This window comes from Zootermopsis nevadensis, unplaced genomic scaffold, assembly GCF_977971745.1.
Source record: "Zootermopsis nevadensis isolate Lab colony 2312 unplaced genomic scaffold, Znev_1.0 Znev_ptg000024l, whole genome shotgun sequence".
Classification (NCBI taxonomy): Eukaryota; Metazoa; Arthropoda; class Insecta; order Blattodea; family Termopsidae; genus Zootermopsis; species Zootermopsis nevadensis.
The window spans coordinates 16558691-16680586 of record NW_028259156.1 but is presented as its reverse complement, the minus strand read 5'-3'; the positions used below and the strand labels follow the sequence as shown (position 1 = coordinate 16680586).

Sequence of the window (121896 nt, the reverse complement as noted above, 5' to 3'; positions counted from 1 at the left end):
AGCCTCCCATTCGGTGAATGATAAATCAGAATATTACGTCATGTGTCATGAGTAACAAATACATCGTCTCGGCTAACGTTCTGTGTGAAATATTTTCCACAAATCTGCCGAAAGCTCTATTAATTTCTTGTCTGAATTACTTCATAATTTCACGGGTATAATAAGCTAGTCACGGTCAGAATATGAAGGATTTAGTAAGATAACAGAAATTTAATACTGAGAGAAAATAACTGTGGAAACACTCTCTGCGTTTGAAAGTCATCTGTTCGAACCAAAATAAACGTATCGCATCTCATTTTTCAATTATTAAGTACATAATTTAGTTTTATCGTTAAGGATAGCGTTCTCACAGTCTCTGTCTCTCTCTCTCTCTCTCTCTCTCTCTCTCTCTCTCTTACATGCACCAACAAAAGAAAATCTGAGAGAGCTACACCCGGTAAAGATGAAGTGTCCAGGAACACAATACGCCATTTAACTTGAAGAAAGTCTATATTAAATCTTGTCCGTCTAATCACAATAATTCTTATTAAATATTACAATAATTAACATTTTAAAATATTTAAAATATTAAATGATGTTCTTTATCGAAATATTAGATTTACATTAGACCATCATTTTTCATGTTTCACGACATGTTTCAGTTCCTAAAAGAACCATCCTCAGGTGTATATAATTATATAAAGCTTCAAAATGATAAATAATTCAAATACAATTTTCATACATTATGCTATCGTACATTTTTATCAGATTTTTACCAGATGTCAAATGATGTTCTTTTTCAGATTTTTATTCCATTTTTAATAACACACTCGATGTTGTTCTGTATATATACATCATTCTCAATGTGACTTTAGTGTGGGTGAACGTTTTGTTGTTTTTGTATCAGTCAGGAATGTTGTAGGGGAGTTACATCTGTCTGGAAGTATTGCCGTGTTTTGACTGATTAGACGGACAAGATTTAATATATACTTATTATATCACAATATGACGCAACTTTACCATCTTGAAGAAAGTCTTTAATTCTTTAATCAAGTTGACTAATGTTTCACTTAGATCGTGTTGTTGACCAGTACCCCCCCCCCCCCGCCCCCCGCGAGATTCTTTTCGTTAGTGGCATTGTTATTGTTGTTGTAGTTATTATTATTTAGCTACAAAATTGTTACGTTGACATGTAATGCAAAAGGCAGCACCACAATTTCAATACAAGTTTTCAGTTCCAAAGACATTAAGACATAATAAAACAAAACTTTCAAACAAATTTGTGAAGCAATTCTTCACACGGTCACGCTTATATTTTATTTCATGTAAGAAGCATGCACTTAAAACGTTTCGGCACAAATTTGAAAATCAAGTAAACAGTATTTAGTGCTGTTGCTGGAGAAACAGAAATGTTGGTACGCCTGCTGTTGTTTCCCACAGTATGCTAATGGGAGCTTCTCCTTTTAAATTATGCAAACACACGCACACAGCCCATCTTGAATCGAGCATTATTACTTCAGCACACCTCATTTCTCAACTATGGAGGTGGGTTCTATAAACTCCATCGATACTGAGGAGGATAAAGTATAAATACAGCAGGAATTTTTCAATCGACAATAAACAGCAGCATTAATATATGGAACAATCTATAAGCCTTAATATTAAATTAAGAAAATTCTTAATATGAGTAAGAACATTAAAAGACAGTGACCCGTTGTTTTGAAATGCTGATAATCGCGATCTACAAAATGTATGGGAATATAAACATAACAAATTATCTTGAAAAGATGATACAACGCAAGGAAATTATTTTACCACATTCTGCACAAAACGATTTGAAACACACAGATGGTTAAAATAAGTCGGATTTTATATTAATATGTTTAGCACCATTCTTACCATTAATTCATGTGGGAATTATTGCGGAAATCGTTTATTATTCAAATATTCATTTTATTTTATCTCACAAAACAAAGACTGAAGGCAAGAAGAGGGAAAGCTGCTAATTAGTGAAATTGTGAATAAAAAACTTCTGCTTGTTTCATTCAGCCCTGAGCCTGATATTTTCATTAGTGAGTAAATCTACTTCTGTAATTAATTAAATAACGCTGATGTTCATTATCTGGACAAAGGACATTTCGAAGGCAGATATATCTCCAGCTAAACTTAAAGGGTACCTACTCCGTGGGACAAGTCACACATAATTAACCTTAGGCACAGTAACATTATCAATTATATTGACAAAAATATGGACGACGTTTCGGAGGCAGACTTCCTCCGTCTTCAGGTGCCTATATGCGGGGGTAGTCACAAAGCATCGCGTGCCCCATTGTAATAGTCACCAAACGGCCGTTCCCACAGTCGCTCCTGATTCCCATTCGGCATGATGACAAAGCGACGCCTCTGGCGCCTCGAACAGCTGCAGACATTGTATTATTCATCTGTTTTCATAATTTTACGAGTGACATTTTGCTGTAGTACTCATGAAAATTAGATTATGATTACAGTTCCCTCGTGAAGACCTTAAGAATAAATATAAATATCCCTATCAACCCTTTCCATGGGAAGACAACCCTTTGTTATAAAGTATTTGAATGCGCACCCAAATTTTGATAACATTAACCAAATAGGAAACACAGACTCGTAACTTCGAATGTAATTTTATCTATTGTTTTATCTTGGTCTCACGCCCTAAATGACAAGCAAAAACTGAGGGTGGTTTAAGGTTCTCACGGCGGCTGGTATGAAGATGGCTATCTTCCGGGATTGTCAGCCGTGTAGGCTAGTAAACGTTTGACGTTTCAGAGGTGCTTGCTGCAACCATCATCAATGCGATAAGTCCCCAATCGCTCTGACGATAGAGGTAGTAAGTACCTCTGAAACGCCTGTAAACTTCTACCAGACTACACGGCTTACAATCCCGGAAGACAGCCATCTTCTAATCTTTATAAACTGAGGAGTTTTGAAAACAATAAAATATTTGGATACAGAAAAGATTAAAAACAGAATGACGGAGAAATGTATACAACGAGAAGCTTCGCAAGCCACATTCTTCACCAAATATTGTTAAATTAAGAGTATGGACCGAGCATGTAGCACACACGGAAGAAATTACGAAATATTATCAGGAAAACCTTGGGAGGAGAACCACTTTGAAGACGCAGACGTAAATTAGAAGATAATACTAAAAAGGATAAGCCATGTTTTAAGACAGGAAAAAGCAACATGTTTACATAGTTTTATAGATCTGGATTCAAATATTGAGATTTTTATTTAATGGTGACATTTGTCTCCTTCCTAATTGAAAGAAGCAATTTGGCTTCAATAATTGCGATTCAAATAGTGGACGTCAAGCACTGGTATAAAGTGCATGAACAGGATTAAATACACGGATTGTTGAGCCATATGTCGCCAGTAAGAATCACACGTGTGTATTGTAATTATTAGCATTTGTCTGGATCAGCATGTTTACCTATGGGGAATTTAATAATTTGCCACAAACTTAATTGCAGCGTGCAGTCATTGCATACGCTCCACGGACCTGTAATACACAGCCTCACTGATTCATATGTAATTACGAAGTACACTCTCATCACACGCAAAATGCGTTCATCTCTGTTCACCTCAACAGAATAGCGCAAATTGTTTTCTCGTTTTGTAAAAAAAAAATCTGCAAAAATTCAGGATAAAGGAAAAAGTCCTATAATGTACTTTACGATAGTCTACATTCGGAACTGTTACGTTCACAATCAAGCTAATAATTTAAAGTAGATTTCTAATGTAACATGTTATTAAATGAAATATCATTGCTGGTAATGAAACGATTATACATTATGAAGATTTCCGTCTTCTGGGTTGTTGCGCTGTGTAGTCTGACAGTAGACAGAAATCTTCATACTCATCGCCCTGATGATGGAGGCAGTATGACCTCTGAAACGTTGGTTAACATCAACCAGACTACACAGCGCAATAACCCAGAAGACAGAAATCTTCATACTCATCGCTTTGATGATGGAGGCAGTATGACCTCTGAAACGTTGGTTAACATCAACCAGACTACACAGCGCAACAACCCAGAAGACAGAAATCTTCATACTCATCGCCCTGATGATGGAGGCAGTATGACCTCTGAAACGTTGGTTAACATCAACCAGACTACACAGCGCAACAACCCAGAAGACAGAAATCTTCATACTCATCGCCCTGATGACGGAGGCAGTATGACCTCTGAAACGTTGGTTAACATCAACCAGACTACACAGCGCAACAACCCAGAAGACGGAAATCTTCATACTCACCGCTGTGAGAACCTCAAGTCTTACGATTATACAATAATTTCCATCTTAAAAACTTATTCATTGGACATAAACCGATGTATTATATGCATCATTATCAATCTTTGCCCATTCTAAGTTCCAAAATTTGCTTTAATATTTCTTCTATACGCCTTCACACACAAATTACAGTTACATATATGGCAAATCTGCGAGTACTTGACAGCTTGAATAAGTTTGATTTTATTTATAAAACTACTTTTAACAGATGATTAATGAATGATCAAGCATTGTCTCTGTGAACACTCTTCAGTTGTCACGTTAGCAGATGTTCGAATATACAAATGTTCGTGAATTAGCCACACGGCGCCCCTTAAATATTATAGAGGCCGTAGAAAATCACTTCCAAATTTGATCAAAGCTATTCTGAAATAACCTGATTAAGATATATAAAATCTTATAGAAATATTCCAGTGCCAAATCTGATTACTTCGGACGATCAGAGATCTTACTCAGAATTTTCTTAATTCCGATGGTTACCACGCTATAAAAGGAATTAATTTCAATCCCTGCAACATCTTTGCGTTCTGGATTAGTGGGATTTTGGACTTTGTCCACGGTCTGGTGCTTTAAAAAACACGCAGCATTTAGATAACCGGGTCTGTCTTTGTCCTTGGGTTTAAGGAAAGGGGGCACTTACTCTGTTGGGTCCGTCAAAAATAGACGACTGAGGTTCTCAAAGGAATGATATTATGAGAGAAGCGAAGTTCCACGCGTTCTTAAACTCGATACCAGACGATGATGACAAATTAGTTTACATCGGACTATTTTCGGGGAAGGAACTATGACTGGGTGGACATCAGAGTCGGTCTGGACAAATTGGAGAAAACAAAAATCTTGGCTCTGATGGTACTTGTCCAGTACGGAGGACGCAGAAACTTATTGACTGATCTATCCACACTAGGAATGTTAGAAGACTCGACTTGAAATAAAGAGGAAAGTGAACTGTGGTACGATGTGGGCAAACTGTTCAACAGCACGCCTACTTAAGATACAGTGGTTTTATATTCTACGAGTCCCTATGCTCACCGAACTGTAATTGATAAGTTGTTGGTATTTCTCTTTTCAAGTTATCCATTCAAAAGCTTGAGTGCAACTTTGTTTTCCAGACCCTTCAGCGAGGCGTTCAACGTTTTTCAAACCTGAAAGTTTGTCGGGATACAATTCATTAAATTTGCCTGCTGCTTCCAGAAGCACAAATAAATTATACATCACGGAATATTTAATCGCGCACTGTTAAGTCAGAACTTCTATAAACGGTGTGTGCATCACCCCTGCTCAGTAATTCCTTCACCACCCACATTTTGTTATTCCACCTCAACCCTACTTCTACCCTTTCATAAGCAGCAGTTCTCTTTCCCACCCTTCCCCTACTACTCACTTTACCATGCCACGTTCGTATTTGAGCCACGTATTTGTTAAACTATTAAAAAATATACACAGCTCCTCCCGCTTTTCCAATTCCAGCAAAATACCCTGCCGCCCTCCCCCAAACCCCTCTCTGCTTTCATTTCAATGGCGATGCGCTGGTCCTGAGCATTACAACCATTTGATGCAGGGGCGGAAAACAGGTATCGACAACGTGACGTCACTGCCGTGAGAATACTTCAATCTGGCACAGCTTTCAATGCATTTACTCACTGAATATTATCCGTTTTAAAACCCTTTAACTGTGGGGGAATTACTGGAGTGGCCAGTGGGTATTAGAATGGCGAGGTTGGGTAGCCTGTATTCATTTATATGTTGGCTGAATTAGGATTACGCTGGGATTTTAATACATTTTGGTAACTCTATAATTTCGTCACACCTCTCAGGTTATCGTGGACATAAAAAAAGTTGCTGCTATGTTAAAATTTCCAAAAATTTGTTTCTCAGTTTACGTAATGAAATTCTCAGGACTTCACGATGCGTTTGCAAAGATGTGAAAGGAAACAGCAAATACGTAGAGGAACTGAGGAAAATCACACAAAAAATTCAAACAGGATAACCGATCCACTGGCTCAGAATCAACCTCGGGAAGACCCACGACCTGCTATGTGTCAAATCTCATAACTTCATCCCTGGAATTACGACCCTAACATTTTACAAACAAAACATATATAATAGGCTTACAAACACCATTCACGTAAACTGTAGTTGGAGTGAAATATTCAGTTTCTAACTCCAACCTTGCTTTTCTTTGCCGATCGCTTATAACAGAACTCGCTTGCGATTTGATATTACATAACACCTGAAAATCGACAAAGGACAGGTAATACCCCATGGAACCGCTTGAACGCAACTGAAGAATTCGATCGCCCCACAAACATGTCACTTACACGCAGCGACAGTATAGATTTTGCCTTCTTTAATGTATGAGCAGACAAGTACAACTCGAGGGCCGAACCGAACACGAGCTGTTACGTAAATCACTGAGTGTCGTTACGACATAAGATTAGCCAGAAATTACAGTCTCAGAACGTCAGTACATCGAAATATTTAAACACACAAGAAACGTGTAATCAGAATATCCAGTACAAAGTCAAAATTGCTCAAATATTTGACTATACCAATTTCAGCTCAGTTTGGTTTATTTAGAGCTAGAGTAAGTACGGTTTATTCATTCATTCATAAGCCATTTCGTTTATCTGTTTATTTATTCCTGCCGAAAATCAAACCTCAGCAAATCTTCCCGCAGCCAGTAACCTCACTGGGTTATCCAGGCTCATGACGTAATTAAATTGTGGCAGTCAGATTAGTAGATCAATCACAAATAAATATAAACAGTGTTGGATGAACATAACTGTCTTTTGGTTTGTTGTGCCGTGGAGTCTGGAAAAGGTTTACCGACGTTTCATAGGTGCTTGCTGCCTCCATCATCAGAGCAAGTACAGAAGAATACTATTAAAATATTTCTTAAATCTTTAAACACATTGTTTCTATATGTGCCATCTGCTTTAACGTTCAGTTATTCTGCATTTTCCTTACACAATCTATTTGTGGCTTTCGTATCATTCTTGGAATATACAGAAATTACTTCAAATTACAATTTTGTGTTTTCGCGGCGGTGAGTTCTGGGTTACAGCAGCTGTAGGCAGCAAGGACATCTGAAATGTTGGTAAACGTCTTTCAGACTACAGGACGCTACAACCAAGACGACAGCCATCTTAATAAATTTTTCCATAGAGAGCAATAATGAATTGATTTTTATAAGGCACACTCGTTGTGTTTTCTTTGAGGTAATAACTAAGTTTTAAAGTATTATTTACATCATCTTCGTGCTTCAGAGGGTTAAAATAATGAATGGCAGCGTGATCTCATCTGGCTCAGAAGAAAGTTCAGATGTGGTTTCTTGTAAACAAGATATGAAACTTTGGGAATCCTTAAAATTGGATTGATTTCGAGAAAATATGAGCGATTGTTAGTTTCTAAAGGCGGACTGTGCTTCACAGAATGTCACTATCAAGGGTATTTACAGGTAATGTTATTGAAAACTATGATCAATACACAGTGGTAAAAAGAATTTCAGACAAAACTCATGATTTCTGCTGAAACAAATCCCCAGCACAACTTTTTATCCACCATAAATCCCAATCTATCGAAACGATGTTAAACAGATTGAATGTAAATCATATTAACAATTGGTCGCAAATGTTACACTTGTCAAGCTGTCGAGTTGAGTCTCCCCCTCCCCTGACAGGAGGCAAACGACGGGGCGTTCCCATTGGGGAGAGCGCATGTTTGTTGTGCGGGCAGTATGTGAGGGAGGAACCAGAGGGTGACTGTCAGTGCTTTAGCTACTTTCTGACGGGCACCTACCAACGGCAGATGCACTTCTGCAAGACCATCGTCACGTGAGCATCGGGGAGGTAAGGAACTTCCACTGTGTTGTATTACAATTGTTACGTGGCGAGAATAAAGACTGGTAACACCGTCGATCAGCCCTCCAAGTTATCTGCTACATCTCTGACGTGCGACTTAGTTGGTCTCAGTGTAAAGAGAGATTATGTCCTCTGACCGGAACCAAGTAAATAAAACAGCTTTTAAGTAACAACAAATTAGTAAAAATATATCCAATTTATTACAGTGCGCAAACAGTATAATGTACGTACGGAATTGGGCTCCGTAACACTGGGACCTCGGGATGAAATCCCGCGCGCTCCACTGTTGCAATGTCCCGAGTAAGTAGATGCTTTGCGAGAGGCAGTTCCTCGTCTATGAGGCCGTACAAGAGACCCGAAGTCTTCACTGTTTCAACAATTCTGAACTCGGTAGCAGACAAAATGAATTGAAGACCCGGAAAACTTTATCTGATTTACTACGAGTTTTCTGAATACGAATTACGGATGAAATTTACTTCTCATTGGCCTAAGCACCATACTATGTGCATATGGGCCATTGGAGGCGAAGCTCCGGGTATTCTTAACCTCGGTTTCTCTTCCGGCTGCTTTGCGCCCGAGGATACAGCTCTCAATTTACATTAATCTGGAGGCCAGGTGGGCTCCAGAGTCCCTCTGGATGCAATGGCGAAGATAGAAATCTCTGGCCTTGACGGGATTCGAACCCTTGTCGTCCAACCTGCAGCCAATTGCTTTACTTATTTAGATACAATGGTTTTCAAACATCATATATCATCTGACATCAATAAAAATATACGTAATAATTTAAGCGCGTCAAATGTAATATTCGTAGAATTTGCTTTTATCACAGTAACTTAACATAACTGGATTTTATATCATATTTTAAAAGTTTACTGTTAGATGCTCCTTACAAAACTATCAATATGCACTTGTAGCAATCTGTAAACAAACGCGCATGCAGCGTTATCAAGTTCACTTACAACTGTAATAATAATGCTATTACACCAAACAACATAACACATTTATGTTACGTATTCACGCATTTTATGTCAGAGTTCGGGGTATTAAAGTGAGTATAGTACTGCTACCTTTGGTGCTGTCAGTAATCTAGTAATAATGCTCGCATGAGGACAGGAGATCCGGACATATTTTTGGCCAAGATGGCATAATTTTTACAAACTGTAACAAGACATTGTACTTGCATAATGTCACTTTAAACACTGAAAACAGTGTTACAGATAACTGGGCTTATTTAATCGAATATCATAAATAGTTCGGTGCTTCCCCGAATTAGATGTTAAGTTCTTTATTTTAAAAATATCAAAGTCCCAATAAACAGATTGCTTGGGGAGCACAAATGTTTTATGAATTTACAGTATCATTAATCCTAAAAGATTTAAATCCTTTCCACACAGAATCCTATTTCTAGAACTGTAAACCGATCTGCTACATAAACAAAATAAAATATACAAAAAGTCTTTAAATCAGTGAAGTGATGGATATAACGGTTCTTCTGCTAGATCTTAGTAAACTGACAATAAATCACATTGTTTAAACATCTACTGACTATTTCGAATGATTCTCACTTCAAACAGTGATTTTTTTCCTTAAACAGCGTTAACCATTTGTTCTTTGTCTGGGACACTGAATTCTAAGAAAATATAAGTAATAAATACCTAAATGGCCCGAAGGAATTTATTAAAGGTCTACTATACCCATTTTAATATAAATCGGTCAGGTATTCTGTATGCTGTAATATGAGGGCAGACAAGCGAATGAAAGGACATGTTAAAACTATCTGGCAGTATTAATTTTTTAGAGCACAAATAAAACGGTGTACGAAATCCTCCGCTGCAAAAAAAATCCTGTCAGAACTTTGGCTTAACACAATTCCTTAATTTCGGGAATCAGACATCTTGTGACGATCAGCGACAATTGGTACGACTCCATGCGAATCATGTAATATTGGGACTTAATAACAAAGCGATCAACCTGGCTGGTACCGAATTGAACTGCGATGTAATAAACCATTCTTTCATTAACGCATCAAAAAGCTAGCAGTCAGGGCTGTCACATTAAAATCGGCAACCATGCGTGACGTTTTAATGAGATAGATAGATGACACGCAATTACTGCACCTTGCAGTACAGCAGCACGCACTACACGAAGCGCCTAGCACCACCGTCTGCCCGCAGTTAGCAGTCCCTTTTCTTTCGCCAGCTTTGTGTAATAACAATGCTGTCTATATACATAATCACATGAAGTCTCTTACACTCAGAACTCAAACCCTTCCCATGTATTACAGATGAACACAAAGGGGGTATTTCTGAAGCTGGAATTGTTTTAAATATTTTTGTGGTAACAGTGAGATTTAAACGTAAACGCTAGAATCTAAGTACAGGGAGCAATATGGAACAGAATCTGTTTAAGAAGTTATCTAAAATTTCCTCGTCTGTTACGGAACCTAAAGGTCTATTATCATCTTTATAAGAGAAACCCAACTGACCCTGTCCCAAGCCAGATCAATCCAGTCCACACTATCCCACCCTATTTCCCCAAGAAACATCTTAATACTATCCTCCCATCAACGTCTAGATATTCCGACTGGGCTCTTCGGTTCAGGCTTTCCAACCCAAAATTGTGTTCTCATCTCACCATTCATGCCACATGCCCCGCCCTCTTACCCCCTTGATATGATCATCCTAATAATATTTTGTGCGGAGTACAAATTATGAAGTTCATGAAATGCAAATTTTGACAAAAATTATAATTAATGGCTTCACAGAATCTTCAAGAAAGTATTTGGAGTCCCTACTCTTATCTACCAAATTACATCCAAATATGGGACTCATTTAAGTTTCTCAGGCATTTGTGCTATCTGGTACACGTAACGAACTAGACTTTTTGTCGGCGAGTAAACTTCGATTCGCAGACAGCTGGATGCTATCCACGATATAGACCTATAGAATCAAAGGAAAGAGTTTTGCAGCAGTAGTACATCACTCTGGATCAAATCTGCATCCAAAAATATTCAGAACGGTGAGATCCACGCTGACAGCTAACACGTTCTATGAGTGTTTCCTAGGCAACCGCATGCAATCGAGACAAATCCTTCCACTTCAGAAACCCATCTTCATCCATACCGTCTGGACGAATCATAGAATAATTTATATTTCAATATCTAATAGACAGACACAATTATTTACAAATGTTTACATCTCTACCTAAGCCAATCCATAGGGTGGAGTACAGTGCATTTGCAGATCGAATCGTAAGCAGTGAACAACAACATTGTAACAGGAAGTTACATTACCTTAAATGCTTGGACACTGCAGCTTTCTATAATAAAATAATTTATTGAAACCTCTTTACGATTATGTGTGCTTCTTATGCATGATTTACAGAGCCCTCAATAATGACGCATAATGGCGGAATGTTCTACTTTGTTCGTGCTGCTATCACCAGGCAGCTTTTATAATCCCTTCTAATAAGTAAAGACACATCGAAATGACGTCACTTTACACATTTTATATTGCTTTACAAGCTAATATGGATGGGAAGAGAATACGAAACATGAGTATGTATTCATAATTTTACAATTTAATCTCCAATTATTTAGCTTGTCTCATAACGAGCTGTGCAACGGATTGAGAAATAGCCAATTCAAATTCAACGTGCTTCGTAATGCAAGTTTAAAACTTAATAGTTACTTACTTCAGAAATAAACCCTTTCAAGGAACCGGACGTTTCATCGCAAGAGCCATTCACTGAGCCGAATTCTAAGCCAGTTCAATCCAATCACTAACTATATACTGAATTTTATGACATTTTCTCACGTACATCCAGGTCTGGGACGCTAACTTACCTATTGAGAACTCGGGACTGAAATTATATATGCGTTTATCATTTCCCCCCATTCGTACTACATTTCTCACCTATCTAATTCTCCTTCATTTAATCTGCCACTAATCATATAATGACGAGGACACATTATTAAGTCTATCGCACGATTTTCTTCGTCGTAATGCTACTTACTTCCTTTCAGGGCCAAATACATGTCTCAGATGCCGATCACAAACTGCAAATGTGGAATCCCTGCATTTATCGACTGAAAATGTATTCCAACCAAAAAAGAGTAATACGCTCATCTCGCCTGGGTCCATTCACATCCTATGGGATTTCTTACAGGCTTCTGAAACGCAAATTTTGGAGATGAACTTAAAAATACACCAATATTAATGACCGCCCCAAAGGAAAAATTTCGCAGGCAGCCATCGGTGGGTGGCACATCTGTTACTGATAAAATTCGTGGTTAATTTTGAGCGGATATTTGTTTCTCACTAGCTCAGATGTTGCGTTTGCTTAAATTATATTAAGCTACAACGATACGCATAAACAGATAGGTCTGACAAAAACTGCCGGAATTCCCCGAGCTATATGTTAAAGTTACAACAAATTAAATTTGCAAACACTTCGTATTCAGAACGTTTGAGAAATCCAATATGAATATATATTTTTTTTAATTTTATATCTTAATTGCGTCATGTTTGTGTTTATTAATACAATAGTTTATTTACCGTCTCTACACAAACTTAAAAATGTTGTTAAAATTACTTAAAATTATAACATTTTTTCATTAGATACTAGATCTTGTTACATTTTACATTGACGACATGTTTCGATGTTTATCTCATCATCATCAGGTCTATCAATTAAAATCTGTTGCACTTCTTGCTCTGCGTATATTGATTTGTTTTATTTGTTTGATTTTTAAGTCTCTTCCATTAAATTTGAAGGCTGTGCCCGGATGCTTTAAATCGGGTTGTATGTGATGTGTTGTGTCCGATATTACGGGACGGTAGATTGCAACTAAAATCAAACAAATAAAACAAATCAATATACGCAGAGCAAGAAGTGCAACAGATTTTAATTGATAGACCTGATGATGATAAGATAAACATCGAAACATGTCGTCAATGTAAAATGTAACAAGATCTAGTATCTAATGAAAAAATGTTATAATTTTAAGTAATTTTAACAACATTTTTAAGTTTGTGTAGAGACGGTAAATAAACTATTGTATGGAATATATTTTTGTATTACATCGAAGCTGTCTTCGTCACACTGCGAAATTCTTGGTGCACTTAATTACTGTTTATTTTTGGGTTTGTGATTTAGGCCTCGTCGTATCAGAGTAACGATCAGAAATTTCTGGATGCTTTTGATTTGATTCATTGAATCTGGTGATCGAAACTTGATAAGAATAATTGTTGTCAGTCCAGCGTAACAGAGCGGTGGACCAGAGAACAGCAGAACAGAGAGAATAAAAAGCGAAGGGGTGGGCGAAGTATTCGAAGCGATGGGAAACTCGCCGGCTGGCAATGAAAATTTTAGTAACCAAAACGATTCGGTCTTTTGCAATAATTCCTGTAGTACAGTCGGCCCAAAACACACAAAAGACCTTGAGGCGACAGCTCATATTTACTTGCGCTCTGGACTGTAACGATTTTTAATGCATGATGGACTTTTCCACATAAATCACGTAGGGGTACAAGTTTCTATCGTGTTAAAGTTACAATTATAACATGACTATTACAGGCATCAGAACCGAATAAATTAGACCAAAAATCATTCAGTTCAAGCCCCAATGACAAGGAAAAATTAAAGTTTAAGAGCTGCGTGTTGTGTAACTGGAATATAATTCAAGAACTAAGGCTACAACCACTTCAGACACACGCTCCTATACGATGCCATATTAAGTAACAATGACGCTCAAAAATCGACACCAAGCGTAGCGATGGCAAGCGTCGTGACGACGGAAGAAGTCGCTAAATTTAGGAGAAACTCGGGATGCCAGTGGACGTAAAGAATACGACGCCGTAAGTCGTAAATCCTAAAGCCCTGACAGCGGTTATTAAATGTAAGTGAATCCCGTAAAACCTTGCTAACTCAACCCAACCCAGCTTAAGATACCAGAACCCAATTTAACCTAGCATAACTACACATGGCCTAACCGTCTTTGCCGTTACTGACCTGCCCTAAACCTGTCCAATCCTGTGTCGTGATACCTCGTGGTGTGTCATGGAATCCTGACCTAACCTTGCTAATTCTACGAGAGTACCGTAACGAGTAAAGGTGATATGAAACTGAAGTCGAGTTAAGTGAATAAGAGAAGTCTTTTGAGTTAACCATTCCTGGGGACTTTCACCACGTAAAAATTTTCTGACTCAATTTACTGTCAGACACGTGCAGAAGAACTGATAACGTACTGACCAGTACATTTTAAATGAATTTCTAAAGATAATAATGCAACGAGAAATTTTCTTGGATTTAGGGATTGTAACACTACGGACACTGCTATTTTTTTTATTAATTCAGTCCGTACCGCAAAGAAAACGCAACCACTTATCATTACGAATATCAGTTTGAGAAAATAATCGCATTTCACCCTTAGAATTATACCAAACATACTAAAGTGCAGACTTATAGTTTGTCTGGGAGATGGGACAGAAATGCACCACTAAGTTTCAAAGGGTTAACACAACCGTGGTTCTAACAACAAGACGCTGATCAAGTGTTAATTCTTTACGTTGCAGGAGATGGCGATGTATAGCACAGGAAGTGTTGGAGAATTATCAGGGGGCCAACTGACCATGGGTATCATAGGCTGCTTGCCAGACAACGTCCAGCAGGTAAAACCACTTTCGGCAGCTGCCCAACTTTATCTTTGTAAGACAGTGTTCTTCAAAGTGCAGATTCTTTTCTACATATTTAACATCGGTATTAATAACTGTGATATTTTGCTCACCCCTCGTCTGTCATCTCATCGGCCTGTCTAGGTATTCAAGTGTCGTTGCCTTGATACATTTTTTTTATGAATTTTACACACGGCAATTTTTTTACATTTATTTTAATTTCAATATATCAGATTACCGCCACGGTGGTCTAGCGGTTAGAACGCTGGCCTTGTAATCCTGGGGTCTCGGGTTCGATTCCCGGCGTGCCCGAATTTATAACTTGTGTTGGGCGAGGCCGTGGTCTAGGCAACACGGAGTTTTCCTCCGGGGGCTTCCCCGGTTTCTCCGTGGCATCCAAACAATTACTCCATTCACACACAGAAGAAGGCAATGGCAAACCACTTCTGGATCATCTGCCAAGAACGTATATGAACAGGTCCCAGTCCGAGAAAAGGATGGAAGGATCCTGTTCATATGGACCTGTCGTCAGACAGAACACTAATAATAAAAAAAACATCAGACTATTCGATCGTAACTCTTGTCTTTGTACGTACAATCACACCACAGAGAGAGAAGAGATAAAAACTGGAGAGCTAAAAGATTTAATTACGAGGTAACTGCATTCACTTTGCTGACTGACTTGTAATATACGAGCGAAATAAAAATATATCGTTAATTGCAGTCCGACTGCATGCAAAAGCGTAGATAAAATAATTGAACAGCTTCCTTTCTGGCGAGTTTCACGAAATACTGCATACCACCTCGATGCAGTGGGAATGTACCACGGTAAGATTGATTTGAGGACTGACGTGCTGGACAAAATAAATATCGTACGATGCTTGTTAACACTAAGATCAGTAAAATCTTTCTGCGCTCCGCGGGAGCTACACAGTTAGCTCTCAAGTACTGATATTAATGCTAGAGCCACTAATATACGTCAATTTGTGTAACTTTTCATTCTTCGCTGCCTTTACACGCTTAAACATAGACATCGAGCACTGTAAATTACCCTAATGCTTAATATAGGATGTTTATAGTATCATATTATTAGTGATAAATTATTTACATTTTAAAACCCGAAAAGAAGTGACGAAGTGCATATGAGAATATGGTGATGAAATACGATGAATGAGATTAAGGCTCTCACAGCGGAAAGCATGAAGATGGCTGTCTTTTTGGATGCTGCGCTGTGTAGTCGGATAGAAGATTACGACGTTTCAGAGGTGATGACGGAGGCAGCAAGCACCTCTGTAATTTCTGGGTACGACACTTTCGCTTTGGCAGGAAATCTTTATATATATATATATATCAAAGATGTCCTTCTGAATTAATATATAGGTTGAAAATTAACAACCGGGGAATACAGACGAAGAAAATTGAGGCGAAAAGAGGCAGAAATAGATTACAAAATTCATAAGTAACAAAAAAGCAAACTACAAACGTATTTGACGATGAAAAGCAGTTTCAGTTTAAGTCCAGGCAGTATGGAGGCAATTCCTCCAGTAACGTGCACACGTGATCCCACAAGAAAACTCAATAGGCCTAGTAGCCTAGACGAAAAAGCCAACTTTTGACTTCTGAACCTTTAAACGGTTTTCTAAGTAGACAATCCTTGCGAATGAGGAACAAGATAAACATAATTAGCTACGGTAAAATATTGTCACGAAATATTTTAAAGAGAAGAGTCGAGGGGGAATAACACTAATGAAGAAAGCAGCGAAGAATGTTTTGGGGAAAAGATTGAAATATTTGAAGACGATGAAAACGTAAGATGAAGACGGAGGGTAAAGCTTCTGTGTGTACGTTGGTACAGCGATCAGGGCGTACTGGGAAGGCGTACGACGGCAAAGACAGAGGAGTCTTTGGACTCAGCGCCCTATGAAAGACGCCGAGCCGGGGGCCCGAGGCGTATTTACCCCTCACTATTCCTCACCCTCTTCCCTTGATCCTGGGAATTGTAGCACCTGCAGACACGGATTCAATCAGGGGTGTATAAACAGCACGCCACCGTATTAAAACTCGTCGCAAGATATCTCCGAGCTCTGTCGACAGTACATGTTGGATGGCTAGACAGACGAGGTACGAGGAGGAAGGGGAAACAATACCTTCTTACCTTCCCCTTCAAACGTACTGTAAAGCAGCCCAAACCCGCAAGTATTTTGCGTCTATTATACCTCAAATGCCTGCCACGGTGGTCTAGCGGTTAGAACGCTGGCCTTGTAATCCCGTGGTCTCGGGTTCGATTCCCGGCGGTGCCCGAATTTATAACTTGTGTTGGGCAAGATCGTGGTCTAGGCAACACGGAGTTTTCCTCCGGGGGCTTCCCTGGTTTCTCCGTGGCATCCCAACAATTACGCCATTCACACACAGAAGAAGGCAATGGCAAACCACTTCTGGATCATCTGCCAAGAACGTATATGAACAGGTCCCAGTCCGAGAAAAGGATGGAAGGATCCTGTTCATATGGACCTGTCGTCAGACAGAACATTACAAATAAAAAAATAAATACCTCAAATAAGAACGCGGAATCATGAAATAAGTGTGTTTCGATTACGAATAACACCGGTCTGCTGCATAATTGTAAGCAAATCATTTGAAAATAATACGATAACGAAATACATGGCAAGGCTCTATATAGTAGGGCTTTTTGACAACGCTGTCGGTGGCTAACACTTGATAGTCACTAATACACGACTTATTTTCTCAAAATGAGTGAGGTCTGTGAATACCTAAGACAGAATATAGAGCTCTCTTGTTGAGCCATGTAGTCTGGTAGAAGTTTACCGACGTTTCAGAAGTATTTCCTGCCTCCAACATGACAACGATATTTATGTGACGTAGGCAGAAAAAAGCAAAATTTAGAATTAACAATTCCAGTAGCCTAGAAACGACATCTCTGTACTTAAGGGTTAATGTAAACTAAAGTGAACAGCGAGGGGAAAATTTCCCGCCACTGCTGGAATCAAATGCCACCCCAATCCGATGCCATTGATTGAAATAACACTACGCAGAAAACTGGCATAAATCCATTAACACCGGTGAAATTTAGACACAGTCCAGAGGTAGCTACTTTTGTTTGGCAGAAATGTATAAAGAAGTTCCGCGAAAGAAGTTTCCAGAGGGTTGTTACAATATTTCAAACATCTTGACGTTTTACGCCACCCCCTGACTCGGTACAAATTATGAAGGCCACAGACTCAGAAACGTCGCTATTTACTGGGGGAATTTAATATCAGGCGCTTCTGTGTTCGAAACTAATCACGTGGTCCAATTTATGTACAATTCAAGTGAAAATAAACGACGGAAACATGGCATTCTTTCCAGAAATTTCATAGAAAGTTTCATGTATGTAGACTACATATTTGCAGAGTACGAGAAATAAATTTAATTTAATTTTATCATATTTTAAATTTATATTACTGTAAATAACCAATCATAGGTAGCCTTCCGCGCGAACAAGATTTTCTTCTTCTTATTCACCCTTCTAAGCTGAACCCCTAGAGAGTTCGGAAGGGTAACTAAGCAGAAGTACAGAGAAAAAAGGAGAAGAACAAGTGAGAGAAACTTTATTCTGGGGGGAACAGGAAGGACAAGATCCTCTTGTAGTCAGAAGGTCCCTAGGCAATGACCGCTCGTCCTTCTGGTAAGGATAAAGTATGATAGAGGACGTTGGATTCATAATTAGTGGTTCTAAGCCAAAGCTTGTCTAAATAATTTTTAAGAACTCAGTCCCGTACTGCAAAGAAAACACAGCACTTCGCCATTACAAAGATCAAGTAGTGAACGCTGTTTAAGAAAATAATTACTGTGCATGTACTTCCCACTGACTTAAAAGGTTTTAAATAAGCAAGAACTTTATTAATTTCAAAGATCCCGATGACCCACAACAGTTTTTAAAAAATCCTGACGCCAGACTACCACGAACCAATTCACAGATTCTTGCTGCCTCCATCATCAGGGCGATGGTGGCCCTCATGATGGATAACTTGAGAGATCAGGATTCACACCCATACAAAACAAAGCCCTGTGTAACACTTCGTTACATTCTGTCATTTTTATGGTCAGAAGGTATTAGCCACAATCCCCATACCTCAAGCAGGATGTCCACCCCTTGTCGGCTGTCTCCGACTGCTTATTCAATAAATCCGCATCTACCCTCCATATCAGGAAGTCTTATCCTTCATTCTCAGTCTGAGGACGCACCATGTCCTGGTGACAAGGGGCCCACTTAAGTTATAATATAGTACGTTCGTTGATAAAGTTGAACGAAAATGTCACTTCCCGGCTCCCGGCAGGAACTGGTTTCAAAGAGGGAAGTTGATTTTATTGCTGTTGTGAAAAGGAACCTGCCTTGTACCTGGAAAACCTTTTGGGGCTTGCCGGTAAATCATGCAGTTCCAGCCGGGAACCGAGAAGTGACAGTTGTGTACATCGAACAGACTGTACGAGTATAACCTCAATTATATACACATATCATTTTACACGTATGTTCTAAAATCACCATTGCTATTGAAATTAAGGTAGGGACCCTTACGTTTACAAACAATGGCTGGAATATGAAGCCTTAAATAATGTTATGTTCTGATGGTTTAAGAGGTGGATTACTTTAAGATAATAACGAAACTGACAACGCCAGAAGACTTCATAGCCAAAGTTCCGAACAAAACAACAAATTGCCAGATCTGCATTATAGCAATTTATTTATGACATGTGATGGGCTATTGAACCAAGTTGGATTGTCTACCGGAACACTATAAATATCACTGAAGGTCACCCAGTCTTAACACCATTACAGCATTTTGTACTTACATCTTCAGTTGAGGCACAACGCTGGAGCTTGCATCGTACGCCATTTCTACATAACATAATTAACAGCAGTTAAAGTAATTAATAATCACTGTAACACAACAAATAAGTATAAAAACACAGGGCTCGTGGTCCCATTTAATGTATTTTCCGATCACAAACACGAGAACAATCACAGAAAGAACATATTGCCGCGCTAAGCTTCTGCAACGTCACACATACACGGAACCTGATAAGTACAAAGCGACAAAATGAGGTGGTGTGGCGATTTTAGGAACTAATTGAAGTGACGTTATGCGATAGAGGGACAGTCGGTTCCACAATATAGTGAATCACAGCGTACAAACAATAAAGGCTGCTCATTACAACACGCTCAGTAGCAAGACGTGTTAATATAATGCGATTAAAAGTCCAAAGAATAATTATTAATGTTGTTTTGTGTGACTGTGACGTATAAATTGTTGCCCTGGTTTTATAATGCGTGAAAATTTACCTCCATGCCTCCTTCGAGTGGTGTATCGGTAAACAAGTGATTTTACATGTTATCAGGCCATCAAAAGCTTCTCAATTCGAGACGGCAGGCAGCACATCACATTAGCATTCCCCATTATGGAGGAACTGGTAAAGAAGTTCGCTGAGCCCCCGGGAGGCATTATGGCACATGAGGGCCCCGTCACGGGCGGTCGCTTTCTGTCCATCACACCTGCATTATTGTTTGATCGCTGCCCGGAGGTCATACATGGGTTTGAGACACTTGTAACATTGGTTCCCACCACGCTCAGGTACGTACGCAACAGGTGATCTAGACTGGTCATTAGTCTCACGAAGACAAGTCATTTGCTGAACATTGCCATTTAGGCACAAAGCACATGATAATCGCTACCTGAAATACTTAATTGGTTTTGATTACACTTTAAAGACACGTCTTAGGATACACAGGAAAGGCATTCTAATGTGTAAAATGCTATATCTGTCTTCACTACAAGTCCCTCTAACATACAACATTATTATCGTTTATTACCACACAAATTCCGGAATAGTATTTACATTAGGAGGCACCCACTTCCTTTAAAGTTCTTTCCAATTCACTATTTATTAACCATCCTATTAATCGACGCTATAAAATCTAAATAACTTAGTTTCTGGGTGTCTGACAACGTCCACAGTGCAACTGATGTACAAAATTTACTTCCCGACAGTGCGTCACACCCGGTGGGTCTCCTGACAATCAACCAAAAGGGCACAGTCGAAGGTGTGAAGCGTCACCTGGAGAGCCTAGTGTCCTTATTGGCGGCCAACCGGACGGCACACACTCTGTGGCATATGCCGGTAAATAAAAACAGGCTTAAAATTAAATTTCCCCAGTGTCTACCAATTCGGAAATTTACATGGCAATCATAATGATATTATTGACGATAATAAATAATATTATCATACTTAGTACAAGGGTGGTTTAGTCTCTAGTGACATGATGTTCATGCCAAGTTTCATGGAAATCCGTCGGGTTTTTTTTATAAAGAAAGATGCACACAGACGTGATAATACCACTATCCTATCTTTCGACATAGAAAAAAGGCAAGTGATACTTCTCGTTATGTGTTCTTTCAGCTAGTTGCCAGCGACTTGAGCGGTACAGTTCTGGACCAGGTGTTGGACACTTGCAGCAAGAGAGTCTTGGAAGTACACGGAGACACTCTGACGAAACTGTACCCAGTGACACGACCACATGACCTGTTACCTCTTATCAAGGTAAAAAAAAAACAATTAGAATTCCATTAGATGGGCAAGATATGCGTTTCCTTTTATTGTTACACAGATTTTTAAAACATGTATCAAATGCAAACTGTTGCCGAAAGTATTTGACCTTAAGGGCGATAAAGTAAGTGGTGTTTTATACAGGTCAGGATAGCGAAATCTGGGCAGGATTACGATGGACTGGGTATGTAGATCGCATTGAAGCGACAGGTAACTCACATTGGATATTGATAAAAAAATCCCTTGGAAGATAGCTTGTTGGTAGATTTAGAAATAGATGGAGAAAGACGTGGTTTTTAGGGCGATAGATATAAGGGTGAGAGTGGGTGTTCTCTATTAAGATTGTGTTCAACGGTGGGCCTTCGGCTTCTACTACCAGACAATTATTTTTAATTGAAATGAAATACTATGAATATAAGCAGTTTTTATTCCACCTCAGAGTTTCGTAAATTCGTAAGTCGTAGGATTTTATTTTTATAAAACTGTCAGTTGATTCAACAGTTATTTAGAATGGACAGATGCAGACACAACCAGACTTTCAGATAAAATATTGCACTTATTTTTGGAAAGAAAGCAGGGGTCTACCAGGTAACAGTTTGATTACGTACAAAGACATTAAGATCTTTTGCGTTTCACCCTCAGAGTTTGTGTTTCCAACGAATAGATCACAAAGTTACGAGTGTTCTCTTTTGCTTTCCAGGAAAAGATTTTACAGCCTTCTTTTCTTAGCTACAAAGAGCTTCTGTTGCTTAACATTCAGGAAGTAATCTCACGGCTTAGTTCTTCCTCCTCCTCTATCGACCCATCATACTTCGGGTCACTAATGGAGCACCTGCAGTCACCGTCTTGTACCCTTGAGGATTTCCGCAGAATCCACATGTACTTCATGGTACGTATAATTCTTCACCGAATGCAGCAGGCGAGTGAAGGTCTTGGGGCCAAATCATTTCCCGGAGACAGGCTATCCTGACAGGGCTTTTCGTGGTTTCCGGCATAGCATCTTAAATTAGCCCACTACCGCTTCCTTTCATACCGTTTCCAATTTGTGTATTCTCTAATCATCCTAACATTCGACATTCTGAGCTACTGTGAGTGTCTTTAAATGTGCCTCAAATAAATAACAACTAGTGTTGTAACCTCCAGCGTTTTGAATGTGCAGTGTGCAGACCTCTAGTATATGTCCTTGATAGACAGATAAATAATCTAGAAATTATTATTAATTTCAGAGTCCTCAGCTGGATCCTTCTATCAAAGAGTTCTGGCGTGTTTGGAGTCACGAGCAGGTTGCAGCCAAAGTTTTCCCAGTGTGCAACGCAAGCAATCGACTAGGTAAATAACTTACAATTACTGTAATAAGTCTACAGACAATTGGAATTGTCGATATTATTGAAGGTCGGTAAGTACATTAATACTGTGTATTGAGACAAAAGCCAATTCTGCTGTTTATAGGGTCCCTCTTTTATACGACGTCTCCTGAGGGAGAGATGTGCGTGTTCAACCAGTCGACGAGCTCCACGATAGCGCTGTTGGGTCATGTGACCCACGTTCCCGTCAAAGAGGGCCTTCACAGCGTTATCAAGTGCCTCAAAAACCAGGACCTGGCCTTCTCGCCACGTGAGTAGTTTATTTGGCTGTCTCATATATCTCGAGACACTTGTTTAGTCCTGTAAGGAATAAGTCAACAATTTTATGATGGCTGTCTCCTGGAATGTTTCGCCGCGTAGTCTGGTAGAAGTTTACCGACATTTTAGAGGTGCCGTAAGTTGCCTTGATGAAGGAGGCAGCAAGAAACTGTGAAACGTCGGTGTTATTCTACCAGACTACACTGCGCAACGTCCAGAACACAGCCATCTTCATACTCGCTACGAGAAGAACCTAAAATCTCACGTGTTTTCGAGAGTGACCCTATGAATGTAAGGATTTTTGTGTCGGCGCTATAATTTGTTAATAATTCCGCATTTGTGCATTAAGGTTAACTTATGAATTTATGATTAAGTGGTAAAGTAAAACATTGTTATACAGAATGGTACCCAAGTCAGGACGCGCTGGACTTCCCAGGCTGCAATGTCGTTTCAAAGGGAAGGGCCATTTTAGATACTCAGAGTTAAAGAGAATTTATGTATGAGCCTGTAACGATATATGAAAAGGGCAGACACGAGAGGTAGTTAAATAGTATACAGAATCATAGGTTAAAACATATTAAGTTAATATGCGTTTTCATGTCAAATGCGTCATGACTTTTGCAACATTCTATACAACTGCGTGTTTAAACGTGGATCCACAGTTTGAAAATTCTGCATAGAAGAGTAACGGACATTCAAAACTAGACCCTACAGTTCTATCAAATGTATAACAAAATGGATTTTACTTTTATCTCATTGCACGAACCTACATCACAACCCATAGTGAAATAAGCCGGCTAATGACGAAGTTATATTAACATTATTTTTTCATGAATGACAGGATGTTGTACCGTATTTTTATATTTTCTCTTTATTTTCCTTCTTTCAGCCTCATCACCTGAAGACAAGACAGTAAAATCCAGGGCTTACTGCGCATGTGCGGTATGCCGCGGGGAAACCCATTGTCGGTCATCTCGACGCCATGATAAACTGGCAGTGGCTTCTGTCGGTGCGATATTCCTTTAACTACTTCTGCTCTTGTGTATTTATTTAAAATCCTGCATTTATCCATGTTACTTGCGTACTTATTTCATATTATGCCTTTCCGTTTACAGAAAATTTCGGACAGGAGTCTGCATTCCATCGACCTGCTACTGTGCCCCCAGGTCAGCGCTACATGCGAGCTCCTCCACTGTGCTCTTCAGCGAGGTACAGGATACCTGAGGGGCTACATACGCCCGTTCCGGTCGTCCTCAAATACTACACAGCCCCTTCAAGCGTAGTAACACCCGCAGCCCCTATGTGCTACCGATGGAAGATGTTTGCAGACACCTCGTCTGCAATATGACGTGCTCGGGTTTCGAACATACATCTTCCTACAGACTGCTGATCCTGCAGGTTTGTGTTTGATACTGACGGAGGACGATCTCGGTCAACATATCGACAAGCTACACTGGATTTATATAGCACTTATGCATAAATCCTCACTTCCAACAACCTATAATATTTCTAAATGTAATTAATGTAATGACGTCCACGTAAGACCTTACACGTGGGTGGAATCTTGAGATTACACACGTACACAAAGAAGGTTCGAAATTATATTGAACTGATATCTCGAAGTTTATATTATGTACCGTTAAAACCTTATTCAAGTGAATATGAATAAGAAATTCCTTTATCTTACATGAAACATTAAAACAGTTGACAAAGGCTACCTGTAAAAGGATTTTATTCTTATGTTATTGTTTGATTTGTAAGTGGCGTAAGCCTGAACCTTTACGACACTGAATGTTGTCTTTTAATACAACATGTGAGAGAAAATGAGTGAGGTTTAGAGTAAACTTCCAGCCAGATTGATAAATCGTAGGCCTACTCAATATCTTTTCGAACGGTGTAAAAAAATTTGTTTGTGAAAATTAATAAATACCTTTCTATGTTCCCAGGGAAACACGTTCAATATGCACTTCTGTAAATTTTGAATCTAGACACTATTTATGTATCTTATGTTTTCACACGAACATCCAAAAAAAATTTCCGCTCATTTCTATCCTGAAGAAGGGTGATGCACCACCTTTCTTCAAAATGTCGGAATTCTTACCATTTCGGCACGATGCTATATGTCCAAAAGATTATGCTAAATACAAACCGTAGGAAACACGAGTTTCGTGCTGTTTAAAACTTTCCACATCTTTATTAAAACGTTAACATCTATAATGTTTAAAATAAATATTGTATGGTAAATTACTTTACTTAGTACACTACTTAGGCTAACGACATGTGTCAGTTTCTTTACCAACTCGTGGCTACTGAATTAGGTATCTATATTCGTTCACAGTAACTATAAAATTGGTACAAACACAAATACTGCAGTGGTTTACACAAGATTAAAATCTTTTTATAGTTTATAGTTTAGATGCGTCATATTTGTGTTAAAATTCAGTATATATTTATTTATTATTTCAGTCTATACACAAACTTAGTTTTTTAAAATGTTGTTGTTAAAATTAAAAGCTTGCATTAATAGACATATATTAGTTTTAAAGATGAAAATAACAACAAAAGACCTGAAGATGATGCAATAGCATCGAAACATGTCGTAAAATAATAAGCGCTGAAATTGTAACATCGAAATAACGATGAAAAGCGCTAAATTTTAATTTTAACAACAACATTTTAAAAAACTAAGTTTGTGTATAGACTGAAATAATAAATAAATATATACTGAAGATTAAAATCATAATGATCCGATTTGCAAAAATCCGATCACAGTTGACCACCAATAACTATTCTAATGGCATTAAAACATTTAACTGAACCTCTCGTATTGGTACTAATTAGTTAAGCGTCCGTTCTTCAGCTATAAATAAGTCACGTTACCAGTTACCATCTGGTCGTCATTTGTGTTTGTTCACTCCAGTCATCGTAAATGAAGTGCTACTCTTCTGATGTATCCGAAAGAAGGATAAACAATGTTATCCTTATGAAGGTCCTTTAATCGTGCAGGCACAGCACGAAGGCAAGCGAAACTCGTCAACCACAGGCTTTCCCTTTTCTGCGACAGACAGAAGTCTCCTGAACACGTACTTCTGCTCGCAAGTGGCAGTATAACCAGCGGGAAAGGAGTCGCTGAGAGAACATTTGTCCAAGTGTCTGTGGACAAGCAATGAAAACAATATCAGCAGCTGACTTGTATACAAGATGCAAGTGGTTGCCTTCTGCGTTACTGAGCCGTCTAGTCTGGCAGCCGTTTACCGACGTTTCCCTGATGATTGAGGCAACAAATACCTCCGAAACGTCGGTAAACTTCTACTAGACTACAGGCAACAACAAGCCGTGAGAATCTGAAATATTACAACTCATACACAACATCCCACTTAAAAAGCATTTGTGTGATCAGTATCCTACGAATGTGGACGTCATGAACTCACCCACATGTCTCGACTCTCACTCCTTGAACATAGTCTTCTCCTACGTTGACGACGAATTTCCATTCGTCGTCCTTATTCAACGCTAACTTTGGATAGACCACTTGTTCCTGAAACATATGTACAATACGGTGTGGCATGTTGTTAAAGATGATTAAACTTAATAAATCATGGTTATACGAAAACAAATGAAATCACAACTCTGTATCCAATCCAGTCTGCGAGCAGCAAAGCTGAGCGGCAACAGGAGATACACAGTTATCACAACCACCCGAATTTTGGCAGGCGTTTAGTCGGAAATTTTAAGCAGAAAGTCATTTAGAAATGCATATACACATACTGAAATGGGTTCATAACATCACATCCTATTCCTCTAGGCTACATTTTGATATTATTCTCTCTATACGCTTCTCTCTCACAACGGTCTCTTCCTATGGAATTTGCTGACTGTTATTTTGTGTACACTTCTCGGTTTAGCATGGATCTTACGCACACGAAGTACCTGAGCCATCTTATCCTTCTCGATTTAATCACGTTACTGAAGTTAGTAAAAATATATTTACTTTAGTCTGTCCCTCTCTCTCTACAGCAACAAAATTACTCGTAGAATTGTGTAAAATTGTACGACCTGACATTTAGGTAATGTTTTTATATAAACCGCAGGAAGACCCAGTCCTTACCGGTTTTAAAATAATGATAATTGTTTAACGATCTATTTCAACTTACCAGTGATGGACAAAGCTTTGTTTCTTGCGGCTGTATTCTTGAGTGGATAGTGGTTTCCTGCAAAAATTAAAGAACATCGAAGTCTGCTTTATTAAATCGTCAATAATGTAAATTCACTTACAGGCCTGTACGAAGTAGTTAGGTAATTTAAGCCATCTTATTTTTCAAGTTACGTTGTTGGGGATCTGTGTTCTCGTCACCTTAAAACCATCAACTCCATCTCACAATTATGAAATTTACATATATGAGTAACTGGCATTTTTGTGTACCTGTCACATGGGCCTGTGTATTTTCATTCGCTTTCAAAAATGTCTTTCATTTTTCTGCATTGAAATGCAATTTGGGCATATATAAGTAGGTTTAAGATTTACATATACTAATGGCGCCTGAATGTATGTTACATATCAATATTTTTTTATATAAATGCCAATCTCAGTTACGTAAGCTACACAGAAGCATCTAGCTTTGCTCCCATTTTAAACGAACTCAGCGTTATTCATTTCTTCCTTGGTACAAGTGCGTAGTTCTTGCAACTAACATTATCTCACCTTTATCTCAGAATCTGTCCCAAAAATGTCCATGTGTTCTCTTCCTTCCTTCTTGAGGATTTCCAATAACATCTTTCTGCAATAAATCAGTCGTTTCAAATATGTTAATTAACGGATTCATTTGAGAATTTCTCAAAACAAAATACCTATCACTAACAAATGTCAATGCAACTTCTTTCTTGAAAGGTCTACAGTTATTCATCTGGTTAAAACAATCCCTGATTTTGTGGAAAATAAGCATTCATTATCGTGTTATGTAAAACCTTTATTTGGTCCTAATCTAGATAAATATATTTCTTACATTCACGCACTAATTCACCAAGAGAACGCAATGAAAGGTGCAGGTAATACTTACAAGGGATAGTCAGAAACATTTTCGATGAATGTCGCGTTGTTTTTTATATCTCTGGGTTTTGGGTTAAAAGCATCTGAAACCCTCCTCCATCTTCTTCCTTCATGTTGCTTATCTTCATGAAAATGTCCTAAGTAAAGAAATTAGTAGACGTAGACAGGAATTAATAAAAATAATTTAATTTTTTCTGGAATAATCTTGTATAACAGATAAAACATAACGCATTTTAAGGGATGTATCCTGTTCTATGTTGAACGTTAAACTGACAATCAGTCTACACGATAATTTTGATTTTAGTTTCAATGTTAATTAAAAATCCACTACGTAATAGACTGTGCCTTAAGCAGTTTACCCTCTTCAATAGAGCGGACTATTTAGGACTATTTACCTGTGAAAATCTTAGCTTAATTGGAATGGCTGGTTGATGCTGATGGGTAGCTCTGGGGGAATCGGGAAGGGAGAAGGGGTGGGTAGAACACAAAAGTACGTAAATTTAACCAAAGATATTGGGTGAAGATTTTAAGAGACTATTCATTCACTTCATTGTACTTAACATAAGCACGAAAATAGTCTAACATACCTAGTCCCGTCTTCTATAAATATTAGTGAAAATATATTCTGTCACATGAAAATATCTTCTGTGATGACACTAGGCGATCACATCTTGAATATGACATGATAGTCTTATTGTTAATCCTATCTGAAAGACTTGATTGTCAGACATTTATAAAATAGTATACATGCAGACAACTAGTGTTTCTGACGGATTAGGTAGCCCTGCCTAATTACATGGAGTTACCTCTCTTACAAAAATGAGGACTCGTCTTGCGCCAGGCGGCGTATCCAGCTGAAGCATCTACCTGCAAAAAGATAAAATTAAGATTCAGTTTTAAGTAAACCAAAGACGTCCGTAAAACAACAAGAAAAATAATTAATCACATGTTTAATTTTCAGTATTTAAGAAAGCAGGTAATATTCTACTCACATTAATTAAATCTATAAGAATCTGATAAATGCAATCGCGTTAACTTCATTGACTTTTTAGAATAGAAAATTCTAAACAACCTAACGTTCTGAAGTAAACTGTATTGACATATAGAAATTAACGCGGGGCCCCTGCATAGACACTGGCGATTTGGAGTAGAGACATTCTTTAGAAGATGATAGTATGTAAGACTTGAGGTTCTCACAGCGGTGAGTATGAAGATTTCTGTCTTCTGGGTTATTGCGCTGTGTAGTCTGGTCGATGTTAACCAACGTTTCAGAGGTCATACTGCCTCCGTCATCAGGGCGATGATCGCCCTGATGACGGAGGCAGTATGACCTCTGAGACGTTGGTTAACATCGACCAGACTACACAGCGCAATAACCCAGAAGACAGAAATCTTCAAGATGATAGTAGCTTAACTGATCAACAAATTTCCCCTTTTATGAACTCTGACGGCTCGTTGCCGGTGTCATAATAGTTCACCATCTTGATCGAATTATCAGTTATAATCTAGGATAAAGGACAACATTATTGTAGTAATTTCTTTCTCATAAAGACTTCTACTCACCAATATGAACATCACTAACAGTACAGAAACAGTAGTCGGCATGGGCATTTTTGACGGTGAAGACAGTGCTACAAGGAACACGAAAAAATGTTGAGATATGATTAAAGTGTTGGAGATATTTTACAGTATAAGCATATACATAATACTTACAGAGTCACGTATGAACACAGAAGTATTTCAGTTCTTCTTTCTTTCTTTGTATTAGGTGAAAACGGGATCGGTTCTTACATATTCTTTCTGATATTTCATTTATCGTCCTTTGGTTTGACTTTAAATACTTCTCCTTTGCGTTCGACAAAGCTTTACTAATTAACTTCAGGAACTAAATTAAATGGTACAGTACACTGTAAATTTCATTAATTACATTTGACTGATTATCAGAAGTCTATAGTAAAAGACCAACCTAATTAAATAAATTTAATTATACATAAACTTGACAATTTAGTTATTAATTAATTCTGTATTTTAAATCATCTCTAATTTCATCGCCATGTTCATAGAACCAGCTGAACCCCATGTCTGTACTCAAAATAAATAAATAAATTAAAAAAATAAACACTTTATAGCCGAAATTCACAGATAACAGTAATCTACTTACCAGCACTTGAACATGAAAATAAGACCAAAATATCCTCAATGATACGATTCTATTCACGAAGTAAGTTGAGTGGTTTTAACTAAGCAGTAAATAAAATTTGTCCGGTTGTTTCTGCTGTTGTTTAAGAATAAACTAAGGGAGCAGAACTATAAAACTTACGTTTCTTCTTAACAGTAAAGTCAGAACTGAGGAAATGGTATTTACAAACTGCTTTGTGGTTTCCGCATTCGGCCTAACCTCAATCTGTTTATTATGTACACTTGATAGAGAATGTGTAATTATAGCTAACTGCTCTCTCAAATGCAAAATACAAGTAATTCAGATTCTCTTAAGGAAAGACTGAAGACCTGTCCTCCCTTAATAGAAATCAATTTCCAGATGCTTTCCTTTGGGTAAACAGTAAACTAAGGAATTGTAGATGCGTCATATTGTGAATTAATAGTATTAAAATATTTAAATATTTTAATAGTAAACTAAGGAGTTAAAATTATAGTAGAATTTACACTTATTCGGTTCTTGAGCTTTCATATGAAAGCTAACTTCATCGTAGAAGCGGCAGTGACGTATTAACAACGAAAGGGTTAATGTGACTAACTGAGCGGTGTAACAGTGAAAAAAGTTTTCCTGCGGTGTTTTGAAGAAGTGTTCAAAGGTTAGCGAGGAAAACGTAAGAAAGCCAAGAAAATTCATTAATAATGCTGCAAGTTATTGTAATTTACTTCATATAAAGGACCGAAGAAGTGAAATCATCAAGTCAAACAACATCAAAAGGAATTAGAACATAAACACACTAGGTTATATAACATAAGTGAATTTAAGGTTTACATGCGTCATGTTTGTGTTTTGGATTAATATATAGACCAAAGATGGGAAAAACGAGAAGACCAACGAAACACATATTACAATAATAAATTATTGAAAGGCATGCATTATAATATGGAATAGTTTTAAATAAAAACAACACCTGAAGATAATGTATTACATCGAAACATGTTGTGAAATGAATGAAAGCGCTCAAATGTAACATCCTTATAATGATGAATAGCGCTAATTTAAAATTTAACATTTTAACATTTAAATTTTAAATTTTAACACCCAAATATAGTTTTGTGTATTGACCTGTATTTTATTATATATTTTAATAAGAGAATTTTTCTAATACTAGCCACCCAAATTTAAATCACGACAATTTAATGGGATTAGTATTACACATTAGGTATTTTCTGTGACCGAATGCAAGTCAGGACTGGAGGCAGCGCCACATGTTAGACTCCAGGAAGTGATATTTCGAATGTATAAAATGAACTGCTGTGCGGTTTTCCGCTCTCAATTCAGTCTGTTTCTTAGAACTGCATTTGATAATGATAAGCTCAGATATAAAACATACTGTAACATTAAACATCCTGTGGTTGTTTAAGATTCAAAACGAAAGAAATAACTAATTCTAAAAAGGTCTCTCGGAAGGCCAAGAAATTCCCCATTTATGAAACACTAACGGTATTACAAACCTTACAAAAGTCAGCCAATGGACTCTATCCTGAGTCAGATTAATCCATTCCACACCCTCACTTTTTGTTTCTGTAATATTTTCGTACCATTTACGTCTAAAATTTGGTATCCCAATTGTTCTCTTAATCTGAATTTTTAACTAAACTCTTTATGTAATTTTATCGAACTCCATAAAACAGAGCCCTCCTTGAGCTGACAGCTACTCATATAGAAGAAGTTTCTTGCCCTTTGTAAAGTAAGAGAGTTGGTGTACTGAGAATACCAGGAGAGATTTTGCTGAAATTAGGGTAAAACCTAGCAGTACTAGCAATAACTTTATAGCATTTAATATGAAATTTCCATAGAATATCTTTATTTTTTATTGTTACATTAAGTTAAATTAGGAAAATTATTATAACACTTTGCAACATTTATCGTAAAAATCTTCAGTACAATGCAGTTCATAATTTCTCAAATATATTTTTCTTACCTGCTTTTAATTTTTAATTTTATGTTAGTTATTTTCAAATTTATTTAGTTTGTTTGCAAAAATCACATATAACTATAAAAATCAATTTTAACCTGGTTTACCACGCGACGCAATGGCCAATCTGCTGAGATTTCTTTGCGCTGCGATGTGTTGTACGTTGAACATTTAACAACAAACACTCTAAAACTACGTCCAAATTGAGAGATACTAAATTTTAAAGCCATGGATTTACTTTTCCAAAACTCTGTATTATGGAGTGTCCCTTTTCAAGACTTCAAGCACTATTAACCACTTGGGGTGGATATCCTGTTTTGCCAGCCAAAAGAAGCTGACAGGATATTTTCCGACGTCATAGATCAATGCCACAATTGGCTCCATATTACCTTTCTAATTTACATCAGTGACAAGTTTTATTAGCAATATTTAGCCTGTACTAACAAAACATTGTAAATTAAGAGAAGGAACAGGGTTTATTAACAATAAAAGGGTACTTAAACCAGTGCTTGTGCTGATATCGCAAATTCTTCGCTCAAGACGCAAACGTAGTTCATGAAAATCTTCCTGCCAATATTACCAGAAAACTAAATTTGATGAAAGCCGTAACTAACCTAGTACCAAACAAACAGGCTAACTAACTACGTGTAGCAGATTCTTTCTTGAGAAGTTCATATTCGAGACGAAAATTGTCACACTTCTTCACATTTTATAATAGTATAATTTACTTAATTGATTCATGTTATTTTTACAAATATCCTAATGTAGTTAGTAGTAATTTTTAGTGTATTTATTTTTTCATAATCAATGTATTTTATATATTGCTTGTTTTACCTTTTATGTTTTATTGTGTTTGTAAGTTTATCTTTGTGCTGTATCTGTAATTGGCCATCAGGCTGTTGATACAGCACACAAATAATAAATAATTGAATTGAATTGAATATTCACTTAGCGTATCAAGAAATTTTCTGCTATAGGCCAATATGGAGTTAAAATATTTAACCTCTCTTTCGTCAGCTGTTTTAAAGCAATTGGGTTCAAATTGTTAAGCAGTTTATGAGATATATAGGCCTGCAAAAATATCCAAAGGTAAAGACCCAACAGATAGTACCTGTGTATTTGTCAGCGTATTGCCTACAAGAACGTAACCTATAATCATATGTTAACACATTCACCACGTGAAAGCGGTATCCTACTTCTGTGGTTTTCACACTAGCCAGCAAAAGTACAGAAAAGTGACTTTTGTTCTATGCCACATTTAATAACATAATTCATGTATTTATTTATAAATGCCTAAAACTAATATTTATATGGAAACCCGGGATGTTAGACATGTTGACGCGATAAAGCATCTTAGTTAAACAGGAACAAATAAAACAGAAATTTTAATAACCTCATTTTTTTTAACATTACAAGGGCCAGAGGAGCGTATGTAGACACTGTCATGTATGTTACAAGATGAACACTGAATATTTGAACGTAATTTTCGAGACAAATAGCATTTTATGTTACAATCAAAAATACAGACCACGGTAGGTATTTCTCTATGGTGGCTGGTTGACGCAGGCAGGCAGACACGAACCAAATTATCTTGACATAATTGTGTTAATAGTGCATGAAGTCTGACATGGAGTCTCTGTATTTAACAAATACTAAATCTATAGGAACCAGGCAAGACGCCTTCATGTTATACAAACACAATATTTCGTATCACTATAACATATAATTAATGAAGGTAGTCTAATCTACCCACAAGAAATAAAATATATGGCAATTGACAAGGTTTCACATTTAAGATTAATGTTACATCACATGCTGAAACACACACAAAACATGCGTTATATTACCTTGTAACCCTTAACTTGGATAACTTATTTTGCAAATACGAAGTTCTTTATATTGATTTTCAAGAATTGGCCATGGGTGTTACATATTACAACATTTACAAACCACAGGTAGAGAATTACTGTTACATTTCTACTTTGACGTAAAAAATACTGACTGCTTCTAAATCCAAGACACAGGAATCGAAGGATAGTTGAGATCCTTGCATTCTTTTAAAATGTCTTACATATTACACACACACACACACACACACACACCTATCATATATTAAAATAATAGTTTTGTGGGAAATCTTCCCACAAGCACAGCCAAAGTTGTCGGTAATATCTTTGTGACCTTCACAACAACAGGAAGGCACAATTTTCAGATCTACAAAGGACAGCTCCTCCATCTGGAGCTAGCTGCCTGACTGTAAAACAAAAAGTGTTCATGTTAGATTCGTCTTTGTATCTATAATAACAGGCGTTACTAGTGGGGCACTAATACACGTGTATAACACGCACCCTTATTGTATGATCTGAAATATCACGGCGACTACGTATGCACTACAGCAGTGGTATTCAACCTTTTTTTGTTCGCGTACCCCCAGATATAATTTCTTTTCAACTTTGTACCCCCAAAGTTGTTGGTGTATAATTCAAGTTATACATAGTATATAATCTAAAATAAATTAAATAAATTACATTGATTATTCAGTGTTTATCAAAAAATAATATACATATTTTTTTAAATTTCACGTACCCCCTAAGATGCCTTCGCTTACCCCCGGGGGTACGTGCACCCTAGGTTAAATACCACTGCAGTACAGTACCCTGAGGACGAGGACGGTTCACGAAACATTGGAGTTTTTTTTTCCCATTTAACCACCTGACACGGCTCTGCTGGTAGCCCGAGAAGAATTCTTTATACGCACCCTAATTTTTGGAATGGATAATTATAAAATTAAGTATTCGTGTCTACCACGCTTCAAAATAAATAAATATAAACAGTGGAAACATTAAAAAACTAATTATGTGATATGGCATATCTGAAAATTAAATGGGTAGAGTTAAGATGCTTTGTTGCAGGTCGTGTTTTGTAATGAAACTGAACCGTATGAACTAGTATTTTAAATCAGTTGAATCCGTCACGTACCTGAATTTCTCAAACACAGTGCCTAGCTAATGATGTAGCTCAGAAGATTTATTTTCGCCTTCTCGTCCTCCTTGACGGAATCTGAGATCTTCCTGTGTCACGTGCCATTCTGCGTGAACGATATGACTTGGTAACAACACAAGAACAACAAGATGGAAGGCGAAAGGAATCGGTGACAGGCTTGCCGTCCTCGCCCAAAGCCAGCAGCTTGCGATAGACATATTTCTGCTGACAACTTGTAGTGTAACCACTCGGAAAATTTTCTGCAAATGTACAAGAACCTTGTCTCCTAAAAGAAAGAAACCAATTATTAACAATAAAATTTTAAATATACGTAAAAATATTTTGACAAATACAATAATTTAATATATTTGCACTGATACCCTATGAGTTAACAATTTTCTAAAAGGAGAGTGAGACTGATAATGATTATGACAGTAATAATGATGATAACACAATTTTATGCCTGCTCAGAAAATTTAACTGTTATCTCATTTATTTCCCATGCTATAATTACGAAAACAAAATATCAGAAAATAACATGTGTGTTACATTGTATAATTTATTTGTACATCAGCATTTCCTGACAGAAATATTTATCATAATGACAAGCAATAAAATTCCAGTGTTTTAATACAGTAAGAACGTTTGTTAAAAAGCTTTAAAATGTTTCACACTTCATTCATCATAACATATGAGTAGAGTAACGGTAAAGTTTATTTGCAGAGGAGTAGTGTGTATCTTCTTAATTTCATGTAGAATGTTATTTTGGAATGTTGATGATTGCTCATTTTATCAAGAAATCACTTGCTTTTACTGAACCGCAAATTTCGTTACAAATGTCCGTTAGAGAACATTGTAGCTGGAATTGAATTATACTCACGCACACTTTTCTATGCGAATTCCTTGTATATATGTATCCTGATTTATCACAAACAGCCATTTATCATCTTTGCTCTGAGCCATTTTGGGATACACCACTTGTTCCTGGAAAACATTAAAGAATATTTTAATTTCGGTAGTTAGAAAATTATCTTTCTAGAACTGACTAAGAATGATTTTTGCAAGTCTTAAACCGGCTGTCCACTATCATTTTCACATAATTATTGTCACACTTCAATTCCAATTTCTTTAAAAAAAATTTAGAAAGGATTCGCTTAATTCTAAATCCTGTCCCTCTAACACTACACCACATTCAAATTTTCTTCTTAAATCACAATCAATTTTAACACCAAACATCGCACTAAATAGAATTGCTGCTTTTACATTTTGAAAAAGACTGACTTAACCTCCCCAAGTCTTTTGGCCCTCAACAATTACAAAGAGTTTAAATTACTAATAAAATCTCCAGCAACATAAATCTAATACGCATAACAGAAACCCAAACATCAACGGCATTGTTTAAACACTGAGAAGTACGTCATTATTGACGAAGACTAATACAAGCTGTCAACAATATCCAGTTACTAACAAATAATAAGAGAAGGAATGAGAATCAGCCTATCGTCAACAATAGCATTTTGCGGAAGGTATTAAAAAATGACGTTTACTTTTCACACGCTTTCATGAAAGCACTTGAAATATTTTTCGTTTCCAGAATTGAGGTTTTCATAGTGATAAGAATGTGGATTGTAGTCTTGTGGGTTATAACATAATGTAGCCTCGCAAGTGATTAAATATTGTTAATATAATACTCGAAACATTATGACACAACATTGTTCTTTCAACATTCTGCAGATTAAGAGCTTGTTAACAAACATCATAATATTCTTACCATAGACGGACAAAGTGATACCTCTTCATCAGGATTAATTCTGAGATTTATATCCATCTGCAATTAAAATAATTCATACTTTAACAAAAAATCAAATAATTTAATCAAGGTATTTTGTGGAAGTATATGCAATATCACTCCAGGGATACAATTTTCGTGCCTGTTTCTGATTGTCCGTATTCATTGGTTACTCTAGATGGCTTCCTTCCTAAGCTGATATCCAAAAGAAAAGACACGTTCGTTAGTCAGGCCTTGCTTTTTACTGAAGACTGCAAATCGCACTACGCCCCATTTACCCCATGTAAACGCCTTCATTACTACCTGAAAAGTGCCACGTGTGTACTCACCAAATCTGTTCCAAAAGCATATGAATTCGTCACATTTTTCAAAAACAGTCGCCTCACATAATCTCTGAAAAATAAAAGAAAACGTTATAACTAATTGGACACTTTCGTGTATATTCAAATTTCGGGAACATTTAATTTACAGAATATTAATTTTCAGCTATTTGTTTTATTGCAAAATTTTAAAGTTGCATTTAAAATTATATTTGTCTTGCAAAATTTATTATAATTATCAGTATTTTGCATATTTTACGTATTGTAAGTAAATTAAAGAGAGGGGGATGTGGATTTGATTAATCAGGACAGCAACTGCTGGTGGGCTACTGTGGGCATGACAACAATCCTTTTAATAACAAATATACTGTGCTTTTATAAATTTTATATTCCGCCACAGCAAGGACATTTGTGTCCCCAGTCCTATAAGGTGCTATTGGCGTAATATTAAATAAACAAAACAAAGTAGATAGATCTCCTTCAGGTTGTGTAGAGTTAAAGGAGCAGAATAAGAACTGGGGAGATAGAAAAACGTACAAGAAGTTTTTAGATACAGTCTAATCAATGTTCATTTACAGTTATGATGATGTGAAGACATTTATTTACGACTGTCACTGAACACATAGGGTAAATCGGACCCTTAGAACATTTTCATGACGACCTCGTGCAAAGGAACAATTGTTAATGCGCTACTAACTGTGGATAGTTGTCAGCATTTTCACAGATGCCGCTTTCATCTGCACATGTGGGCTGCCGACCGCTCAGTTGTGGTGTAAAATTGGCCACTGTGTTGCTCAACTGCTGTCCTGGAAAGACAATCTTTGATTCTTCAGATGTGTCCATGTTCTCGGCTGCATATCGACCTAAAACATTTCGTAAATTTTGTAATTTAAGATCTTTGGGGTGAGGTGTCACAGATCCGTCCTAGGACTTAAAAAAATATGCACAGCACTTAAATTGTACTTTCAAACCGCAGTTCGGGTATTGACCTAAAATATTTAGCTAACAGCAGCTTATTAAGACAATACAAATGGAATGTCTTGTGCGCATGCGACGTCCTGGTTAATGACAAAGACCCCGAGGTTGTAGCGTCCTTGACTGCCACCTTCACTCTTTCAAAATGCAGCAAAAAGAAAGTAAAATATTCGGTAAGAGAAAACGGAGTCAGTAACATTTCGTGTTGCATTGCGTTCTATTGATCTAACGAGGACGAATTCAGTCGCCCCAGGCACTTAGACCACTGCTGCGTAAATCGCAATCTTTGTCAAAAATATTAACTTTTCCTTGGCAGATATCATGTTTGTAGGTTGAGTTCTTTTTTTCCCCCTCGGTGTTTAGGTGGTACGTAGGCAATCCCCTAACTTACACAGTAGTTACGTTCCCAAGAATGATTGCATAACTCAAAAATCCTTCTTGAAACTTTCCTTCGAAAGTCTTTGCAGTTTATTGCAAATACATAATTCAATTAACATTAATACTATTCATGTTAATATTTATAAATTATTGTAATGCAAATCGTTTATTTCTGTTTTAAAAAAAATTAACATGTAATCTTGTTAAAGATAAATGCTCTTAGATCTTGGATACGCGTCTTTGATTTCCAACAAATACAATTATCCCTATTGGTTATATTAGTGATGAACAAATGTTTCGCATTCTTTACCTCGGCACTATATGTAAGCGAAATGTTACTTTCAATTTAAATTTCGAGGAAAGAACTGGTGGGAACATAACCACTAAACAGAAGGCTGGGTGATTCCCGCGAACGGTCTGAAAGCTGTGGGATTCGAACATAGGTCGTCCAACCAATAACTACCCACTTTATTTACTGAGCTACCACTTGGGTGTAATTGTAGGTACATTTCGAGGCTTCATTTTTCTACACAGTGCTCTACGGAAAGCTAGTTCTTATCCAGAGAGAGTTTTATCTTCCTTCATATAAATAAAGATGTCAGAGCAAAGTGGTTCTTACCGTTCACGACAGATGAGTAGTTCTCCCTGTAGTACTGGTTCTGTGACCATGACTCCGATGTAACAACCTGCACCAAAGAAAAACAGTTCTCGTCACACCGTTTCAGCACCAATATAAGGTTAAGTGGAACAACTAAAGTTTAGACGTGTGTGCAGACATCGCTTAAAGACATAAACAATCACAGCATTCAACGAGGCAGCCATAATCATAAACATAGTAGAGTATAAAAGGTAAAGACATCACCTATGGACGTTTCAAAATCAAATTCCCAAAACTTTACTCAAACGACGCAGAATCAAATTTAGCAAAAGTGAAAATGTGTATTCTAATATGTTCCAAACCCGTTACTTAAAATGTGGGGTCGAAAGACTACGGCCAGCTGGCTACAATTTTCTTGTGCTGACGTCAAAGGCGAGAAAGACAAAAAATTTCTGCTACTGAGGATAACATTAATATAAATGGAAACATTATCTACGCATTAAGGGCAAAAATGAATTTTAATTTTAAAAATATAAATATTTGCCTATAACATCAAAAGCTCTTCATTAGAAAGGTACATTGTTCCGTTGTTCGCACCGTATGGAATTTAACACAATTATTGTAGTAGGCCTATTAATAAATTTGTTTTAAAAAAATTTACAATGTACTGATTGAAATAAGAATAGAAAGCCAACAACGTTCTCGTAATAAACTGAGTTGTTCAGAGAAATACAACTATTATCTTTCTTCAAGTGAATGTTAGTTGCTTCTCTCCTCCAGTTAAAGAAATACAGATTCACTTTCTGTGCACAAAATTATTAATATTTCCGCAGTCCTCAACAAGGCCCGCGGCAATGGAAAGATTGCCGGCTCCTGCGCAAGATTTTATACATCCCACTGTCCTTGATACTTATTTATTTCAGATAAACATCGACTGTTACTAAGCCAGTCATACTAAAGATACCACAGTACAAAGATTCAATTTAGTTTTCATTTTGTTAAATAGTCTATATACCACGCCATAACGTTCAATAAAAATGTGTACGGAACACTTGCCTAAAATTACATATGTGGGTAAAACGACACACCTGTGTTATCGGCAGTGTTTCTTGTATGGCTGTACTTTTTGTGCGGTTAGATTGGTCACGTTGGTACTGCTATCCAGTGAAAGATGGCGGATTGATAAAGCGCCGGTTCCAAGCTTAGAGTGCAAAAGTATGTTTTCTGGTGTTTCTCTTGTGGTTTTACAGCCAGTTTATCAACACTGTCAACCTGAGATGTGTAATCAGTTTATTGAAACACATATTCACTGAAGATATTGCAAGTAAGTCATAATTAACACTTGTTTTTTCGATCGGTCTATCTTTCGATTTTAGATTATAGTTTGGGAAACAATTGTAGCCAACTTCGGAGTAAATGTCACACCAGGATTGTGTGTAAACTTTGCACGTAGACCTAATTTTTAACTTTATTTTAGGAATGTGTCTTACGGTGTTGTTAATGAGTATGTGCTGCTCTTGTCAGTTATATTTCTCTGTTCTCTTTTTTAATTTCTCTGCCTAATACGTTGTCATAATCGCGTTCTGTAGACTTTGTTGATAAACATAATAGTTCACGAGAAGAATGTGTGTTATTTTACTCAGGGCCTTGGCCAAAAATAACAAACCGTGAACAAACAGGGGCATTTCAACTTTGCTGTGTTTATACCTCTGTATTCATAAACCGAAATCAATCAAATTTGGCTGACGGAATTGGACTCAAACTTTATTGGGACTCATCGTAGAAGTTTAAATTCAAAAACTAAAATACATTTCTTCATTTACATACCTAGTAATTACATCATCGAAAACCGATGATTATCTTAACAAAGGACTGATATGTACCGGGTATTCCTTCAGAGTATCGAACGAGTATCCCATTTAGAAATTCCAGCAGCGATAGAAATTGAGCATTTACCATTCATGCGTGATCTTTGACACCCTGAACTTCAAATAAGAGCTAACTCCACGGAACAGAGTCATTCCTTAGAGGAATATAGTCGCTCAACTGATAATAAGAATTCCTGTTTTTTTAAGGAATCAAAAAAGTTCATTGATGTCTTCATAAAATCCCTCCACAGGTTCTTATCAAGCACCAGATGAATTCATATCTTCACTCTCTACTTAGATCGGTTTTAGTATTTATTATCTTGCACCTACGCCTAAGTCTTTCTAGTAATATAGCAGTTCTCTCATGCATGCTACATCTCCAACCAATCCAATTATTTATTTTCAAGTCTGAGGCCCTGTGCTTTGTTTTTAAATGTGACGGTCTTTAGGATGAATAGTTGTCAGTCCTCCACCGACCTCAGACATGACCACCCCTTGTTGGCTGTTCGGAGCTGGCTTATTCAATACATTTGCAGCTACTCTAGATATTTCTCCTTAGGCAACCATTTAAATTCGACATTCTTTGCTTAATTATATTCTGTCAGCTTGAAAAATGCAGCTACTGCAGATCCAAGCGTAAGAGATCGAAGCCTGAACTGGTTATTTCAGGTTTGCTCTGTTGGCCGCCGTAAAGCTGGTAGTTTGGTTCTTGTATGGCAGTGGTATTTGTCAAAAACCGGACAGGCTGTTCAGGGGAATATCAGCCTACACAACTGAGTGTAATTATGCTACACAAACCACTTATACTGAACGAGTTCTGCGGAATATCAGACGGAAGGTTCCTTCCCATACGATTGTCTAAAGACACGTGGCATTGGCTGATTCAGTGCGCCATTGCCCATTGATTCAGGTTTGTTTAATATGCGTTGTGTTTCGGGAGTCTGGTTTATTCTCGTCTGGTTATTATTGTACTGTGGTTTTATATTTTTTTAGCAATTAGTGGTATCGAAATTAAACCTAGTACAAACAAAATCTAGACATATAGGTCTGAGTAGTGAAAACCATTCAGTCACCTGGGGACAGGAATACGACTAACTCTAGAACAGTCCAGTATATAAAACACGCCTAATAACTCCCTTGAACAGAGTCCCTCTTGAGAAGCTGATAGTATCTTCAGATAGTCAAGAAATACCAAGTTCCTTATGGAACCAGAAGGTTCATTACTCTGATCAAGAGAGCCCAATCACTAGCTAGATGAATCCAATCCACACCGCAAACTTCATTTCCGTTAGAACCGTTTTAATATTATCATCCCATCCACGCCTAGTGAGTTATTCTCGCCATGCTTTCCAAACGAAATTTTTGTACTCATTTCTCATCTTTTACACGGTATGCCCATCTAATCCTTGATTTGATCAAAATAATATTTGGCAACTGTACACATTTTTAATCTCCTCGCTTTGCAATTACTATCTCATTACTCATTACATTATTTTATTAGGTGTAGAGATACTGGTAGCGATTGTAGTAAGTGAACTAAGATTCTGCATTGCCTTATTTGTTACTTCGTGTTCGTCGAACCTGCGGTTAGCCACACTAGTGTTGACTATGTGGGCTGTCGAGCTACCAAAGCCGTCCTACAGTTATTAATGACGGGACGTGGGCTACGCAGTTTTGCTTATTAGCTCAGAATTCAAGTTGTTTTCGTTGTAAAAACGACAAAACAAATTTGTCAGAGATCACAAAGATAATCCTTTTTCTTTCTAACTTGTTTATCTTACCCAGAATTTGTTTTTATAAAAATAGTTGTGTCGCTTTCAACTAACATCATATAGTCAGTACTTCTGTTTTATACCCGAGAGGCTCCGGGTTCGATTTTAAATCCGGAGGTTAGCTATCCTACATTTCCGTGTTTTCCTCAGTTTTTAGGTAAACTCTCGGCTAGTGATACGAAGGCTTCTTTTGACAGCTTTAATCAAAGTGTAAGCGAAAACGTAGTCTTGTCTGACTATCCTTTGTATGTTTCGTCTCGGAAATTACTTAACAGATTTCTATTAAATCTGGTAATGGTATCTGCACTAAATTTTGTTGAGAGAATTTAAATGAAATAACACCGCACACAAGGAGCTTAACTACAAATTCATAGGCTTTCTCAAAAATTGGTACGCGACATAAAACACGTGAAACGTAAAATGAACTAACATAATACAATTCAATTTATTCAATTCAATTCATTTATTAGAGTGCTTGGCAACAGCCAAAAGAGGCCAATAACAGCCAAGCTCTAACAATTAACATAACAATACAAAAACAAACAAACAATGGAATAAATATGTAAATGGATAATATAATATTGATAATATATCAATTCATTAATTTATTACAAAATAATTAACAGTGAATGAGCTAAATAATATGTCTAAAAGTGAAACATTAAAATACAAAAAAACAAACAAATAAACTAATTATATAAATATACAAATAATTTAACTCATTTATTGCTAATAATCAACAAGCAAATGAGCTGAATAATATAACTAAGTATATAATAATCTATCTATCTATTATTATTATTAATAATAATAATAATAAATTTGTATCCATATAGGGAATATTTAACGAAACGGAAAGAAAACTCAGCTTTATGTTGTTTGGTATTGTAGTGTGAATAAACTTGCAACACTGGATTTCTGTTTGTAATAAATGAACATTAAAGCTAACGAGATATGGAGAATCGCAAAGGACGAATGCATAAATTATATGTATTTATACTCACTATAAATATACTTTGTTCGCTCTGTTCTGGTCTCTAGACAACGTGTGTTATTTATGTCAGCAAGGAAGTAAGACATCTTTGTTTAAAGTAAACTTCGCAGAACAGATCCTGATTCCTACTTAGCATTTAAATATTATCCTCCCATATGTGGCTGCATAAGGAAAATTGGGCACATCTGAACCACGCCTCTTTCTTAGTACATGTTACTTCTTGGTAATGATGGAGGCTAAAAGTATAAAAACAATTTGTTATATACGCGCAGTCTCAGTGTTTATGTAACCTTTTTTAACGATTGATATTAAAAGTCTCGGGCCACGCATTTCTAATTCCCATTAACTCATTACACTGAACGTTCCATGAATTAACGTTTGGACAGAAAGATTTGTATTTACAATTTATGAGCGATAATTACAAGGCGAAATCTTCGGCATGCGAAACGAGAGAGAAGTAACCATTCACCTATTTATGCAACAAGTGCATTTGATTTTATTAATATCAGAACCCCTGAGGGGAGAGACAATAATGAATGCTTGCAATAGTCGAGGCGAATCTGCGAGTTCCACAACAAATAATGCAAAAAATGAATAAATATTTAAAAACTCAGCTCCTACATCAAATAAAACACAAAGTGCCTTAATTACATACGCCACTTGTTTTATGCTGCGTAGGGAAATAATTTCAATTTATCCGTAAAATCATACGAAATCCACTAATACAAAATTCAGATTCACTGATCGTTATAATTAGTGGTAAATATAGTTACCACTGCGTTTTAAAGAGCTGACAGAATGTACTATCTTCCCTGCAACGTACAGATGAGCTTTGGGGCTCATCCTCTGGGGAAAGAGAGGCCGGAGCGTGAAACTGACACCCACTTCCATCTAGTACCGATATTAAGAACGAGTGGTACTGTATCTCTATCCCCCCCCCCCCTTGTACCTTCATGGTGTTCGGGCGCATGACAGCTTTACAAATTTTACGCACATCGTAAACAAACGAAATAGGAGGACGAGCTAAGAGGTGTGTCTGCTGTTTACCTTCAGGAAGACACCGAAAGCATGAATAAGTGTAAAGGGTTTCCCCTGACGGCCGCAAACCGTCTGACGCATGTCCGAATATTTATAGAACAGGAACAACTGATAGATCTCCGGAGTCACAAGGCCACTCTGCAGGGCATTGCAAGAAGCATTACAGAAAACACTATATTTCCATTACGTAATATATAAAATTATAACAGGTCTCACTGGAAGTTGAAGAAACTTGTTTTCAAGCGGAATGACAAAAGCTTGAAGACGAAGTGCCGAGGCAAATATTCAAACCTAAGAAGAATGAAATATAAAAGTCAGCAGCTTAGGATAAAAGAGTGAACTGAGTGATTTATACAGATTATTCTGTATCTTTAGGAAAGTAGGATATAGGAGCCTGCGATGGTCTGGGCATATGGCTATGAAGGGGAGACAAAGGAAAAGCATACAAAATTTTGGTGAGGTTATGTCGTGACAGAGTGATCTTTACTCTCATTGCGAGCAAACAATTTTATATTATGCCAGTGGCACTAATCATTAATGCGGCAAAGCTTAGGTAAAATTGAAAGAATGGATTTCAGAATTCCGAATTATGTGTAATAGGAACTTAGCTCTTATCTCTTGTAACCTATTGATTCAGTCTTTGTTAATTCGATGATGCTCTTTCAACCACAGTGCGTCGAATGAAGCATGAAAATGACTATAAAGTTTATAAAGATTTTAAAGTTTGCATGACCAAAATTAAGGCATTAGCCAGACATTCTCCAGGAGAAACTGAGGAAAACCATGAATAATCTCGGGATAGGCGATAACCCAGCCGACATACGAAGCAGGAATGCTATAAAACTTCGTACAAGTTATTAAATGCTTCCTGTAGGCCGGGAAACGACATACACGGAAGGTTAAAGGCCATCATCTTGACCTTCGCCGTTTACATAACTTGCCAATAATAAACTTAAATAATGCTGGGAGATTATCTCATGCAGCGACTTATAATAAATGTTACATAACCTTTTACGGATGAAACAAGACTTTATAGGTCCTACGCATAATTCAACTGCTGAAGTGCTGATGATTTCACGCGGTTAAAATTAACGTGTGGTTTAATAAAAAAACTGTCGAGTTTTTCTGGTGGACAGATTCTTCTTCCTTGAACACCGTGGATGTTCGGCTGATCAAGAAATTCTCTCCTTTTAAGGAAACAGACATTACGTCACCGTGTTTACAAGATAGGCTACAACCATAGAACTCTTAACACTACTCTGAGCCCATTGAAAACAAAACAAGCTTGTAAGAGCCATCTTAATATTAATCTATCACCTGTGCTTAAATCTCCCAAATGTGTTCTTCCTTATATTTTTAACCAAAAGTTTGAATCCATCTTTAATTCTCCTCTATTCTTGCTGCATATCGTACCAATTTCATCCTTGATTTAATGGTTATAAAAACAAAATACGAAAGGTGTAGGAAACTTACTTAAAATTTCAAGATTTCGAAATTAAGTTCAGAATTACATGGAATAAAACATGACATACAACGGACTTGGAAAATTCAGAATTACGAGGCAACAGAAGTGATTTACGAGTCGTATAATCCAGAACATGCCAACTCCAGTGATTGTCAATTTTGGTTAATTCACTCTGTCAACAGAAAGGCGAATACGGCAGGAACTATAAACTTACGTGACAATGCGTTACGACAAAGACCAAGGAGACACGAGACATCTGCGAGGTCTCAGGGTGACAGAAAAGTGACGCCACCGACAGAGACACGTGTTTCCTGCGGGATGTTGCACGGTCTCGGTCTACGACAATCTCTCTTCTGTTCACGGGGACCTTGGACCTGAGAGTGGGCAGGTGACCATGACCTCGTTACTTCAGATGCTCCTGTTTACTCGTGCAGAACGCTCTGTTCACACTGGAGTGCTTGCAAAATGCACCGAAACTCTAAAAATAACCACGTGTCTATGTAGAGTATTCTTTCTTTTCGCATCCAAGATCAAATTTGTACGGTATACGGTATGTTTATACCTGATAGATCGTCTTCTGGCAACGTCTCCAGGTGCAGGGTGCGTTAGGAACCACAGAAAAGAATTTATTTCTTGAAAGAAGCATTCAAATTTGTATTACACATTCGAGTTCTCCAATGCATTTCTCTGTAAATCTGTGATAGTGGAGTCATTACGAAGAACGTACGTGCAGAATGGAAGAGATAAAACAGAATGACAGTTGAATGATGCAAGTGAACGTAGCCTCGTTTGTTTGCTTTTCAGTTATCCTCGGTCAACATAGGAGTGTAGAGCTAATAACTTCACCAGCCTTATTAAAAATTCTTGTCTATAAACATAACGTTGCATAAACGCAGGAAGTGATACACATAACTTCGCCAACAGAAACACGTGTTTATAATTGCAAGGCTATTTTTGAAGTACTTTATTCATATTTAATGAGCTACAAATTTTGTTCTATTCGTTTTATGTTTTCAAGACTTTTTGTGTACTTTTTAATTACTTAAACGGCCCTTGAGTCCAAGAATCCAATATGCAGCGGAATTAATATGACGTAAAATTTGAAGATAACGGCCGTGCTACTATTGTGAAAATCTAAAAATTAATACATGTAAGTTGTGGCTAGTACACATTACAGCATCCATAAAACGTTAAGAGCAGATCTTCGGTTCCATTCTCAATCAGAAGAAAACACTTCGCTTCCCAGTGTTAGCAAGTAAAGAAACAATGTTTACAAACATTTATCAGCGTGCAAAACTGACGACGCTTGAGAGAAAACCCAACAAGTGTAAATAAATCAGCTGTGTTTGGCGATCAATGCAATAAACGTAAACATTATTATATATTAAATCTTGTCCGTATAATCACAATAATTCTTATTAAATATTAAAATATTAAAATAATTAACATTTTAACATTTAAAATATTTAAAATATTAAATGATGTTCTTTATCGAAATATTCGATTAAATATTTTAAATGTTTTAAAATGTTAAAATGTTAATTATTGTAATATTTTAATATTTAATAAGAATTATTGTGATTAATCTGACAAGATTTAATATATACTTATTATATCACAATATGACGCAACTTTACAATCTTATGTAAACATTATTGTTCGTTGCTGTTCCAGCCTATTATTGAAATTCGTAAAACTTTAAACACAAAACTGTATTTTTGCCTGCTGTTTTATACAGGTGTGAAGTATGATTTTTCGTCCTGAAGAAGAGGCAGACCGATGATATTGAGTTAAGCAGAGTATCTGATTATGGGATAAAGAATGTATAAAATCACACAATGACAAGCTTTACGGTTTATACTCGGTTCTTTGCCCAATATTATTTGGACGACGCAATGGAAGATGACATGGATGGAACACGCAGCAAAAGAGACGAGGCGGGAATTTTTTTTCTCTCCGAAAATTAAAAACAGTCGTTGAAGAGAAAATAATATGATTGTGCAGGTGTGTGAATGCACACTGGATTCGACTGATTCAGGTTCTCGTCAGTAAGGTTATTGAAACATCGGATTTAAAAAAAACTTGGACGAATATCTCGACCAGCTGGGACACTCTCAGATTCTCAATAAGGCCTCTGTTCTATGGTGGTACTAGGATTTATCGTCGTCCAGGGCATCATCAACTTCGCCTGATAGCTTATTTGGCCCAGATGGACCTAAGTGCCTAACTGTTTGATCCTGTCACAAAAAGGCGCAAACCTCACCTCACCTGGGAAATTAGTTACAATCATTATGCCGTATTTTTATTACCACACCGCTGCACGATATTCCTTAACGCGAACATCTGCACAAATGCATAGTTGAAGTAAAAACAATCATTGGTCTCAAATATGTATCCATATCAGTAGCATTTGCCGCACGCTGGTTTTTGCATTGCACTGTTCGTTTTTTTCAGAAAATAATCTCATATCTGCAGGAGATTAATTACATATATTTGAAGAATCCAAATGAAACCTACGTGGCCTTATACGGAGGTGATATAAACACAATTTGCACACTTCATGACGTCATCTGCGTACTTTGCCGTAGTTTCTTTGTTTACACGCGATATTATTTACGATGTCGTAACTCAGACGTTGGTGCAGCCATTCATGATTCATTACTGTGCTTTTGTTCTTGGATTCTTTAGGCTTAAACAACTACCAGAATCACGCACATTTACCACGTAAGAGGTTTAGAATTTCTTGAAAACATACCCCAAGGTGTTTATCTATTACTTAGATAAAGTAGTTTATGCTCTTTAGGGTAACAGACTCAGAGAAGCCACGGAAAATCTAATCAGTTCTATGCATGAACGTGTCCCTCCTGAATGTATAAGTCTAGTGTCAGTGAGTCGATGTTCATCGATTCTTCAAGGTGCCGAGGTCTCATTGCTCAGTTCGCTGTAGCGTGATCAAGGCCTGCAGAAGGAAATGACCGGCGTCCGTGTTTAGGCAGTGTCGTAATACGTTACCTCTTCGTCGTCGTTCATAGTAGCTGATAAGTATGAAGTACATTCAGGTTAATGAAATGACGTTACGTAAACTTATCAAAATTGTTATAAAGACCCTTGAAACTTGGAAGCATGGTTTAAAGAAGTGTCACTTAATCCATTCTGTAATTATTCGTTGACTATATGGACCCAGACATCACGCGACAGAAATACCAATATTAGTCATGAGAAGACTACGTACTGCTGTTGGTAATGTACTTATCACACTTCCTGAATGCACGGTGAAGTGTTTCAAATGATTTGCGACAACGGTTGAGTCACAATGTTAAGACCAGTAGAAAAGACACTTTTAAATTTAACGGAGAACAATTTATTTATCTGGTGCATTTATATCAACCCATCCTTTCTCCTGCAAAACTTTTCCACCCCTTTACTTAAAAGTTCTCGTCATTCATTACCAATTACAAGCACTTCTAAAAGCTGCATAATGGTTTGTCATTACTGAGAGCCTTAAGGCCTCTGGGAGCGCATGACACAAATACGTAGTCCTAAATCGTGTTCTAATGTCATATACAGATTGTGTTGGACACTGGTCACTGTCCGAGGTACATCTGGTGCATGAGGGTTGTCACGACACAAATGATACATAGACGAGTATAGATGTGTTTGGCACTGAAAGGGTTAAACGCTGGACTTAAAAGAAATTTAAAATTACTTGTGTTGTTAAGGTATGATGCCGCGTTACAGAAGAAAGGAAAATGACAAAACCTTCCCGTTGTTAGGTTAGGTTAAACTTACCGGAGTTTTAGCTAGCCAGAGTCTTACGGTGGAGCTGATTGTCGTTGAGCTGATTAAGAATTTTTTTTTACGGTACTCAGAGGTTCGTTGCAGTGCTCACAAAAGCCCGTTTCTGGACCTGTCCTGAACAAGATGGACCCAGTCCACACCACAAGACCCTGTTTCCTTAAGGCGCCACAAGCATTACTTTTCCTAATCCGTACACAGAAGAATGAGATTAATTAAGATTCATTAACACGAGTAATACATGGGCATGGACAGACGGACACAAGAACTTGTATGTTTTGTTATGAAACGGCCGTGAAAGTAAAGATATGATTTCTCGGCGAAGAGTGATGCTCTAATCAGAGAAAGTGCAAGTTGAGATTCGCGGAACTTTCTAATTGTGGTTATTGCAAGTCAGTGAACTGTACGTACGATGACAGTGAAAACGTTTACATTCAATTCTGTCAGCGTCTTAAGGCAGTGAGTCTGAAGCCAGTGCTTGAATAACGACGGTGACAATCCTCCATCATGAGTGTAGGAGAAAAGTTTCGGTGGCATCCGCTTTGTTTCCGATCTTACCTGATACACGATTCACATCAATCAGATTTCAGGAACAGGTCCACTGAATGATTCCCATGTCAGCTCGATATTAATTCTTTGTGCGCATGTGTAGTTGATGTTATATTGTTCTGTACGAATTTCTGCAGTCGTTTCGTTAAAACTAGATTCTGAATTAACTGGAACTGAATTAGTAAAGATGTGCGGATAGCCCTAGCTTAGCCCTCGGTCCTAAGTTAAGGGCTTCATTTCTGACCCTTCACCTGGCTGATCTTGGGGTAAAGGTTGTTTAGTATTTTAGGGAATGTATATATATATATATATATATATATATATATTTGTATCTTATATGCGTCATGTTTGTGTTTGATTAAATATATTTATTTTGTACAGTCTATACACAAACGTTTGAAGTTTATTGGTGTTGTAAAAATTATATAATATTAAAACATTTTATTGTGTAAAATATTATATTAGCGCTCTTAATCGTAAATACGATTTTACATTATATTTTTTTAGCGCTTTTTTATTAAAACGACATATTTTTCTGACCACTAGGTAGTTTCCTTGCGTCACCCCTGATATTATAATTGAAAAAGTCGTTTCACTGTGACACCCATAACGGCACTGACTTTAATATGAGAGGTCAGTGACCTGGTGTCGAAAGCAGGACGACCTTTCTCATCGTGTTAGACACTCGCCTTCATTACATTCAAAAGTTGTTATATTGAAAACAATGCGCGTAACTGTCTACAGGCGTATCTGCTGAATGTTAGATAAATGTTCAAGGAGTATCCAGTGAGAACTTTGGCCTTCATAAATACTTAGCAATGAGCTACTATGTTCTCTCATACTTAGGGAACATCACATGGAAGGTAATGAATGGATATGTGTGTGTGTGTGTGTGTGGGGGGGGGGTGAAGGTAAATATTCGCGTTTTCTGTACCTCAGTATGAGATGGTCAGTAGCCAGTCTTAAACTGGTGGAAAGACAAGTGTTTCTTTCACAAACTTATTGGGTATTCTGGAGATAATTGAACGGTTTCCGTTTCTTGAACAGACGGCGATAATAAAATCAAATTTTGTCTCCTGTCTCCTCACTCGCTATTTAAGGCATAATACATATTTCCTTTGATCATTTTTATAAGACTCTCTGTTACCAATGTTACAAACGTAAAAATTTGTGTGTCGATGTTGGATTTCTGTGTTGTAACACCGCGTGGACTTGTCTGTATATAGCCAACGTTTTTTCTGATCCCTTAAATGGAGTAGCATTATCTTCTTCACAGCTGAGAACCTTAGATCCCATAATTATTAGATTTCATTGTGAAACAATAAGATGATCTATTTAATTTTGTTTAAATTAGATTTTAGAAATAAAATTAGCTTTTCATATGTTTTTTTAGCGTTCTCTATAGCACTGATGGCTTTGTCATTTATTTACTTAGAAGAAGTACGCCAGTCGTACAAGCATTTTCGTCGTCTGCCGTTTTCTATGCTTATTACTGTTTAGATAAAAAAAATTGGGATTAAAGGACACGTTATTTTTACATTACGGCTATTTTAGAGTATTGAGCAATAATTAGAAGTCCTCTATAAATGTGAACTTAGTTCATAAACTTAAAACCATCTGAATTGCCTTACAAGTCGGGACGGGCTGACTCTTGTGAATTATTGGGTTTAAGGAATTTTATAATTTTTATCAGTCTACAGACAAGGAATCTACTACAAATTTATTCTTTTTAAGAATCGGAAGGGGATTTACCCTATCGTCTTGGCAGTCACGGACAAGGACATCAAGAAGTTGTGATGCGTGACATTCAACCTCACAGGGGGAAACCCAGGCCATCGCGGCATTCTTTAATTGTATGCATGTAAAGCGAAACCAAGGTAACAGAACTCGGTTAAAAGCGAATCAGCTGTTGTTCAAATAAAAGTAGTTTCCCGAGAAAAAGTCTAAAGTCTACATGACACTCGTTGTTTTGCCTTATTTGATGTCAACGAAGGTAATATGCATAATCACGTATACAAACAGATACTGAAATTCAAACAATTTCACGTTTTACTGGGCACGTTTTATGCAAATAAACCATGCAATATTTTTCTTCCTAGTAAATGTCTCACAAAAAACGAGTGTCAATATTAAAAAAAACATACCTATAATTTAGCTTGTTGTTTTGTGTGGGTGTAAAATTGGGTCTCTCACACGTTGAGGGAGTTTTAAAACACGTTTCTGATGATAATTACCTATGAAGGATGGGGCGAAGGGAAGCTGGAGATAACTGCATAATGAGCAGATTCATAATTTGGACTCTTCACCACGTGTTAGGACTATAAAATTAAAGACAATAAGATGGGCAGGGCATTTAGTACGCATGGGGAATATAATAAATAATTAACATTTTTGTTGTGAAACCGAAAGGGAAGAGACTACTAGAAACATTTATGAGTAAAGAACAGGATAATATTAAAATTAATTTAAGAATTATAGCGTGGAGTGGGGCCTTCTCGAAGGTATCACCACCTTGTCGAAGGCAATCTGCCGGGTGAGGAGGCTTGCGTGCTCAAATGACCCTTAGGGCTATGCCGGCCTGAGCTTCGGCTCATGGTAGGGTCACCCAAGCCGGACAGGTCTAAGGAGATGCGCTAGACTAAGAGTGATACCCTGGTCCTCCAGGTTGGGGGTTGGGTGTAGGGCTAACAACCTTTCACCTTTAAAAAAAATATGTGTTACGAAAAAATCAACCAAGCCTCGGATCAGGACGGACTCTTTGGCACGACCACGGCAATTGAAAAAGGACATGAGATTTGGTACCTGGAACATTAGGAGCCTCTATAGGGCTGGGGCACTGAAATCAGTGTGTAGGGAATTAGGGAATTATAAGTTAGACTTAGTGGCAGTGCAGGAAGTGCGATGGGAGGGGGAGGGCACGATCCCAGTGGACAATTTTACATTTTTCTATGGAAAGGGGAATGACAATCATCAGCTAGGGACGGGTTTTTTTGTTCATAGCAGAATTAGGGCAGCAGTTAAGAGAGTAGAATTTGTTAGTGACAGGTTGTCTTACGTAATTTTGGAAGGACGTTGGTGCGACATCATTGTCCTTAATGTTCATGCCCCAACTGAAGACAAAAGCGATGATATCAAGGATAGCTTTTATGAAGAATTGGAATCAGTATTTGATACATTTGGCAAGTATCACATGAAAATTCTGCTAGGAGATTTCAATGCAAAAATTGGGAGGGAGGATGTCTTCAAACCCACAATAGGCAGCGAGAGTCTCCATGCACTTAGTAATGATAATGGCGTCAGAGCAGTGACCTTCGCTACGTCAAAAGATTTAATTGTAAAAAGTACAAAATTTCCACACCGTGATGTTCATAAATACACTTGGACTTCCCCAGATGGCAGAACACACAATCAAATAGATCATGTTTTAGTAGATAAGAGAAGGCAGACAAATGTAATTGATGTGAGATCATTCAGAGGAGCAGATTGCGACACTGATCATTATCTGGTGGTAGCAAAAGTGAGGGAGCGGCTTTCAGTAAGTAGACGAACTAAACAAAATTTTGACACAGAAAGATTTGATTTGAAAAAATTAAGTGAGGGAGAGGCAAAGGAACAATATCAAGTTGAAATTTCGAATAGGTTTCAAATTTTAGAGACAAATGAGGATAATGAAAGTGTGGACATCAACAGGGAGTGGGAAAATGTCAGAAACTGCATCAAAATTTCAGCAAAAGAGAAACTAGGATACTACAGGAGAAAGCAAAATAAACCGTGGTTTGATGAAGAATGTTCAAAATTAATAGATCGAAGGAAGCAAACAAAATTTCAATGGTTGCAGAACCCAAACAAAACAAATGCGGATAATCTATGTAACGTGAGACGTGAGGCTAGTAGAACCTTTAGGACTAAGAAAAGGGAATACCTGAAGGGCAAAATTGCTGAACTTGAGACAAATAGTAAGGAAAAAAACATCAGAGACCTGTACAGAGGCATTAATAACTTTAAGAAAGGATATCAACCCCAGACTAATTTGGTAAAGGATGATAGTGGCAATTTGCTTGCAGATCCAATAAAAATTGTGAATAGGTGGAAAAATTTCTTTAGCGAGCTCTTAAATGTTCATGATACTGGTGATATTAGACAGATTAAAATGCATACAGCTGAACTGTTGGTGCCAGAACCTAGCTTAGATGAAGTGGAACTAGCCATTGGGAAGTTGAAAAGTTATAAATCTCCAGGAATTGATCAGATTCCGGCCGAATTAATTAAAGCAGGTGGCAAAGGGTTGCATATGAGGATCCATAAGCTTATTCAGTTAATTTGGGATAAGGAAGAGATGCCACATCAATGGAAGGAATCCATAATTATTCCTATTTATAAGAAGGGGGACAAGACTGAGTGTGGTAATTACCGAGGAATATCGCTGCTATCAACCTCATACAAAATTCTATCCAACATTCTTTTGGCAAGATTAACCCCATATGCGAATGAAACTATTGGGGATCATCAGTGTGGGTTCAGACGAAACAGATCAACGATTGATCAGATCTTTTGCATTCGTCAGATACTAGAGAAAAAATGGGAGTTCGGTGGGACTGTACATCAGTTATTTATAGATTTCAAAAAAGCCTATGACTCTGTGAAGAGAGAAGTGCTATATAATATTCTTATTGAATTTGGTATACCAAAGAAGCTAGTGGGTCTAATAAAAATGTGCTTAAATGAAACCTGCAGCAAAATTCGAGTAGGTAAATATGTATCTGAGACATTCCTCATCAAGAACGGTCTAAAACAAGGAGATGCTTTGTCTCCCTTGCTCTTTAACTTTGCGCTAGAATACGCCATCAGGAAGGTCCAAGGTAGGCAGGAGGGTTTGCAATTGAACGGGACACATCAGCTATTGGCATATGCTGATGATGTTAATTTATTGGGGGACGATATAAATACAATAAAGAGGAACGCAGAAGTTTTACTAGAGGCTGGTAGACAAGTGGGGCTGGAAGTAAATTCAGAAAAAACTAAGTACATGTTAGTATCTCGTCATCAGAAGACAGGCGGGCAAAATTATCTTAGGGTAGCTAATAAATCCTTTGAAAGGGTTACAAAGTTCAAATATTTGGGAACAACAATAACAAATCAAAATGATACTTGTGAGGAAGTTAGGAGGAGACTAAATTCCGGAAATGCTTGCTACTTCTCAGTCCAAAATATTTTGTCTTCCCGTCTGATTTCTAAGAACCTGAAAATTAAAGTATACAAAACAATAATCTTGCCTGTTGTTTTGTATGGGTGCGAAACATGGTCTCTCACTCAGAGGGAGGAACACAGATTGCAGGTGTTTGAGAATCGGGTGTTGAGGAGGATATTTGGGCCTAAGAGGGAAGACGATGGGGCGTGGAGAAAACTGCACAATGACGAGCTTAAAAATCTGTACTGCTCCCCCAGTATTGTGAGGGTGATTAAGTCGAGAAGAGTGAGATGGGCGGGACATGTAGCGCGCATGGATGGGACAAGAGGTGTGCACCGGGTACTGGTTGGGAAACCTGAAGGGAAGAGACCGCTGGGGAGACCTAGACGTAGATGGGAGGATAATCTCAGGCGGGATCTATCCGAGATAGGAGTTGAAGGAAACTGGATTTTGTTGGCCCAGGACAGGGTCCGGTGGAGGGCTTTGGTTAATTCGGTGATGAACCTTCGGGTTCGGTAAGCCATCTAGTTAGTTAGTTAGCGTGGAGTGGGGATTGGATTTATGTGGCTCAGGATAGAAACCAGTAGCGGGGGTCTTGTGAACACGGGTCTCATGAGACCTGACTAGCTGAGCGACTACTAGCTTCTCAAAAAAAGGATTCTACTTTATGGAGATAGCGAATGTAATAAAAATAATAGTTATAATTTATGCTCGTGAATAACTTGCTCATTTCTAACACCGAAAGCTCTATCTTTATTTTTTTTACATGGGAGTTGACACATTCGAAAAATAACGCATTTAAAGGAGTTTTAAAAATAGATTTCACCCCATCTTGTACCAATAACACGACGTCAAACGCGCAATGCTGACCCTGTGCATATATGCAAATAGGAGTAATAATTACATACAAACATGTTTTATAAACATAATACCGTCATAAAGCTATTAAAAGGAAGCTGACACACTGTTAAGAAGAACTCCTACGCTTGTGCGCTGCTGGGCGCGGTAGGTCATGGGCATGCCCTTATATCAACACACCCTTTAAGACGCCTGCTTTCGGAATGCCTACTAGCGATTTTGCATCTCCCAATGTCCCTGGTTTTCAATTACTGATGTTACAGATCCGTTGTTGCAAAATCGATCACATTGCAGGTATCATGGTGCGTATATGCACATTGTTTTATTGTACTTCGTTACGTATTTATAATACTGAAAAAAAATCAAAACGAAATCTTAATTCATGTTATTAAAAAAGTCTTGTACGATGAACTGTTTTATCTATAAGTTGCATCACATGTTACATGTTTTAAATCGACGAAGTTTGATTGTATGTCATATAGACTAGAGCGTGGGTTGTAACGGGATTCACGCTGACCGAGATTAAATTCATCCGACGCCATTTGGCGTTAATCCCCCATACCAAAACTCATCGTAATTCACCTTTCTATTCTTAAGGGATCTGAGGTTCTCGTGGAAATTAATATGAAGTTTGTGGCCTACTGGGTTGTGACGCCGAAATTTAGTAGTGACGATCAGTGTTTCAGAGAAACGTATCGCCTCCATCTTCAGGAAGGCTATATGTTCGTTCGAAACCTTACAATACTTCGTGACGTCACAATCCAGATGACCACATATCCACCTGCATCTCTTGCTAGCGTTCACGATGTGTGCCCTCAGATAATGAATGAACTTGACAGCTCCACTACAGACAGACTGAAACAACAGTCCCTATTTGCACTGTGGAAGATGTGTCTCTACACATTTTATCATTAGCAAACATCCATCATTTGGCAACACTGTTAGAAGGTGAATAGTACGGTACCTGATGTTTATTTATGTCTGTGTCCTATAAGTTACCTTACTTGTGAAAGTGAGAAAGCACTTAACTTAAAAATCGAAGCAAATACATTTGAGGTTCTCATGGCTATGAGTATGGCATTCGCCCTGATGATGGAGGCAGTAAGAACCTCTGAAACATTGGCAAATTTCTATTAGAACACACGGTGCTATAACCCAGAAGACAGCCATATTCAAACACATTTCTGGCCTATCAGTGAAGTGGGAGTATTTGAACCACGGTTAAAATTTATGCTGTTGATTTTTTTATCAATAGTTTACTCAACGTATTTCCTTATTCCAGTGCCTTATAATGCGAGCATTTCTCTGAATGCAGATTCAATACATTGCAGGCAGAGCTCATTAGAAGGACACGGAATAACGGAGGAAAGAGCGTGAGGTTGGATGAAAGGACAGGAAGAAAGAAAACACATAAACAGATGACAAGAAGGAAAATAAACAGAAAGTGAGAATGGGTGAAAGGAATAAATTTATGAAGGAAGAAAGATAAAGGCAGCTAGTATATAAGATAGAACAAACAAAATGTGAAAGAGGAACGAAAGATGAAAAGGAAACAAAAAAATGGAAAGATATCAGATCAAATAAGAAGATACAACGCAATAAATAATAAATGGATAAACTAAGAAATTAAGGATGAAAGAATTATAAGATTCCGACCGCATGTTTTGATTTCCGTAGTCTTCAAACAGCGTGTTGTCGTCACGACAGACAGTAGAGCATCGTTATATAAACTGCACATCAATACAGAGTAATTAGAAGCACGTGCTAGTATTTAATTGAATTTGCAGCACGATATAATAAACACTCGAGAAGCGCTAACACATTACACACTTAGCGAGAATGGACCATGGTAAACGATATGGATTCTATTCACTTATTCATGACCTCTGATTTATTTCAATATTACCCTTCTAACTTTCTTATTTACCCACGCGACCTTCTGTGTAACTTTGCTTTAAAGCCAGTGACATACTGCAGGACATTTTAAAAATAGAAAAACAGCGGATAAATAATTCTAAAATGTGGCAATGTTTAAAAATTTGGGGACGGTAACAAATCAAAACTGCATTCACGAAACAAATTAGGGGGGAATAGTTTCGGAAAATGCTTGTTACCATGTACTTCAGAATACTTAATTTTCCCATCTGCTATCAAAAAAATGTAAAGATAATACGCAAAGTTATTATTATACCTGTTTTGTATGGATGTAAAACTTGGTCTCTTAAGCTGTGGGAAAAACAAAGATTGTAGGTTCTGCGGGGAATATTTAGACTTATAAGGGATAAATTAACAAGAAGCTGGAGAAAGTTTTACGAAGATGAGCTCCGCCATTTGTACTTTGAACATATACTATGCTGATCAACTCGAGGAATGTTAAATGAACGGGACGTGTAGCACGCATGGGGTATGACAAACACGAACAAAAGTCTGATTGGGAAACTTGGATGTAGGAGAGAGTTCATTGTAACACTCAAATAGCATGATTGGAGAAATATCTTTAAGATGATCTTATGTGGCCGAAATTTTTGTAGGGATGAACGGTAAACATGCTGTTGGTGCTAATAAAGTGAAATATCGGAAAGCTTTACGACGGTGGTTTGCAATGATCTTTTTATAACGCAAATTCTTACTTCGTCACTGATTTAAGGTTTCTATTATTACAGTAGTGGTACTAGTATTCTGACCAACGTTCTTCTTCACTGGAATTCGGATTTGCTGTCACTAAATTTCGTAAAAATTCGTTTTACATTGATTAGCACAAATCCATTCGTTATGCGGAAATATGTCCGAAGCAATTGAAATATTCCTAACTCCGTATCTGTCACTTTATTGGGGCACTTCTAGTCGTCCTCATAATGACACTGTTAACTAATTATGTGCCATAAAACCGATTTACAACGTAATAATCAATCGACAACATAATATTGAAATTCCACTTGTTGTAAATCAGTAGTTCTGCGATTGAAACTAATAACATTGATCCGCTTCTTTGGAAAGATCTTTTATACAAAAGTCTGATCCATAACACGTATATCCGATAGAAATGTGACAGTTTCTGTGTTTCATTTTTAGTTATTTCTGAAAAGAAAAGAACGACTCTGTGATCGCTGTGGCATGAACCGAAGAAACTGCCTGATAGGCCGCTGAAAAGATTCGTACTTACCAGCAGAGTGATGACAATCAACTTGCAGCTGATCGAGGCAAACATGCTGACATGCGTGAAGACGCTGTTGGTTGTCCGTGTACACAGAAGTACAAAACTATCGCCAAGTAGAACGGTCGCCCGCTGACCGCGAACTGCAGGAAAACTGCTTCTGACTCTCCTAGTCCTCGAGACTCTCCCCTCCCCCTGCCTATCGGCGGTAAAGAAGAATTTCACCTGTAACAGGCATAGTTTGGCAACAAAATGGAAGTCTCAAGTTTTGTTAAGATGAGATGGTGAACGTTCCCTTGTTCTGTGTTTTCTCCAGGATCTGAAAGCTGCGATTAATAGTTTCAGCCTGATGTGGGTTCGTCGTTCCACCAGACAAGTTGCTTTATTGCTAAATAATGCTGTTCTGATCGTCTTAGTGTAATTTCTCTTTATAAACCGTAGGCTATTGACCATGCGTAGGGTTTCTTTCCCCTTGCATAACCTTCGGCTACCCGATAGCTGATTTTCCAGCAGACCAACAGGACGGGGCCTGTGGAAGATTCGTTTGTACTCTGAACAACATTAAGAAGATTACTATCTTCGATCGGACGTAGACTTTTAATGGCGCTATAACCCAGAACACAGCCCGCCATCTTCATACTCGCCGCCGTGAGAACCTCAAATCATACTTCCCGTTATTCGAAGAGGAAACATAAACTAACAGTAAAAATGCAACTCACACGGCTTTAAGGCGAACTTTTGGCTCCAGACGTTAAATGCAGGAAATGACCACACTCAGTCGGAGCCAATGCCTCGCCATCGAAACTGTGCAAGCCTATTCACTTGTCGGGTTTTATTGCCTGGAATGCGACCCGCGAGAAATTTGTCCCTTTGACAGGCAAAATGGGTTTTGTTATTCTGTGAGATTGACGGCATTGCCGGGTACAATACCGCAAAAGCTCGTCCTTTCTTTTCTAGGATCCACTTTGTTGTCTACCGACTTCCCCTACTCCAGTGTGACTAACTGTATACATGCGGTCATAACTATGTTAATCGTGTAAATTCCCTTTTTGTGGAACTTAAAGTTTCATCATAATTTAAAAATCCTCCGGTATATTAGTTTATTTATTTATGGTTCATTTAACGACGCTTTTTCAAAAGCTCAGACTATACAGCGTCGGTCGCCGGTTTTCGTTCGGTCCACTTCATATCTTTATAACCTACTTTTCTGAGATTTATTTCAATATTAATTTTCCATTTACAATTAGGTCTCCAATTTGGTTTTCTACCTTGAGGTTTTACAGCTAACACTGTGTAGGCCTGTGCACTTGTTTCTTCCATGCATGTTAAGACCTACTTTCCATCCATCATGATTAATAATTTATTTATGTTTTTAATAACACTTAATGCAGTTGTCAGTTCCGAGTTTAGGATAAAATCCTCTCATCAAGAAATCGTTTTTAAACGTTGTCGTCTGATCATAAAGAAAGAAAGGAATAATATTACGCCCGTTAAGGGTCCAGAAGTCACAACACCGCATACAGAATGTTTTCCACTTCATCTTATACTAGGCGAGATCAGTCTGGGTTACACCATAACAACTTGTTTTGAAGATGGGTTGTATTGTCATACTCCACATTTCAAACTGATTTCCTACCAAAATCGTGTAAGTATCTCTTATTTTGCTCATTACTGCACACCTCAAGAAACTACCAAGGTTTCATCACCTTAGAAATGTCAATTTAAATAGGATATCTAAATATTAAAATCACTCAGTACTTTATTTTACTGGTGAACGCCCTGAATATTAAGGCATCAAGCACTTTTTGAACGTCGGTAAACTTCTACTAAGATTACAGGGCGCAACATCCCAGAAGACAGCCATATTTTTACACGCCGACCGTGAAAACCTAAAATTTCACTTATTTAAGATCTTGGCTTGTAGAGACTGAGTAAAACCATCAACATCCTCGGAATAACCAGGCCGGGATTCTAAATAGACCTCCCCCTCCCCCGGGGACACAAGTTGTCGCTACAATTATTTATATTTTTTATTTAACTTACTTTCGCCATTTGAGACAATCCCCTTAAAGAATGCAACCTGGCAACTACGGTAACACTCGGCACGTAATGATAATGGAATAGTTTGTAGATGAAGGAAAATCAATAGCACACACCCTTATCGACCAGTCCCGTTGCATGTTGCCGATGGTGCAACATTTTAACAAAACCTGTAATACAAGGGCAAATGCTTCGTGAATAATTACTAAGTCGTGTTTGCATTTCAGTCAGGATCATTGAACAATGTTGCAACAACTGTGACCGTTGTTCAGCGTATCTAGTAGGTCCACTATTGTTTGACAAATGTTATAAAACCATTTTAAAAAAGGAAAATAATTCCGCGTGTTTCAGAAAAATTGTTTGTTGTCTGATTCAGGTGTTCTGTTTCTCCCACCCGTCTGACCCTTGTTGGTTTCATTATGACGTTCCTCATTTTTTAATTGTCTAAATCTTATTCTTACAAAGACATAAAATCGGAACTCGCCATGAAAGTTTCGCCAACTCCATATCGCTGCCTGTCTTAATAAAGTAGATTTATTAGTTAAATGGAGACGAAGAACACAAAATGAGTGGCTGGAATCAACAGCCTTCCGTCCGTGACACCGTGAATAAACAAGCCAGAAATTCAATAAGAGTCGTTATCTCAAACATTTCTAAGAAAACGATTTGTACTATTGGATATTCAAATTCATAACAAAGTTCAAAGTTATTTCATATGTATAAAGTGCATTTTAACATGCCTTAATCTTACTTAAGACCTCGGTAACAGCACCTTAATGGCATACCATATTTTTTTGGAGCAAATAGAAGGGCTTGCAGAGGTGATTTTGGCTGTAAGGGTAGATCGTTCAATATAACATTTTCTCTGCCTTCATGACATTATCACCTATCGTACTGAATATTAATGCTACAAATGAGACTCTGGCGACAGAATCACGGTCAGATAACCATATATTCGTGTAAGTTTGTAGTCTAAGCTGTATGTTGCTTCTGGGATTTGATTAAAAATGTTATTTTACTTTTAAATAATTGCTACAGATCAGAACCATAATTATAAATTGGGAGCGTTTTGCGAGGACCACCTCCTGAGTTCTCTAGTAATGTTAAATCTGAAACATCTGCTTGGTTTCGCTTGTTGAGGCATAGGGTTCTGTAGGAAAGCACAGGGATAGTTTTAGAAGTGATTACTGTGATGTTTCTGTGTCGTAATTAGGTCCACGGTAAGCTGATATGAGCACAAAACCATTGAGCCACGAGTTCATAAAATACATGTAATTTGTTCATCGTTCATTTTAATTACATAATTATATATCTAAGACATTCAGTATCAAGAGGCAGATCTTGTGCCACTTTCGAAGGAATTGCCGAGTTTCGTTTTTAGCAAGTTTGCTTCGTCCAAACCGCTTAAGTTTTAACTGCAGTCAAAGGTGAAGTTCTTGTTTCAAATGCATTCCCTTCTCACACACATTACACCCATAGGGTAAAATATTGTTCTCCCTTATACGTCATTAAACATTTACCATATCAAAGAATATTTAAAATAAACGTTTAAAATCGAAATTTTGTTCTATGTTGCGTAATATAAATATTCTTCATTTAAATAACTATGTGGAAAATGTATTTAAGTTTTGTATTACACCGATATGATCCAATGAAATTCGCCCAAGTACATTTTATTGGATGCACACAATACCAAATTTCGCCGAAATATGTAAGGTAGTTTTCGAGAAAGAACCCGCAGAAACAGACACGTTGACCTCATTATGCGTTATTTGCAAACACACACAAAAGCAGTGCCTTCAAAATTCAGTCTTTGCTACGTGTCTGGTAACCGAGTAAGGGGTAAGTGGGGATGAATGATCATGACTGTGTCGCAATGTGGAAGTATGACTGGTAAATCACAGATGGGGTTTATAAATAAAGGATTTCCGTTAAAGAATGTGACGGCTGTGAAGTCTGTAGATAAGGAAAGAAATTAAATAAAACATTATTGATAAGGTCATGGGTCATATGTGTCTCTAATCTGATACTATTCCCGGAAATTCTGTACTCAATACGCATTTACAGACATCCAGAGACCAACAAGTAAATTGTTTTAAACAAATTACAACATAATAAATAAATTACAAATATAAATGGCAGTAGTCTACGTTTAACGAACTATTATAAGAGCAAAATTTTTCTTCGGAAGTTATCTGCTTATTTGGCGAATAAATCTCTGACATTTTACGGAACACGAAGGTTTTTGTAGTGCTCACAAGGGGCCGCCAGTGGTTCGTACCCTGTCCCAGATATATCTAATCCACCAAATAAATAATTTTATTGCCATATTAATAAAGCAAAACAAACCAACTAAATATATAAAAATTAATTAAATCTACAAGTACCCAAATAAGTAATTATTAACAACAGAAGCACACAATATAAAACTAAGTAAGTAATTAAATATTTTACCGACGTCTTAATTAACTAAGTAGCCAACAAGTAATTACAAATTTTTAAATATCAAATCCCCTGGCTTATTACTTACCATATATTTAGTAGTACATTCTAAGATAAATCTGTTTTGATGCTGTTAAATTTCAGCCAACTTAACATTTAGCTCTGCTGTTTCTTCCTCTTGATTGAATCATTTTATTATTCGGGAAATCCCATGAAAGGTTGCAGCTTGCACGCATGTGTGTGTGTGCGTGCTTTCGGATGGATGCACGCATGTGCAAGATCTCCGTCAAATTAATTTAAATTCTCTTCTAAGCAAATAGGAATATCTTGCAAACATATTCAATGCCTCTGGGCTAGACAAATGACCTAAGTACACTCCCGACTCATTTCGTCTTTGAGGACAGTCCCTTTTACCTGCTGGCCATTACAAAGACAATTGATCCAAAAAGGGTCAGACACTTTTCGGCTGTGTCTAGACCATCTCTGGAGCCATCTTAACTCCCTGTCCAACAGATATCTTTTTACTGGGGGTTGGCTGGAGATTTTTACAGATACATATCTATTTTTGCAACACTTATGCTACGTGTAGCATCGCTTCGAATAAATATAGTTAATAATAACATTATCTATGCTTTGGTTTGTGTGCTATTGTTTTCAAATGAGCCTCTTCTGGAAAGCATATAAAGTTCGTTTCGTGTCAAAAGGAATTATATTGCATCGATAAGCAACGATATTTAATTCGCTAGCCACCGATTATTAAAAAACAAATTTAATCACAGTCCGTTAAGTAGTTTAGGACATTAAACTTGGTAATGGACGGAATGAGAGAACATCGTGATTATGAATTAATTTTACGGAATTTGTGCGAAGAATTAATAAAAATAAAAAATGATTTTGGTGATTGGAGAATGTATTACTGAATTGGATTTAAGTGGCAAGTGTTAGTTTAATAAAAGGAAGATTCTTCGCTTGGGACCCCCTCCCTCCAAGGTTTTTTTGGTTATCCCAAGTGGCTGCCCTACATGTGAAGACTGGATTAACATCTCAAATTAAAATACTTCAACATTAATGTGTTTCTTATTATTGATAGCAGTCGCCTCGAGCTTACCAATCACGTATATCACATCGTTGATGATTCATAGGAAGAACCACCTCCACCCCCCCACTCCACACATGGAACGATTACATAAAATACTACGTCATTCCTTCATGCCATGACGTAAGCACATGGATAGACGGGTGCTGAGCAGGTTGCAGTAGCAGGAGATTTATTGGTAGTGACGTCACGGGCTTGATCATAGCACATTTTTGTAGCTTCCTGTGTTCTTGAGGTTCAGCACAAGTGTCATTGGTAGGCTAAGAAGTCTGATGAAAGCTGTCTAGGGTGTTCCTATCAGACGTGTTAATGGTAACGAATCATGAAGTTAATGTGAGTACGCTGTATTTAGAATTAAAAAAGGGAAACATTTGCCTCCGATTTAGTAGGCTACACAGAGGCTAAACACATTTTCTTTTTGAAAAAAATGTTTTGCAATATATTTTGTTTTCGTGTCTGCTATATAAAATGTAAAGATTAAAATATAATGTTCCCTGTTGTTTCATATGGCTTGGTATATTTCCTTAAGGAATGAATACAATTGCAAGGGTTTCAGAACAGAATGTTGAGAAGAATATTTGGACTTAGAGGCAGGAGGCTGGAGAATGTAGCAAAATAAGAAGTTCCATAATCTGTATTCTATTAGGACGATCAAATTAAGGGCAGTGAGACTGGCGGGGTGTAGCACGAATGGTGGGTATCAAATTTTGATTGATAAAACTCTTGAGTTCAAACTCCTGAAGATGAGAGTGGTGAGCTCCTCCGAAACGCTAGTAACCAACCACGTGCGAGACCGAAAGCCTTTGTAAGCCAGAAAAACAGAATCAATATTTTTACTACCGAGAAAAACCTCATATTATAACAGTTGCTGTGTGCACTTGTGTTCCATTGGAATAATAATTAAGTTAAAATACACAGTTTAATTTGTTACATTTCAAATTAAACACAGGAAAAAAACTTCCTACACATATTTACATAGTAAGCAAACACTAGGATACAGAAAGACCGAGAGAGGTGTAAAGCTTGTTGATGTTAAGTGGATATTCACATATGTACTAGAACTGGACTGGGCATGCGAACTTAACTAAAGAAGCATTTGAAATTTGAGGTTCTCAGGGCATTATTAATGTCATTGCTGAATCACGTACTTTCGTCTCTTTATATGTCCGATAGAGCTACCGAGGTACGGAATTACAGAGAAAGGGGAGTATGATGGCACTCGTCACCAGATGGCGGAAGTATAGTAACAGGCAATCTCGTCGTAATGGACAACCACAGTCTATAAATGCCAGAATACATCAGTTCTTGTGTTACTAATGACGCTTATTCAATAAAATGTCAAAAAAAAATGTCGAATCGTACGATGATTGTGGGTGACGGCTTGGAAGGATGTAGAAGGAAACGGTAGTGACCTATTTTAATTCACTTTCTCAGAGGTTCCATTGAGGGACTGACGAAGACGACTATCATCTTAAGTCAGTTGGTCTCCTGGCCGAGATTCAAACCCGGTGTCTCCCGGTTACGAAACACGTGCTTACCACTCGGCCTCGACGTATTATTAGCGTATGAGCACTTTTCCGACAAAGACAACAGTGGAAGTAAAGTTAGGCTGGAGGCACAATGACTAGGTTGAAATGAGCTGTCAACTTCAAGGCCATCTGAGTTAGGGCGTAGGAGTGTGGACTGGATTAATCTGGCTCACAGTATCGGTGACCAGCCCTTGTGAAAACGGTAATGAACCTTACATTACAGGCAATTTGATGACTAGCTGAATGACCACCAGCTTCTCCATAGAGCAGTTACTTAGTAGGTACAATATTCACAGGTGTATATTCTGTCGGCCTTATTGAGTACAAAAATTATGCCAAAGACTATGTAATAAATGCGTAATAAGTGGCGTGGAGACAAGCTCCACACATTCTTAATCTCAGCACTGAAAGTCACCTCAGCTATATCACGACCACCTTCTCTGCAATCCAAGCAAACCACAGCTTGAAGTCTGGTGTACTCCACTGGAGAATTCATTACTCACTTTGTATACTTAATTGATCTCTGATGTTAATTTACTGTCAGACTACTGACATTAGAGAGTCAGAAATTGCTATTCTTTGTATTTCGTTGGATATTTGAAGCATCTAACAACGTTTCAAATAAAAACTTCAGGTCGTGTTGAGTACTATATTTTATTTAATGTGCAGATTTTTTCACAAGATACTTAAATAATTTAAATCGTAGCTTCTGTGTTAGAATTAGGCCGGTGTTAATTGGTGCACACATCCAATACCGAATTCCACAGAAATTGGTTCAGTAGTTTCGGGTATGAAACGTAGTGACCGAAAAATGGTGTGAACACAGCTTCTCTCATACGTGTTTCACTTCGCGCACTTCAGGTAAAATCTGGTACATGTATTAAAGATTAGAAATTTAATCCGATTAAAATCTTTTATTGGCGTATGGAGGCGGTTTCATTTTTAACCATGAGTCTTAGAACGAATTTGCTTGTGGTGTAGTGGGTCTTGATCTTGTCGTAAGACAAGAAAGTCTATAAATTCAGTCAGGTGAAACGACTGGATCACGTTCTACTGTAACCATTCTGACATCGTTTAAAATACAACTGTAGTAGAACCACATTTTATGCTAAAAGAGTCGTTCTAAGGATCTGTCCTTATTATAAATTCTCGGCTCACTACTTACCTACCGCAGAACACACGACAATTTTATATTTCACAAAACATGATTAAAATGGATATTAGGCAATTATTTTTGATGGTGTGGATTGGATTCATATGGCTCAAGTTTACCAACGTTTCAGAGGTCCTTACTGCCAGCATTATCATGGGTGATGAGTAAGTTCTACACAGTGCTACAACCCAGAAGACAGTCATCTTTCTCCTAGCTTCTCAAGAAAGAGTTACTTAGTTATTTAGTACAATTTATTTTAACCTTGCGTGTCAGCTTCAGAGATTCACGTCTCAGACCACACCGCCCGAAATGATCTGTAAGTTATGACACTGAGTAGCTATAATCGCCACCCGTTGAAGAAGGATAAATTGCATGTAACAGAGCCACCTGTTTTAAATTAGAGTCATATGTATGCCAGAGACGTGTGCCGATGCCGTTTTACGACGTAACGCAGCCATGTAAGTGAACAAATTACACAGCGTGGATTGTATCACGCCATAAACACCGTAACGTATTATAAAGTCTGTTGCCGCAAAAAAAAACTAAGATTCGGCATCAATTCTTTTGTGAAGTCCTGGTCGGGATTAAGCTTTTCCACTGTCGGTCCAACTTCCTGACACAGGTTTTAGTGATATTCCTTAGTACCTCCAGGTAACTGCTGAGAAGACATTTTAAATACGCTCGGATAACGTCCTTCCTCATCCACATCAATTCATCACTCACAGACGTTTCATCGTTCCCATACAGTTTCTTTATTATGGTGCTTGCCAACAGCTGTGATTTTTTATTTTTTTATTTGTAGTGTTCTGTCTGACGACAGGTCCATATATTATGAACAGGATCCTTCCAACCTCTTCAGGTTGTCAGGGACCTGCTCATATATATACATTCTTGGCAGAGATGATCAGAAGTGGTTTGCCATTGCCTTCTTCTGTGTGTGAGTGGATTAATTGTTGGGATGCCACGGAGAAACCGGGGAAGCCCCCGGAGGAAAACTCCGTGATGCCTAGACCACGGCCTTGCCCAACACAAGTTATAAAATTGAGCACCACCGGGAATTGAACCCGGGACCCCAGGCTTACAAGGCTAGTGTTCTGACCGCTAGAACACCGTGGCAAATATATACGTAATACATAAGAAATTCAAAAGAAATAAATAAATTAATTATAATATTTATTATTATTATTGTTGTATGGAACTTGTGCAGTTGAAAAACGTCTTTAATTTAACTAAGGAACGCAGAGTAAAGTAATTGGTTTAATTCTGTGTAGAAACATTGCATCATTTTACGTAACATTTACATTCAAAGAGTAGTCATATAATTTACTTGTCACAAAGAATTTTGCTTATAATGCTCGATGGTCAAATGCTGGATCGGTTGTCACAACTCTTCAAGTGAATGAACCATTTCCGACTGGACTGAAATGTTTCTCTCTGCTTTCACCTCTTATGAAAACAATGCCTTGTGGGTATGTACGGACGAACTGTCCCGTAATCATCTTCTTGGTATAAGGGAGACTTGAAAATTTTACAAGTGTTTTATTGTTCCTTGCCTACTGTTGGAAGACACGTTATTAATAGAACTTCGCAATTGTTCAAATTGCTTATTTATGGCAACACTGTCATCCTGTTAGACATTTATTTTATTAGAAAATATTTGATTTGACAACCAGTTTTATGTTTAACTTTATTACAAATAGAACGAATCTACTATTTTTGTTCTAAATATCTGTCTAGTCGGACTTCGTATCAGCCTGTCTATTAGACAAAGTGACAATATATGTTTTGATAACATTTAATTTTGGTATCAACAAATTCGAAACAAAAATTATTTGATCAACATCAACAAACTAATTATTTTCTAAATGCTTGTGCTAACTGATCCTGTATAGGTCCTACCAAAATTATTTTGGATATTGTCCATTTTCTTGTTCATGGTGTTTTTAGGTGTAAATATCTTCAAGACAGAGGTGTCTGTAGTTAAATATTCTCAATGCCTTTACTTTCAAAATTATTGGCTCTGATAATGATCGATCAGGGCGTGGAGTGAGCAAATTCGTGGAAAGTCGAAAATAATTTTCTTCTGCAAATTTGCGCCGTGTAGTATAGTCAAAGTTAGCAAAGTTTTGGTACTTGCTGCCTCCACCACCAGGGTGATTATCTTCATACTCGCCATCTTGAGAACCTGAAATCCGAATTCGGTAAGAAATGTACATTAATGTATGTCTCGAAATGAACACCGTCCATCATAATTACCATGTAATTTGTCAATCAGATTTCTACGTCATTTAAATTTCTCCTGAGTGGAAGGTAGGCTAGTGGTGACGAAATTGGATAAAGGTGACGGCAGCGTTAAGCTAATTACACATTTTCATCTGTAGTTTCATTCGACAGCCTCGTATTCCTTCATTCATGGCAGAGGGACAGCTTTCATATGAACATACCGTCAGCGTGGACACACACGTGCCTACATGCCCGCTTACCGGCAACATGAATACAGAACGGTTCTTTTGAAGTATTCAGAGCGTTGCCTAGTGTGAATTCCGACAGTTAGCTGGGAAGGAATACGGAGCCTTGCGTCATTTAGAGGTACAGGGACAACACCGATCACGCCTTAAAATAAGACGCCGCTGACGGAATGCAGTTCACGTACAAGTGAAGTTCTAAGCATTCGTAAATTGGGCACTAAAAGGGACCAGCAGCTCAGGGGCAGGGAATTCCAGAATCTGTCAAACACAAAATGTCCCAAAAAGATGTACACATTATAATAAGGAATATTAGCTTTGTGTGTATATACCTTTTTGGGTCATTCTGCAATAAGTCTCTAAGCAGGTCTGGGCGCGAACAGAAAAATCCCTCCAGTGTCGGGTATCGAACCCTACAGCCTATATCAAAGCATTCCACCGTCTGAAGTAACCCAACTCATATTGTTCCCTTCGTATAGAGCAAATAATTGTCAGGGCAGTGATGCTAATCTTAAGTATTAAAATTTTTGCCATAGGGTGAGACCACGTGTCAGTGGAATTGGGCCCCTGGCGAGAGCCCTTTGTCGAAATGAAGCAGCTGCTTTTACGATACTGACAGGGGAAAAACCTGTCCCAGGGCCACTTTGTCACAAGTACCACATGGACTGACTGACCTAGGCGTGAAATCGGGCCTCCGATGTGAAGTGCCTTCGACTAACGTCCTGAGCTATTGCACGGCCTTACCTTGACTGTGCTGAAGAGTAATGGCGTGATTTGCTTCACGATTCCGTGGTCAGTTTTGCCATTCGTTTTCCTTATCAGTGGCCTTTCTTGAACAAGGGCCAGTCACGCGAAAAGAAGATAACGTAAACCGTGTGCAGGAAGTACGAGAGAAAAATAAATCAAGGTAAAAGAAATAAATAAAGAAGCTAACAAAGGAAATTAAAGACACAAAAAGGAGGGGTGAAGAGATAATTAAAGAGAGGAAGAAATAAGAAACAGACACAGAAAGTGGTGAAATTATAAACCAGATACACTGAAACAAAGATAAAGGATAAATAACAAAACAAAGAAGCAGAGAGAGGTGGGAGGAGTTAGAAAAGAGAGGGAGAGAGAACGAGACAAAAAGCAAACGTAGGAAGAGAACAAAAAGAAAAGATGAGAAAAAAGTGAGACAGAAATAGGAATATGAATGGCAAAAAGAAGCAATGGGAAAAATATACAAAGAACATATGAGAAGAGCAAAGAACATCGAAGAACATAAAAAATAAAGAAAAGCACGTGGCATTGCTATGTGACTCGATTACCATCCAACCGGAAGCGATCCGACTAGCTTCATGTAACATTATTGTCCTGCCACATTAAATGTCGCTTATTCCAGCGGTGCCCTTCAAGACAGGCCGCAGTGCGGTGTGACTGATTTCACTCGTCATCCTGATGCAAGAGTCGGCCAAATTCTCTACAAATACGTTGCGCTGCCTTTCCAATGAAGTTCAACTTTCCAATCTGAACACCGGGCGGATGCGATGCATTTAGCATGGGACACTGGATTCGCTCTGCCCACTGCCTCCGACAAATCATAAACATAAAAGCTGAAACAATTGAATTGCATACGCAGACTGTCATGAAGTTGATCGTTCTATGGTTGCGTCACGACCTGTGAAAACAACCCAAGCACATTAGCCATTGGTCGGTTAAAGATGCAATAGAGTAATATTCAAACTGTACATTCAGAATCGAAAGTCATTTGTATGCCCCATTACGAAATTTCAACAGAATCAGGAAGAACCGAATCTAAATGGAAGATTTCAAATTTGTATGGTAAAATACGAGAGACAGTGCAAATCACAGAAACGATGCGAAAAGCCAGCAAATACATTCTTTGCATTGTAATTCCTTCCCATTTATAACTTTCATATCGCATTTTTCGGATTCACGATTAGACAGCTTAGCCGCCATGTTGTTTTATGACATATTAATAATTACGCAATAAAAACTGCTTAATTAAAAACATTTATTGTCATATAAAACTTCAGACATCGCATTGCTCTTTTAATCTATTGATTCTTGTCTTACATTCGTATCGGACAGGAATATGGAGTGATTTTAATAGGCGTTCCGCAGGGACTTAAACGCACACCAATCAGTAAGTGCGTCTAACGGTTACTCTGTTCTCTGACGATTTCGCTGTATAGAGCATATAAACTCGTAAAATCGTCCTTGGCTCATTTCCGTGTCTGGCGAGAGAGAGAGAGAACGAATAAGCAAAGGCGAGCATTGTGCTTTATTGTGGCCCGCGCTGGGTCGAGCCACAACACTGAGTGCCAAGTCATTATCACAGCGATCAAACGTCCAAGTTCATTACACCTGAGTCTGTAACCAACTTTCATTTTCGTGTTCAACAAATTTTAAGGCAAATTAACTTCTGTTTAGCGATGAGATTTTCACTGGTTAAGAATAATGATTAGCTACATTTCTAAAACAAATAAATATTTGGATATTATTAGAACGAAAAAGAAAACAGTTAGGCAGGTTCAGTAATTAATTAAACTATTATGATTGTAAGGGATATAATTGACCTCTTAAAACCTCATAGCAGTCTTGAGTTAGACAGAAAGACACTTAATAAGCCGAATCAGGGTAGCAGGCGGTAAATATCAAATCTGCTATGGTGGATACTTTTTGTATTTATTTAATGAACAGTTAATTGGAAAACATACGGAAGGAAGCGGTCGTGCCCTAATTAAAGGTAGTCTTCTATCCCGGAATTTGCTTGGGACGACCAAGGTTAACTACGAAAAGTGTGGTTTAAAATATTCGGCCTGTAGGCTGAGATTCGGACGTAACTCCTTCCGAATATAAATAAGAAGAGGTAACCAGTTAGCAGCGACGTTAGTTCGAAAGAAACATTTTAAAATTGATATCAATAAAATAAGATGTGAGGAAGGATACTGGTATTGTATTGGTGCATAATAGGGCTCATCGGTGGTGTTTGTAAACGGGACAATGAATGTTTTGTTACCCTAGATCAAGAGAATCTCTTGGCCAGCTGAACTGATATTAAATTTTAAGAGACACACCGCTCCCCTAGAACTGGGTTAAAAAATGCTAACTTACATATCGCTCACAGGTTGAAGGTTTGTCGTATTTTTGCTGCTCGATATTCTCAACACTGATAAACGAAGGGGTCCTAATGTATCACTGTCGCATTGTAATTGTTCTCCTGCGCTGAAATCCGCTTGGTAACAAAGCAACTGAACATGCGAACCACTGACACCATTACCAGCCCCTGTCAGTACAGCAACCCACGGAGCGAACACTCAGTATGACGAAATGGACGTCATTAAATGAATAACACAATTTAAACGTCGTATTTAAATTTTTAAAATGAGTGGAAACGTCCACGAGGTATATAGATTTGAAGCGTAGAAGATACATGAAGCCACTAGCCATAGAAGTTTCCAGCCTCGTTGTTGAAGAACTCCCGCGTAGAATAAGCATAGAGCTGAAATATCGAAGAGCTGGACACAGCATAGATGAGGTACAGATGCAGTTTAGAAGGGACGGAGGTACTCGGAAACTGAAGGGCTGTTGAAAAGTACGTGCAAGGCGCGTGCATTGCGGGTGGGTAGACAGACAGGCTGCGGGGCGTCGTCCATTCTGAATAAGCTATTCCTTGTTTTCAGCGCCCACACAGTTTCTCCTTCGTTAATATTTACAAGATCACCATTACCAATCAGCATAACTTTCATTAGCAGTAAGCGCTACCGGACGTGAATCCCAATAATGACAGGAGAAACTTGCACATTCCATCAGAACATGACGCTCGGCTTCAGGCCGCATCTCAACACGAGAACCTACACGAGCAATCACGCGGATTAGGGGGATGATTGTTCATTTCTCGTCACGTTTCAGAGGTCATACTGCCTCCGTCATCAGGGCGATGAATATTCATATTCATCGCCCTGATGACGGAGGCAGTATGACCTCTGAAACGTTGGTTAACATCGACCAGACTACACAGCGCAATAACCCAGAAGACAGAAATCTTCATATTCACCGCTGTGAGAACCTCAAGTCTTACAGGAAATTATTTATTACTACATTTCACTTATGCAAAGAAAATGTAACAAATAGTTGTAAGGAAATTTTGCGTGCAAATGTAACATGTGACGTAATATCTTGAAATATTGTGTCGGAATTTGAAGTGATCATTGCTGCTACAAATATATAGCATATGAAGACATTAGCAGAGTATGTATTTTTGTATAATTTTTCGCGTCGATGCTTTCAAAAGCGTCACTTCAGAACACAGGTACGTACTACGTTTGTTCACTGCCCACGTACTTCGAAATAGCTTTGGTGTATGTTCTTAACTAGATATAGAGTTAATTCTAATAGATGCGGATATTTGGTTCAACGACCAGGATAAATAAATCAAGAGTGAAATTTAAACGGGTTGCATAATGATATTCTTGTATCATCCATTAATACATACAGCTATATAACAGGGAAGACACTATATCTAATCTTGTTTGGTAAAGCTGAGGAAAACCACGATAACTTCAATGAGGGTATAAGTCTTAGAGATCACGAATCTAATCGAAAACTAATCAGATGCTAGCATTTCAGTTTCTGCGTTTTATGAAATCTTGTGTGATCGGATGTAACAAATATCAACAAATCTTAAAAAACAAAAGTAGTACTTCCCGAGGACAAGACAGCGAGAATTTGCAGCTAGAATCGGCATGGGTCATATCTCAGTCGCCATTAGTAAAACACTCTTATACATCGATTAATCGATGATCGAATGAAGGAGGATGTATGTGGCTCAAATGAGGAAGATGAAAACACGTACAAATTTTGGTTGGAAAGAGGCCACTAGGAAGACCTTGGCGTAGATGACAAGATAGTATTGAAATGAATAAGAAGAAATTAGGGTTGAAGGGTGTGAACTAGATTCATGTAGCTCACAATAGAAACCGACTCTTGTGAATTCGGTAATGAACCCTTGGGTTCCATAAAACGCGGGGTATTTCTTGACTTGTTGAGCGACTATCAGCTTCTGAAGAAGTTCAGGATTATCAAATAAATAACACAAAATCCCTTGAGGTATTTTTATATGATTTAATATTCGTATTAGTTAAATTACCACACAGCATAGTTGAAATTATTTTGAAAATACGGACTTCAGATCACAGATCTCTGGACTGAGGATTGGGTATGGATACGTGTTTTGAAAGTGAATTAACCCAGAGAGAGTTATATACGAACTCGTCCTCACTTTTTAGTTTGGGAGATGTGAAGAGGGGGAGTTTGTGATGCGCTAGTGGGGGGACAGTAGATTGTTTTGCTGTATATAAGATTGGGGTCGCTGGGCGGCCCGCGGTAGTGAGAGTGAGTGGCCGGCCAAGTGACTCGTGTAGTTGTGTGGAGTGCTCTGGCTTGTGCATCGGAAAAGACGTCTTTCCGGGCGAAATGAAGGTAGGGCCGGAGTTTGTGCAAACTTCGTTAAGCTCCTCCGCGCCGGTTTCATCTCTCTTGTTTTATTGCCATAGCAACGTGTGATTGTTTCTGTTGAACGGCCAAGTAATTGAGGGAACGTGATTTCAGACCAGTGTTAATAAACGAGATATCTCGTGCGTAGCACGGAAAGGGTTAAGATCCTGAAAAGTTGTATATGAAGCAGCCATGAGGCATCTGACTTGTCAGTGAATTTAGTCGGGTTTCGGGTCATTGGTTACTAGTTTAATAGCTGCGTATTCTTAACTGTGTAGGTTACACTGAGTCAGAATGGATGAAGACTTTGAATGACAAACGGGGGGAGATGTGTAAGGAAGGTGCCATGGCCTACATTAAGATAATGGCCCAGTACTTGCCTGGAACATCTGATGTAAATCAAAGGACAGTCGACAATCGGATTAAGATTCAAACCCGAGACCTCCCAAATACTAGTGAGCGTTTTACCCTTGGATCAAGGTTAATCGTAAATTAATTTGATTTTGTTATTTTAGGACGATGTATTATATCCTTGTCTAATAAATTGTAGAATGAGATATAATTTTCAGGATTGCCAACACTGTCGTGAGTATTTTCTCAGCTGATAACTTGAAGAAGTCGGGAAAGTTAGGAAAAGCTCCAGGAGAGTCGATACTGGAATGAGATTACAAAATGAACTTCGCGATTACGAGTCAGACAGGTTTTTTTTTCAGAATTCAGTTTTCTCACAGTTTTACTCATTCACGTCAGACTAATTGTCAGAAAGTATCTTTAAAGAGGACACCATATGAAACGTCTCGCTTTTTTATCTCATCACTAAGTGTGGGCCCTAAGTTAATTAAAGTTTCAGGCTTCAGCTGTTTCTGCGCCTGCGCAAAAGCGCCTTTTATTTAAACTCACTGGGATGTGGCACAAAGACCTAGCTGAAGCAGAACAACGTTATCAAAACACATATCGCGCTGCGAATGTCAGTTGTCAAGAAGCCACTTCGACTGCATGAGAGAATAGTAAACCGTGTAGGTGGCTTTCAGATGAAGTCCCATTTTGTGGCATGTATATATCTCATAAGCATTAAGCACACAAAAGTGTCCCATCAAATAAGTATATTTGTAATAATAATATAGAGTCTATTTGAAAGATAATTCATGTGTGTTATTTAGATGTTACAATCTGTTGAAACTATCACAAAATTTAAAATTTCCTCCAATATTTGTGACATCAAATTTAAATTTTTCGTATTCCTAGAATTTGTAGTAACACGCGAATTCTGTATAAATATATTCTATGGTTTATTAAATACATCACATTTAATCGAGCTGTTGGGTGTCTAGCGAAGTACAGCGAAATGAGAATTAATTTAATGCTAATCTGTTAACTTGTAGATCATCAAACCCATACTCAGTTTTAGTATTCTACTAAACACGGGTATTTGTTAGAAAAAATTTCAGTACTTATTTCGCAGAGACGTAACCGATATGTAGAACGGATGTCACACAGGTAAACAATAATCCATGGTATTACATGAAAATCCTGAAGGAAATGGATTACGTACAAGTTGATTATGATTATGAGAATTAAAGGACTTAGTTCGTAGGATTACGAGTCCTAATATTGTATTAGCGGTCGATACGACCTGGTTTGATTTCTACATAATCAATATGCAAAACTCAGAAAGCAGCTCACGAACATAATAAATAATCATTAATTGAAGAAAGAACAACTGGAAGTATATTTACCTTACGCGGAAGAAAGTATTAGATTGTGCGGTAGGTACAGTCTATTATTAGTTATGCTCTGGCTCCGGACTGGTTCGTCCCGCTCGTGCTCGTTGCGACAAGGGCTTCATGAAGCGATGAAGTGGCGACTGGTGACGTTTGACTTGTCGGATTCGTGATGATACAGTTTAAGGGACAGTATAAAATCAGATTACAAAAAAAGAATCAATGTTTGGTATAAATTTATTCATCCCCAAATCAAACACCGGGTGTTTGTGCGGGTGTTAACTAACACCGTACATTGAGAAGCTGGCAGTCACCCAGGTGACCAAAGAATAATCTGCATTTTATGGACCAGTTATAATATAACCCTGATGATTATTTTGGTGATGTTTCAGTCACAGAGAAATGTTTGTTTTCTTTCATACGTGTAAATAATAATTATTGATATTCTATTATTTACCTTTTCTTGTTGTCACGTTAGATACAAACTGCAAAATTATATTTGTTACTGGCTTTTGTTATTTATTTATACATCAGGACCCTTCTATTTCCTCACTGAGAAGGTAACACCGTAGGCGTATGATATGCATTACGCAGCAATTTTATATACTTATTTTATTTTTATTGGTTTTAGGGGGCATTTTTGAAGAAAAATATGTGCTTTGCGTGCAAAATAAAATATGAAAATAATTTGGAAATATTATAGCTTTTGGTTTCGCGACGATAAGAATTCGGAGTGTGGTCTTCTGAGTTCTGATGAAGGAGTCAAGACATTTCGCCGAAAGGCTGGAAACCACTTATAAGACTACACGTTGCCATAACCCAGAAGTCCGCTACAGAACTAAGCAACTTACATTTCAAACGTGTTTTGACTTGGCGAATGATTATGCATAACTTAATAACAAGCGAAAATTGTCCGATTCTGCGTTAAGTAGATTCATGTCGTACTATTGACTATGCTACAGTAGTGTGGTTTCTACCGTACACAACATCAAGGCATTTCAAAAAAAAAGTCGTTTAGTTGAAAAAAACAGTTTATCAGTTTATATATGAATAGAAAATAAATAAACCCGGTCATAAATGTATTAAATAAATATTGTATGTGATATGAAATTGAGACCGGAAGTGTGAGGCACAAATGAAAGTAGCATTTCCGTCACTCAGATAACATATCCGGTGCCAATTACCTCACGGGCTACATCGTCAACTAGAGCAAGCCTGAATTACATTTTGGAATTCGGGATATTTTACAAGAAATTACGTTCACGAAATAATTAATAAATAATCAGTTGCTCTGTCCAGCCCGTGACAAGAGGACCTGATAAAAGGTACATGCTTGACAGTATAATTATAAAAAGTATCATTTCTACTAGCGTACTACATCAGCAAAAGTTTTGCTTTCAGCATAATAAATATGCGTTGTTTTTGACGGAAATTACCTGTTGTGAAATTTAAAATATAGTTGTATCAGCGTAACTTTGTCAGCACATCCTGATTTATTGTAACCAGCGTCACCACTAATACTTCGTAGTCGTATTGAGATAAGAAAGGCTTCATACCTTAACGCATCTGTGATATCCTTAACGTAAAAAGTCGTTTAAATCTCAGTGACTTTTAAATTCGGGACTTTCCAAATTAAATTTGAACATAAAGTGAAAATCACTAATGCGAACCACCAAGCTCAGTGATACGCCCACAGTGACTTCCTAGTTCCGCAAACGCCTTGTAAGTTTTCTCTGCAATTTTTGAACACACAGCCACTGAGAAATAACATTAAACTTGAATTTCTATGAAAATGTGCAGGCCTGTAACACCCGAATCTGATTGGCTTCTGAGTTACAAGAGCTCCCTCTACAACTTTTCGTCATGACCCAAAAAACACTACAAAATAAAAATCACAAACTTTCTTCTCAAGTGGGAACAAAACACGTTAATTTAGCCTCTCTTCTGTGTGATTGTTTCAACACTTTTAAAAAGAAACAATTTGCATTCATCTGTCACAGAAATTAACACGTTGATTCCCGTGGGAGTCACCGGTGAGTCCTGAGAATAGGTTTGAAAACCAGATGTACCATTTATTGGAGGCGCAGTCTTAACACCATAGCTTGAACAGGAAAGATGCATGAAGTTTGCAAGTTCAAGCACTTCGCACATAATAAGAGTTCTGATTTTTTTCTAGGCCTACAATAGGGCGAGGGCCACCGGTTGAACAGTGTATGAAAATTATGCCCGGCAAAAATCGCAAGGGAACCAACGAGTTAGATCTGCAATGAAGTCAAGATGGTCCATTAAATGTACAATAAAACTGTTTCTGGTGTAAATACTTTCCAGTCACAACGGACAGACTGAGCACTGTTATTCAGGGAGGTCGACACAGCGTTCTGAAGCTGGACCTCCTGAACTTGAAACAACAGAATAAAGTTTGGTCGTAGTTCGTAATTTTGTAACAGGAGGTAACAGCCCAACGCAATGATGTGTGAAACCAGCACAGTGGTCATTAACCATGACAATAGGTGCAACCTCTGACCTGCTGATCGCTGTTGTCGAGAAAGCAGAAGGTCGAGGGCTGTTCGCGACCCACTAGTCGCTCGTCCTTGACCTCCATACCCTGCCAATACTTCACACACTTTCCTTACCACAGCGAGGCAGTCTTCAGTCTCAGGCTCTTTGGAGTACAGAGTTTTATTCATTAGGCATACATAGGACTATCTTTGTTTTACAGATTCTTTGAAGTATCGGAACTGAAATGGTTTCATGGTGTCCAATAGAAGTGTGATTATGAATGATAAATTGGTATGTAGCTGGAAGGAAATTATCAACTAATCTATGGAGCAGATTAATTTTCAAAAGGCTGGGAGTCTCTGAGATAGTGAAGAAATGTTCCACCTTTATGGGATCTGAATGTTCATTACCGTGTTCACAACAGCCCGCCACCAGTACTTGCCTTGATCCAGATGAATCCACTTCAAATCCTTCCACCCTATTAAACAAATATTATTTTTAATTTTAACCCACCTAGGTCTACCATATGGTCTCTTTTCTTCAGGTTATTCAACCGAAGTGTACGTTTGCCTCGCCCCTCCATGCCTGCTACAAGTGCCACCAATTTTTTCCCAGCAACTTTTTCTCAAATACTCTCATGAGTCTTCCTTTAATGTGAGAAACAAAGTGTCACGCCCATACAAAACAACAGGTAAAACTGCAGTTTTGTATGCTTTAATCTTTACGTTTCTAGATGGCAGAATGGAAGATAAAAGATTCTGAACTGCCTGGTAGCAAGCATTTTCCGAATTTAATCTTAATCTTAATTTCGTTGTCAATGCAATTTTGATCTGCTACAGTCGTTTCCAAATATTTGATCTTTCTCGCACATTTCATTAATTTAATAGCTGTCTTTATACGAATATTTTGTTTTGTAGTCTGGTGACAAGAACATGTATTTCGTTTTCCCTGCATTTACTTCTAAATTAACCTTATTAGATTCTGTTTATTTATAGAATTTATATTTTGCCCATTAGGCCTGAATTAACGTCATTATCATATGCAGATAATACGTCCCATTTAAATCCACTCTTTGTTTTCGTGGGCCTTCCTACTTGTTTACTCCATAAAAAGCTGTCCCACTATACACCATGTAGGCGCTTGGAGGGTGAGTGGTCAGCATCACGCCCCGGCCGCGCTTAACCCCTGGGAAAGGACCCCGATACCCATTGGAAAGTAGGCTGGGTGGGCTCCAGAACCGGTTGCATATTCTAAGGCAAAGTTGAAAGCAATGGCGACTAGTCTTGATGTTTCAGACCATCCCGAGAAGTAAATACGTTAGACAAACGTTCACTTATAGCAACTTTCTACAGAAGGATGTTCAAATAATGAATCATTATATTTTATGAAAGTATGAAAATATATTAATCGCTACATTACATGCAAGATACTAAATTCATGTTTAGTTAAAATATTGAGGTTAGGTTTAACAAATAATCCTGAGGAGATGAAAATTGACAAGGTTTTCTCTTCATACAATTCTCGTATTTCTATTGTTTGATTGGTTTCATGTTCTTCTTTGCAATTCTCTCTTCTTCTTTCAACAAACGTCGTGACTTGTTCAAGAACCACAATTGCCTTCTCTTTACAAGCTGAATGTGTTAAGTGGTTACTTGAAACACGAATCTGTGGCACTTGGTTCATACGAGATTAAAATTAATCTTGGGCAAACCATCGAGTGAGATGGATTACAATATCTAAAGATAATATCCGACGCCTGCATCCTGTGTAAAAAGATTCCAAATTTAACTCTTCATTTAATGTATTGTAACTGAAGGGATTTAACTATGGGAATGAAAATGCCCTAAAAGTTTTGTGATATACTGTTAACACTTTTTATGTTACTAACGAAAATATATCGTTTACCGTTCTTCCCCGTAAACCTTTCGTGTGATATTATTCTATGAAGTGATGCATTCTTTCAATTGCTAGACACTTTAATCATTTACAATATCCCACAAAGTGAGCATAAAATTTACCAAAAAAAATATATATATAATACAAAGCACATATGAAAATTCTCACCACCGAAAAGGTTAATAGCACTGGTTTCCTTCTTTCTGGTCACAGTGCTGTGTCGTGCTGGTGTCTCTGGCGGTGGTACTTGCGACGTCACAGGAAGCTCCCGTTTCTGAAGAAAAATCAGAAGAATCGGGAGATAAGCTTTTGGATAGCGGTGAGCGACATAGGAGGTCCGGAGACGTCATCGGTTACATAAGCAGTAAACTAGCACCAAAGATATCGGCGTTCGCATCAGCTTCTGCTGGAATATCATCGCTGTCATCAGAACCAAAACCCGAGTATGGGCCCCCGGTGAGTTATAAGTGCATCAACAACAAAGCGAGCGTACGGGCTACACAATATTAAGCTATTCTAATGAAAGTTTTTGGGTTTTTTCCTTACCTATCTTCATTGAAGTGAGATCGTCAATCTAGATAAATGTCTAATTTAGTAATTAATTAAGTATAACATCTATTCAGTTGTACGGAAAGCTGGCGTGCATATTCTGCAATTTTGCTGTAAAATAAACATAAGTTTGTTATCAACTGCCATATACACCTTTGTTTTTTTACGATTATAATTAATAGTTATAACCTGTCTCAATCATCACCTCATCAACTGCATGAGGATCACAAAAATTTGCAAAAAGGATTTTTGTTTCTATCTTATTTTCTAACCAATAATCTCTAATTGCTTATCAATAGAAACATGTTTCTTGTTGTAGGCTGAAGAGGCTAAGTCCTTTGACATCTGGGCATTTAAGAAGGCGTTGCTTAGTACTTTATTACAAGCCGCTAAGGCTATAAAGGGTGGACTCATCGCAATTAAGGGCCAGATTATTAAAGCTAAAGGCCATTTCTTAAGCGCAAAAGGACGTTACATTAGTGCAAAGGGAGAGGCCATTTCTAATTTCGGCAAGCAGGTAGCCAGTACAGCCCTCAATCTGGATGCGGCGAAAGAACATTCACCTCACCCTTCAGCGCCTTCTCACCCGACGGCTCACTCCGCGGGGTATTTGTCTGGACTCACAGGTTCATCAGGTAAGGCAGAGATTACTGTTAGACACTCTAATAGTTAAAGATAAGTGGTCACCTCTTTGTCTTTTAGGCGACACGTTAAGTGCGCGGGTAATTTATCTTTTAACTTTAACGTCAGATCTTCTGTACTTCCTTCATCAGGGCGAAGATGGGAACAGGAAGAACCTCTGAAATGTCGATGAGTTTCTGTGAGGCTACACGGCTCAACAACCCTGAAAGAAGTCATCTTCAAGTTGATTTTTGTTGGCATGAAGTAGCTGTAATAAAAAAGCTCTTTCACTCCTCACTTGCACTCATTGGCTTCGGTATTGCCCGTATGTCTTCCCGAGCATCTTCCGGGCAATTGTGGTCCATGATTCCACCGCCAATAATCTCAAACATTACAGAGTCTACCCAGTTTCTGAGAGATTATGATACTTACACTTTGTAGACACATCCATATCTTCACTTGTAACAGTGTAATCTGTTTATCAGGTTACGGGTCGACGGGACCAGGGTATGTAAGTGGCACGGGGTACGGCGTACCTCCCCCGCAAATCAGCACTGGTTACGGAGCCCCGACCGCCCCCAGCGGGCTGTACGGAGCCCCTTTCAAAATATCAGCCAGGGGCTCTTCAGGGAAAACAGCGTCACAGACAACCAAGAGCTCTTCATCACGTGAGTATGATGGACATTTTGCCACTGCTCCACACAGTAGTTGAGAGTTCATGCAAAGAAACTGGGCCGTCATACATGGATACAACCTATGAATCGATCTAAGTCATTTAACGATACTGTATCAACTAAAGCAGTTATTTAGGTTCTGACGATGTAGGATGGTGATAAGGTTCGGTGACCTTGCAATTATTGGGTAGAAACAGATCGTGCTCGACTTTAATGTTGCTATCTCGTAAATAGCCTAAGCCGGAAAAGTCGGTGACTCGAGAGGGGTTCGAACTGAATACATACGAAATATATGATCCTGTCTGAGCCAGAGTGTTTGGTGTATCTGCCATCAGCTAAATGCAGTAACTTTCTAGAGTAATCTTCTGTTCCACTAACACCCGCTGTGAATGAGGCATCGCAGAGCATAATTCCTGCTTACTTTCATTTGTCTTTCACTTTTGTGTTTTATAAAGGTCACAATAACTTGTTTTACGTTTAGGCTTCCGATTTGTCGTTAACGGTTAATAAGGAATTGGTAACCTTTGAAGCAAATTTAGTAAGAGTGAAGTTTTGAATTTTGACACCTGACACTACGCTGTCTACCGTCGTAGAATTTTTAATGACATTTTATTAAATCCATAATTGGTCTCATATGCCGCTTCTAAATGCCGTACTATAGCTCAGCTGGCTTGCCTGTTTGACTCCAAGCGAAACTTACGGTTAACGAAGTGGCAGTGAAGTAGGTTTCTTTCCGAGTTCATTGGTTAATCATCATTGCCCTGACCAATCAGAACATTATCATACCCCGAGTCATCAGTTAGGGTCTTCATCAAGTCTCTCCACGCAGATATCGGAATCATAGCTTCAGTTAGACCAAGATTGTTGCTTTACTCCGTATCTTTCGAGTTAATTCGAAATATTTTACTTGTTGTGTTTTGTGATAATTCTAAGACATTTATTTTGAAATATGAGTGATACTTTTGTAAAGTTCAGATACTTGTAGTTTCTCGGACATCGTACAAGCAAGGCCGTTGACTCGCTCTAAACCTGCATAGAAACGTGCCACTGTTTACCGGCGACAGAAGGGGATTGGGATGATAACTGAGCAGTCAGACTGGTCGATTAGAAAGCGAACCAAGGGCTGTTAGGATCTTAGGATACCCAAGGTTTTGTGAGCACAGACGATGCTTATTGCTGCTTCTTAAAGCTACTTAAAAGCACTGTTTTAACTGAAGTGGTTAAATAGCGTTGAATCAGCTGGAAAGATGAATGTGAATGGTGAACAGGAAGTGATTTGGAAGATGTTCGTGGATAATTTGAAGGTAATATATTGGAATTTGCCTGTACATACTAAACTAACCTATTGAAAATATTAGAGAGAACATTGGAACCTGCGTAAAGTAGGTCAGTGTGAGCCACCACAAGTTTTCAAGTGTGCCGCGAGTTTTTTTTAATAAGAAATCGTGTGTTCGTACGTCATAGTTAGAAAAAAGGCAATATCTTATCTTTCATAATTAGAATTCGGTAATGTTGACTTAATATGCCCGTATTTTATACTAAAAGTATTTGCATGTAGATGGGCCTATATATTTATGGTTATGTGCAGATTCGTAACAAACCCCCTTTTTGTGAGGCGACATTTTGTGGTGTGCCGTCATGTGTCTGTGATAAATTAGGGTGTGCCGCGGGTGGAAAATGTTTTGAGCACTGAAGTAGGGCACTAATAGGTTCTGAAACACCGCTGTACTAACTTGCTTGGTGTCAGACAACATGCCACTCCAAGCCACAACAAAAATATGTAATATGGCGTTGTCATAAATATTATTCAAATAAGTGACCGTAATCCAGTTGGTGTATAGTGCGTGTCCTTACGTGTTCTGTAGTCTCTGCGATAAGCTGATCCCTCATCATGGGAGTCACGGGAGTTCCATAATGTGTCCATATAGCTGTATAATTAAAAGTAATTATGGCGTACTAGTAAACGTAGAGGACAAACAGTAATTAAGAACCTGTCAAAGCTGAACAAGTGAAAACTGCTGTGTAATGCGTTCTCTCAGTTTACAGGGAACGAGAAAATCTTCTGGTAATAATTTACACACAGTTAATTCAGAATTTTAATTGTATATGCAGAGATTTGTTGGAAATGTAAATGAATGAATGATAAAACAATTTAGTGATATGTTTTTTACGTGATTCCCCAACACACTCTTTTCAATTCATCTATATCCACAATCCATCACAGTATCTGCGATTCAGTATTAGACATTTCTTCTTACTTACTTGTCTTCCAGTGCCCCCAGGAGCGCACGCCGGACTCCTGGTGATCAAACCTATTCCATCGTCTGCCTCTTCAAGCGGCGGAGCGCGGGCGTCGTCCCACGGAACGTCCAATCTGCACGATTTTTTTGGAGCGCCGTCTCAGGCCGTCGGGACGTTTGTTGCTGCTCCAGCGCCCTTCTCTCCCTCAGCTGTCGGCAGGCGGATGGATCTCAGTTCCTACGTCGAGCCTCAGAGCGACTACAGCATCCTGCCAGCCTTCAGTATGTCATACGATCTATAACAGGTGAGTGTCAGCAAACTATGACCTAGGTCTGATTTCTACTTATTTCCGTTGCTGGTGATCCAAAGGCAGCATTTAGGAAGGTTCGCAGTCTTAAGTAGCGCCCAGTAGCTTCTTCTGTCCGTCCGTCCATCCGTCCGAAAGAATGAAACAAATCGAGAATAAAACCGATTTTAATCAAATAAGTTATTGGCGAGTTTATAAAAAGTTTTGAAGCCACTTAAATTTTTGTTTAGATCGGATAATTTCTATAAAAAGCATATATTTTCTTGGCCTTACCTCAATATTGCTCCAAACGACATTCACCTTAGTTGCCATGAGGGCGAATCCTCCGACACGATGCCATCCAGCCAAACACCTCGACTCTGCAAAGTCCATTGAATCTCACGTAATTAGCACAAATTTCAAATGGGGAGGGTTAAATTTTGGAGGAAGCAAATAATTTTTACGTCGTGCGTACAGTTTCAAATTTGTTTAGTTTATTAATATATATATACTTCGGATAAAAATACCTGATTCACTGAATGACTAGGAGATCGCTTAACGACGCCCTTTCAACTACGATGGTTGCGTAGAATGATAATGTTCATGAATGAAATTTAAATAATAATTTAAAAGATTTGAAGTTACTATCCACCCACTATGTTGATGATGCTGAGGTAAGCCACGAAAACCTCAGTGTAAGTGAAGCCGGTAACCCGGCAGAGATACAAACCGAATACCTCCCAAATACAAGTCTAGAGAGATACGACTACAGTAACCTGCTCAGCGCTTTGATTTCATTCGTCAGCAACCTCCCACTTGTAGGTTTAATCGATACGTTCGGAAGAGCGTCGTTAAATGAACCATGAAATATGCGATCGCGTCAGTCAACCAAATACAACCTTCCTGTTGAATTCAGTCGCAGTAGAGAGAGGCATGTGGACACAAAACTGGCAATTCAATGTCAATATGTCGTGTAACGTTGACAGAAAGACAGAAGGTTATGTTGACATTAGAGTAAATTTCATAGAAATTAAATTTCAGTCAGCGCCACTCGGCGGAAAAGTAGTTCACTACGTCGCAGGACTTGGCGGCCAATGACGTAAGTAAAGAGCCAATGCATTAAAAAAAAATTCAATCAGCGAAACGCCGACATTGACTGATCCTGATGTGGGTCACCAGTTACCCAAGACTTTCGCTAAAACACGTTCAGGCTTGTCTTGCTTCGTGGCTGTTCTGGATGACAAGCATGAAGGTCGACACACTGGGTGTGACCTCCACAGATGGGACACGGTGTCTTTTGCATTTCGTACACCAAGCCATTCGTATTGCACTAGGTCACATGACTCTAACCTTCCAGAATTTCACGAACCAAAATGCATCGCTACTATTATCTTGGCGTATTGAAATTGCGTTTTATCAGCACGAATGTAAGATGATAGTTGGCACCTCCCGACCAGTCAACACGACGACAATACCAGAAAGATTATCAACATTATTGTCACCACAGTAAGAACCTGAAATATCGCCCTTTCCGTAAAATTGTCTGTCTTTATCTCAGTAGCTTGCTGTTTATCAGCACTTCCTGCTGAAAGTATTTAAATTTAAAAATTGCGTATTTGTCAAAATACAAAGAAAGTGGCACTTACGCCCTTATTCCTATTGCCAATAAAAAGTAAATGTGCTGCAGAATCAGTATTATAGGTGATGCAACTAGCAGGGAAGTCAAAAAGACAGGAAAGGTGAAATCCATGCAGAAATACGCATTTTTCCGCAAGCATTCTTTGCGAATCTTGAATTCTGAAAGCTTACTTGAAATGAAAAATACCATTTCATACATTCAAGCTTTGCGAGAGAGGACATATAGAAACATAAATGCATCTCTTCAACGTTAGATTTATTCTTTGACTATTAACTACTTATCATCTTACTGATCAAAACACATGTTTTAAACTTTTTTAACTTATCTACTGATTAGCCTATCGGAAAATTATTGTTGAGTGAACAGCATAGATTCAGTAAACCTTTATTTCTTATTACGATCAATAATTTACCAATAAATGCAGGGTATAGCTAGGAAGACAGCATGTTCCTCCGAAACGTTGGCGTCTACTTACAAATCCACACGGCGTTACGACCAGCTTTGACATCCTCACCGCCGTGAGGACTTCAAATCATCATCTTTATTTTTCCAGGACTTGAGAGAAGACACAGACCCGTTTTGGAAACGATATTTCCTGAGCTCAAGCAACATTCCACCTGACATAAAGCAAGAAGCTGAAACAGCGTATTGTTGATATTTATCGACTTAGTGTTTTGTTTACAGTGTGCAAGACATGTTTGCTTTAACTGCAAAGCAGTGGACACAGAACTGATTTCATATGAGAACACACGTTCAGAAAACTCGGTGGTGAACTTGTTGTTCCTAAGTTTGCCATAGTATTAATCAAAGAGGACGGTGGATGATAATTACGCCACAGTGGAATCAACTGATTGCCGAGTGGTGAGACCTAAACCTGTCAGCCTCAGTCAGGCTTATGAGTGTCCCAAATTTCACTCTTGCGGCAAGTGGCGCTGGGCTTACAAAAATGAAGTCTTAATTGAATTTAAAACACGTGAAATTTATAACCATAAAATGGGAGTTTCTAATAACATAATCGGTTGCACATTATTTTTTATAAGAACAAATTTCGTCTAGAATTAATCTCGCAACTTCGCAGTCTTACAGGTCTGTCTCACCCTGCACAAGACGTGACTCATTAGCTGTAATGTTTGATTCGAACTTTACCAGCAAGTAGGTATTTCTGGAGCGCCAGTATTTTTCTACATTGAGTTCTCTGAGATCGTTTGTTTCTCCCGAATCTCATCATCCCACTTAAAGGAAGTCAATGCTGACATTGTACGAAAGAGATCCAAAATCTGTGCCTCAAGCTGTCCTTAACGCTCAATTTTTACGAAGACTTGGTGAAAATTTGGACTCCACGCTGTGGTTATGGGCTTCTTCAGCTCGAGAATGCTTCAGATCATGTTGAATTGTCTACGTTATTTTTGAAACCACCGCAGTGCAGCCCCGAAGTACCAGTTCTCCGTGCTTAATATCCAGTACAGTTTCTGAGACGGAGAGGTTTTAGCGAAATGACGACTTCAAAATCAGAACTAGTTTAAGCTACCCTAAAACCAAATCAGTTTATAATATATACATATATATATGTAGGCCTATTGATACCAATGATACTGTCTTCCGAAGTGTTCTGCCGTGTAGTCTGGTACGTAGTTACCGACGTTTCAGAGGAGCTTACAACATCTAGAGCCGGCACCAGTCTACACCACGCGACAACCCCCCCTCATAAAACCCCATCCCTCTTCATACTCGTCCCCGTGAGAATCTGAAATCTCACATTGACAATGCTGTTTTCTGTTTGTAATTATCTGAACTAATTACTGCATTATCGTAATGATATGCTGAAATATATGACTTTGTAAATGATACCGTTGTCACCAGAGTTAAGCACGTAATTCGAACACTGTTGTATTTGAAAATATAGACACTTGGTATTTAAGGTTACAGAAAATACCACCGAATCCGTATTTGGAAATTTTATTTAAAAGTTTCTTATACCGTAACAGTATTTACACGTCCAGAATTAAGAAATTTAAGTAAAATTTAATAAAATAATCTACATAATAAATCAAAATTAACCGCTCAGATTCCAGCATTTATTATTTGTTTTGGAAAATAAAAGCCTAGAAATGGGAAATGAGCGGTCAGTTTCGCATTTAGTTAAGTGGTTCAAAATAAAAAAAATCCTGCATCTGGAGTGGCCTAATTTTTAAACGCTTCTCAAAGTTTGATAAGCAATTTATTTTATTAATTATTGACTCGATGACAGGTATATAAAACAGGTAGACATAATGTTTAAAAACCGTCCCCACAAATATTTATTAAAAATTTTAAAACTGTTATTAATATCAACATTCAAAATAGACCTCTGACGTTAAATATTTAATCCTCTCTAAATTTCAGTTTCTTAAACCGGAACTTTAGTCTACTTCTACATAGATTTACAATTACATTTTATTTATTACTGGCTAAAAATGTGAAATCAAGAACACAGTATTATACTGTAATGGTGGGTTGCAAGTAAATGCATAAATCATTTTGCTTCAAAATCTTTAAAATTTGGAAGTGTCTCAATTCTCAGAATTAGATAACAGATTACGTCAAAACCATATGCTGCACTTCACATTTGTCCTAGCAACTTCAGTGCAAAGTGAAATGTCACATTTGTAAATTCATATGTGGAAACAAGCATTATATTTGTGAGCAGGTATAATTTACTTTAGACCTAATCATCCGTTAACGTACATTCCAATGTTTTTTACTCCATCGTTGACCATTGAATATGCCTTATTTAGCAACAGCTTGGATGTATTTATTGAATTCATAACATCACGAGTGTGCATTTATATTCATGGTTCAAGAAACATGAGAGAAAATTTGTGTTCCAAAATAAGTTGTAAAATAACTTGTGTGTTATTTTAAAATAAAGTGATATTATATAATTGTCACCCTTCCTTGCTAATCACGATCAGATAATAGAATCGCGTGAAATCTTCCTCTATCTTAGAAAAGCTGTTCAACATTTCTTTTGATAACGATGTGTTTTTGTGATACGTGGTTCTAGTCACCAGCGCAGCAAATTTTTTGGGCTCTGGGAGCAGCCTAAATGTTTGTGGTTCCCTGCACGGTTACACCTCCAACTCCATGCATCCTGTCACAGACACGAACGTACTTATACATTCACGTTGAATTCTGTGTGTTAGATAACCATTAAAACACTCGTGTTAGTTGTTAGGACTAACTTTCAGGCGCCGACTCGTCCGTCTGTCCGTCAGTCAGTCCCGCTACCTGCTGTAAGATCTGTGAAGCACGTGAGTTTTGCTGGCAACATAACCATAATCATCGACCCTTTTATATATCTATCAACTGACTACGTTACCACCAGTGATCTTTCAGGTTGCCTCATTGGCCAGAGATTCTAATATCCGTAACAGAAAAATATCACACCAACTTAATGCTATGGGTTAATCATCGTCTTATTAAGCTCTCTACAGACATGAGCTACTAACATTTCTGTAAACAATACGAATTAATTCGAATCAACGCTATAAGGATGAATGAGGCAATATATTTTTTATGTTCAGACGTTTTGTTTATAATTTTTTAATCACTACAGTACCTAGGGTATATATGTGTATGTTTACATATAGCTCGTGTTCTTGCGTGTGCAGGAACTTGTTATTTATTTTAGGAACCAGATGGGGTGACAGATGTTTGCGAACAGAACGCGGAAATGAGACAAGTTGTCAGTTTCATCACGGTTACAATTATGACCAGACCAGTTTTCAGTATCCTTGAAAATAAAACTTTGCGCAATTGACAATGATTTTGTCAGTCACATACCTTGCCCACTTGGATGTACAGGCAGGCAAATACGGGCCTACATTACAGACAGAAATAAACAACAAAATATTAATTCTGATTTTGTTGTTGACCATTGGAATATGCCAATGTTTCGGAGAAAGATACTGTCTCCTTCTTCAGGGCTGAAGTCAATTTATCCCTGAAGACAGAAACGAGTTTACACGGCGCCAAAAACCACAAGAACGTCATCATCTTGGCCGCCGTGTGAACGTCAAACCTCACATGTTAATTCTGATTCGCACAGACATCGCTTTATTGGGGTCCTGGGCCAATGATAAATTTTAACACGGGACAGTGTATCTCTATGTTCGGAACCAACTGTAGGAAGCGATTCTGTTGTTTGGTCCAGACGTGCCACTGACCTACTTTAGAGCAGGCTACCAGAAGCAATACAACGAACACACAAACTGACAAGCACTGTAGAAAGTGAATTAAAAATGTGATCCGATTATCAACCTGCTTCATAAGGTTCAAATATCAAATAACTTTAAGAAGCGTAAGTTAGTGGTAAGTCGTATGTCGTCACGAACACCGAGGTATACTGCGTTCAAGCGTTTTTGGCCGTTGAACTTTGTGAATGGAACCTCGGAGCGAGTCACTTACCAGAAGTATCCTGGAAGGGATGGCAGCAGGCCGCGTACAGTACACTCCAAATAAAATATCACCACGGTATGTAACAGGAAAGTCGATTTCACTACACTAGGCATCACTAGAAAATTAACACTGCAGAGAGTTTTAGATAATTTTATCTTCTTCACAACTCTGCGGTCCTCTTCCAATTTTTCCACTCACAGACCATCGCTTTCTGACATATCACTCGACTCATAACTACCGCTGGTACTGCCCAATCCATTATCTTTAATTATATATATTAGTGACAAAGATTGAATAGGCGTGACCTCCTTTGAAAGCGTGACGATAGGACAACTTAAGAGTTTAAAAATCACCAAGATATTAAAAGCGTGACCAAGCGTAACAAAGCGTGACTATGAGTGACGTACAGTAACGGCGTGACGAGATGTGGCCATAAGTGCTGAAACGTGTGGAATATTTTCAAAACGTTACCTAATCTAACAAACTAACCTAACCTAACAAAACCAATCCTAAACTAACCTAACCCGACCTAACCGGACCTAACCTAACCTAACCCAACCTAAAAAATTGACGTATACGAGGACTCATTTTGACATGAATATGGTCAACCAGGTATTCACGGTTTGGCAGAAATAAGCGTGAGAAAATATGACCTTGAAAAATTTAAAGACCCGTATCTGGAAAACTAGTGGGCCGATTCTGTTGTGACTTCCATACGACATTGACATATACGAGGATTCATTTTGACATGAGAATGGTCAACCAGGTATTTACGGTTTGGCAGAAATAAGCGTCAGAAGATATGACCTTGAGAATTTTAAAGACTCGTATCTGGAAAACTAGTGGGCCGATTTTGTTGTGACTTCCATACGACATTGACCTATACGAGGACTCATTTTGACATGAGTATGATCAACCAGGTATTTACGGTTTGGCAGAAATATGCGTGAGAAAATATGACCTTGAGAATTTTAAAGACCCGTATCTGGAAAACTATTGGGCCGATTCTGTTGTGACTTCCATGCGACATTGACCTATACGAGGACTCATTTTGACATGAGTATGGTCAACCAGGTATTTACGGTTTGGCAGAAATAAGCGTGAGAAGATATGACCTTGAGAAATTTAAAGACCCGTATCTGGAAAACTATTGGGCCGATTTTGTTGTGACTTCCATACGACATTGACCTATACGAGGACTCATTTTGACATGAGTATGATCAACCAGGTATTTACGGTTTGGCAGAAATAAGCGTGAGAAGATATGACCTTGAGAATTTTAAAGACCCGTATCTGGAAAACTATTGGGCCGATTCTGTTGTGACTTCCATGCGACATTGACCTATACGAGGACTCATTTTGACATGAGTATGGTCAACCAGGTATTTACGGTTTGGCAGAAATAAGCTTGAGAATATATGACCTTGAAAATTTTAAAGACCCGTATCTGTAAAACTATTGGGCCGATTCTGTTGTGACTTCCATGCGACATTGACCTATACGAGGACTCATTTTGACATGAGTATGAACAACCAGGTATTTACGGTTTGGCAGAAATAAGCGTGAGAAGATATGACCTTGAGAATTTTAAAGACCCGTATCTGGAAAACTATTGGGCCGATTCTGTTGTGACTTCCATACGACATTGACCTATACGAGGACTCATTTTGACATGAGTATGATCAACCAGGTATTTACGGTTTGGCAGAAATATGCGTGAGAAGATATGACCTTGAGAATTTTAAAGACCCGTATCTGGAAAACTATTGGGCCGATTCTGTTGTGACTTCCGTAGGACATTGACCTATACGAGGACTCATTTTGACATGAGTATGGTTAACCAGGTATTTACGGTTTGGCAGAAATAAGCTTCAGAATATATGACCTTTAGAAATTTAAAGACCCGTATCTGGAAAACTAGTGGGCCGATTCTGTTGTGACTTCCATACGACATTGACATATACGAGGATTCATTTTGACATGAGAATGGTCAACCAGGTATTTACGGTTTGGCAGAAATAAGCGTCAGAAGATATGACCTTGAGAATTTTAAAGACTCGTATCTGGAAAACTAGTGGGCCGATTTTGTTGTGACTTCCATACGACATTGACCTATACGAGGACTCATTTTGACATGAGTATGATCAACCAGGTATTTACGGTTTGGCAGAAATATGCGTGAGAAAATATGACCTTGAGAATTTTAAAGACCCGTATCTGGAAAACTATTGGGCCGATTCTGTTGTGACTTCCATGCGACATTGACCTATACGAGGACTCATTTTGACATGAGTATGGTCAACCAGGTATTTACGGTTTGGCAGAAATAAGCGTGAGAAGATATGACCTTGAGAAATTTAAAGACCCGTATCTGGAAAACTATTGGGCCGATTTTGTTGTGACTTCCATACGACATTGACCTATACGAGGACTCATTTTGACATGAATATGATCAACCAGGTATTTACGGTTTGGCAGAAATAAGCGTGAGAAGATATGACCTTGAGAATTTTAAAGACCCGTATCTGGAAAACTATTGGGCCGATTCTGTTGTGACTTCCATGCGACATTGACCTATACGAGGACTCATTTTGACATGAGTATGGTCAACCAGGTATTTACGGTTTGGCAGAAATAAGCTTGAGAATATATGACCTTGAAAATTTTAAAGACCCGTATCTGTAAAACTATTGGGCCAATTCTGTTGTGACTTCCATGCGACATTGACCTATACGAGGACTCATTTTGACATGAGTATGAACAACCAGGTATTTACGGTTTGGCAGAAATAAGCGTGAGAAGATATGACCTTGAGAATTTTAAAGACCCGTATCTGGAAAACTATTGGGCCGATTCTGTTGTGACTTCCATGCGACATTGACCTATACGAGGACTCATTTTGACATGAGTATGATCAACCAGGTATTTACGGTTTGGCAGAAATATGCGTGAGAAGATATGACCTTGAGAATTTTAAAGACCCGTATCTGGAAAACTATTGGGCCGATTCTGTTGTGACTTCCGTAGGACATTGACCTATACGAGGACTCATTTTGACATGAGTATGGTTAACCAGGTATTTACGGTTTGGCAGAAATAAGCTTCAGAATATATGACCTTTAGAAATTTAAAGACCCGTATCTCCAAAACTAGTGGGCCGATTCTGTTGTGACTTCCATACGATATTGACCTATTCGAGCACTCGTTTTGACATGAGTATGGTTAACCAGGTATTTACGGTTTGGCAGAAATACGCGTGAGAAATTATGACCTTGAGAATTTTAAAGACCCGTAACTGGAAAACTATTGGGCCGATTCTGTTGTGACTTCCATGCGACATTGAACTATACGAGGACTCATTTTGACATGAGTATGATCAACCAGGTATTTACGGTTTGGCAGAAATAAGCGTGAGAATATATGACTTTGAGAATTTTAAAGACCCGTATCTGGAAAACTATTGGGCCGATTCTGTTGTGACTTCCATGCGACATTGACCTATACGAGGACTCAATTTGACATGAGTATGATCAACCAGGTATTTACGGTTTGGCAGAAATATGCGTGAGAAGATATGACCTTGAGAATTTTAAAGACCCGTATCTGGAAAACTATTGGGCCGATTCTGTTGTGACTTCCGTAGGACATTGACCTATACGAAGACTCATTTTGACATGAGTATGGTTAACCAGGTATTTACGGTTTGGCAGAAATAAGCTTGAGAATATATGACCTTTAGAAATTTAAAGACCCGTATCTCGAAAACTAGTGGGCCGATTTTGTTGTGACTTCCATACGTCATTGACCTATACGAAAACTCATTATGACATGAGTATGGTCAACCAGGTATTTACGGTTTGGCAGAAAAATTCGTGGGAAGATATGACCTTGAGAATTTTAAAGACCCGTACCTGGAAAACTAGTGGGCCGATTTTGTTGTGACTTCCATACGACATTGACCTATACGAGGACTCATTTTGACATGAGTATGATCAACCAGGTATTTACGGTTTGGCAGAAATATGCGTGAGAAGATATGACCTTGAGAATTTTAAAGACCCGTATCTGGAAAATTATTGGGCCGATTCTGTTGTGACTTCCATGCGACATTGACCTATAAGAGGACTCATTTTGACATGAGTATGATCAACCAGGTATTTACGGTTTGGCAGAAAAATGCGTGGGAAGATATGACCTTCAGAATTTTAAAGACCCGTACCTGGAAAACTAGTGGGCCGATTTTGTTGTGACTTCCATACGACATTGACCTATACGAGGACTCATTTTGACATGAGTATGGTCAATCAGGTATTTACGGTTTGGCAGAAATAAGCGTGAGAAGATATGACCTTGAGAACTTTAAAGACCCGTATCTGGAAAACTATTGGGCCGATTTTGTTGTGACTTCCATGCGACATTAAACTATACGAGGACTCATTTTGACATGAGTATGGTCAACCAGGTATTTACGGTTTGGCAGAAATAAGCGTGAGAAGATATGACCTTGAGAATTTTAGAGACCCGTATCTGGAAAACTATTGGTCCGATTCTGTTGTGACTTTCGTGCGACATTGACCTATACGTGGACTCATTTTGACATGAGTATGATCAACCAATTATTTACGGTTTGGCAGAAATAAGCTTGAGAATATATGACCTTTAGAAATATAAAGACCCGTATCTCGAAAACTAGTGGGCCGATTTTGTTGTGACTTCCATACGACATTGACCTATACGAGCACTCGTTTTGACATGAGTATGGTCAACCAGGTATTTACGGTTTGGCAGAAATACGCGTGAGAAAATATGACCTTGAGAATTTTAAAGACCCGTATCTGGAAAACTATTGGGCCGATTTTGCTGTGACTTCCATAAGACATTGACCTATACGAGGACTCATTTTGACATGAGTATGGTCAACCAGGTATTTACGGTTTGGCAGAAATAAGCATGAGAAAATATGACCTTGAGAACTTTAAAGACCCGTATCTGGAAAACTATTGGGCCGATTTTGTTTTGACTTCCATGCGACATTGACCTATACGAGGACTCATTTTGACATGAGTATGATCAACCAGGTATTTACGGTTTGGCAGAAATAAGCGTGAGAAGATATGACCTTGAGAATTTTAAAGACCCGTATCTGGAAAAGTAGTGAGCCGATTTTGTTGTGACTTCCGGGCGACATTGACCTATACGTGGACTCATTTTGACATGAGTATGATCAACCAGATATTTACGGTTTGGCAGAAATAAGCTTGAGAATATATGACCTTTAGAAATATAAAGACCCGTATCTGGAAAACTATTGGGCCGATTTTGTTGTGACTTCCATAAGACATTGACCTATACGAGGACTCATTTTGACATGAGTATGGTCAACCAGGTATTTACGGTTTGGCAGAAATAAGCGTGGGAAGATATGACCTTGAGAATTTTAAAGACCCGTATCTGGAAAACTAGTGGGCAGATTTTGTTGTGACTTCCATAAGATATTGACCTATACGAGGACTCATTTTGACATGAGTATGGTCAACCAGGTATTTACGGTTTGGCAGAAATAAGCGTGAGAAGATATAACCTTGAGAATTTTAAAGACCCGTATCTGGAAAACTATTGGGCCGATTCTGTTGTGACTTCCGTGCGACATTGACCTATACGTGGACTCATTTTGACATGAGTATGAGCAACCAGGTATTTACGGTTTGGCAGAAATAAGCTTGAGAATATATGACCTTTAGAAATATAAAGACCCGTATCTGGAAAACTATTGGGCCGATTCTGTTGTGACTTCCATGCGACATTGAACTATACGAGGACTCATTTTGACATGAGTATGAACAACCAGGTATTTACGGTTTGGCAGAAATAAGCTTGAGAATATATGACCTTTAGAAATATAAAGACCCGTATCTGGAAAACTATTGGGCCGATTCTGTTGTGACTTCCATGCGACATTGAACTATACGAGGACTCATTTTGACATGAGTATGAACAACCAGGTATTTACGGTTTGGCAGAAATAAGCGTGAGAAGATATGACCTTGAGAATTTTAAAGACCCGTATCTGGAAAACTATTGGGCCGATTCTGTTGTGACTTCCGTAGGACATTGACCTATACGAAGACTCATTTTGACATTAGTATGGTTAACCAGGTATTTACGGTTTGGCAGAAATAAGCTTGAGAATATATGACCTTTAGAAATTTAAAGACCCGTATCTCGAAAACTAGTGGGCCGATTTTGTTGTGACTTCCATACGTCATTGAACTATACGAAAACTCATTATGACATGAGTATGGTCAACCAGGTATTTACGGTTTGGCAGAAAAATGCGTGGGAAGATATGACCTTCAGAATTTTAAAGACCCGTACCTGGAAAACTACTGGGCCGATTTTGTTGTGACTTCCATACGACATTGACCTATACGAGGACTCATTTTGACATGAGTATGGTCAACCAGGTATTTACGGTTTGGCAGAAATATGCGTTAGAAGATATGACTTTGAGAATTTTAAAGACCCGTATCTGGAAAACTATTGGGCCGATTTTGTTGTGACTTCCATACGACATTGACCTTTACGAGGACTCATTTTGACATGAGTATGATCAACCAGGTATTTACGGTTTGGCAGAAATAAGCGTGAGAAGATATGACCTTGAGAATTTTAAAGACCCGTATCTGGAAAACTATTGGGCCGATTCTGTTGTGACTTCCATGCGACATTGACCTATACGAGGACTCATTTTGACATGAGTATGATCAACCAGGTATTTACGGTTTGGCAGAAATAAGCGTGAGAAGATATGACCTTGAGAATTTTTAAGACCCGTATCTGGAAAACTATTGGGCCGATTCTGTTGTGACTTCCGTAGGACATTGACCTATACGAAGACTCATTTTGACATGAGTATAGTTAACCAGGTATTTACGGTTTGGCAGAAATAAGCGTGAGAAGATATGACCTTGAGAATTTTAAAGACCCGTATCTGGAAAACTATTGGTCCGATTCTGTTGTGACTTCCGTGCCACATTGACCTATACGTGGACTCATTTTGACATGAGTATGATCAACCAGGTATTTACGGTTTGGCAGAAATAAGCTTGAGAATATATGACCTTTAGAAACATAAAGACCCGTATCTCGAAAACTAGTGGGCCGATTCTGTTGTGACTTCCATACGACATTGACCTATACGAGGACTCATTTTAACATGAGTGTGATCAACCAGGTATTTACGGTTTGGCAGAAATAAGCGTGAGAAGATATGACCTTGAGAACTTTAAAGACCCGTATCTGGAAAACTATTGGGCCGATTTTGTTGTGACTTCCATGCGACATTAAACTATACGAGGACTCATTTTGACATGAGTATGATCAACCAGGTATTTACGGTTTGGCAGAAATAAGCGTGAGAAGATATGACCTTGAGAATTTTAAAGACCCGTATCTGGAAAACTAGTGAGCCGATTTTGTTGTGACTTCCGGGCGACATTGACCTATACGTGGACTCATTTTGACATGAGTATGATCAACCAGATATTTACGGTTTGGCAGAAATAAGCTTGAGAATATATGACCTTTAGAAATATAAAGACCCGTATCTCGAAAACTAGTTTGCCGATTTTGTTGTGACTTCCATAAGACATTGACCTATACGAGGACTCATTTTGACATGAGTATGGTCAACCAGGTATTTACGGTTTGGCAGAAATAAGCGTGGGAAGATATGACCTTGAGAATTTTAAAAGCCCGTATCTGGAAAACTAGTGGGCAGATTTTGTTGTGACTTCCAAGCGACATTGACCTAAACAAGGACTCATTTTGATATGAGTATGGTCAACCAGGTATTTAATGTTCGGCAGAAATACGCGTGAGAAGATATTACCTTGAGAATTTTAAAGACCCGTATCTGGAAAACTAGTGGGTCGATTTTTGTTGTGACTTCCATACGACATTGACCTATACGAGGACTCATTTTGACATGAGTATGGTCAACCAGGTATTTAATGTTCAGCAGAAATAAGCGTGAGAAGATATGACCTTGAGAATTTTAAAGACCCGTATCTGGAAAACTAGTGGGTCGATTTTTTTTGTGACTTCCATGCGACATTGACCTATACGAGGACTCATTTTGACATTAGTATGGTTAACCAGGTATTTACGGTTTTGCAGAAATATGCGTGAGAAAATATGACCTTGAGAATTTTAAAGACCCGTATCTGGGAAACTAGTGGGCCGATTTTGTTGTGACTTCCACAAGACATTGACCTATACGAGGACTCGTTTTGACATGAGTATGGGCAACCAGGTATTTACGGTTTGGCAGAAATAAGCGTGAGAAGATATGACCTTGAGAAATTTAAAGACCCGTATCTGGAAAACTATTGGGCCGATTTTGTTGTGACTTCCATAAGACATTGACCTATACGAGGACTCATTTTGACATGAGTATGATCAACCAGGTATTTACGGTTTGGCAGAAATAAGCGTGAGAAGATATGACCTTGAGAATTTTAAAGACCCGTATCTCTAAAACTATTGGGCCGATTCTGTTGTGACTTCCGTGCGACATTGACCTATACGTGGATTCATTTTTACATGAGTATGATCAACCAGGTATTTACGGTATGGCAGAAATAAGCTTGAGAATATATGACCTTTAGAAATATGAAGACCCGTATCTCGAAAACTAGTGGGCCGATTTTGTTCTGACTTCCATAAGACATTGTCCTATACGAGGACTCATTTTGACATGAGTATGGTCAACCAGGTATTTAATGTTCAGTAGAAATAAGCGTGAGAAGATATGACCTTGAGAATTTTAGAGACCCGTATCTGGAAAACTTTTTGGCCGATTTTGTTGTGACTTCCATGCGACATTGACCTATACGAGGACTCATTTTGACATGAGTATGGTCAACCAGGTATTTACGGTTTGGCAGAAATATGCGTGAGAAGATATGACCTTGAGAATTTTAAAGACCCTTACCTGGATAACTATTGGGCCGATTTTGTTGTGACTTCCATAAGACATTGACCTATACGAGGACTCATTTTGACATGAGTATGGTCAACCAGGTATTTACGGTTTGGCAGAAATAAGCGTGAGAAGATATGACCTCGAAAAATTTAAAGACCCGTATCTGGAAAACTATTGGGCCGATTTTGTTGTGACTTCCATAAGACATTGACCTATACGAGGACTCATTTTGACATGAGTATGAACAACTAGGTATTTACGGTTTGGCAGAAATATGCGTGAGAAAATATGACCTTGAGAAATTTAAAGACCCGTATCTGGAAAACTATTGGGCCGATTCTTTTGTGACTTCCATACGACATTAACCTATACGAGGACTCATTTTGACATGAGTGTGAACAACCAGGTATTTACGGTTTGGCAGAAATATGCGTGAGAAAATATGACCTTGAGAATTTAAAAGAACCGTATCTGGAAAACTAGTGGGCCGATTTTCTTGTGACTTCCATAAGATATTGACCTATACGAGGACTCATTTTGACATGAGTATGGTCAACCAGGTATTTACGGTTTGGCAGAAATAAGCGTGAGAAGATATGACCTTGAGAACTTTAAAGACCCGTATCTGGAAAACTATTGGGCCGATTTTGTTGTGACTTCCATGCGACATTAAACTATACGAGGACTCATTTTGACATGAGTATGGTCAACCAGGTATTTACGGTTTGGCAGAAATAAGCGTGAGAAGATATGACCTTGAGAATTTTAGAGACCCGTATCTGGAAAACTATTGGTCCGATTCTGTTGTGACTTTCGTGCGACATTGACCTATACGTGGACTCATTTTGACATGAGTATGATCAACCAGGTATTAACGGTTTGGCAGAAATAAGCGTGAGAAGATATGACCTTGAGAATTTTAAAGACCCGTATCTGGAAAAGTAGTGAGCCGATTTTGTTGTGACTTCCGGGCGACATTGACCTATACGTGGACTCATTTTGACATGAGTATGATCAACCAGATATTTACGGTTTGGCAGAAATAAGCTTGAGAATATATGACCTTTAGAAATATAAAGACCCGTATCTGGAAAACTATTGGGCCGATTTTGTTGTGACTTCCATAAGACATTGACCTATACGAGGACTCATTTTGACATGAGTATGGTCAACCAGGTATTTACGGTTTGGCAGAAATAAGCGTGGGAAGATATGACCTTGAGAATTTTAAAGACCCGTATCTGGAAAACTAGTGGGCAGATTTTGTTGTGACTTCCATAAGATATTGACCTATACGAGGACTCATTTTGACATGAGTATGGTCAACCAGGTATTTACGGTTTGGCAGAAATAAGCGTGAGAAGATATAACCTTGAGAATTTTAAAGACCCGTATCTGGAAAACTATTGGGCCGATTCTGTTGTGACTTCCGTGCGACATTGACCTATACGTGGACTCATTTTGACATGAGTATGAGCAACCAGGTATTTACGGTTTGGCAGAAATAAGCTTGAGAATATATGACCTTTAGAAATTTAAAGACCCGTATCTCGAAAACTAGTGGGCCGATTTTGTTGTGACTTCCATACGTCATTGACCTATACGAAAACTCATTATGACATGAGTATGGTCAACCAGGTATTTACGGTTTGGCAGAAAAATTCGTGGGAAGATATGACCTTGAGAATTTTAAAGACCCGTACCTGGAAAACTAGTGGGCCGATTTTGTTGTGACTTCCATACGACATTGACCTATACGAGGACTCATTTTGACATGAGTATGATCAACCAGGTATTTACGGTTTGGCAGAAATATGCGTGAGAAGATATGACCTTGAGAATTTTAAAGACCCGTATCTGGAAAATTATTGGGCCGATTCTGTTGTGACTTCCATGCGACATTGACCTATAAGAGGACTCATTTTGACATGAGTATGATCAACCAGGTATTTACGGTTTGGCAGAAAAATGCGTGGGAAGATATGACCTTCAGAATTTTAAAGACCCGTACCTGGAAAACTAGTGGGCCGATTTTGTTGTGACTTCCATACGACATTGACCTATACGAGGACTCATTTTGACATGAGTATGGTCAATCAGGTATTTACGGTTTGGCAGAAATAAGCGTGAGAAGATATGACCTTGAGAACTTTAAAGACCCGTATCTGGAAAACTATTGGGCCGATTTTGTTGTGACTTCCATGCGACATTAAACTATACGAGGACTCATTTTGACATGAGTATGGTCAACCAGGTATTTACGGTTTGGCAGAAATAAGCGTGAGAAGATATGACCTTGAGAATTTTAGAGACCCGTATCTGGAAAACTATTGGTCCGATTCTGTTGTGACTTTCGTGCGACATTGACCTATACGTGGACTCATTTTGACATGAGTATGATCAACCAATTATTTACGGTTTGGCAGAAATAAGCTTGAGAATATATGACCTTTAGAAATATAAAGACCCGTATCTCGAAAACTAGTGGGCCGATTTTGTTGTGACTTCCATACGACATTGACCTATACGAGCACTCGTTTTGACATGAGTATGGTCAACCAGGTATTTACGGTTTGGCAGAAATACGCGTGAGAAAATATGACCTTGAGAATTTTAAAGACCCGTATCTGGAAAACTATTGGGCCGATTTTGCTGTGACTTCCATAAGACATTGACCTATACGAGGACTCATTTTGACATGAGTATGGTCAACCAGGTATTTACGGTTTGGCAGAAATAAGCATGAGAAAATATGACCTTGAGAACTTTAAAGACCCGTATCTGGAAAACTATTGGGCCGATTTTGTTTTGACTTCCATGCGACATTGACCTATACGAGGACTCATTTTGACATGAGTATGATCAACCAGGTATTTACGGTTTGGCAGAAATAAGCGTGAGAAGATATGACCTTGAGAATTTTAAAGACCCGTATCTGGAAAAGTAGTGAGCCGATTTTGTTGTGACTTCCGGGCGACATTGACCTATACGTGGACTCATTTTGACATGAGTATGATCAACCAGATATTTACGGTTTGGCAGAAATAAGCTTGAGAATATATGACCTTTAGAAATATAAAGACCCGTATCTGGAAAACTATTGGGCCGATTTTGTTGTGACTTCCATAAGACATTGACCTATACGAGGACTCATTTTGACATGAGTATGGTCAACCAGGTATTTACGGTTTGGCAGAAATAAGCGTGGGAAGATATGACCTTGAGAATTTTAAAGACCCGTATCTGGAAAACTAGTGGGCAGATTTTGTTGTGACTTCCATAAGATATTGACCTATACGAGGACTCATTTTGACATGAGTATGGTCAACCAGGTATTTACGGTTTGGCAGAAATAAGCGTGAGAAGATATAACCTTGAGAATTTTAAAGACCCGTATCTGGAAAACTATTGGGCCGATTCTGTTGTGACTTCCGTGCGACATTGACCTATACGTGGACTCATTTTGACATGAGTATGAGCAACCAGGTATTTACGGTTTGGCAGAAATAAGCTTGAGAATATATGACCTTTAGAAATATAAAGACCCGTATCTGGAAAACTATTGGGCCGATTCTTTTGTGACTTCCATGCGACATTGAACTATACGAGGACTCATTTTGACATGAGTATGAACAACCAGGTATTTACGGTTTGGCAGAAATAAGCTTGAGAATATATGACCTTTAGAAATATAAAGACCCGTATCTGGAAAACTATTGGGCCGATTCTGATGTGACTTCCATGCTACATTGAACTATACGAGGACTCATTTTGACATGAGTATGAACAACCAGGTATTTACGGTTTGGCAGAAATAAGCGTGAGAAGATATGACCTTGAGAATTTTAAAGACCCGTATCTGGAAAACTATTGGGCCGATTCTGTTGTGACTTCCGTAGGACATTGACCTATACGAAGACTCATTTTGACATTAGTATGGTTAACCAGGTATTTACGGTTTGGCAGAAATAAGCTTGAGAATATATGACCTTTAGAAATTTAAAGACCCGTATCTCGAAAACTAGTGGGCCGATTTTGTTGTGACTTCCATACGTCATTGAACTATACGAAAACTCATTATGACATGAGTATGGTCAACCAGGTATTTACGGTTTGGCAGAAAAATGCGTGGGAAGATATGACCTTCAGAATTTTAAAGACCCGTACCTGGAAAACTACTGGGCCGATTTTGTTGTGACTTCCATACGACATTGACCTATACGAGGACTCATTTTGACATGAGTATGGTCAACCAGGTATTTACGGTTTGGCAGAAATATGCGTTAGAAGATATGACTTTGAGAATTTTAAAGACCCGTATCTGGAAAACTATTGGGCCGATTTTGTTGTGACTTCCATACGACATTGACCTTTACGAGGACTCATTTTGACATGAGTATGATCAACCAGGTATTTACGGTTTGGCAGAAATAAGCGTGAGAAGATATGACCTTGAGAATTTTAAAGACCCGTATCTGGAAAACTATTGGGCCGATTCTGTTGTGACTTCCATGCGACATTGACCTATACGAGGACTCATTTTGACATGAGTATGATCAACCAGGTATTTACGGTTTGGCAGAAATAAGCGTGAGAAGATATGACCTTGAGAATTTTTAAGACCCGTATCTGGAAAACTATTGGTCCGATTCTGTTGTGACTTTCGTGCGACATTGACCTATACGTGGACTCATTTTGACATGAGTATGATCAACCAGGTATTAACGGTTTGGCAGAAATAAGCGTGAGAAGATATGACCTTGAGAATTTTAAAGACCCGTATCTGGAAAAGTAGTGAGCCGATTTTGTTGTGACTTCCGGGCGACATTGACCTATACGTGGACTCATTTTGACATGAGTATGATCAACCAGATATTTACGGTTTGGCAGAAATAAGCTTGAGAATATATGACCTTTAGAAATATAAAGACCCGTATCTGGAAAACTATTGGGCCGATTTTGTTGTGACTTCCATAAGACATTGACCTATACGAGGACTCATTTTGACATGAGTATGGTCAACCAGGTATTTACGGTTTGGCAGAAATAAGCGTGGGAAGATATGACCTTGAGAATTTTAAAGACCCGTATCTGGAAAACTAGTGGGCAGATTTTGTTGTGACTTCCATAAGATATTGACCTATACGAGGACTCATTTTGACATGAGTATGGTCAACCAGGTATTTACGGTTTGGCAGAAATAAGCGTGAGAAGATATAACCTTGAGAATTTTAAAGACCCGTATCTGGAAAACTATTGGGCCGATTCTGTTGTGACTTCCGTGCGACATTGACCTATACGTGGACTCATTTTGACATGAGTATGAGCAACCAGGTATTTACGGTTTGGCAGAAATAAGCTTGAGAATATATGACCTTTAGAAATTTAAAGACCCGTATCTCGAAAACTAGTGGGCCGATTTTGTTGTGACTTCCATACGTCATTGACCTATACGAAAACTCATTATGACATGAGTATGGTCAACCAGGTATTTACGGTTTGGCAGAAAAATTCGTGGGAAGATATGACCTTGAGAATTTTAAAGACCCGTACCTGGAAAACTAGTGGGCCGATTTTGTTGTGACTTCCATACGACATTGACCTATACGAGGACTCATTTTGACATGAGTATGATCAACCAGGTATTTACGGTTTGGCAGAAATATGCGTGAGAAGATATGACCTTGAGAATTTTAAAGACCCGTATCTGGAAAATTATTGGGCCGATTCTGTTGTGACTTCCATGCGACATTGACCTATAAGAGGACTCATTTTGACATGAGTATGATCAACCAGGTATTTACGGTTTGGCAGAAAAATGCGTGGGAAGATATGACCTTCAGAATTTTAAAGACCCGTACCTGGAAAACTAGTGGGCCGATTTTGTTGTGACTTCCATACGACATTGACCTATACGAGGACTCATTTTGACATGAGTATGGTCAATCAGGTATTTACGGTTTGGCAGAAATAAGCGTGAGAAGATATGACCTTGAGAACTTTAAAGACCCGTATCTGGAAAACTATTGGGCCGATTTTGTTGTGACTTCCATGCGACATTAAACTATACGAGGACTCATTTTGACATGAGTATGGTCAACCAGGTATTTACGGTTTGGCAGAAATAAGCGTGAGAAGATATGACCTTGAGAATTTTAGAGACCCGTATCTGGAAAACTATTGGTCCGATTCTGTTGTGACTTTCGTGCGACATTGACCTATACGTGGACTCATTTTGACATGAGTATGATCAACCAATTATTTACGGTTTGGCAGAAATAAGCTTGAGAATATATGACCTTTAGAAATATAAAGACCCGTATCTCGAAAACTAGTGGGCCGATTTTGTTGTGACTTCCATACGACATTGACCTATACGAGCACTCGTTTTGACATGAGTATGGTCAACCAGGTATTTACGGTTTGGCAGAAATACGCGTGAGAAAATATGACCTTGAGAATTTTAAAGACCCGTATCTGGAAAACTATTGGGCCGATTTTGCTGTGACTTCCATAAGACATTGACCTATACGAGGACTCATTTTGACATGAGTATGGTCAACCAGGTATTTACGGTTTGGCAGAAATAAGCATGAGAAAATATGACCTTGAGAACTTTAAAGACCCGTATCTGGAAAACTATTGGGCCGATTTTGTTTTGACTTCCATGCGACATTGACCTATACGAGGACTCATTTTGACATGAGTATGATCAACCAGGTATTTACGGTTTGGCAGAAATAAGCGTGAGAAGATATGACCTTGAGAATTTTAAAGACCCGTATCTGGAAAAGTAGTGAGCCGATTTTGTTGTGACTTCCGGGCGACATTGACCTATACGTGGACTCATTTTGACATGAGTATGATCAACCAGATATTTACGGTTTGGCAGAAATAAGCTTGAGAATATATGACCTTTAGAAATATAAAGACCCGTATCTGGAAAACTATTGGGCCGATTTTGTTGTGACTTCCATAAGACATTGACCTATACGAGGACTCATTTTGACATGAGTATGGTCAACCAGGTATTTACGGTTTGGCAGAAATAAGCGTGGGAAGATATGACCTTGAGAATTTTAAAGACCCGTATCTGGAAAACTAGTGGGCAGATTTTGTTGTGACTTCCATAAGATATTGACCTATACGAGGACTCATTTTGACATGAGTATGGTCAACCAGGTATTTACGGTTTGGCAGAAATAAGCGTGAGAAGATATAACCTTGAGAATTTTAAAGACCCGTATCTGGAAAACTATTGGGCCGATTCTGTTGTGACTTCCGTGCGACATTGACCTATACGTGGACTCATTTTGACATGAGTATGAGCAACCAGGTATTTACGGTTTGGCAGAAATAAGCTTGAGAATATATGACCTTTAGAAATATAAAGACCCGTATCTGGAAAACTATTGGGCCGATTCTTTTGTGACTTCCATGCGACATTGAACTATACGAGGACTCATTTTGACATGAGTATGAACAACCAGGTATTTACGGTTTGGCAGAAATAAGCTTGAGAATATATGACCTTTAGAAATATAAAGACCCATATCTGGAAAACTATTGGGCCGATTCTGATGTGACTTCCATGCTACATTGAACTATACGAGGACTCATTTTGACATGAGTATGAACAACCAGGTATTTACGGTTTGGCAGAAATAAGCGTGAGAAGATATGACCTTGAGAATTTTAAAGACCCGTATCTGGAAAACTATTGGGCCGATTCTGTTGTGACTTCCGTAGGACATTGACCTATACGAAGACTCATTTTGACATTAGTATGGTTAACCAGGTATTTACGGTTTGGCAGAAATAAGCTTGAGAATATATGACCTTTAGAAATTTAAAGACCCGTATCTCGAAAACTAGTGGGCCGATTTTGTTGTGACTTCCATACGTCATTGAACTATACGAAAACTCATTATGACATGAGTATGGTCAACCAGGTATTTACGGTTTGGCAGAAAAATGCGTGGGAAGATATGACCTTCAGAATTTTAAAGACCCGTACCTGGAAAACTACTGGGCCGATTTTGTTGTGACTTCCATACGACATTGACCTATACGAGGACTCATTTTGACATGAGTATGGTCAACCAGGTATTTACGGTTTGGCAGAAATATGCGTTAGAAGATATGACTTTGAGAATTTTAAAGACCCGTATCTGGAAAACTATTGGGCCGATTTTGTTGTGACTTCCATACGACATTGACCTTTACGAGGACTCATTTTGACATGAGTATGATCAACCAGGTATTTACGGTTTGGCAGAAATAAGCGTGAGAAGATATGACCTTGAGAATTTTAAAGACCCGTATCTGGAAAACTATTGGGCCGATTCTGTTGTGACTTCCATGCGACATTGACCTATACGAGGACTCATTTTGACATGAGTATGATCAACCAGGTATTTACGGTTTGGCAGAAATAAGCGTGAGAAGATATGACCTTGAGAATTTTTAAGACCCGTATCTGGAAAACTATTGGGCCGATTCTGTTGTGACTTCCGTAGGACATTGACCTATACGAAGACTCATTTTGACATGAGTATAGTTAACCAGGTATTTACGGTTTGGCAGAAATAAGCGTGAGAAGATATGACCTTGAGAATTTTAAAGACCCGTATCTGGAAAACTATTGGTCCGATTCTGTTGTGACTTCCGTGCCACATTGACCTATACGTGGACTCATTTTGACATGAGTATGATCAACCAGGTATTTACGGTTTGGCAGAAATAAGCTTGAGAATATATGACCTTTAGAAACATAAAGACCCGTATCTCGAAAACTAGTGGGCCGATTCTGTTGTGACTTCCATACGACATTGACCTATACGAGGACTCATTTTAACATGAGTGTGATCAACCAGGTATTTACGGTTTGGCAGAAATAAGCGTGAGAAGATATGACCTTGAGAACTTTAAAGACCCGTATCTGGAAAACTATTGGGCCGATTTTGTTGTGACTTCCATGCGACATTAAACTATACGAGGACTCATTTTGACATGAGTATGATCAACCAGGTATTTACGGTTTGGCAGAAATAAGCGTGAGAAGATATGACCTTGAGAATTTTAAAGACCCGTATCTGGAAAACTAGTGAGCCGATTTTGTTGTGACTTCCGGGCGACATTGACCTATACGTGGACTCATTTTGACATGAGTATGATCAACCAGATATTTACGGTTTGGCAGAAATAAGCTTGAGAATATATGACCTTTAGAAATATAAAGACCCGTATCTCGAAAACTAGTTTGCCGATTTTGTTGTGACTTCCATAAGACATTGACCTATACGAGGACTCATTTTGACATGAGTATGGTCAACCAGGTATTTACGGTTTGGCAGAAATAAGCGTGGGAAGATATGACCTTGAGAATTTTAAAAGCCCGTATCTGGAAAACTAGTGGGCAGATTTTGTTGTGACTTCCAAGCGACATTGACCTAAACAAGGACTCATTTTGATATGAGTATGGTCAACCAGGTATTTAATGTTCGGCAGAAATACGCGTGAGAAGATATTACCTTGAGAATTTTAAAGACCCGTATCTGGAAAACTAGTGGGTCGATTTTTGTTGTGACTTCCATACGACATTGACCTATACGAGGACTCATTTTGACATGAGTATGGTCAACCAGGTATTTAATGTTCAGCAGAAATAAGCGTGAGAAGATATGACCTTGAGAATTTTAAAGACCCGTATCTGGAAAACTAGTGGGTCGATTTTTTTTGTGACTTCCATGCGACATTGACCTATACGAGGACTCATTTTGACATTAGTATGGTTAACCAGGTATTTACGGTTTTGCAGAAATATGCGTGAGAAAATATGACCTTGAGAATTTTAAAGACCCGTATCTGGGAAACTAGTGGGCCGATTTTGTTGTGACTTCCACAAGACATTGACCTATACGAGGACTCGTTTTGACATGAGTATGGGCAACCAGGTATTTACGGTTTGGCAGAAATAAGCGTGAGAAGATATGACCTTGAGAAATTTAAAGACCCGTATCTGGAAAACTATTGGGCCGATTTTGTTGTGACTTCCATAAGACATTGACCTATACGAGGACTCATTTTGACATGAGTATGATCAACCAGGTATTTACGGTTTGGCAGAAATAAGCGTGAGAAGATATGACCTTGAGAATTTTAAAGACCCGTATCTCTAAAACTATTGGGCCGATTCTGTTGTGACTTCCGTGCGACATTGACCTATACGTGGATTCATTTTTACATGAGTATGATCAACCAGGTATTTACGGTATGGCAGAAATAAGCTTGAGAATATATGACCTTTAGAAATATAAAGACCCGTATCTCGAAAACTAGTGGGCCGATTTTGTTCTGACTTCCATAAGACATTGTCCTATACGAGGACTCATTTTGACATGAGTATGGTCAACCAGGTATTTAATGTTCAGTAGAAATAAGCGTGAGAAGATATGACCTTGAGAATTTTAGAGACCCGTATCTGGAAAACTTTTTGGCCGATTTTGTTGTGACTTCCATGCGACATTGACCTATACGAGGACTCATTTTGACATGAGTATGGTCAACCAGGTATTTACGGTTTGGCAGAAATATGCGTGAGAAGATATGACCTTGAGAATTTTAAAGACCCTTACCTGGATAACTATTGGGCCGATTTTGTTGTGACTTCCATAAGACATTGACCTATACGAGGACTCATTTTGACATGAGTATGGTCAACCAGGTATTTACGGTTTGGCAGAAATAAGCGTGAGAAGATATGACCTCGAAAAATTTAAAGACCCGTATCTGGAAAACTATTGGGCCGATTTTGTTGTGACTTCCATAAGACATTGACCTATACGAGGACTCATTTTGACATGAGTATGAACAACTAGGTATTTACGGTTTGGCAGAAATATGCGTGAGAAAATATGACCTTGAGAAATTTAAAGACCCGTATCTGGAAAACTATTGGGCCGATTCTTTTGTGACTTCCATACGACATTAACCTATACGAGGACTCATTTTGACATGAGTGTGAACAACCAGGTATTTACGGTTTGGCAGAAATATGCGTGAGAAAATATGACCTTGAGAATTTAAAAGAACCGTATCTGGAAAACTAGTGGGCCGATTTTCTTGTGACTTCCATAAGATATTGACCTATACGAGGACTCATTTTGACATGAGTATGGTCAACCAGGTATTTACGGTTTGGCAGAAATAAGCGTGAGAAGATATGACCTTGAGAACTTTAAAGACCCGTATCTGGAAAACTATTGGGCCGATTTTGTTGTGACTTCCATGCGACATTAAACTATACGAGGACTCATTTTGACATGAGTATGGTCAACCAGGTATTTACGGTTTGGCAGAAATAAGCGTGAGAAGATATGATCTTGAGAATTTTAGAGACCCGTATCTGGAAAACTATTGGTCCGATTCTGTTGTGACTTTCGTGCGACATTGACCTATACGTGGACTCATTTTGACATGAGTATGATCAACCAATTATTTACGGTTTGGCAGAAATAAGCTTGAGAATATATGACCTTTAGAAATATAAAGACCCGTATCTCGAAAACTAGTGGGCCGATTTTGTTGTGACTTCCATACGACATTGACCTATACGAGCACTCGTTTTGACATGAGTATGGTCAACCAGGTATTTACGGTTTGGCAGAAATACGCGTGAGAAAATATGACCTTGAGAATTTTAAAGACCCGTATCTGGAAAACTATTGGGCCGATTTTGCTGTGACTTCCATAAGACATTGACCTATACGAGGACTCATTTTGACATGAGTATGGTCAACCAGGTATTTACGGTTTGGCAGAAATAAGCATGAGAATATATGACCTTGAGAACTTTAAAGACCCGTATCTGGAAAACTATTGGGCCGATTTTGTTTTGACTTCCATGCGACATTGACCTATACGAGGACTCATTTTGACATGAGTATGATCAACCAGGTATTTACGGTTTGGCAGAAATAAGCGTGAGAAGATATGACCTTGAGAATTTTAAAGACCCGTATCTGGAAAAGTAGTGAGCCGATTTTGTTGTGACTTCCGGGCGACATTGACCTATACGTGGACTCATTTTGACATGAGTATGATCAACCAGATATTTACGGTTTGGCAGAAATAAGCTTGAGAATATATGACCTTTAGAAATATAAAGACCCGTATCTGGAAAACTATTGGGCCGATTTTGTTGTGACTTCCATAAGACATTGACCTATACGAGGACTCATTTTGACATGAGTATGGTCAACCAGGTATTTACGGTTTGGCAGAAATAAGCGTGGGAAGATATGACCTTGAGAATTTTAAAGACCCGTATCTGGAAAACTAGTGGGCAGATTTTGTTGTGACTTCCATAAGATATTGACCTATACGAGGACTCATTTTGACATGAGTATGGTCAACCAGGTATTTACGGTTTGGCAGAAATAAGCGTGAGAAGATATAACCTTGAGAATTTTAAAGACCCGTATCTGGAAAACTATTGGGCCGATTCTGTTGTGACTTCCGTGCGACATTGACCTATACGTGGACTCATTTTGACATGAGTATGAGCAACCAGGTATTTACGGTTTGGCAGAAATAAGCTTGAGAATATATGACCTTTAGAAATATAAAGACCCGTATCTGGAAAACTATTGGGCCGATTCTGTTGTGACTTCCATGCGACATTGAACTATACGAGGACTCATTTTGACATGAGTATGAACAACCAGGTATTTACGGTTTGGCAGAAATAAGCTTGAGAATATATGACCTTTAGAAATATAAAGACCCGTATCTGGAAAACTATTGGGCCGATTCTGTTGTGACTTCCATGCGACATTGAACTATACGAGGACTCATTTTGACATGAGTATGAACAACCAGGTATTTACGGTTTGGCAGAAATAAGCGTGAGAAGATATGACCTTGAGAATTTTAAAGACCCGTATCTGGAAAACTATTGGGCCGATTCTGTTGTGACTTCCGTAGGACATTGACCTATACGAAGACTCATTTTGACATTAGTATGGTTAACCAGGTATTTACGGTTTGGCAGAAATAAGCTTGAGAATATATGACCTTTAGAAATTTAAAGACCCGTATCTCGAAAACTAGTGGGCCGATTTTGTTGTGACTTCCATACGTCATTGAACTATACGAAAACTCATTATGACATGAGTATGGTCAACCAGGTATTTACGGTTTGGCAGAAATACGCGTGAGAAAATATGACCTTGAGAATTTTAAAGACCCGTATCTGGAAAACTATTGGGCCGATTTTGCTGTGACTTCCATAAGACATTGACCTATACGAGGACTCATTTTGACATGAGTATGGTCAACCAGGTATTTACGGTTTGGCAGAAATAAGCATGAGAATATATGACCTTGAGAACTTTAAAGACCCGTATCTGGAAAACTATTGGGCCGATTTTGTTTTGACTTCCATGCGACATTGACCTATACGAGGACTCATTTTGACATGAGTATGATCAACCAGGTATTTACGGTTTGGCAGAAATAAGCGTGAGAAGATATGACCTTGAGAATTTTAAAGACCCGTATCTGGAAAAGTAGTGAGCCGATTTTGTTGTGACTTCCGGGCGACATTGACCTATACGTGGACTCATTTTGACATGAGTATGATCAACCAGATATTTACGGTTTGGCAGAAATAAGCTTGAGAATATATGACCTTTAGAAATATAAAGACCCGTATCTGGAAAACTATTGGGCCGATTTTGTTGTGACTTCCATAAGACATTGACCTATACGAGGACTCATTTTGACATGAGTATGGTCAACCAGGTATTTACGGTTTGGCAGAAATAAGCGTGGGAAGATATGACCTTGAGAATTTTAAAGACCCGTATCTGGAAAACTAGTGGGCAGATTTTGTTGTGACTTCCATAAGATATTGACCTATACGAGGACTCATTTTGACATGAGTATGGTCAACCAGGTATTTACGGTTTGGCAGAAATAAGCGTGAGAAGATATAACCTTGAGAATTTTAAAGACCCGTATCTGGAAAACTATTGGGCCGATTCTGTTGTGACTTCCGTGCGACATTGACCTATACGTGGACTCATTTTGACATGAGTATGAGCAACCAGGTATTTACGGTTTGGCAGAAATAAGCTTGAGAATATATGACCTTTAGAAATATAAAGACCCGTATCTGGAAAACTATTGGGCCGATTCTGTTGTGACTTCCATGCGACATTGAACTATACGAGGACTCATTTTGACATGAGTATGAACAACCAGGTATTTACGGTTTGGCAGAAATAAGCTTGAGAATATATGACCTTTAGAAATATAAAGACCCGTATCTGGAAAACTATTGGGCCGATTCTGTTGTGACTTCCATGCGACATTGAACTATACGAGGACTCATTTTGACATGAGTATGAACAACCAGGTATTTACGGTTTGGCAGAAATAAGCGTGAGAAGATATGACCTTGAGAATTTTAAAGACCCGTATCTGGAAAACTATTGGGCCGATTCTGTTGTGACTTCCGTAGGACATTGACCTATACGAAGACTCATTTTGACATTAGTATGGTTAACCAGGTATTTACGGTTTGGCAGAAATAAGCTTGAGAATATATGACCTTTAGAAATTTAAAGACCCGTATCTCGAAAACTAGTGGGCCGATTTTGTTGTGACTTCCATACGTCATTGAACTATACGAAAACTCATTATGACATGAGTATGGTCAACCAGGTATTTACGGTTTGGCAGAAAAATGCGTGGGAAGATATGACCTTCAGAATTTTAAAGACCCGTACCTGGAAAACTACTGGGCCGATTTTGTTGTGACTTCCATACGACATTGACCTATACGAGGACTCATTTTGACATGAGTATGATCAACCAGGTATTTACGGTTTGGCAGAAATAAGCGTGAGAAGATATGACCTTGAGAATTTTAAAGACCCGTATCTGGAAAACTAGTGAGCCGATTTTGTTGTGACTTCCGGGCGACATTGACCTATACGTGGACTCATTTTGACATGAGTATGATCAACCAGATATTTACGGTTTGGCAGAAATAAGCTTGAGAATATATGACCTTTAGAAATATAAAGACCCGTATCTCGAAAACTAGTTTGCCGATTTTGTTGTGACTTCCATAAGACATTGACCTATACGAGGACTCATTTTGACATGAGTATGGTCAACCAGGTATTTACGGTTTGGCAGAAATAAGCGTGGGAAGATATGACCTTGAGAATTTTAAAAGCCCGTATCTGGAAAACTAGTGGGCAGATTTTTTGTGACTTCCAAGCGACATTGACCTAAACAAGGACTCATTTTGATATGAGTATGGTCAACCAGGTATTTAATGTTCGGCAGAAATACGCGTGAGAAGATATTACCTTGAGAATTTTAAAGACCCGTATCTGGAAAACTAGTGGGTCGATTTTTGTTGTGACTTCCATACGACATTGACCTATACGAGGACTCATTTTGACATGAGTATGGTCAACCAGGTATTTAATGTTCAGCAGAAATAAGCGTGAGAAGATATGACCTTGAGAATTTTAAAGACCCGTATCTGGAAAACTAGTGAGCCGATTTTGTTGTGACTTCCATGCGATATTGACCTATACGAGGACTCATTTTGACATGAGTATGATCAACCAGGTATTTACGGTTTGGCAGAAATAAGCGTGAGAAGATATGACCTTGAGAATTTTAAAGACCCGTATCTCTAAAACGATTGGGCCGATTCTGTTGTGACTTCCGTGCGACATTGACCTATACGTGGATTCATTTTTACATGAGTATGATCAACCAGGTATTTACGGTATGGCAGAAATAAGCTTGAGAATATATGACCTTTAGAAATATAAAGACCCGTATCTCGAAAACTAGTGGGCCGATTTTGTTCTGACTTCCATAAGACATTGTCCTATACGAGGACTCATTTTGACATGAGTATGGTCAACCAGGTATTTAATGTTCAGTAGAAATAAGCGTGAGAAGATATGACCTTGAGAATTTTAGAGACCCGTATCTGGAAAACTTTTTGGCCGATTTTGTTGTGACTTCCATGCGACATTGACCTATACGAGGACTCATTTTGACATGAGTATGGTCAACCAGGTATTTACGGTTTGGCAGAAATATGCGTGAGAAGATATGACCTTGAGAATTTTAAAGACCCTTACCTGGATAACTATTGGGCCGATTTTGTTGTGACTTCCATAAGACATTGACCTATACGAGGACTCATTTTGACATGAGTATGGTCAACCAGGTATTTACGGTTTGGCAGAAATAAGCGTGAGAAGATATGACCTCGAAAAATTTAAAGACCCGTATCTGGAAAACTATTGGGCCGATTTTGTTGTGACTTCCATAAGACATTGACCTATACGAGGACTCATTTTGACATGAGTATGAACAACTAGGTATTTACGGTTTGGCAGAAATATGCGTGAGAAAATATGACCTTGAGAAATTTAAAGACCCGTATCTGGAAAACTATTGGGCCGATTCTTTTGTGACTTCCATACGACATTAACCTATACGAGGACTCATTTTGACATGAGTGTGAACAACCAGGTATTTACGGTTTGGCAGAAATATGCGTGAGAAAATATGACCTTGAGAATTTAAAAGAACCGTATCTGGAAAACTAGTGGGCCGATTTTCTTGTGACTTCCATAAGATATTGACCTATACGAGGACTCATTTTGACATGAGTATGGTCAACCAGGTATTTACGGTTTGGCAGAAATAAGCGTGAGAAAATATGACCTTGAGAATTTTAAAGACCCGTATATGGAAAACTAGTGGGCCGATTTTGTTGTGACTTCCATAAGACATTAACCTATACGAGGACTCATTTAGACATGAGTATGATCAACCAGGTATTTACGGTTTGGCAGAAATATGCGTGAGAAAATATGACCTTGAGAATTTTAAAGACCCGTATCTGGGAAACTAGTTGGCCGATTTTGTTGTGACTTCCATAAGACATTGACCTATACGAGGACTCATTTTGACATGAGTATGGTCAACCAGGTATTTACGGTTTGACAGAAATAAGCGTGAGGAGATATGACCTTGAGAATTTTAAAGACCCGTAGTTGGGAAACTATTGGGCCGATTTTGTTGTGACTTCCATAAGACATTGACCTATACGAGGACTTATTTTGACATGAGTATGAACAACCAGGTATTTACGGTTTGGCAGAAATATGCGTGAGAAGATATGACCTTGAGAAATTTAAAGACCCGTATCTTGAAAACTATTGGGCCGATTCTGTTGTGACTTCCATACGACATTGACCTATACGAGGACTCATTTTGACATGAGTGTGATCAACCAGGTATTTACGATTTGGCAGAAATATGCGTGAGAAGATATGACATTTGGTAATTTAAAAGACCCGTATCTGGAAAACTAGTGGGCCGATTTTGTTGTGACTTCCATAAGATATTGACCTATACGAGGACTCATTTTGACATGAGTATGGTCAACCAGGTATTTACGGTTTGGCAGAAAAATGCGTGGGAAGATATGACCTTCAGAATTTTAAAGACCCGTACCTGGAAATCTAGTGGGCCGATTTTGTTGTCACTTCCATATGACATTGACCTATACGAGGACTCATTTTGACTTGAGTATGGGCAACCAGGTAATTACGGTTTGGCAGAAATACGCGTGAGAAGATATGACCTTGAGAATTTTAAAGACCCGTATCTGGAAAACTATTGGGCCGATTCTGTTGTGACTTCCATGCGACTTTGACCTATACGAGGACTCATTTTGACATGAGTATGGTTAACCAGGTATTTACGGTTTGGCAGAAATAAGCTTGAGAATATATGACCTTTAGAAATTTAAAGACCCGTATCTTGAAAACTAGTGGGCCGATTTTGTTGTGACTTCCATACGACATTGACCTATACGAGGACTCATTTTGACATGAGTATGGTCAACCAGGTAATTACGGTTTGGCAGAAATACGCGTGAGAAGATATGACCTAGAAAATTTTAAAGACCCGTATCTGGAAAACTAGTGTGCCGATTTTGCTGTGACTTCCATACGACATTGACCTATACGAGGACTCATTTTGACATGGGTATGAACAAGCAGGTATTTACGGTTTGACAGAAATATGCGTGAGAATATATGACCTTGAGAATTTCAAAGACCCGTATCTGGAAAACTATTGGGCCGATTCTGTTGTGACTTCCATGCGACATTGACCTATACGAGGACTCATTTTGACATGAGTATGATCAACCAGGTATTTACGGTTTGGCAGAAATATGCGTGGGAAGATATGACCTTGAGAATTTTAAAGACCCGTATCTGGAAAACTATTGGGCCGATTTTGTTGTGACTTCCATGCGACATTAACCTATACGAGGACTCATTCTGACATGAGTATGATCAACCAGGTATTTACGGTTTAGCAGAAATAAGCGTGAGAAGATATGACCTTGAGAATTTTAAAGACCCGTATCTGGAAAACTAGTTGGCCGATTTTGTTGTGACTTCCATGCGACATTGACCTATACGAGGACTCATTTTGACATGAGTATGGTCAACCAGGTATTTACGGTTTGGAAGAAATAAGCTTGAGAATATATGACCTTTAGAAATTTAAAGACCCGTATCTCGAAAACTAGTGGTCCGATTTTGTTGTGACTTCCATACGTCATTGAACTATACCAAGACTCATTTTGACATGAGTATGGTCAACCAGGTATTTACGGTTTGGCAGAAATAAGCTTGAGAATATATGACCTTTAGAAATTTAAAGACCCGTATCTCGAAAACTAGTGGGCCGATTTTGTTGTGACTTCCATACGACATTGACCTATACGAGGACTCATTTTGACATGAGTATGGTCAACCAGGTAATTACGGTTTGGCAGAAATACGCGTGAGAAAATATGACCTTGAGAAATTTAAAGACCCGTATCTGGAAAACTAGTGGGCCGATTTTGTTGTGAATTCCATACGACATTGACCTATACGAGGACTCATTTTGACATGAGTATGAACAACCAGGTGTTTACGGTTTGGCAGAAATAAGCGTGAGAAGATATGACCTTGAGAAATTTAAAGACCCGTATCTGGAAAACTATTGGGCCGATTTTGTTGTGACTTCCATAGGACATTGACCTATACGAGGACTCATTTTGACATGAGTATGGTCAACCAGGTATTTACGGTTTGGCAGAAATACGCGTGAGAAGATATGACCTTGAGAATTTTAAAGACCCGTATCTGGAAAACTAGTGGGCCGATTTTGTTGTGACTTCCATAAGACATTGACCTATACGAGGACTCATTTTGACATGAGTATGGTCAACCAGGTATTTACGGTTTGTCAGAAATAAGCGTGAGAAGATATGACCTTGAGAATTTCAAAGACCCGGATATCGAAAACTAGTGGGCCGATTTTGTTGTGACTTGCACAAGACATTGACCTATACGAGGACTCGTTTTGACATGAGTATGGTCAACAAGGTATTTACGGTTTGGCAGAAATAAGCGTGAGAAGATATGACCTTGAGAAATTTAAAGACCCGTATCTGGAAAACTATTGGGCCGATTTTGTTGTGACTTCCATAAGACATTGACCTATACGAGGACTCATTTTGACATGAGTATGATCAACCAGGTATTTACGGTTTTGCAGAATTAAGCGTGAGAAGATATGACCTTGAGAATTTTAAAGACCCGTATCTCTAAAACTATTGGGCCGATTCTGTTCTGACTTCCGTGCGACATTGACCTATACGTGGACTCATTTTTACATGAGTATGATCAACCAGGTATTTACGGTTTGGCAGAAATAAGCTTGAGAAGATATGACCTTGAGAACTTTAAAGACCCGTATCTGGAAAACTATTTGGCCGATTCTGTTGTGACTTCCATGCGACATTGACCTATACGAGGACTCATTTTGACATGAGTATGATCAACCAGGTATTTACGGTTTTGCAGAAATATGCGTAGGAAGATATGACCTTGAGAATTTTAAAGACCCGTATCTGGAAAACTAGTGGGCCGATTTTGTTGTGACTTCCATAGGACATTGACCTATACGAGGACTCATTTTGACATGAGTATGGTCAACCAGGTATTTACGGTTTGGTAGAAATACGCG

At 38.3% G+C, this 121896-nt stretch overlaps 4 protein-coding genes across 5 annotated transcripts; 2 read left to right on the top strand and 2 right to left on the bottom strand.

The window, feature by feature from the left end:
• Positions 1 to 8012: 8012 nt before the first annotated feature.
• On the top strand, positions 8013 to 25890 carry LOC110832038 (uncharacterized). The gene is made up of 10 exons (XM_022068660.2): positions 8013 to 8161; positions 14749 to 14844; positions 20245 to 20477; positions 20895 to 21024; positions 21304 to 21444; positions 22151 to 22339; positions 22677 to 22779; positions 22900 to 23064; positions 23962 to 24081; positions 24188 to 25890. Exons 2-10 carry the CDS (start codon positions 14752 to 14754, stop codon positions 24418 to 24420), a joined length of 1407 nt encoding a protein of 468 aa, XP_021924352.2. The 5' UTR covers positions 8013 to 8161; positions 14749 to 14751; the 3' UTR covers positions 24421 to 25890.
• Positions 25237 to 30476, bottom strand: LOC110832037 (protein spaetzle). Its single transcript, XM_022068658.2, has 8 exons — positions 30281 to 30476; positions 29683 to 29750; positions 28926 to 28986; positions 28130 to 28256; positions 27775 to 27850; positions 27227 to 27283; positions 26504 to 26610; positions 25237 to 26225 (listed from the first exon to the last, which is right to left on the bottom strand). The coding sequence occupies exons 2-8, from the start codon at positions 29728 to 29730 to the stop codon at positions 26054 to 26056; spliced, it is 648 nt and encodes a 215-aa protein (XP_021924350.1). The 5' UTR covers positions 29731 to 29750; positions 30281 to 30476; the 3' UTR covers positions 25237 to 26053.
• A 3148-nt stretch (positions 30477 to 33624) lies between these two features.
• On the bottom strand, positions 33625 to 60150 carry LOC110832043 (protein spaetzle). The gene is made up of 8 exons (XM_022068665.2): positions 59985 to 60150; positions 39316 to 39382; positions 38041 to 38206; positions 37353 to 37416; positions 37006 to 37062; positions 36115 to 36218; positions 35232 to 35520; positions 33625 to 34506 (listed from the first exon to the last, which is right to left on the bottom strand). The coding sequence occupies exons 1-7, from the start codon at positions 60027 to 60029 to the stop codon at positions 35280 to 35282; spliced, it is 744 nt and encodes a 247-aa protein (XP_021924357.1). The 5' UTR covers positions 60030 to 60150; the 3' UTR covers positions 33625 to 34506; positions 35232 to 35279.
• A 15953-nt stretch (positions 60151 to 76103) lies between these two features.
• On the top strand, positions 76104 to 91246 carry LOC110832042 (uncharacterized). 2 transcript variants are annotated; one of them, XM_022068664.2, is made up of 6 exons: positions 76104 to 76184; positions 82529 to 82771; positions 83184 to 83499; positions 83971 to 84153; positions 86433 to 86704; positions 88879 to 91246. In XM_022068664.2, exons 1-5 carry the CDS (start codon positions 76179 to 76181, stop codon positions 86699 to 86701), a joined length of 1017 nt encoding a protein of 338 aa, XP_021924356.1. In that variant the 5' UTR covers positions 76104 to 76178; the 3' UTR covers positions 86702 to 86704; positions 88879 to 91246. The 2 variants fall into 2 exon arrangements, with proteins under 2 accessions (XP_021924356.1, XP_087211318.1); XM_087355192.1 differs by lacking the exon at positions 88879 to 91246 and adding an exon at positions 88750 to 88864.
• Positions 91247 to 121896: the final 30650 nt, after the last annotated feature.

Coding starts and splice junctions, on each gene's coding strand:
- LOC110832038 (XM_022068660.2), top strand. CDS start 14,752: ATGGCGATGTATAGCACAGGAAGTGTTGGAGAATTATCAGGGGGCCAA. Junction 22,340..22,676: donor GAATCCACATGTACTTCATG/GTACGTATAATT, acceptor TATTAATTTCAG/AGTCCTCAGCTGGATCCTTC. Junction 23,065..23,961: donor GGACCTGGCCTTCTCGCCAC/GTGAGTAGTTTA, acceptor TCCTTCTTTCAG/CCTCATCACCTGAAGACAAG.
- LOC110832037 (XM_022068658.2), bottom strand. CDS start 29,730: ATGCCCATGCCGACTACTGTTTCTGTACTGTTAGTGATGTTCATATTG. Junction 28,257..28,925: donor TCCTCATTTTTGTAAGAGAG/GTAACTCCATGT, acceptor TTCTTTACTTAG/GACATTTTCATGAAGATAAG. Junction 27,284..27,774: donor GGACAGATTCTGAGATAAAG/GTGAGATAATGT, acceptor TAATTTTTGCAG/GAAACCACTATCCACTCAAG.
- LOC110832043 (XM_022068665.2), bottom strand. CDS start 60,029: ATGTTTGCCTCGATCAGCTGCAAGTTGATTGTCATCACTCTGCTG. Junction 39,383..59,984: donor TGATTGTCATCACTCTGCTG/GTAAGTACGAAT, acceptor TCTTTGGTGCAG/GTTGTTACATCGGAGTCATG. Junction 37,417..38,040: donor AATGCTGACAACTATCCACA/GTTAGTAGCGCA, acceptor TTTATTTTTCAG/AGATTATGTGAGGCGACTGT.
- LOC110832042 (XM_022068664.2), top strand. Junction 82,772..83,183: donor AACCCGAGTATGGGCCCCCG/GTGAGTTATAAG, acceptor TTCTTGTTGTAG/GCTGAAGAGGCTAAGTCCTT. Junction 84,154..86,432: donor AACCAAGAGCTCTTCATCAC/GTGAGTATGATG, acceptor CTTGTCTTCCAG/TGCCCCCAGGAGCGCACGCC.